At 42.8% G+C, this 144179-nt stretch overlaps 5 protein-coding genes across 10 annotated transcripts in view; 4 read left to right on the plus strand and 1 right to left on the minus strand.

Annotated features, from left to right (window-relative positions):
* The first annotated feature begins 11088 nt into the window (after positions 1-11088).
* On the plus strand, positions 11089-47556 carry cep350 (centrosomal protein 350). 4 transcript variants are annotated; one of them, XM_024421645.2, is made up of 37 exons: positions 11089-11441; positions 13096-13173; positions 13556-13599; positions 13770-13884; positions 14067-14259; positions 14642-15231; positions 15328-15441; positions 16261-16374; positions 17576-17692; positions 18872-19518; positions 19783-19907; positions 20571-21505; positions 21604-21763; positions 22011-22156; positions 22269-22461; positions 27215-27429; positions 29105-29268; positions 29453-29563; positions 29828-29968; positions 30152-30393; positions 30565-30728; positions 32702-32898; positions 33810-34003; positions 34224-34311; positions 34587-34739; positions 34912-35069; positions 38357-38577; positions 38776-38963; positions 39799-39931; positions 40419-40579; positions 40681-40817; positions 40915-40997; positions 41126-42897; positions 43371-43835; positions 43948-44094; positions 44199-44321; positions 44420-47556. In XM_024421645.2, the coding sequence occupies exons 2-37, from the start codon at positions 13101-13103 to the stop codon at positions 44582-44584; spliced, it is 8988 nt and encodes a 2995-aa protein (XP_024277413.1). In that variant the 5' UTR covers positions 11089-11441; positions 13096-13100; the 3' UTR covers positions 44585-47556. The 4 variants fall into 4 exon arrangements, with proteins under 4 accessions (XP_024277413.1, XP_024277416.1, XP_024277415.1 ...); XM_024421648.2 differs by having other exon boundaries at positions 40927-40997; XM_024421647.2 differs by having other exon boundaries at positions 33813-34003.
* Positions 47557-48264: 708 nt separating this feature from the next.
* Positions 48265-67348, plus strand: LOC112251025 (sulfhydryl oxidase 1). Its single transcript, XM_024421649.2, has 12 exons — positions 48265-48626; positions 51398-51498; positions 51891-51939; positions 52058-52160; positions 52596-52686; positions 53178-53323; positions 54470-54604; positions 54727-54856; positions 59926-60048; positions 60919-61057; positions 62449-62625; positions 65241-67348. The coding sequence occupies exons 1-12, from the start codon at positions 48338-48340 to the stop codon at positions 66155-66157; spliced, it is 2400 nt and encodes a 799-aa protein (XP_024277417.1). The 5' UTR covers positions 48265-48337; the 3' UTR covers positions 66158-67348.
* Positions 67349-77253: 9905 nt separating this feature from the next.
* On the plus strand, positions 77254-86656 carry LOC112251818 (LIM/homeobox protein Lhx4-like). Its single transcript, XM_024422757.2, has 6 exons — positions 77254-77525; positions 81219-81390; positions 82917-83119; positions 83905-84059; positions 84197-84368; positions 84986-86656. Exons 1-6 carry the CDS (start codon positions 77447-77449, stop codon positions 85348-85350), a joined length of 1146 nt encoding a protein of 381 aa, XP_024278525.2. The 5' UTR covers positions 77254-77446; the 3' UTR covers positions 85351-86656.
* A 4455-nt stretch (positions 86657-91111) lies between these two features.
* Positions 91112-144073, minus strand: LOC112251027 (acyl-CoA-binding domain-containing protein 6). 3 transcript variants are annotated; one of them, XM_024421653.1, is made up of 8 exons: positions 143615-144073; positions 143225-143289; positions 141422-141518; positions 138717-138787; positions 135513-135618; positions 130263-130352; positions 95615-95645; positions 91112-93496 (listed from the first exon to the last, which is right to left on the minus strand). In XM_024421653.1, exons 1-8 carry the CDS (start codon positions 143888-143890, stop codon positions 93450-93452), a joined length of 783 nt encoding a protein of 260 aa, XP_024277421.1. In that variant the 5' UTR covers positions 143891-144073; the 3' UTR covers positions 91112-93449. The 3 variants fall into 3 exon arrangements, with proteins under 3 accessions (XP_024277421.1, XP_042178119.1, XP_042178120.1); XM_042322185.1 differs by having other exon boundaries at positions 91112-93540; XM_042322186.1 differs by lacking the exon at positions 91112-93496 and adding an exon at positions 95030-95339.
* LOC112251026 (xenotropic and polytropic retrovirus receptor 1 homolog) overlaps positions 141964-144179 on the plus strand; it is an 85095-nt gene continuing 82879 nt past the window's right edge. The window contains exon 1 of the mRNA XM_024421652.2: positions 141964-142059. Coding sequence (XP_024277420.1) covers positions 141994-142059 — 66 coding nt within the window. The 5' untranslated portion in view covers positions 141964-141993. The remainder of the gene's footprint in view (positions 142060-144179) is intronic.

The following is a 144179-nucleotide window of genomic DNA, read 5'->3' on the forward strand; positions in this document are numbered from 1 at the left end:
TCAATTAGCCTATCAGAAGCTTCTGAAGCCATGACATAATTTTCTGGAATTTTCCAAGCTTTTTGAAGGCACAGTCAACATAATGTATGTTAACTTCTGAGCCACTGGAATTGTGATACAGTGAATTATAAATTAAATAATCTGTCTGTAAACAATTGTTGGAAAAATTACTTGTTACATGCACAAAGTAGATGTCCTAACCGACTTGCCAAAACTATAGTTTGTTAACAAGAGCTTTGTGGAGGCGTTGAAAAACGAGTTTTAATGACTCCAACCTAAGTGTATGTAAACTTCCAACTTCAACTGTATATATCCACACAAATGCGCATACATATGTAAATTTACATATCTTTTAAAAAATATATTTACTTTTATTATTTCCCGCAAACCCTACCACCCCCCCCTTAATTGGAGTAAACTAATAAACAACAACATTTAGGCTTCTACTTCCAGCTTAAACGTGTATATACATTTTATGGACACAATCTATTTTACAATAGATAATTTTGTCTGTTTTAGGCCTGGCCTTTTAGTCCACCTCTCCCATTTATTTCTGATCCATCCAGTTTGATTTCTATTTGCTATATATTTTTAACTGTGCTATTTCACAAACGTTCTGAACCTATATACATTTTGCAGACACGTGTTATCTTATTGTTATTAGTCCCACCCTTCAGCTCCATTCATCTATCTCTTAACACCATCTATATTGGATTTCTATTTGCCAGATATTTCTTAACTGTGCTGTGATGCTTCACAAAAGTTTTGAACATTTCTATTCTCATAGTTTCTACAGATTGTAAATTAAAGATATTTTTTATTGCTAAAAGTATTATTATATTATTGATCCATTTTCTATTACTTTTCAAATCAGCCAGTATTGCTATCTGCAGCAATAGCTCTAGGTAAATGTTACAATTCTTCAGCCATTCCTGGACCTGTGATCAAAAACGAGCTACATATGGACAGTACCAAAATAAATGATCTAATGACTGCCTCCTCGCAGCAAAATCTGCAGCGCTGAGAAGGTTGTATCCCCCATATATATATATATATATATAACATTCTATTGGTTGTACAAATGTTGTATAATAATTTAAATTGTAAAATTCTAAGTTTTGAATCCGGTGTCATTTTGTGGGTCAATTCATAAACCTTGTGCCATGGAATCGGTACATCGAAAATCTCTTCCCAACTATTTTGCAATCTATATGGTACAGGTGTCAATTTATCAAAACATTTAGTTTAGAATATGTACATAAATTCAGCAATTGCATTCTTCCATATTACTCTGTAAGCAACGGACCTATTCAAAGCTTCCTCCGGCATCTTTCCATTCATCTGCCAGTAGTTATTGAACGCAACCTGCAGGAGGTTTGTTTGTTGTGATTGAGCAGGGGGAAACAGCTGTGGGCAAGGTTCTGACAGATGGGTGTGTCTTGGTGGTGCAAGGACACACCCAGGAAACACCACATCAAACCACACACCAAAACCATCTCACATTTGGCTTCTGACATGGCTGCCAGCATTTCTTGAGGACCAAGCAAAAAAATTAGACTAAATCAGTGGGTGCAGTTCCCCTTTAACTCACCATGACCAATAAGCTGAGCTTCTCATGTATTATTTCTTAACCTCACACACTATCTCATCAAAGTCCATTGTGAATGATAATAGTGCCTCAATCCTCACACTATTTCAAAAATCTTCATAATTGTAAATAAGAATAGAGAGATGGAAACTATTGAAAGAACCTGAATTTATCCGGATATTTTCTACTTTTTTACTTGTCTGCTTCATGTTGGCTATTTTTACTTAGTTGACAATGGAAGTTATAGGCCTACTCTGAGTTCCGTGCATTCGCTCATTTCTTTAGCCGCCAATGGATCACGGTGTATCAGTGTGTCCATATGGACACATTGGCAGGTGCTCTCGCATTAGCTGAATTTTACCTTTTAGATTTGTATCATTTGTCACCAAAATGCTCATATGAAAATCATAACTGGCATGCAGATCAGTAGAAATGGTAGGATACATTGTAAGCTTCCACAAACTTTAAGCTCAAGTGCCACCTATGAAGTGATTTGTTTGACAATCAAATGAAAACATCATGACTGGTTGTGTTCATGCCATATTAAAAGGTAATATCAAATCAAATGTATTTATAAAGCCCTTCTTACATCAGCTGATATCCCAAAGTGCTATACAGAAACCCAGCATAAAACCCCAAACAGCAAGCAATGCAGGTGTTGAAGCACGGTGGCCAGGAAAAACTCCCTAGAAAGGTCAAAACCTAGGAAGATACCTAGAGAGGAAACAGGCTATGAGGGGTGGCCACTCCTCTTCTGGCTGTGCCGGGTGGAGATTATAACAGAACATGGCCAAAATGTTCAAATGTTCATAGATGACCAGCAGGGTCAAATAATAATAATCACAGTGGTTGTCGAGGGTGCAACAGGTCAGCACCTCAGGAGTAAATGTCAGTTGGCTTTTCTCAGCCGATCATTCAGAGTATCTCTACCGCTCCTGCTGTCTCTAGAGAGTTGAAAACAGCAGGTCTGGAACAGGTAGCACGTCCGGTGAACAGGTCAGGGTTCCATAGCCGCAGGCAGAACAGTTGAAACTGGAGCAGCAGCACGGCCAGGTAGACTGGGGACAGCAGGGAGTCATCAGGCCAGGTAGTCCTGAGGCATGGACCCAGGGCTCAGATCCTCCGAATACATTTTTACAGTTAACTGACATGTCTTACTATAAAACCCATTAAAACATTTTTTTTTACATAAGATGTTCAGTGAAAGAAATGTGCCCCCTATGGAAATCAAATGCCTGTCCAACTGTTTTGTTTTGGCGCCAACCCTAACCCTGACCCCAACAGGTGTACGATATCTTTACTTTCCCATTGAATGAACATGGTTTACACAGCTTTTTCAGTTCAGAGAGTGAGTGTTGACATTCAAGAGATTTTTGACTTCATAAAGCAAAGAGATTGAGCTATCATTAACATAGGCTACAGTTTACAGCTGTTCAGGTGGGGTCTAGGAAAGGGAGTCAACAAGTCCAAATCTGAGGGTACAATATGGCGATTGAGATGTAGCCCATTATGTTTACTGATCTTGCCGCCCATGCAGGCTCTGTTATTTATTGGATAAAGAAAACGAAAAATACATCTCATGACAAGTATTTTGTCCATTAGAGGACGAAAATGCTGCAATACCCTGGAAAAGACATACAATTGCGGCCCCCGTGCAATGTCGTTAGAATGTATAGCGGTTGCCAACCAAAATCACTACTAGATTCCCTCCAGCAGCGCATCAAGCTCTGAAACCTCACCGAAGTGATACAGCCAAGGCTCTTCAATTTCAATGTAAATGAAGAAATGAAATATGAAAAACGTACCTTGACTCATTCCTATAGCCTGCTGTCCACGCAATGCAAAAGTTGTATGATGAGACTCTCCATGACAAAAACTACAATAAGATCTTCCAATGCTTTCAGATGGGAAATATGTACAAAGCTAAAATATATATAGATATATCAATGACTTGCGAAGACTGCTGAGAAATTGGCAGACGATCGAGCTACAAGTGTAACATTCTAACAGGCTATTTGCCTTCCCTTTTATTCTAACTGAAACGACAGTTTCACAATTTTACCTAAAGGTAATGGCTGTCTCTCCATTTTTATCTTCGAATCCCCCAAAAACAAAGTGTTCTTAGATAACGGACATGTCCATGTTCATCGAAGAAATTCCTTGTTGTGAATGAGAGAAGATGTAAAGATAGAGCCGGGCAGAGATACTGTATATGAGTGACTGACAGTCTGCTGAGTTTCACGTAGTCATACAGGTTAGTTCACCACAGGGGGGCTGCAAGAGCAGGGCCGGCCCTAGCATTTGGGGGGCTCTAAGCGAGATTTGGTTTGGGGGGCCCACACCTCATGGCAAAACGTTTTAGTGGCCATCCCTCTAAGTTTAGTTTTAGTTTCAAAGTTAATTTCCTAAAATTATACACATTTTGCCATGTGGTGTACCGAAAATGTTGTAGTTTTTAAGATAGTTTTCTGCAATTTTAAACAATTTTGCAAAGTTATAATCCATGTCATGGAATTCTACTCATTTTGATATTACAAGAGAAAAACGGCTGATGCACAACCAAATTTAGAAATTGCACCTGGCGTATTCTACTGTTCTTAACTTAAGACCCGACTGAGTTCCTAATGAAAAACGTTCGGGGCCTTAAGCGACCTGTCGCTTATGCCTGAAGCTGTCCCTGCAGGAGACTCACAGTGTACTGTCAATTAAAGGATATGAGTAATTTACTGCCACCATATTGTTCATATTATGTAATAGACATAAAATAGTGCCCATGGGCCAGTTGTTATTTATTATTTTTCAACATCTTATTAGTAATTTAAAAATCTACATACTTAACGTTTTGTAATTGCCCTGTGTGTTATGTAGACCCACCCTGTGAACAGGTAAGCATAAGCTTCTGGTTTTAAAATGAGTTCCTAATTCATATAGTCATAAGCTTAAATGTTCAATGTATGACTCACCTGTGAGCGATCTCTCTAATGTTCAGACAATTTCTATTATTTTCTCAGCAATAGGTACCAAAGAGTGCAATGAACACATGCCACATAATACTAGACATTTAGCAGAATCCTGGAGCCAACTAATGTAATAGTATATTATAATGAGATTCAAATACTCATAATGGGACAGTTGGGAACTGAACATGTTAGACTGATGTGAAATGGTATTAGAAGGGACAATATCTTACTAGGCTAATAGGCTATATTCATACAATTGTCACAAATAAATTCAAATGTTAGAAACTTTGCTCTGTTACAAATGTTGTATCCTGTTTTTATTGAATAAAAGGAATACCCACCAGTTTACATTGTTGACTTCATGAGGGGCGGTCATACAGACAGTCCTTGCCATACTGTACACTTTAGGATTGATAGCCATGCACCACCTCCTTCAAGTGATACACAAGCTGCATGGACTACAGCCCAGATTTTGACATAGTGCAAATTTTCCTCTGATATGGCACATTGAATTTCAGCTAAATAAGGCCCTTATTAAGGAGAACCCATTAATAGATTTAAATTTAAATACTGTAGTGAACGGCGGGAAAGGGAAGCGAACAATACTTTGGAAAATCTTTCAACACATTTCAACACAAATCTTTCTGCATTTCGATTTCAGCCCCTAGCACCTAAAAAGTGACTTGAGCTGTGAAGTTTGGTGACGGCCTTTGTACTTCTCCAAGGATTAAAGTACTCTTTTCATCCTGTTTTGCTGATCTGCTATGAGGATTTACCTATTCAACATTAATAATTTCCTTGTTGAAAGATGTTTGAGAAGAACAACCAGCAGAGGGTGCTATAGCTCTTTCTTTCAAAATGCCTAAATTGCTAGTTTGACATTTCCCAAATGCAATGTCAGTTTGTGACAGTCTCTAACCATTGCCACTGTATCTAACCATTCTGTTGTGTCTTTTCTAAATGTATGCTTATGTTTACCTCTTCTGTTTCCCTTGAAGAAACACACAGTGTTTTTTTCTAGAAGGAAGGTTGGGGAGGAAATATACTTGTTGCATGGAAAGAATCTGAAGAGGGTGGGAGTGTTTTGGTGTCTGGGGGTCTGGTTTGACACTCAAATGACATGGGTGGAGCATATTAACAGAGTAGTTGTCAAAGGAAAGAAAATATTGAATGTGATGCATTGCCTGTCTGGTATGGAGTGGGGGGCAGATAGAATGGCATTGAAAATGCTATATATAGTGCTGTTAAGGTCATCACTGGATTGTGGAAGGGTAGCATACGGATCAGCAGCTCAGACATCTTTAGAAAAGCTAAATGTTATCCAGGCCCAAGCCCTAAGAATATGTTGTGGAGCACTCAGGACCTCCCTGGTGGCAGCGATGCAGGTAGAGTTGGGAGAGATGCCGTTAAAGTTAAGAAGACAACAGCTAACCATGACATATTGGGTAAACTACAAGGACATAAGGTTACAAAACAAATGGCAAGAGTTGTGGAAAAGGGAGGGAATGGGAAGGCACCTGTATACGATTCAGGAAAAGGTGGGGGCAGGGAGGTCCTCAGGCTGAGATAGAAGGGAGGAAAGTGTAATCACAAAGCTGAAACTGTGACACAGAAGGCTCAATAGTACATTGAAATTGGTGGGGAAACATTGACCTGGGAGGTGTGCTCATTGTCAGGAGGAGAAGGAGACAGTGGAACACATTCTATTTCAGTGCCTGAAACATGGGAGGGAAAGGGAGCAATTGTTATTAGATTTGAGGAGTAATGGGGATGAAGAGCCAATATTAAATGAACTGGGGATGAAGTATTTAATTATGTATTTCATTTCCTTAGGGAGATGAGAATATTGCATAGAATTTAGACCTTTCCTTTCGCTGGTCCACACTCCAGTCGAGTTGGTGGCAGTAATGCACCTTAAAGTTTGTTGCCAACCGCCAAATAAGAAGAAGACAGGATGGCACTTTTGAAACCCCACTTCTCCTTAGTTGGTTACTTTGTAAATGCCCACTCCTTTCGAAACCGCCACTTTTCCTGAGAGATTACATATCAATAGGTGGTAGCATAGAGAACATGGCAAAGTTTAATTGAAATTATCAACCCAGATTTTGGTCAATAACCTATGCCTATTGAAATAAGTAAATCTTGCAAAAAGGTCATGTTTGTTATCTTAACATCTGGCGCATAATAACGGCACAATTGCCAGAAAATAGCCTATCATACCTTGGTGGTTTGAGCCCTGAAAGCTGTGGTATATCAGACCGTGTACAGTGTACCACAGGATTTTTTTTTCTTTCATTTAACTTGGCAAGTCAGTTAAGAACAAATTCTTATTTACAATGATGGCCTACACCGGACAAACCTGGACAACACTGGGCCAATTGTGTGGCGCCATATGGGACTCCCAATCACAGCCGGTTGTGATACAGACTGGTTTCGAACCAGGGTGTCTGTAGTGAAGCCATTAGCACTGAGATGCAGTGCCTTAGACCACTGCGCCCCTCAGGAGCCCAAATGACAAAACTTTTTTTTTACTGTTCTAATTATGTTGGTAACCAGTGAATAATAGCAATAAGGCACATCAGAAGTTTATGGTATATGGCCAATATACCACGGCTAAGGGCTGTGTCCTAGGAACAGGCTAGGAACAGCCCTTAGCCGTGGTATATTGGCCATATACCACACATCTGGCCTTATTGCTTAATCATAGCAGTCAAAACAAGTTAAATCGACATCGATTGACAGAAAATTATCTGGCGAGTTTAATAAGGGTGATTTATATTTTCTCTTGTGACTTACTCTTAAATGGTCAAGAATTATTATTTTGATAGAAAAGCACATTTTGCTTCTTAGTCTTTGTCATTAAAAATTGCGTTGATATTCCTTCTTAATTCGCTTGATAACATTATAGAAAAAAGGGTTTATTGGATGAATGTTGCAACTCCTATCTTGCTGGCAAATATTTATTGGGCTAGTTTTCAGGCCTTTTTGGCAGCTATTGAGGGGTGAAGGGTCTAGATATTTTGCCTTGACCCATACCCTGCCTTGACCCATCTTCCTCTACTTTCTTCACTGCCTCAGCATACGACACCATCTCCACTAATCTAACCCTGGAAAACTCAACCTGCCTCATTTCTGGTCCCCCCTGGCTAAACATGGTGTACAGCATCAGGAAGTAGCATTAGCCACTCTAGCCCTTCATCATGACTCTCATTTCTATAACATTACACATAAGAGTCATTAGATGAAGGCCTCTTCTGTATGGGGAAGTTTTGTTAAGAGCCCCGACATTCGGTCTGAATATTAACACGTATTGCTTGAGGTACGATTTTGGAAGCATAAGGACCTTATCTTTCATATCAGCTAAAAAACATTTTTTTAAGCAAAAGGTTAAATTGATACACACCTTTATACGGTTAGGGTTCTCACAAAGCCATATCTCAATGTTACAGCTGATGTTTACACAATACATATGGTAGAAAGAGAGACCTCCGGTGCTAATTGGCTATCTATAGCATGCTCCCTGATGTGTGTAAAGGAAGAAGGTTGTAAGTTTCTTGTTTTATTCCAATCTTTGCAAACAAAGTAAATGTAAACAAACACCATATAGCCTCAACACATGGTTAAAACTATAATTTGGATATCATGGATGGTCAGTCCTTGCATCCGTAGCTATGTCTATGCATTTGAGAGTGGTTACATTTATTTAGCGCCATCCCTCAGCTTTTTACCGAAAAAGGTGCGGGATCTGCGCGTTGTCGTTGTTTCAACGGCTGTTTTCTGCTTTAAGTAGCTCCTTATGAGTACAACTTGGGCAATATCCACTAGCATGGTGGTGGGGGGAAAAAGACCGTATGCATATTTTTCTTCTTTTTTTCCCCGGCGGCACGCCATTAAACCTAGTTGAGGAGGAAACCGACCCCTTCAAATCAAATCATCATATCACATTTTATTGGTCACATACACCTATTTAGCAGATGTTATTTCGGGTGTAGCGAAATGCTTGTGTTCCTAGCTCCAACAGTGCAGTAGTATCTAAAAACGATTCACAACAATACACACAAATCTAAAGGTAAAATAATGAAATAAAAATATTAGATTGAGCAATGTCGGAGTCCCATTGACTAAAATACAATAGAATAGAATACAGTATTGTATGTACATTTGAGATGAGTAATGCAGTATGTAAACATTATTTAAACATAATTAAAGTGACTAGTGTTCCATTATTAAAGTGTCTATGTACAGTACCAGTAAAAAGTTTGGACACACCTACTCATTCAAGGGTTTTTCTTTCTTTTTATAATTTTCTGCATTGTAGAATAATAGTGAAGACATCAAAACTATGAAATAACACATATGGAATCATTTAGTAACCAAAAAAGTGTTAAATAAATCCAAATATATTTTGTATTTGAGATTCTTCAAAGTAGCCACTCGTTGCCTTGATGACAGGTTTGCACACTCTTGGCATTCTCTCAACCAGGCTTCATGAGGTAGTCACCTGGAATGCATTGGTCACCCATGGTTTGCCAGGTCTGTGATAAGATATTGTATGTAAAATAATGAATTTGAAAAATGTATCTGCAGTGTATGTTTATTAGCTAGCTAGCCAGACAGTTTTAGAGGAATGATTTCATACATATTTCTAATTAACTGCCAATATGCCAACATCTAATTCAAACAGTGCAGTCAATCCACAGCCATACACTGCTGTCTCAGATCAGATGACGATGTTTAACAGCTTCAGTCAGTTTAGATGAAGGGGAGGAGGCAGGTTAAAGAAGGATTTTTAAGCCTTCAGACAATTGAGACATGGATTGTGTATGTGTGCCATTCAGAGCGTGAATGGGCAAGTTCCTTTGAACAGGGTATGGTAGTACAGTTTTGGTTTGAGTGTGACAAGAACTGCAATGCTGCTGGGTTTTTCACGCTCAACAGTTTCCCGAATGGTCCAGCAAACGTAACACTCATCCATATATTTATATGTATATATTCTTATTCCAGCCCTTTACTTAGATGTGTGTGTATTAGGTAGTTGTTGTGGAATTGTTAGATTACTTAGATTGATATTAGATATTACTGCACTGTCGGAACTAGAAGCACAAGCATTTCACTACACTCGCAATAACATCTGCTAACCATGTATATGTGACCAATAAAATTTGATTTGGAAGCATTGGCGAAAATAAGTATTGATATTGTGTAATATAATAGCACTCACAGCTTTCCAAGAAAACAACATCTGAGACATTTATGTTCTGTATACATATATTTAGAGCTTATTTATACAGAAAATGTGTATACAATATTTTAATAGTCAATATTTTAGGTTGACTATAATTCCACTACGCAATTTCTGATAATTACATGCCATTTATTTTCCTGTAAAAGACAGAAATGCAGCACCTATGCCTCTACTGTTAATCATTCCAATTAGACTGGTTTTGGATGACCAAGATGGCTGCCATTTTTGACCCCTTACGGAACTTTGAGGATTTAAGACAACTACGCCCCTGGCTTTGGTGCATTTGAGATAACTCGGAAACTGGTTGTAGAAAGATGATGCCGCGTTGAAGTGCTAATCGGAACTAGAAAACTCTGACATTTCTGACTTGAATTTTTTTGAAGAATTATGAGCTCCGAGTTGCCCACTTAAAAGTACCAGAATCAACCAATAGGAAGAAGTTCTACGCAAATAATTTACGTTCAATTTTAACTCTGAGGTTCCGAGATTCCGATTTCAGGAACGTACCATATGTCTATTGCCGCGTTTACTTGCTATCAGAAATTCGGAACCTCCGAGTTAAAATAAATGTAAATTATTTGCATAGCCCGTTCTGTTGGTTGATTTTGTACCTTCTCAAGTGGTCATATTTCTACAGCGAGTTAGCAAATTGGACATTTCCTAGTTTATAGGTCCGACTATCACGTGAACGCGGCACATGGTTATAAGACGCGTTAGCAAGTCCGTAATGTCAGTTTCTTAGGGTGTGTTCGTAAATTTAATCTGGAGTACCAGTGTGCGCTCTGGTCGTTCGTAAATTCAGAGCATTGTCAGATGGTCCGTTTGTAAATTCAGAGCACACACTGGACGCTCTGACCAAGGAGTTGGGTTGATCCGAGCGTAAAGACCTCACGGCAGTCAAGCACCCAAGCTAACTGGCTGACGTTGGCTAGCTTGCTACCTACTTCCAGACACAAATGTTTGAACGCCTCACTCTGACCATTTTACTCGCCCTAGCAGAGCTGGTAAAAGCTGTTTTCATGTTATCCAGAGCGTTGGTGACTGAAACTGTGCTGCAGGCAACAATTTAATTATGCTTCTTTGCCGACGTTTACTGACACCGGCCATATTCAACGGGTATTGAGCGTTAGTAGATTCATCAGCTATTCTGCGCTCTTGCACACTCTGACGAGAATGCTCTGAAATCGTAGTAGATAACCAGAGTGAATTTACGAACGCACTCTTCGTTCCGACTCGAACTTGAACGTAGTCTCGTGTTGTGAAATCACGTTTCCACCTCCCGCGAGGTTCTGCGGCACCAGTTTCCTGTAGTTATTTTATCAATGGCGGACAGTCAACGTAACGGACGGGGAATATCAACACTGTAACCCGGGAAAAGACAACCTGGAACGCGGGTGGCTAATTATTAATAGAAGCCTTAAACCAAACTCTCCAATACTGAGGCTTTGATAGCAGGCGACAGACCTCTGGAAATAAGTTATATTGTTGATGCTAACAAGCTAGCTGGCTAAAATCTGACAGTAGCCTAGCTACAGTATAGCAGCGGCCTGGGGTTTTGTAAAAGTTGGATTTTCTGACCATCAACAAATTAGCTAGCTAGCTAGCATCACTAGCCATGGACATCTAGATCGGAGCGTCACCCGTACCGGTATGTGGCCACGATTGGCGTCTTTTTGAAGTTGTGCAAAATTGCCTTTAAACTAAGCCCCAAACTAACTTTAGCCTTATAGCTAGCTACAAAGTTAGCTATTTAGCTAATGTCGATTACCCACAGAAGAACAATCATACTGAAGATAGTTTTATTAATATACATAGATACTAGTAGTAGCTAGCTAGTTTTCAATACAATGTGTGGTGTAAATCCCCCGTCGGCAAATCCTTAAGTTACCTAGGTAACTAACGTTAGCTAGCTAACAATTTTACCTAACTAGTTAACTACTGTAGCTAGCTTCACTGCGGAGTCAGCTTTTCTTGATTGATTCAGTCTCTCATCTAGACATTGAGACAACTAGCTAACGTTAGCTACTTGCAAGTGACCGATGTTGTGCTTCAATGTGGACAACTGGACAGTCATGTTTATGTGAATAATTCTATACAAAATGCAGCCTAAGTTGATTTAACTTTTATGTTGGCAGCCTTAACTTAGTTTTTCTATTAGAGACTGGTAGCTAGCTAGAATAACACACCATTTAAGGAAACGATTTATTGCAGATTTATATTAGTAATGATGAATAATGGCTTTTCAAACGTAAAAACACAAACTGTAGCTAACGTTGTGTGCCCAGTTATTACACTTTTATTACAAAGTTGCTGCATTTAAAGTATTTGTTTTTGCCTACAATGGCTGATAATTTGCATTGTATGTAGTGAACGAATTGTTGCTGCAGATCTCATATTTTATTAAACACGTTGATTTGTGGCTGTCACTTTCAGTTGGCAGAGAGACTGTAAAAAGTGGTAGCGTGTATGAGTGTATAGAGGAGCGTGTGTAGAGTGTATGGGGAGTAGGCTAGATCTTGAATGTAACCATAGCATTTGCAATAGTCATTCATGCTAGCCTGAACTGACCCCTTCAAGGAAGTGTTATGTGTTGTTTATGAGTAAACTGTCTTGACATGAGAGGAATGCATGAAGTGTGACATATGAGATGCCAGAATGTCCTGTTTTTTTCTTCATTTGAACACATTTAGGTAAAGGGACCATTATTGGTTTATTTAACAAAATCTTAACACTGGGAGAGGGACATGCATTGATTGTGTGCAGCCCTATGGGAGTCCTAATCACGACCGGATGTGATACAGTCTGGTTTCGAATCAGGGACTGTAGTGACGCCTCTTGCACAGAGATGCAGTGCTTTAGAACGCTGTGCCACTCGGGAGCCAAATACATAAACCTTGTTAGTTATTTGCTGTAGGACCGGTTTTAAATGGTAGTGCAACCTCTCTTGAGTTAGCAGTCTGTCATGAAAATCCATTTCCTAGACAACCATATATATGTATAATTCTTCCTGTTTTGACCCACTGCACATAGAGGTGTTTGTCCCAGTCACTTGGATTATCTGCCTGCCACTATCTTTAATGTTGTGTTTGGCTTCAGTGTTTCTGCTGAGGCAGTTTGTATTCTGTGTACTCTGTTTTCCGAGGTAGATGGCAGCATAAAAGTACTGCTGCTGACATTACATTCATTTTTCTCATTTACAGCTACTCAGCAAACTGTATTTATTGATCAGATGATTGTCTTGGTGAAGTGTTATCAAGTATATTTCCTTACTTCATTACTGTCTTCTACTATTCCAATTGAAGGTGTGATGTGGAGCTCCAAGCGGAGTGAGCCACACCTGACTCCCCCGGTGCAGCCTACTGGGCAGGACAACGGAAGAGGTCAGCTTCTTAATGTCTCTTATGCTATTATTATCCTTTTTATATCAGTGCAACATCCTACTGTCTGGCACACTGAAGTAATAAGGACTTGGGATACCCCTCCATGTCACCTCAAATGTGTCTATCACAGCAGGTTGGTGTTAGCTTAATTGGGGAGAATGGGCTTGTTTTAATGACTGGAGTTGAATGGTATCAAACACATGGATTCCAGGTGTTTGATGCCGTTCCATTTGTTCTGTTCTGGACATTATTATGATCCGTCCTCCCCTCAGCAGCCTTCTGTGGTGTCTATGGGGCTGCAAAGACGTTGTTTACCTTTTTGTGTTGCCTTTTTTTCTTTAGCCCCGTGTTTCTTTTCACTGAAATGCCTTTCTCCACTCAGAGCTGTCAGCTGCATGGACAAGTCTGAATCAGACCAAAGCTGCTGTAAGTAAACCAATATTTACATTGTCTGATTTTACTGTTTCTCTCTGAGGGGAGACACCCTTAATGTAATGACTCAAGGCCTGTGGTATTTGTGATGTCTGTCTGGACTCTGAAGTGAGTTTTTGTTCTACATTGTGTATCTGAGGCAGGCGCTCTTGTTTTCCTTGCAGTTGCGGCACATTGAGAACCGCCTGGAGGCAGCTCCTGGCTCTGGGGTTCTGCTGGAATCCATCATGGATACAAAGAAAAGCTCTGGGGGCGCCACAAGGAAAGTCAGCCGCAGGGGTGAGGCACCCAATGGGATAGCTAATCCTTGGAAGCCATGGTTACTATTTATAGAACAAGGTTCTCCCTCGAACTGGACTTGGCAGCAGCAGGCATCATCATTACTTTGCAGATACAAGTGTAATTAATTTTGCATTGCAAGGTTAGTTTGCAGGGATCTAACCCTATCTCTCCTGACTCAGATGGGCGGCGCACAGAGGACTGCTCTCAGGCAGGTGGAACCTCCAAGTCCAGCACAAGAAGTCGTCGCAGCCCAGACAAGAGCTCCCGCAGCCCAGACAAGAGCTCCCGCAGCCCCCTGAGGAACACCACACAGGACAGCAATGTCCGTAGGAACAACTGTGTGGAGTTCAAGGAGCCTCTGGCTTCCTATAGGTATGCATTGTTAAAACACTCTGATTTTTATGAGATGGTTTTTTTTTTAAAGTCAGAAGTACATTTCCACCGTATTTACTCATGTTTGCTGTGACTGAGTGGAGGTTGTGCTATGATACAGGACAAAAGGTTGTTTTTTTCAGTCCCTGTCTGTAATCCTATAAGGCCTGCTGTCAGAGGATGGTTGTTAAGTGGCTACTTTAAAATAGTCCTTTTATACTAATAACCGCCACATCTACATGTGTAAGTCTTTGCACATAAAAGGATGCCATTCAAAGCCATATGATCTTGACACCTCTCACTCGAGTAGCTTGTTTTCTGAGGTTTTTGTAAATAGCAACTAGCCAATTTGTTTCTGCTCTAATCATCCTGCTTCCCCCAGGGAAGCGACTCCTCCACCCCTGACCTCCTCCCAGCTGGAGGCCCACAGTCTGCAGTCCAAGGTGGCTAACCCCCCTCCCCCGGACTCCCGTCTCAGCCAGCTGGTCTACCAGAGCGACACCCGAGACCAGCAAACCTGCCAAGACCTGGACAGCACACACTCGTCTGCTCTGGACAGCACCGTGGTGCGCTACCTCAACGACCGGCCCGCGCTGGACGCCCTGCGTCCCCCAAGCCACGCTACTGCAGCCAGAGACCCTCACAGGGAGGAGGGCCCGGAGGACAGGCCCAAAGCACACACCCTGGAGTGCCCGGCACCACCCTCAGCAGAGAACTCTTCGTCCTCCAGTCCTGGCTCAGCCTCCCAGCGGCTGGAAAACTTAAGGCGAAGGCAGCCGGATGACAAGCTGGAGAAGCTGAAGGAGCGGATCCGCAGGCAGAGAGAGCACCTGGAGGAGGCTGCAGAGAGAGATGGGTTGCTGGGGTACCTGGATCAGACAGTGGGCATCGCTGGAGCTGTGGAGAAAACCACCGCACCCACGGCTAAAGTGCGCAAAGTGGCAGCCGCACCTCCGGCACCTGTATACAAAGGTAAGGTCCACTGGAAAGATGCAGTTACACTGGATGTAAAAATAGCATTACAAAATGCCTTCAAACCAAATCTTATGTAACCCAATCCCATATCAGGTTTCAGCAGTAGTGAGACAAAGATCCGCACTCCTGATGGGAAAGTGTGGCGAGAGGAGGAGTTCCACAACCTGAGCAGAGAGATCTACAGAGACCTGTCTCGCCAGCTCTCAGGTGGGCACCGAGCAGTAGATGTCAGATCACAGAACACACACTATTATATGCTACATAATAATCCCTGTAATACAGAGTTGTATGTTGTGACTCAATGCACTTTTGAGATGAACTGCCAACTCATCGACGTTCAATAGAGTCGATGGGCTGTTGAGATCAAATGGCATCAAATGGACAGTGTAGTTGGTTGTCCTGTTTCATAATAGGCTATAAATGTATCTGACAGTCCTGTTTCAAGCTCCTTTGCATAAATGCTGCTCTGCTTTTTCAAACTGCCCTGGAGATTAGATGGCATTAGATACGCACCAGTACTTTCAGGAGGACTGAGACCTATTTGACCTATCCCAATCAACTGTTTCCTTTAAGAAATAATGTTACTGTCCTTTTTGATACGAGGATAATGCTGAGATAGAAATACCACCAAAGAAATCTGAGTGTTCTCTTTTTTAAATTTAGGAAAACTTGATGACTGCGCTGAGGTTTTTTCGCTGCAGCAGACTTTCCTTGCATTTTGCCACAACTGCAGCACGGCTCATTTCCCATAGTTTTGTATGACTACTTGAAGATTTTTCTTCTCTCAAAGTCTCTTTTCTTTGTCCTCTCTGGCTCTCTGCTGATTCCTGGGCTTCCACCCAAGTGTAGGAGCCAAAGCGCTCAGCTTCTTCATTACACTGACACAGTCCACCAGCTTCCTATTCAATAGCTTTGTTTTGCATTCAGATTTTTTTTGTTGGGCTGCTTTTTGTAATTTGATAGTTCTGTTCATTTCCACTCTGTGGTGCTCAGACTGTCATGTCATCTCCTTTCTCCACATTTTAGACAGTACCAAGCCCCAGCAGCGGCCCACAGAGAAGGCTAAGGAGAGGAAGCCGTCCAAGCCTGTGAGGAAAGTCCATAAATCAGCTCCTGTTCCGGACCCAAAGACCAAGCCAGGTTGGATCTTTTTCCTCTTTCTTTCTTTCTTTCAATCCCCCCCAGTAGTGCATACTCATCCTGGGTCTATGAATTCAATAGAAGATGTCAAACTTACTTCAATATTGTGTGTAGGTTAGGTGATAATACTCATTAATAATCATTGTGAAGTCAAGGGGTCTTTCACAAAGGGGAATCCCCCTCAGTAGGAGACTACAAATCACATTTATTTTGGTTCATCAGTTACTGTGCAGTATGCACACTGAACCAGAGCAGGCGTATCACAGTGAATACATTTGGCAGGCCCATACCACAGAAGGCCTCTCTTAACTGTGTGCTAGTCAACAGGCCCCTCTGTTTGTGTGGGAGTGCCAGCATTTAGTCTCTTATCTTCAAAGATATGTCCAGAATGTATCACATGCTGATTGCAAGCAAGCAGCGGCTTAGAGGCACACTATCTGGAATGCAGATGCTTGCCATACCAGCTCTCACAGCTGAGAACAGACACCCTTTAACAGGGCCCATACTAGTCTCTCAATTTCATTTAAGGGCCTTTATTGGCATGGGAAACTTATGTTTACATTGCCAAAGATAGTGAAATAGATAATAAACAAAAGTGAAATAAAAAATGTACAGTTAACATTACACTCACAAAAGTTCCAAAAGAAAAGACATTTCAAATATCATTAAGTCTATATACAGTATTGTAATGATGTACAAAAGGGAAAATAAACAAACATCTCTCTCTCCTTCCCAGTGCAGTGGAAAGTGAGATGAATGTGGTATAACCTAGTCTTATCCTGTCACCCAGCTATCCTCCCCTTCTACCCTGCTGCTGGCCTCTGCTCCCAGTCCGCTCACTAAAAATAGCCCTCTGAAATCTGTGATCAAGTTCCTTTACAAAACAGAAACAGCTGCTGGTCTTTAAGTTTTCTAAGTTGATTTCAGATGGTGCATAATTGAGCCAAACTCATTAAATTTGATGATGCCGCTCTAAAATAATTAATCTCCAAAGACATTCAAAGTAGAGAGAGAGAAATCATGTTTTTGTCTCTCTTTTGGGGACATGAAGATCCTTGCACTTCAAAGGGTTTTATGTGATTCATTTAAGTTGTAAATCTTGGCCGTCTGAGAAACAATCCTAACGTAAGTCATTACTGCAGAACTCAACACTGATTATGACCTTCTGTGTGTTTTCTTTCCGTCTTCACTGTTGCTGCAGTGATCAGCACCACGTCATGGCGCGAGGGCCAGAAGATGGTGAAGATGGTACTGGGTCCCGCTCCACGTCTGCCTCGAGAGCAAAGGCCAGAGCCCACAGACAGACTGGCCAGGACAGGTGGGATTTGAGACCTGCATACTACCCTCACTCCTCTCTGCTCTGCTTGGCCTTCCCACCCCTCTCCTCCAACCCCTCCCCTCTCCTCCACCCCCTCTTCGTTCCACCTCGCCTACACCCCTCACCCATCTCGCTCATCCCCCTCCACTACATTTACAGGCAAATCAAATCTAACTTTATTTGTCAGCACTATGAAAACCAGACAGCAGTTGGTGGTCTGGCAAAACAAAAAATGTGTGACAAAGCAATCGTGTTAGTAGTGGATATTGTTACAGTATATGTGGTGTTCATGTTTTTTAGTGTTGATTTCATGTTAAAAGGCATACAGTGCCCTGCGACAGACAGTCGACATGGCTAAAGAAATATCAATAAATAAAGGGGTTGTCGTCTCTTCCAGCACACAGGCACATTAGCAAACATTGGCTGTCAGTGACCGGAATTAATTACGATTGACTCGCCGTTTCTGACTGACTGCACAATTCAGCACGGTCTGGTTTCCAGTGGTTGTCCCTGTCAGCACAATCTGGTTTCCAGTGGTTGTCCCTGTGCTAGACTCAAATACACACGGGGGAATTGGAGTGAGGCATAAAGGGTTGTACTGCCACTATTCTAAGACAATAACAGATCAGCCAGGTCTGAGTTCACATAACATTTCATACAGCTAATGCATCTAGCCATGTCTACTTCTTATCCGTGTTCATAAACATTAACTAGTCACAAGTTGCTACTACTAGAATTGGGATAATTTGCTAAAATCTTTTGACTTGAGGACTACAATAAAAACAGTTGCTAAATGGAATCAGAGTTGAATCTAAAGGATTTCAGCCTTGACATTCTAAACATTCTCATTTTGTAAGCTAGCTAACGTTAGCATAACAAACTAGCTACTTCTGTGCAAATTAAGTGTTTGTTGTTATTTAAAGAAACACCTGTGAAAGTGTTTATGGTTGAACTTTGAAGTTTTCCTTATAAAACTTATTGCTCAAAACTTTAAGAAAAAATGGAGATGTGATTAAAGGCCTAAAAAACAAAACAATGCTGTTAAAAATGTTAACTTTGACAGCCCTAATGGTGACCAATATTTCCCACCTAATCATGCACTCAAAACATTTTCCTTTCCATTAACAATAATATCAGTCACCAATCAGTACCCTTTGTGTCTTCACAAATCTTTTCCAGGACCCCTTCCCCGGTCAAATTCAGACCACCGTCCGGAGCTGAAGCATCGGTCCAGACCCAGCAGCCGAGACAGGACCACCCATCCCAACCTTCAGTCTGCAGGCCCAGCCAAGGACAGGGCCCCCAACACAGACGACCTCTCTGCAGATATCCGGGGCATCCTGGATGACCTGCAGCTGAAGAGCAGAGCAGAGGAGCGAGGTCCAGCGGATCCCAGGAGAGGTTCAGAGTCCAGGGCCAGAACCACAGCATGGACGACTGGTGGCTCCTCCTTATGGGGCTCCCGAAGTGCCAGCCCTGCCAAGCGCAACAAGCCGGAGCCCTCAGAACCAGCGCCCAGGAAGAGGCACTACGACTCCGACTCAGTGCGCCAGTACATCGCCCGGCAACAGGAGGAGCGCAAGAGACGTCAGGTGGAGGAGCGGAGGGCCCAGAGGGAGGAGGCGGAGAGGAAGAGCCAACGTCTGCAGGAGCTGTACAGAAAGCAGAGAGAGGGGCTAGCCAATAAGGGCCCTGCACTACCGGAAAGCCCAGTACAGAAACGCCTGCAGGAGACCTACACCAAACTACTTCTGGAACAGGCTCAGCTAGGAGACAAACCTCTGCCTTCCCAGACACAGCCAGCATCTGCCATAGTCATTTACCAGGTAAAGGCATCTTTAGTTGTAATGGGGATGAAGCCCTCACCGTCCCCTTACTCGCATGGCATGCTTTAGTGAAAATGAGTATAGCATGGCCGGTGTGTCAAATGCAATTCATAGCTGCTCTTGTTATGTAAAGGGACCAATATGTGAAATAGTAACATGTAGAATTATCCTCAGTTTAACTCCTCAAGTTGCCTGTAGGAAATGACACCTCTCATGTGGTGAGTGAAACTAACTATGAGTTATTTGTGGTGTGTTCCCGTATAGCAGAAGTCCCTGTACCAGCCATCCGGGGAGTCGGACAAGGAGAACAAGAGACAGGAGAGACCCCAGAGTGCCTCCTCCAGCAGTGACCTGTCTCTTTCTGAGCCCCCGCCCCCTCCACTCTCAAGGTCATTATATATGTAACCTTTTCCACTAGCACTGGCTAGTGTAGAGGCCCAAAACAAAGCACAGAACCATAGTACTTCCTCATAGCGAAGCAACAGAGCCAATAAGGAATTGTTTGTTTCTAAACTGTCTGTTTCCATGGGCACTCCTAGCAGCATTTCAAAACATGGTGGCGTATGCTCAGTTAACCTTAAAACAGGGAATTTCCAGTGCTATTTTAGATTCAACAGTTACATCAGATGACTCTGTGTAAATGTATGTCTGGTCCTTGTGTGGGGTAAACATTACGGTATGTAATCTGCATAATGTTCATACGCTCTTGAGTTGCTATGCAGTTCTTGGAATTTTGTTGACTTGATCCTCGGCCCTGAACATGTTTGCTTGTATAGTGAACACACAGGTTGTTCTCAGAAGCTCATGGGTTAGACTGTACAAACCACATATTTTAATGGCTGCATGCATATTTAGATGTCTTAAATTCTTGTAAACCTTTGACATAGCCTATAGAGAGTATTGCTGAGTACTAAAATGCATTGAGTCCATATACTAAAGGACTTTGAGTCCATAAAACAATATTTCCAGTGTTTCCAAGCCCTTTTTTTCAATACACTTTTAAAAAGTGTAGTATATTTGAATACTAATCCTCTGCTCTCTTCTTCCTGTAGGAATGAGTTGGGCTTGGGAGTTCCATCGTGGCTGCAGCCAGACCGCCTGAGTTCTGCAGTCAGACCCTCCACCGCTCTGGCTCCACCCACAGACCAGCTCTTCTCTCCACTCTTAGGCCCGGAAACAGCAGGGAGCTCTGGTGGGAGGGGAACCAACCCCCCAGCAAGGCCCCAGCACTCCACTCTCAATGGAGCTGGCAACAAGACCAAGATGAACCGCATTGAGGCCCTGAAAGCCACCGCTGCGTCCCTGTCCACTCGCATAGAGAGTGAAGCGAGGAAACTGGCTGGCGCAGGGATCAACTATAGCTGTGCATGGGACATGGACGTGACTGGTCTGACCCCTCCGGATGATGGCCACTGGGCCAAGCCTGTGAGCCCACCGGTCAGAGAGAGAGCTGATGCTGCTGACGAGCTGTCCATGAGGATCCAGAGGCTGCTGAGTGCTGGCCAGAGCACATACAACGGAGCACTCCCAGGGGTGGGCAACCTGCACAGCTTCAGAGAGCAGAGAGAAAGGACCTCTGCTCCAGGCAGCAGGCCCCAGACCGCCCCAGGCCTCGGCTACCATAAGGAGCCAGAGGAGGAGAAGGGAGGGAAGACCATCACCCATGACTCCAGTGGTGAGTCCATCAGTGAGGGCCCACTGCTGAGCGAATGCAGCCTGTCGGAGGGCGACGGGAGCCCCCTCACCAACATAAAGGGGGTCCCAAAACCGGCAGAGCGTCTTGGGGCTCTGGACTTCTGTGCAGGCCAGCGGGAGGGCTTCCAGCCCATCTCTCACTTCCAGAGAGAGGCAGAGAAGTACCCGGGGCTCAGCCCCCTCTCTCAGCAACGGGACAGCAGCCGTGGCCCATGGGAGGAACTGGCCAAGGGAAGCCCTCATAGTGTCATCAACATCTTCACCAAGAACCACCTGCTCAGCCACACCAAAGGTTAGCCAACACATTTACACACCCAACCGTATCCTTCATGTTTTGAATGAAGAATTAACTTTTAAACAATAATCTGTTCCTCTGGCTTCTCCCTGCAGTTGGAGGAGAGGAGCGAGCAGACCGGCGTACCCCTCCTGTGCATTGTGGCCTGTCTGCAGCCAGTTTAGTGGATGGGGCACCAATGTATGAGGATGACTTTGTGTCATCCCGTAGCAGCGGCGGCAGCAGCCAATATAAGAAAAGATACAACGGACGCAGGTAAGGAGGGTTTCTACCACTGTCACGTGACAGGGTGCTGCTATCTGAATACTGCTCTCATGCAATAAAAACATCATTTTGAAAAAACTGTAAAAATGACAGGATTAACCACAAGGTGGCACTCATGTCACATGGCTGACAGAGAAGCCTGGCAAGGAGTTTTGAAGTTGTCTTAGTAGTCTTTTTGTGGTTGTTAGATGCACATGATGTAGGACTTGAACCATCTTTTCTCAACGTCTCATTGCAGTGTCACGAGTGGGAACAGTCACTATGATGAGTTGATGAGTCGCAGGTCCCCTTATGACACCAGGACTGTAGTAGACCTGCCATCCCATCACTCCGCAGGCTCCACACCAGTATCTTCACCTCACTCAAAGGGCTCTGTGAAAAGGGGTGAGATTTTAACCATAAAATAACCACTTTCCCTGAAATCATGCTATCAAGTGACCATTTCTTACCGGTGAAAGTGTCTCTGCTCTAAAGAGAGTTTCTCCACTTTCTTTAGGCTCTGCTTCAGACAAGAGTGATGCCACTCTGGTGGAGGAGCAGAGGAGTCCCTGCTACCCGGGCTTGGAGGCCCTGACTAGAGACTCCAGATGGGGAGGCTCAGTTTCCGAGAGAAGCTCTGTCCACAACCTGGTGAAGAGCGCCTACTCTGACTGTACACTAGGTGGCGCATCGGGCGACACACTCCGCAGGTAAGTGGCCTCAGCCAAGCCCAAAACTCTTCTGAGGGGCTTAGAGGGATTCCCAGGAGCTTGAATATCTTCCTTGACCTTCAGTTATTATTGGTATTTCTGAGCACATTTGAGTGGGGATATTATTTTTGAAGGCATACAGTTGAAGTCAGAAGTTTACATACACCTTAGCCAAATACATTTAAACTGTTTTTCACAATTCCTGACATTTAATCCTTGTAAAAATTCCCTATCTTAGGTCAGTAAGAATCACCACTTTATTTTAAGAATGTGAAATTGCAGAATAATAGTAGAGTGATTTATTTCAGCTTTTATTTCTTTCATTACATTCCCAGTGGGTCAGATGTTTACATACACTCAATTAGTATTTGGTAGCATTGCCTTTAAATTGTTTAACTTAGGTCAAATGTTTTGGGTAGCCTTCCACAAGCTTCCCACAATAAGTTGGGTGAAATTTGGCCTATTCCTCCTGATAGAGCTGGTGTAACTGAGTCAGGTTTGTAGGCCTCCTTGTATGCACACACTTTTTCAGTTTTCTATGGGGTTGAGGTCAGGGCTTTGTGATGGCCACTCCAATACCTTGACTTTGTTTTCCTTAAGCCATATTGCCACAACTTTGGAAGTATGCTTGGGGTCATTGTCCATTTGGAAGACCCATTTGCGACCAAGCTTTAACTTCCTGACTGTCTTGAGATATTGCTTCAACATATCCACATAATTTTCCATTCCTCATGATGCCATCTATTTTGTGAAGTGCACCAGTCCCTCCTGCAGCAAAGCACCCCCACAACATGATGCTGCCACCCCGGTGCTTCACAGTTGGGATGTTGTTCTTCGGCTTGCAAGCCGCCTCCTTTTTCCTCCAAACATAACGATGGTAATTATGGCCAAACAGTTCTATTTTTGTTTCATCAGACCAGAGGACATTTCTCCAAAAAGTACCATCTTTATCCCCATGTGCAGTTGCAAACCGAAGTCTGGCTTTTTTATGGCGGTTTTGGAACAGTGGCTTCTTCGTTGCTGAGCGGCCTTTCACATTAGGTCGATATAGGACTCGTTTTACTATGGATAAAGATAAGTATGTACCCGTTTCCTCCAGCATCTTCACAAGGTCCTTTGCTGTTGTTCTGGGATTGATTTGCACTTTTCGCACAAAAGTATGTTCATCTCTAGGAGACAGAACGCGTCTCCTTCCTGAGAGGTATGACGGCTGCATGGTCCCATGGTGTTTATACTTGCGTACTATTGTTTGTACAGATGAACATGGTACCTTCAGGCTTTTGAAAATCGCTTCCAAGGATGAACCAGACTTGTGGAGGTCTACACTTTTTTTCTAAGGTCTTGGTTGATTTCTTTTGATTTTCCCATGATGTCAAGCAAAGAGGCACTGAGTTTGAAGGTAGGCCTTGAAATACATCCACAGGTACACCTCCAATTGACTCAAATTATGTCAATTAGCCTATCAGATGCTTCTAAAGCCATGACATAATTTTCCAAGCTGTTTAAAGGCACAGTCAACTTAGTGTATGTAAACTTCTGACCCACTGGAATTGTGATACAGTGAATTATAAGTGAAATAATCTGTCTGTAAACAATTGTTGGAAAATTACTTGTGTCATGCACAAAGTAAATGTCCTAACCGACTTGCCAAAACTATAGTTTGTTAACAAAAAAATTGTGGAGTGGTTGAAATACACTTAGATTAGAATCATTAAAAATTGTATGTAAACTTCTGACTTCAACTGTATATGGCAGAGTTTTTTCTGGATCAAATAGATTAGAGACTTTGGTGGTGGGTGTGGCAATGGGCACGGTTTGCCATCTGCACAGTTTTTTAGAGGCCCCCCCATCTTGATGATCTAGAGACATTTTTATAATTAAGCCAATTTTCTGCAATTCTACAAATTTTTCCCATGGATCTGAGAGAATGTGTGCCAATTTTTAAAGCTAATTTCCTCATTCTATGCATTTTGCTATTGCCAATGCTGTTATTTTGCTCAAACATAATAAAATCAATACTGCTAGATTCTTTGTTTTTGGAATTTTCAATTCTGTCTGACTGTCTAGCTTTTATTTTGTTGATTGTTAGTTCTCAAAGATTATATTATAAAAACAATATCTATAGGTCCCTCATCTTTTTTATGTACTTTATGTCTGTTTTTTCACACTGAAAGCATTTTTCCATCCTGATTTCTGCCCCCCCCCCCCAAGGATTTCAATGGCAGAAAAGTCCCTGTATTGGTTTCACTGTGCAGTCTCACTTCAGGGAGAGTAATGATTAAGTGAACCCCGGCATCCAAAGACCAGCGCTGCACCCCATGCTATTTACACAGTTCAAATGACGAGAGAATATTGAAGTGAAGTTGGGACACCACATCAGCCACAGTGTTCTCTCGACAAAGTATCTCTCCGCCAACATAAAGATGAATCTTAAAACCTCTGTCAGGCCTGAGCAGTGAATATCGTCTTTTCAGTTCATTACCACATGGGGCACCCCTGTTGTTCCACTCACTCATTGTCCTTTGCTAACTCAACACTTTGGAACGTTTATTTTTGCTTAGCCTATATAAGCTCAGCAAAAAAAGAACCGTCCTCTCACGATCAACTGTTTATTTTCAGCAAACATGTAAATATTTGTATGAGCATAAGATTCAATAAGACATAAACTGAACAAGTAACAGAAATTGAATAATGTATCCCTGAACATAGGGGGGTAAAAATCAAAAGTAACAGTCAGTATCTGGTGTGGCCACCAGCTGCATTAAGTACTGCAGTGCATCTCCTCATGGACTGCACAAGATTTGCCAGTTCTTGCTGTGAGATGTTACCCTACTCTTCCACCAAGGCACCTGCAAGTTCCCAGACATTTCTGGGGGGAATGGCCCTAGCCCTCACCCTCTGATCCAACAGGTCCCAGACATGCTCAAAGGAATTGAGATCCGGGCTCTTCGCTGGCCATGGCAGAACACTGACATTCCTGTCTTGCAGGAAATCACGTGCAGTATGGCTGGTGGCATTGTCATGCTGGAGGGTCATGTCAGGATGAGCCTGCAGGAAGGGTACCACATGAGGGAGGAGGATGTCTTCCCTGTAACGCACAGCGTTGAGATTGCCTGCAATGACAACAAGCTCAGTCTGATGATGCTGTGACACACCGCCCCAGACCATGACGACCCTCCACCTCCAAATCGATCCTGCTCCAGAGTACAGACCGCAGTGTAACGCTCATTCTGTCGATGATCAACACGAATCCGTCCATCACCCATGGTGAGACAAAACCGTGACTCGTCAGTGAAGGTCACTTTTTGCCAGTCCTGTCTGGTCCAGCGGCGGTGGGTTTGTGCCCATAGGCGACATTGCCGGTAATGTCTCGTGAGGACCTGCCTTACAACAGGCCTACAAGCCCCCAGTCCAGCCTCTCTCAGCCTATTGTGGACAGTCTGAGCACTGATGGAGGGATTGTGTGTTCCTGGTGTAACTCAGGCAGTTGTTGTTGCCATCCTGTACCTGTCCCGCAGGTGTGATGTTCGGATGTACTGATCCTGTGCAGGTGTTGTTACACATGGTTTGTCACTGCGAGGACGATCAGCTGTCCGTCCTGTCTCCCTGTAGCACTGTCTTAGGCGTCTCACAGTACGGACATTGCAACTTATTGCCCTGGCCACATCTTGCAGCATGCCTAAGGCACGTTCACGCAGATGAGCAGGGACCCTGGCATCTTTCTTTTGGTATTTTTCAGAGTCAGTAGAAAAGCCTCTTTAGTGTCCCTAAGTTTTTGTAACTGTGGCCTTAATTGCCTACTGTCTGTAAGCTGTTAGTGTCTTAACGACCGTTCCACAGGTGCCTGTTCATTAATTGATTATGGTTCATTGAACAAGCATGGGAAACAGTGTTTAAAACCTTTACAATGAAGATCTGTGAAGTAATTCATAAAAATCTGAATAATCTTTGAAAGACAGGGTTCTGAAAAAGGGATGTTTCTTTTTTTGCTGAGTTTATTTGGGCATAGAGGCTAAACACTAATAATTCAAATATGTTTAGGAGTTGTAGTTCAGAGTGCTAGGGAAAGTAGTGTTGTTGCTCCGGTTGTGGCTGAAGGGTAGCTGACACTGACTCTTTTGTTTGGGCTGCACGTTGGTCAAATCTCCCCACTGCAAAATGGGCACGTCGCCAGGCAGAGTTCTCTCCTGTAACATTTGAGCATCCTCAGTGGCATTTAAAAAATATATCAGATTCCCTCCATACTGTTCTGTCTGTGTGATTTGATAACATTCAGAATCCAGTCCTTAATGCTACAGTTGTTCTCTGGTAAGGTAAAGCACTGGGTGCGCTAGCAGTTAGGGCATCAGAGAGGCACCACTGTCCACTACAGTGTCTACTGTTTCCAGCTCGGAAGCCGAAGCATATATCATCACAGATTAGACATCGTTGCCTGTTCCACTGGTTCAAAGCAGCACAATATGGTCATTGATACCGTTCTTTCAGCATAACATACTTAGGATGGCTTTCCTGGGGCCCCCTTTCTTTGATTCTGTTAGTCCCTGGTTCCCATTTCACCTTGTTACAGTGCTCTGTATAGCACACATACCTGAAGTCAAACAGAGTGGGAAAAGTTATGTCAATGTTTTTTTTGGTACTTTTTCAAACTAATCCTTATTTAAAGCTTTAAATTGACAGTTAGAAATGGGACGTGACATTTATTTTCAGAAAGCATGCATATGAATACATTAGTTTTTTTTTTTCTTGTTTCCAGTTTGGGCTTGGACAATAAGAAATCCACCAGAAGCCCTGGCCTGTCTCCAGCTGGCTCTCCTACAGGCTCTGGTTCTCCTCGTGTGTCTCCAAGCAGCGCCTCCCTAGCCGGGGCAGACACCCTGGGCCTGGGGTCCGGCTCTCTTCACTCCTCAGCCCGCCCCAGCTCATCCTCTTCCCTGTCGTCTTCAGCCAGAGCAGAGCCCAAGGCTGCAGGTATACCACCTAGAAATGCCCACTCAGCAGTTTAAATACATACCAGTATTGCCTATCTACAGTGCCTTCGGAAGGTATTCATACCCCTTGACTTATTCCACATTGTGTTGCGTTATAGCCCGAATTGAAATCGGATTAAATAAATACAAAATCTCACCTATCTATACACAATACCCCATAATGACAAAGTAAAAACATGTTTTTAGATTTCAAATTAGTTGAAAATCAAATATGCAAATTAGACATTTCTCTATCTATTCACACCCCTGAGTCAATACTTGATAGAATCACCTTTGGCAGCGATTACAGCTATCTGGGTAAGACTCTAAGAACTTTGCACACCTGGTATGCTCAATATTTTTACATTATTTTTTTAATTCTTCAAGCTCTGTCAAGTTGGTTGTTGATCATTGCTAGACAGCCATTTTCAAGTCATAGATGTTCAAGCAGGTTTAAGTCAAAACTGTCTTCTTGGTAAGCAACTCCAGTGCATATTTGGCATTGTGTTTTAGGTAATTGTCCTGCTGAAAGGTGAATTTGTCTCCCAGTGTCTGTTGGAAAGCACACGGAAACCAGGTTTTCCTCTACGATTTTGCCTGTGCTTATCTCTATTCCATTTATTTTTATCCTTAAAAACTCCCTAGTTCTTGCCTGATACAGCCACCACCTTGCTTGAAAATATAAAGAGTGGTAGTGGTGTTTTGATATTTCTTTGTCACATTTTTTGCAGTTTTACTTTAGTGCCTTATTGCAAACAGGATGCATGTTTTGGAATAGTTTTATTCTGTTCAGGCTTCCTTTTCACTCTGTCATTTAGGTTCGTGTTGTGGATTAACTACAATGTTGTTGATCCATCCTTAGTTTTCTCCTAGCACAGCCATTAAACTCTGCAACTGTTTTCAAGTCACCATTGGCCTCATGGTTGAATTTTCTACATTTGACTTTTCAGTATTTTAGCGGACGCTCTAATCCAGAGCGATTTACAGGAGCAATTAGTGTAATGTGCCTTGCTCAATGACACAGTGACACATTTTTCACCTCATTAGTTCGGGGACTTGACGCAGCGACCTTTCAGTTACTGGCACAACACTCTTAACTGCTAGGCTACCTGATAGTTTCCTTCCTCTCCGGCAACTGAGTTAGCAAGGATGCCTGTATCTTTGTAGTGACTGGGTATATTGATACACCATCCAAAGTGTAATTAATAACTTCACCATGCTCAAAGGGATATTTAATGTTTGCTTTTTTTGAAAATGTATTTGTGAGACATGGAAAACCTGTCTCACAAATCTGTGTTTGAAATGAACTGCTCGATTGAGTGACCTTACAATTATCTGTATGTGTGGGGTACAGAGATGAGGTAGTTATCATAAAATAATGTTACACTATTATTGCACACAGAGTGAGTCCATGACACTTGTGACTTGTTAAGCACATGTAGGCTTGCCATAACAAAGGGGTTGTATACTTGACTCAAGACATTTCAGCTTTTCATTTCTTATTAATTTGTAAACATTTCAGAAAATATAATTCCACTTTGACAGTATTTAAATTCCGGCTGTAACACAACAAAATGTTCGGAAGGTCTAGGGGTGTGAATACTTTCTGAAGGCACTGTACTATCCATGTCTTAACTCTCCCTCTCTTTGTTTCTATCTGTCTCTTTATTGTCCAGGTGATCTCCACTACACCCCAGGGGTGTTGCAGCAGCGTATGTCTGCAGAACTCAATTACCTGGAATCTATAGAGGAGTCAGTGCGTCAGCTGGGTGACGTGGAGAGGCTGAGGGGCGTGTCTCTGGCTCAGCATGAAAGCGTCTCGCTCGCCCAAATACTCAAGGTGATAGATGCTAACCCACCAATCAGAACACCTGAAGATTGCTAACAATATGTTTAGATGCTTAGTATAGTGCTGCTGCACTTTTGAAACATTACCTTCGGCACTTTTGGCCTGTTCGTTATGTTCTGGTAGTTTTCATTTGCCTTTTCCCATAGGTCCTGACCTTTGACCTCTAACCTTTCAGGCGCAGCAGCAGCGGCACGAGCGTGACCTTTATGAGCTGAAGGTGAAGGCAGAGCAGGAGGCACTGGAGACCCAACGTCAGCTGGAGGAGACACGGCAGAAAGCAGCCAGGGTACTGTACACACAGCACTGGCATTTAGAACGAGCAACTCTGCAGAATACAGAAAGGAATCACCTAGAGTTAGAACCATGCCCCAACTTGGTAGATTGTTGATACTCTCAAGAAGGGCTTCATATTTGCAAAACACCTTTAATATTTATAGAACGCAATCTAACTTCACTGCATTTATTGTGAGATGAGAGCTATTTTATTAGCCGTGTGTAGACCGTGTAGTGTGATTCACTAACTGAACTGTGTGTGTGTGTGTCATTGCAGGCTCACGTGGAGCTGCAGGAGAACATGGCTCAGACCCAGCAGCAGTCTCTGGGAGGCATGCAGGAGGCCACCACTAAGATGATCAGCCAACAGGCTGAGTCTGTACGCTATACGGCCGAAGCTGCCCGCCAGATCAAAGAGGTGAGAACACTCCCTCCACTCTTTTCTCTACAGCCAGTCACTGGCGTTGGTTTTTGTTTGTTTCCTCAAAACTACATGTTGTATTGAAATGAGGAAAATATTACAAATATGCAAATAATTACCGTCTACTTTAGGTTGGGTTAAGTCTGCTTTTCAGTTGATACAAGTTGCTCTCTCTCCCAGATGACCGATCTGGCACGTTCTCAGATTGCTGGAGCCATAGGTGTCCCTGCTGCTGCTCCCATCACCACCCTGTTTGACCAGCAGAGGCAGCATCACCAGAGCTTCATGAAGCAGCTCCAGTCCCGCACTGACACAGAGAGCTCCAGGAGTGAGGTGTCTGCTGCCTGGACCAGGAATGAGGATCCCCTCTCCTCCCTGGACAGCCGCTCTGACTCCATCCCCTCCAGGAGACCCACCCTCAGGTACTGGGTCTTTCACACACTGGAGCCTCACAGACACCAGGGATCTTTCCTTGTTAGCTCACTTGACTTGGTCAGGAAAAACTTGGTCCCATTTTTATAGGCATTACCTTGACTCAATACTCAATTGTTTTTCTATCTCCCCTGTCCCCTCTGCCTTGCTCTCCTCCCCAGTGGTGGAGAGAGTAGCAGCCACATGAGTCCCTCCCTGGCCTCATCTGACAAGAGGGAGAGGAGGAAGGCTGAGACAGGTAACAGCTCAGTGGAGGAGGAGGCCCATACAGCAGCTGATGACTCCATCCCCAGTGACCGTGTGCAGTCCCTACTGGATGAGAAAGGTAAGGCCTGGGCTCATAGCACGCATTGTGGGATCTGGAGATGGACCATTATCAAGCAGGCAGTGTATAACCATAATTTATGATACATATACAGTGGGGCAAAAAAGTATTTAGTCAGCCACCAATTGTGCAAGTTCTCCCACTTAAAAAAATGAGAGAGGCCTGTAATTTTCATCATAGGTACACTTCAACTATGACTGACAAAATTAGAAAAAAAATCCAGAAAATCACATTGTAGGATTTTTAATGAATTTATTTGCAAATTATGGTGGAAAATAAGTATTTGGTCAATAACAAAAGTTTATCTCAATACTTTGTTATATACCCTTTGTTGGCAATGACAGAGGTCAACGTTTTCTGTAAGTCTTCACAAGGTTTTCACACACTGTTGCTGGTATTTTGGCCCATTCCTCCATGCAGATCTCCTCTAGAGCAGTGATGTTTGGGGGCTGTTGCTGGGCAACACGGACTTTCAACTCCCTCCAAAGATTTTGTATGGGGTTGAGATCTGGAGACTGGCTAGGCCACTCCAGGACTTTGAAATGCTTCTTACGAAGCCACTCCTTCGTTGCCCGGGCGGTGTGTTTGGGATCATTGTCATGCTGAAAGACCCAGCCACGTTTCATCTTCAATGCCCTTGCTGAGGTTTTCACTCAAAATCTCACGATACATGGCCCCATTCATTCTTTCCTTTACACGGATCAGTCATCCTGGTCCCTTTGCAGAAAAACAGCCCAAAAGCATGATGTTTCCACCCCCATGCTTCACAGTAGGTACGGTGTCCTGGACATGTACTGGCTTAAGCAGGGGGACACGTCTGGCAGGATTTGAGTCCCTGGCGGCGTAGTGTGTTACTGATGGTAGGCTTTGTTACTTTGGTCCCAGCTCTCTGCAGGTCATTCACTAGGTCCCCCCGTGTGGTTCTGGGATTTTTGCTCACCGTTCTTGTGATCATTTTGACCCCGCGGGGTGATATCTTGCGTGGAGCCCCAGGTCGAGGGAGAGTATCAGTGGTCTTGTATGTCTTCCATTTCCTAATAATTGCTCCCACAGTTGATTTCTTCAAACCAAGCTGCTTACCTATTGCAGATTCAGTCTTCCCAGCCTGGTGCAGGTCTACAATTTTGTTTCTGGTGTCCTTTGACAGCTCTTTGGTCTTGGCCATAGTGGAGTTTGGAGTGTGACTGTTTAAGGTTATGGACAGGTGTCTTTTATACTGATAACAAGTTCAAACAGGTGCCATTAATACAGGTAACGAGTGGAGGACAGAGGAGCCTCTTAAAGAAGAAGTTACAGGTCTGTGAGAGCCAGAAATCTTGCTTGTTTGTAGGTGACCAAATACTTATTTTCCACCATAATTTGCAAATAAATTCATTAAAAATCCTACAATGTGATTTTCTGGATTTTTTTTCTCATTTTGTCTGTCATAGTTGAAGTGTACCTATGATGAAAATTACAGGCCTCATCTTTTTAAGTGGGAGAACTTGCACAATTGGTGGCTGACTAAATACTTTTTTGCCCACTGTACTCCCATCCATATGTATTTGGACAGTGAAGCTAAATATTTTATTTTGGTTGTATACTCCAGCGTTTTAGATTTGAGAGAGAATGTTTCATATTAGGCGATAGTATAGAATGTCAGCTTTATTTGAAGGTGTATTTATACATATCAGTTTGACCATTTTAGAAATGAAATAACTTTATGTATCCTGTCCCCCCTGTTTGAAGTAGTCGTAAGTATAGTTTATTAAAGTAGTCATAAGTTTTGTGTTTGGTCGACTAAATACATAAATTGCTTTCATTTCTAAACAGTAAAACAGATAAATAAAAGGTGACGTTCTGTCCTGTAACCTCATATAAAGCCAAATATAACATAGCTTCACTTTCCAAATATGTATGGAGGAGAGAGTAAACAACCTGGAGTCTCTTAGAAAGTTATCTATGTTTCCTCTCTCCAATCTTTCCCCATACAGACAGCACCTCAGTTGCTACAGAGTACTCTCTGAAGTTTGATGAGTCCATGACGGAAGATGAGATTGAGGAACGTTCGTTCCGCTCTCTGCTTCCCTCTGAGTCCCATCGGCGGGGAGCGGTGGAGAAGAGAGGTCCCCGTGAGGACTCAGACAACCAACCCAGTCAGGAGAAGACCACAGAACAGGACAGCTCCAAGGTTAGTATGCCACTTCATCTTAATAGTTGTAATTCTGGCAAAATAGCAAGGCTACTCAAATAATGATTGGCCTCCAAAGTACTGAAGTCCTAGCACTTATCCAAAAGCTTAAGTGTACTAGTTTACTTGGAGAGGTTTCTGCCTATCCTTGAATTAACTAGTGCATAATGCTTAACTAGCATTTAGCCCTATTTGACCTCATTAATGGTGAACATATATCTTCTCTAGTATTTTGGCAGCAGCAGCATCTGTCCTCGCTCTTAATGTCAAGCCACAGTGGCAGCTCCCTGCCTCTCTGAAGGGCTCAGTGTTCAGTCCCTGAGATGAGGTATGGGGGAGTCTGCCTGGGCATATTGAGGCCAGGAAAGACCTGCCTGCCTTGTGGGCTCCACTGGCAAGGGCATCAGAGAGACTGGGAAAGCCTGCTCAACTCATTTCTACCCTGGGAACAATACATGTGCTGTGTTCCCCAGTCCGCTTAACTGCTCCTAGGAGATTCCCTTCCTGGCTGTATCCCTCTCTCCCCAACCTGTACTCAGTTCTCTCAAACCCAACATGTGGAGGAGAGGTTGGCCGTGGTGCAGCTAAGATAGGGTGGAGAACCATACACTGTTGTTCACACCTGGCTGCCACATGTGGAGATGATCTTGTACAAACCTTGGCCTTCATTGGGCCCGGGTGTTTTATTTGAATGGACTTAGAATAAATGTTGTAAATACCTATGTAGCAACCACTCCCACGCCTCAGTCTGTTTGCCAGCCGAATAAACATTTTAACCAGTGGCCAGAGTGATTTTTCCATCTATCACTGTTTGCTCTCTGTGTATGCCCGGTTTCCTGACTGATAAGGCTTTGTGTTATCTGTGTGTGAGTGACTCACTGTCCCCTCTACCTCTCTGCCCCCCCCAATAGCAGCAGCAGGATGGCAGCATGCCCTTCTCTAGCGGGCAGGACAGCTTCTCCAGGTTCACCATGGACATGGTGCGTCAGTACATGAAGGAGGAAGAGGTGCGCGCCCACCACCAGAGCTCCCTGCTGCGCCTGCGACAGAAGGCCCTTAAGGAGAAGACCAAGGCCGAGCTTGCCTGGCTGGAGCATCAGAAAAGGCACTGGTTTACATTTATTAGGATCCATGTTGTCCAAATGAATAGTGTCTCATTCCCCGCTAAATTCAATGTTTTGTTTTCTGTCATGTCCTCCAATGATTCATATACAGTAACCACTAGAGAAATTCAACAGAACACATTGACCAAAACTAGACTCCATTTGGCACTTCTGTCCTCATTTTGCATTCATGATCTCACTTTCTCCTTTCTGACCACATAGGCGCTTCAGAGACAAGGGTGAAGATGACAAGATGCCGCCCATCAGAAAGAAGCAAAGAGGCCTACTGATGAAACTTCAACAGGAGCAGGTAACTAACTCACAACTAACTTACTAAGGGCTTGATTCAGTCTGTGACGCTGAAGTTCAGCACTATAGTGTGATTGACATTTAAAGGCAATTTTTCCTCATTCGCAAAGACTGCATTCACGGTAAACTCAGCATTTGTCTGCTCATCGGAAAGTACCTTTCAATTTGAAGCACACTATAGCACTTAACTTCAGCGTTACGGATTGAATCGAGCCTTAAATCTCTGCACATCTCACCTGCTGAGTGACCATGACCCTGTGTGTGTGTGGCGTCCAGGCGGAAATCAAGTGTCTGCAGGAGGCCAACAAGGCAGCCAGGAAGGAGAGGCAGCTGCTGCTCAAACAGCAGGAGGAGATCGAGAGGATGAGATACACCACCCTCAAGCTGAAGGAGCGCCTCAAGTGTGCCAGCACCGGTGACACCCCACCAGTCAGTACTACCACCACCTTTCATCTTATTCCTATCTGAGACGCATACACTTCTTATTCATGGAGATACTGAACTGAACTTCAGAAAGACATGCTTTTTTTGTTATTCATATGTCTAAAACAATGCTACATGGTCTCATAAAGAGTTGAAATGATCCGTCTGTGTCCTACAGGAGACTCCAGTGTCAGAGCCCATAGATGGGGCAGCTTCCCCCAGTGCTGCGATAACAGACGGGGACGTGCGCAGTGCCTCTCCCCTCTCAGTGTCTGGCAGTGAGACCAGCAGCATCATGCAGAAGCTCAAGAAGATGCGCTCTCACATGGAGGAGAAGTAATTTTCTCTTCTATTGACCCATTAATAACCACACTGTCCAAATTTCTATTGACAACTCAAATGTCTAATTGACACTCATGGGCTCTTTTTTTTTCAACTTTAGGGGTTATAACAGGATTCACTAAGATGGCTGATATTATGCCACCATTCTGGTCACTGAATATTACTTTATACCAACTTTTAAACAGCTGAAATTACCATATTTGATAACCATATCTTTATGGGTGTGATTGTTGTCATACACTGATGATTGAACAAAACTATAATCCTGTTCTCACATTGGCCATGTCAATCATTCAAGCTGTTTGCTTTATTATTCACAAGGAATTAGCTAGCCACCTCAGAGCTTCTCTTAGTGAAAACAATTTAATCCAAATCACTATTGCCTTGTGAAAGTGGGTAATGGCTTGACTAGACACCCTGATCCTTAACCTGTGGTGTGGATATGAATATAAGCATGCTTCCTGTCCTCTATAGATAGAGTGCGTTCTCTCTAACCCCTGTACTAATCATTGGAATATTAACAATATGAACCAGAGCAGATATGTGTTGTAAAATATCTGTCTGGTGTCTCGTACAAGCAACCAGGGCAGGTTTACGTCTGTGTTAAAAATGTGGTTTTGTGACTCTGGGGCTCACATGATGGTTATACAACCAGACTTGCACACTGACTGAACTCATTTGTGTACTTGAACATTCTGCAGTACAGGTCCTAACACACGTTCAGGTGTTGTGGCGTTTTAGGATTTTGAATTTTCTTTCAAGAACATCATCAGTACTAATTCTAGAGCTGATGATTCCTTGAATTTAAAAAATGACCAAATAACACAAACTGAATGTACATAATGTCACGGCTAAACATGGGAGGTCGCTGTCAATTTGAGCCGAGACATTATTTTCTATAGGGAACTAACAAGCTGCTTGTAGCCATGCCTCTGTCTGCTCGCTAGCTTTGGTCTTCTAACAATCTGCCCTTTCATTATGTAAACAGCCTCTCTTTGAATCATGCCCTAGTGTTGTTATTATTATTGTCGTGTTGATCATAGTGAAGGTTTGTGTGCTTTTAGCCTGGATTTTATTCTAATGAAGTCCAAATCAGTAGTTAAAAACATTAACAATATGATCACCCACCACGTGTGCAACTTTTTGCAAAAATAATCTAATCTCCCCAAATTCCTTAATCCAGTGCATTTAATTAAGCAGAAGCATTATGTCCAGTGGGGTGCAAAATGAGACAAAGGCCTCTCTCTCTCTTAACCCGTAAGGATGATCATTTATCAGTCACGCCTAGCTCCTGTCTCTGGCACCGCCACCACTGCACGCATTCACACATGGCTACACATTACTAGACACCAGCGATTCATTGTAGTCCGGCTCCAAAGACAAACACGCACTACATCCTTGCCATTGTCCTGGCTCACGTCTGATGAAAAGGACTGGGTTTTAAATACCCCTTTAAAGCACTGCCAACAACACAAAGCCCTGGCGCAGTAATTAAGTACATTCATTCTCTTAGAATGAAACATGAAACATTCGGTGCAATAAAACACATGCTTACTCACTGCTGTCTTCTCTCTCTCCCCCTCTTGTCTCTGTGGTTGTTTTTCTATTACTTCCTAATCTCTCTATTTTGCTGTTTTTTTCCCCTCATTTTCCAACTCATGTTTGGTTGTTTTTCTCTGTGTGTCATGTGTCCCCTTGCTTTGTTTTGTTGTAGACACTGCTCTCCTGTGCACTACTTCTTCTGTGTGTTTACGGCCCACCACTGGGCCTCTCTCAGTCTCTGTTTCCCCAATCTCCATCCCAACCTCCAGCTGTTTATCTACAACCAGTTGGTCAGGTACAGTGCTGCTCTCGCCTCTCACTGCTGCCTCTGTCCCATGGAGCATGCTTGTGTTCAGCCACTACCACTAGTGGAAGCATGGGTGGAATGGTGTGTGGGGGGGGGTGCTAGGGTCTTGCCAGGTTATTTTTATTTTTTATCCAATAATTGGGGAATTGAAAGCTTGAAAAACACAAACCAAACGCAAACCAAAGTCACCAGGCATTGCATGTACGATCACAACCGTATGCATGAAGGGGCACAGAAGTAATACAATTCAAAAAGAAGTGAAAAACAAAAGGCATTTTTGTCAATAATAATATGACCTCTCTTTGACATGCTTCGGTCAAAGGTCATATTCATGTTAATATGGTTGGCCTGATTAAGCGAGACTCTCCCATTGAACAGCGAGAGCTCACTGTGGTGTTGTTTGGAGGCGCTCATTTAACTCTCATTCAGAGTGAATAAATCATGATCTGCATCTCCTAATATTCCTCGTATTCATGCCACTCACTACTTAGTTGGAACAAAGTCCCTAAGATGAAATGCTGAGATATTAGGCTACAACCCATCTATGAGAAAGACGCAGTGCCTTTGGGCGTTGCTTTAACATATGATAAAGGGTTTCATCTGATTTAATGAGCCCAGTAAATCTTCACTGATTTTCCTGATTAGGTAACTGTTGCTTGTGATAGGCTAATGAGAATATATATCAAGTGGGCTTAATAGAATTGGGAACACAGTCTAGACCAAAGCCCTACAGTATCTTTCCCAACTTCAGTTTGAATTAGGCTGGTGCAAGAGGGAGTGAGACAAAGCCAAACAACACAGTACTTGTACTAATTATAGTCAATATGCAAAATAGCTGTTTAACTTGCATTGCATAACGCACCAGTCCTTTTCAATATATGTTATAAATCCAAGCAATGGAGAAAGAATTTGAACGTTGTCTTTTCTCTCAGCAGTGTACGTGGGAAATGCATTTAGACTCTTGTGTTGTGGAGAATTCATGTTGAAGTTATATCCATAGAGACATTTTGGATATTCTGGGGTGCGGTTCTGTATTGGACAGAGATGTTTGAGAGGTGTTAAATCAAATGCATGATGTTGGCCTGGTGATCAGGTCGCCACCACACTTTGTTTCTGTTTTTCCCCATTTTGATGAAATGCTTTTACTCTGTTGTTTGGGGAAGAGTTTGGGTGACGTGCACTATGGTGTCAAAATGAAACCATGTCTATCGAGGTAAACATGGTTTGTTGTGTGTGTGGGCGATCCCATAGGTTTTGATTTTGCAGTGAAGATCGGCAGGGGGTGGTTGGGTTGACTTTTTGGACTGCTGGTGGCTCTGCTAGCATCTGCAATGTTGCCATCATTTCACTGCTCCTCATGTAGATTGTGCCCTTTGTGCTTTCTCTCTTCCTCCACCCTTCTCTCCATTCCTCCGCTCCTCCCCACCATCAGGTTCCTGACCAAGCGGGAGCAGGGTTTGATGCAGCGGCGGAGGCATGCGGAGGAGCTGCTGGAGTGGAAGCAGAGGCTGGATGCTGAGGAGGCAGAGGTGAGGCACATGGAGAAGCAGGCCATGGCTGCCTGGGACAGAGAGTGTCCTAGAGACCGAGACCAGAGGTCAGAACAGGGAGAGAGCCCCAGCCAGCACAGCCCTGAGGGCAGAACTGACAGAGGTGAGAAAGAGGTTGTGTATGACATGAAATAAATGGGCACCTGGTAGTATACAGTGGTTTCTGTTTACTGCCTGTTATCAGGTCATGTACTTTTATGAATGACAGAACGCCATACAGTCCATCTAGCTAGCTGCATCTCAATGTTTGAGGCTGCAGGTCTATCTACTCTTGACCCATGACCTTTGTGTATCTCCTCAGACTCTGTGAGTGGGGGTGACTACTCCCCAGTTGTGACTGGCTCCAGTGTGCACACAGAGCTGTCTGGGTCCCAGCAGCCAGACATCCCCTCCACTGATCAGCCCTGCTCTGTCTCTGAGCTGCCCTCTGCCCAGCACAGCCCCTCTATCTACACCCAGGACTTTGACTCCCCCTCTGCGAGCAGGAGGGTAAGGCCCTGTGCATGTTGGGATTTCATGTTTTGCAGTAATGTATTAATACAGTAGAAAGACATTGATTACATGTGTTTATTATCCTTTCCATAAGATTAGGAAATAATGTTAAAAGAAATCAAAAGCAGCATGTGAAAGGAATATGGAGGGAATTGTATAATGAGTTAACAGAATCTGTTTCTCTCCTGAGCGCAAATTGAGACTTTGTTAACTCTCTTCTCATCGCTGGGCAGCTCAGTGAATGCAGGCCTTTGTCCAGGCTCCAGGACCAGTTGCTGCTTTCAGTGAATTGTCACTTCTCGTGATCAATGAATTTGTGCTACTTGATTGTTTTGTTACATGCAGTATTGTTAATCAGCTGCCCTATTAGGTCAAGAAAAAAATCACTACTTTCACCCAAATTGTGAATAACATAATATGTAGTTATGAGTTAAATCATTTTAGGAATGTACATTTTTTTGTCATTTAGCAGACACTCTTAACCAGAGCCACCTACAGGAGTAATTAGTGTAAGTGCCTTGCTCAAGGGAACAAAGACTGATTTTTCACCTAGTTTACTCGATGATTCGAACCAACGACCTATTGGTTAATGGCCCAACGCTCTTAACCGCTACCTGCAGCCATGTGCAAATGGGCTATAAGCAAGAAGACTAAATTAAGGCAGAATATGGCATATTTGAATCCATTAGGGACACTGCCTTTTGAGTGTGTTTGTTTTTGTGTATGTGTGAGATGCTTGGCATGGTTAGTTAGTTGGAGAATGCTGTTGTGGTGAATGTGAGACTGTGTCCTAAATTCCCCTTGGACCCTATCCTTTTACTCTGTTGAACAGTCTCTACCAAAAGCCAGCCTCGACACTAACACACACCCAGAAGGCAGCGGCAGCAAGATGCAGCTCCGCTCCTCCTCCAGGACCTCCAGCCACGACCCCAAGGCCACTGACACCCCTTCAGGCATACACACAGGTGAGTTGGCCCCAATGTCTGGAGCAGTAGTCCCTTCCAAATTGGGGCATTATTTTGTATTTTCTGTTAGATATGTTGAAAGGCAGAGTATAAAGATGACTGACTGTGCAGGCATAATGTGATGCCGTAAGAAAAGGATTGTGCGTGCATTTCCCTGATGCTCAACCTGCTTAGTTGTGTTATGGGTGTATGGAAGCTTCCTACCTGTGTCACCGAGCTACATTCATAGTCCTTAAACTGTTGCTGATTCTGTGTAAATATCATGGTGGGAATTTCAATCTACAGGTTTTACCATTAACCATAACATGTACTTGTGCATGCAGTTTTGGAGTATTCTATGAATGTTGGTATTGACAAACACCAAATAATGACATTTACGCCCCCCCCCTGCTTAGAATTTGAGTTCTGTAGCTCTAATTTGGATTACTTTATACTAATCAGTCTTGTATGGATTTAGCATTCTAACAATACTTATTGTGCCACACAGAGCCCATGTCAGATCAGAGAGATATCGAGAGCCGTATACGTGCCCTGAAAGAGGAGCTGCGCAAACGCAAGTCTGTGGTGTACCATCTGAAGAAAGAGCAGAAGAAGAGGCACAAAGAGCGTCTGAAAGCCCAGGAGGCCAGCCTACTGAAGCAGCTAGAGGTCAGTATGTGTCTGTCAGAGAATCCTAGCCTGCCCTGCTCCATTCAATGAGACATAACAAAAAGAGTGACTGATTTTTTTGTTTGTTTTCTTACATCTAGTCCTACAATGACTTCATTGAGAAGACCAAGACTGAGTTGAATAAGGAACCAGACTCGACACCCTCTGCCAAGCCTCAAATCAAGGCCCCCATCTCAGCCACAGAGAAGCCCCAGATTAAATCACCACCTCCTTACAGGTACACCATCGCACTTCACTCTATGTATGATCCGCAAATTGATCAATTAGTCCGCTTTCATGGGATCTTAATCGGAATATTCTAATATTCTCCCAAGGTCTGAAACCAGCAAAAACTGGAAGGTTGTCTCTGACTCTGAGAAAGCTGAGAAGACCCTTCCACATTCTCCAGTTGGACAAGGTAGGTTGTGGATAAGCACTGTCAATAAGTGTATTTTTCTCCTCAAAATACTTTCTAAGACTTAGACATTTGTGCCCATACTGTGATCATAACATACATTGTTTAATGCGTTGTTGATTTGTTTTCAGATGACCTCAGTAAATATACCTCAGGGCATGAGGAGTCCTCAGATGAGGACCCCCCTACAGTCACCCCAACTCCAGTGTATGGGAGTCCAGAGCACACCAACGGTCTAAGGGGCCTGCTGTCCCCTGAGAATCTCCCCAGGCAGCCTTCTGAGGGGGCACTCCCTCTGAGGGAGCCAGCCAGACCACAGGCCACTGACTCGGGGGATGAGAGCGTTGTCTCCAGCCTCCGGTCAGAGGTCATGGAGGAGCTGGACTCTGTGAAGTCTGAAGTCTCTGAGCATTCTCATTCCCGCTCTGAAGACCGACACTTTGACCATCTACTCAAAATTGACCTAGAGCAGAGACCAGCTTCCCAGCAGCACCAGTCTCTGTCTGAACATGTTTCCATAAAGAAAGGAGAACAAGGGCTTTCCCCGATAAGCAGTCTTGATGTTGATGAGAAATCACCATCCCCCATCAAAGAGCGATCATACAGCCCTGAGTCTGATGCTTTTTCATCAAATAGGGACTTTTCAGCCAAGGTTAAGGAGGCCTCTCCTTCAGCTGATGATTATCATGAGGACTTTGAATCCTCAGTGGAGTCATCACTCAGGGAATACAACCAAGGCTCCAAACCTACCTCACCGTCCCGCCAAGAGACCAGGGAGGCTTCCCACAGTAGTTCACCCTTCTACAGTAGTGAGGAGGATATTGGTGAAGAGCTGAGTGAAAGATCTGGAGCTAGTTGTGGCAGTCCTTGCTCTGAAAGACTTCTGGACCTGAATAGCCAGACCAAGGATTCCCAGGAGAAGGTCATTAGTTCAAACCGCTCTCCAACTATCTCCCCTTCCCAGACACCACCTTCACAATCAGTGGATGAAATGCCTAACTTCACCATTGGGGACAGGGTTTTAGTGAGCAACGTCCAGCCTGGTACGCTTAGATTCAAGGGCCACACCAGCTTTGCCAACGGCTTCTGGGCTGGAGTAGAGCTGGACAAGTTTGAGGGAAGCAACAATGGCACCTACGATGAGGTGGTTTACTTTGAGTGTGAGGAGGGCCATGGCATCTTCGCTCCTCCAGACAAGATCTCCCATCTGCCAGATAAGTTTGAGATCTATGTGGAAACCACAGAGGATGAGGACTCTTTCCTTGACGACCAGTCTGAAGACGAGACAAAGAAACACCACATTGAGAAGACACACGGGGGGAATCGGAGAAATAGAAAAGAGGAAACATCTCAGAAGAGTTATGATTCTGAAGACAAAGGACCTACTGATGTGAATGATGGTTCAGCTGAACACAAGATAAACCTGACCAACTCGCATGAGTTCAAAGAGGGAGAGTATCCAATGTCCAATGGAAGAACCAAGACAATCATTCTGGACCTTGAAGATGTGCCTACCAGTCTCTTCAGCACTGACATAGACAGTAAGATAGCCTTGGGGGGAAAAACTCTTAATGAGACCACTACCCTCATTGAGAGGAAAGGACTAGATACCCATCAGAAGTCTACTCCAGAGCAAACCGTGGAGAAAGACGCCCTCGGTGCTTTTGCAGATAAGCTCCTCAACAACTTAATGAAAGATGCTGTGACGCAATTCACACAGATCAGAAAGGCCAAAGAAGAGAAGATATCAGCTTATAATCAAATGCAAGATGACTTTTTTAATGATGAGGGTGGGGTGACTGTCTCCCAACCACAGTCTGTAGCACAAAGAGATGGTCTGCCCTTCTTCCTAGATGCAGAGCAAGAAGAGCAAGTCTCCTCTCCAGAACTCTGTAACCGGCCTGTGAGTTCATCTGACCCTTTCTCAAGACATTCATAGAGTAAATGTTCTAAGTGTTAAAACAAATAATTTACTCCTCCAATAATGTGATAACCTGAAATCACATAATGTGTAACACATTGAATTTCAAATGTATAAATTCCTAGTTTTTCAGTTAAAGTACTTAAGAGACTTTATCTAGTAAATGATTAAACAGAACTGATAAGATAACTGAGGAGGAATGTAGCAATAATTGCATTTAGCAGCACTATCGATAACATCCTGTCTTGATTTAACCTTAAAAGACCTCAATGCGATTTGTTTGAGTCCGAGGGTCAACGACAACTGGGACCAAGAAGCTTATGTTGACAGATATACAGTTGAATTTGATGCTCTGTTTTCTTCCCTTTTGTAGATTTTCATCACAGTCGAAAACTTTTATTTTTTTATTTTATTTTTTACTGCGAGTGACTTGTCTTTCCTCTCTCTTTCTGTAGGAGAGTCCAGTGTTGGGGGCCAGTGGTCAGGAGGAGTTGGCCAAACGTCTGGCTGAGCTGGAGCTGAGCCGCGAGCTACTGGATGAACTGGGAGACGAGCAGGACTGGTTCGATGAGGACTATGGCCTCAGCTCTCATAGAGAGCAGCAAAGACAGAAACGGAGGCAGCAGCAGGAAGAAGAGGGGCTGTCTGCTGGCTCAGGATGCCAGGTAAAGACCCCACCCAGACCAGAGCTGCCCCTGCAGCCCAAGCTCCCTGAGCAGCCTGCTATGGTGGTTCCCCACTCCGCCCCTGAAGTGGAGAAACTGGTCCATGCTGCCACCCAGGAAATCTGGGACAGATTTAAACTAGGCCAGGGCACACAGACCCTCGCTGGTCTCCCCGTCCTCAAGCCTTCAGAGGAGTTCCTGGGCTGCGATACCATAGGCCAGGATAAAGGTCAATGTGTTCGCAGCTACAGACAGGTAAGACCACATTGAAAAGAATTTGCCACAAAAATTTATACTATATGAAATCTTCAAGACCCATGTAATTTATTGAAATGTATCTACTGACATAACCTTTGCTTATCTGCAGGCTGTTTATGACTTAACATGGGAGATCATCCAGGAGATATTTGCAGAGGATCCTAATGCCCATCAGCCTCAGTGGGTGAAGCCTCGACGCATGAACTCCTCCTATTTCCATAGAGTAATGAGCCCTGGCGACATCACCAGGGTTCAGGTGTGTATTCCATGTTTATGCTGGCATCCAATGTGGATAACACTTCAGTGTTGGTGGTTTGATTTGCTAAGATCACAATGTAATATTTAACCTTGTCTTCTAAGGTGTTCATCACCACCGAGGTGTTGAAGCTGTATGGCCTGAAGAAAGACCACAACCAGAAAACAGATTGGCAGAAGATGCTGAAATTCGGGAGGAAAAAACGGGATCGAGTAGATCATATTCTGGTAAGGGCATTGAACAGTAACTTCAGGAGTGACTCATTGTGAATTTTCCAATTTCAAAAGTCCTTTATTTTCTGGTAGTAAGTATTGTGTGTTTTCAGGTCCAGGAGCTTCACGAGGAAGAGTCTCAGTGGGTGAACTATGATGAAGATGAGCTCTATGTCAAGATGCAGTTGGCTGACGGGATCTTTGATGCATTGATAAAGGACACGGCAGAAGTTCTCTCTCAAATTCAGGAGAAGCGATCAAAAAGAGCCCTTTCCTGAGCTTTTAAACCTCCGTTTTAAACCCACCTTCCATCAGACATTTCCTCCCACAGCCAATGTGCCAATGATCTCCGGATGCCTTCATTTCAGTCAAACTGGTACCTCTCTGCTACACAGATTTGGATCAGCTAATTGTGGATCTACCACATGTCTTACACCAAACATCTTTGATCCAGCCTTTAACCAATATGTAAAGCCTCCCACGCTGGCCCACCTGTTCATGTCAAAGATGGAGTAGACCTAGTTTTGCATTAAATTAATCAATGCTGCTAAATGTAATGTTCCATGACAAACTCATGGTTTTTGTGATGAGCACAGGGGTAATTTGACAAGACACTAAAGACAGGACGATAAGGATTAATAGAGTATGGAAGAGCCATTGGGGTTATCAGATCTTTTTTTTAAATTATAGTATACAAATAAATATTTTGCCTCCCGTATTGTGATATTTATTGTGAACTATTTGATTAGAATTTTTTTTTTTGTAAGTAATCTTGCTGTTAACATGTTTAGAAACAAAGTTTATTTGAGCATTTTGTAAAACAGACTGATGAAATAACAAAGCACAAAAATAAATGGGAATGTGAAAATGGCAATTCACTGTATAGGGATTTAAAGGGAATGTTGTTGAAAAGACCTGCAAAGATATCTATTTGTATTTAATATTTAAATATCTTATTAGTAATTGGTGGATTTGAACACTGTCCCTTTTCTTCCATCGTTTTACCTGTTAACTAGCCTCTTGGCCACAAACAGACACCAAGAGGTTCTACATGGTTAGTTTAGAAAACTTTAATTCTGTCATGCTGGATTCAAGCCTTAAGATGAGCTTTTTACCTGTTTCAGTTAAAGTGCCTCTGTTCTGTATGATTATGAATTGCCTCACTCAAGAAGAGCAACACAATTTATAGGCCTTAAGTGATGTCTCTACTCTTTTAATGTTATTTACATATACCGTGTTTTTCATAAATACCTAAAGGATAACTTTTCCCCAACTGGGTAAACCTTCAGTCTCTGCCTTATTCTGTGTCTATCGAAGCATAGTTCTATCAGAGAACACCTTCTTGAAATTTGCCTTTTGGCATTTGAGTCACTAATTCAGAAACATTAGAAATGCAATACAGACAAGAAGTATTGCATTTCTCATGATTCTGAATCAGTGACTCAAATGCCATTTATGGTAGGTAAATAAACTAGCTTCTGTGTCGTTATGCCTCTGTGGATGTCACTGATGATGTACATTTGATAATACTGTAAGGGAACCAAGTGTTCTCGCCATTCGTCCACGTACACAATGGCTTTTGCATCATGGTAACAAGTGAGTCATGGATTAATCTGTGTGGGTCGTAGCATTCAACATTGATGTTCAAGGGCTTACTCTTCTTTAGCTACTTCAGTCCAAGAATACTGTGATGTAGCTACAGATGAATTTAACATGCATGACTATGCTTGTCAACTGTAATGTCTGTTAGCAAAGTGACTTTAATGGTGGTAATGAAAGTTTGCATACCAATTAGCATTTACCACCACTGTTCTTGTACCGGACGAAGGGGTAGATATTTAAACTGTCTTGCTAGGGCTCTGATTGTACATTTTCCTTTGAAACCTGTTTCTCCATGATATGCCTAATTTCCGGTCCCTAGATGTGTTTAATGAGAGAACTATGATTTGATTTGTACCTAGGAAATGCATTTCCACAAGGCTGTGTATTGCAACACTTCCCCAGGGATTGACATTTAGGGATGCCCTATTTTGGGGTGGCAGGTAGCCAAGTGGTTAGAGCGTTGGGCCAGTAACCGAAAGGTGGATCAAATCCCTGAGCTGACAAGGTAAAAATCTGTTGTTCTGCCCCTGAACAAGGCAGTTAACCCACTAGGCCGTCATTGTAAATAAGAATTTGTTCTTAACTGACTTGCCTAGTTAAATAAAAAAATCCCAACTGCAAAGAATTTCATAAGCCTACAATTGATATTTCTGGGTCCTCCCAGTTAAGTGAAAGACAGAACATTTGTGGGGCAAGTTGAGCCTGGTGAGATTTTTTTTGACAACCATTATACTAAGAATTCCAGTACTGATGTTTCTGAGTCTTCCCATATGTGTAGGTGAAAGGCAGGCAATATGACACTTCTGAGTGTAAATACGACTAATAAAACTAACTAGCTCATTTACATTTTCTGGGAAGTGATAATCTTCGGGTAACTGAAAAATACTCCTGACTTGTCTGACTTTAATGTTTAATTCCTGGTGGTCTACAATGGTTAAAGAAAATCTGAATTGATTGTAGTTTGGGGATGAAATGTCCCATTTATATCTATGCAGTATTTGTTGTTTGGATACATTGTTTTACAAGCCAGCTTTGTAGTCTCATTGAATAACAATGTAGTTGAAGTTCTCTGGGCCTCCCATAGGACAGTCAAAATGCCTCAAATTGTTTTCAAACTGCTGTCTGTCTCAGATTGTGTTGGGCCTTACTGTGAAAGGCACAAGCTGAGGCTCACCAAACAATGTTTTATAGAGATGCTGACTAATGGAGAGTAAATTATCAAAATAAAAAGTCTCACATTAATTATGCTCCCAAACATTTAATGGGAATAACAACCAATGTTTCGGCATGCAGTGCCTTCTTCAGGGTTGCCTTGCTTTGAGGACAGGGATTTCAATTCCAAAACAAAAATGTATATTAGGCAAAAATGGTTAGATAATCAAATGGCTTGTAGACTAGCGAAATGTTTTTGCATCTTTAAAGTGTATGAATATTTATAATAATGTACTACTGTGAGAGACGCAGGTGCACTTGAAGACTTGTACATTGTTTTATGGGGAGTTCTTGTATATTGAATCAATCACTATTGAACCTATACGATTATTGTAAAATAAACATTGTTCACTTTGCGGATATGTATATAGTATACATATATATTTGTTAAATTGAACTTTGAAATTGTAAATAAAGCTTTCATTATTTCCACATATTAAATGTTGTATTACCTGCAAAAAATACACTTGCTTTTGGTGCTCAGTGCCTCAAGTGTGGTTTGCCAAATGTGGCTTGCCTTTCAGCTGTTTGTGTGATTTGCATAGGTGTATTATTATAAACAAAGCTGCAGGATATCCTCAATGTGACCTGTTACACTTTGAACTTCCCATACCCCACACACTGTCATAATTATTTTAATGGACATTAGCATTTGGAAGTCTGACTACGAGTTATCATAAGGTAGTAAGTCATAATTATGAGCACTCATTATTTTGAGATACTAAGTCATAATTGTGAGATAGTAAATCATCATAATTGAGAAGTAACTTTTTATTATAAGGTGGTATCTCATTATGACTTACTAAGTCATAATTATGAGAAGTCATTATTAGATGTTTAAGTCAATCATCAGATAGTAAGTCTGGATCATGGACATTGAATAAGTTCTGCAGGCCAATCCCTTTTAAAGGGGCAATCTGTGATTCAAACAAAGCGGAATCCCTGCCACTTTTTTCGTAAACAGCTGAGGAATAGGGAGAAATGTAACCACTCTCAAATACATAGACACAAGTATTCTCACATATGGATGCATCAACTCACATCAACAAAGCTCAAATCAATTATATCACCTCCGTCCTTGTTTATGAATGTAGCCCTGCTTCTTCGGCGGTCAGAGGTTGGGGGAGGGAGTTGGACGAGGGAAAAAAGTTTCTATAACTTTCATATACAGTGGTTGCCTTGCTCGGACCTGCTGGCTGTCAGAAAAACATACCAAGATGGCGTGGCGCTGCTACCGTGCAACGTCACGGTTTACAGGGAAAATACACGCAACTTTGAGAGAGTCATTAATATCTACTATCTTATTTGTGTGTTTACTTTTTCCTTTTACCACCGAAGCTGGCTTGTACACCGCTTCTGATCAGGTAGTCGTTTTAACCCCGGATAATGTGGACAGCGTTTTGGTCAATTCTACAGCCGCACTGGTTGTTGAATTTTACGCTTCTTGGTGCCGGCATTGTATTGCTTTTTCTCCCGTATGGAAAAGTCTCGCAAGCGATATTAAAGGTTTGTTTGCATTTTCCAGTAATATAATATTCAATGTGTTGGCCTATGGCAGTCTCGCCTACTTCCTGGTGTAAGACTCGTATTGTTTTTGAACGGGTTTCAAGTTTTATATCACCAAATTCATCAAAATTGAGTAATTGAAGATGTAAAATTATATTCGTGTATTAATTTACTTTTACTCAATGGTTTCGATTACGAAGAGAAAAACGCAATCGAAAACGTTCATTAAAGGCATAAGGTTAATTACGTCAAATTATATTCGTGCCTTAATTTAATGTATCTTAAATGACCACATTTTCATGAATTTGATATAAACTGGAAGCCCATTCATAAACAGTACCGTAGGCGGGGTTTTTACAACCTATTGAACGGGTTGTTAGTAAACCAATCATAATTGACTGGTCATGTGTTAAGTGTACAAGTCATGGGTTGAACAAATTGAAATGTTCTTTCTTGCGACATGGATCATCAATTTGTCTTCGTTTTTCACTTACAGTGCATTCGTCAAGTATTCAGACGCCTTTTCTTTTTCCGCATTTTGTTACGTTGCCACCTTTATTCTACAATTTATTAAAGGACGAGTTTCCTTATCAATCTACACACAATACCTCATAATGACAATGTGAAAACAGTTTTTTTATGTTTGCAAATTTCGTACAAATTCAAAAGAGAAATACCTTAATTACATAAGTATTCAGACCCTTTTCTATGAGACTTGAAATTGAGCTCAGGTTCAGCCTGTTTCCATTGATCATCCTTGAGATGTTTCTACAACTTCATTGGAGTCCACCTGTGGTAAATTCAATTGATTGGACATGAAAGACACACCTGTCTATATCAGGTTCCACAGTTGACAGTGCATGTCAGACAAAAGCCAAGCCATGAGGTCGAAGGAATTGTCCGTAGAGCTCCGAGACAGGACTGTGTTGAGGTACAGATCTGGGGAAGGGTAGAACAAATGTCTGTGGCATTGAAAGTCCTCAAAAACACAATGGCTGCCATCATTTTTAATTGGAAGAAGTTTCGAACCACCAATACTCTTCCTAGAGCTGACTGCCCAGCCAAACTGAGCAATCAGGGAGAAGGGCCTTGGTCAGGGAGCTGACCAAGAACCCGATGGTCACTCTGAGTTCCAGTGTTCATCTGTGGAGATGGGAGAACCTTCCAGAAGGACAACCATCTCTGCAACACTGCACCAATCTGGACTTTGTGGTAGAGTGGCCAGATGGAAGCCACTCCTTAGTAAAAGGCACACGACAGCCAGCTTGGAGTTTGTCAAAGGGCACCTAAAGGACTCTGACCATGGGAAACAAGATTCTCTGGTCTGATGAAACCAAGATTGAACTCTTTGGGCTGAATGCCAAGCGTCACATCTGGAGGAAACATGGCACCATCCCTACGGTGAAGCATGGTGGTGGCAACATCATGTTGTGGGGATGTTTTTCCGCGTCAGGGACTGGGAGACAAGTCCAGGATTGAGGTAAAGATGAACGGAGCAAAGTACAGGAAGGTCCTTGATGACAACCTGTTCCAGAATGTGCAGGACCTCAGACTGCGGCGAAGGTTCACCTTCCTACAGGACAACGACCCTAAGCACACAGCCAAGACAATGCAGGAGTGGCTTCGGGACAAGTCTCTGAATGTCCTTGAGTGGCCCAGCCAGAGCCCGAACTTGAACTTGATCGAACATCTCTGGAGAGACCGGAAAATGGCTGTGCAGTGATGCTCCCCATCCAACCTGACAGCGCTTGAGAGGATCTGCAGAGAAGAATGGGAGGAACTCCCCAAATGCAGGTATGCCAAGCTTGTGGCATCACACCCAAGAAAACTCTAGGCTGTAATCTCTGCCAAAGGTGCTTCAACAAAGTACAAACTAAAAGGTCTGAATACTTATGTAAATGTTGTAATTCAGTTATATATTTTTAATTAATTTGTGTAAATTTCCAAAACCTGTTTTTGCTTTGCCATTATGGGGTATTGTGTGTAGATTGATGGGGGGGAAACAATTAAATGCATTACAGCCTTGTTCTAAAATGTGGAAAAAGTCAAGGGATCTGAGTACTTTCCGATTGCAGTGTATGTATTCATCTTTTATATACCCATCAAACTGCAGTGCAAATTGAGACCGTATGTAGTATCACATTTTGCTTTAGAAATTTATTAGCCTATGCAGACTTTTTAAATGTATTTCTTGACTTTAAAAAAAAAAAGCAATTAAAAAAAAAAAAATTACAATTGTATATTCCTGTATTATTCCGCTTTCAAATATAAATTGCGGGGTAAGAGCTGTATGATTCTGACTTTGTTGTTTTTCAGAGTTAAGCACAGCCAGTATCTCAGCCCTTCCCCTCCCCTCCCAGAAGGCAGACTCTACATTTGATTATTGGAGCATATGATGTGATTTAGGAATTCACATTCTGTCCATCTCATCTACTCTTGTTCAAACACCATCCTTTGGAATCCCAAATTAGAATACATTTTGGCATTTCAGGTCTCAGTCTATATGCAGGATCCAATTAACTGTGTATAGGAAAATAATCCCATGCAGTTAGTTTCCTATTGGCAGCAGGCCCAAACCATGAGGCAGGTTTTAAGGCCTCAGATCTAGAGAAGCCACCAGCCTCTGGCCTGCTTTCCTGCTGATCATATGGAATAATTGTATGTGCTTAGAAGTTGTAGTAATCAGAGGAATATTTATATAACCCCTATCGCATGGAGTTATGCATTTCTGGTGCATTGAGTTTGAAACTAATTATAATGTCTCTCCCTAGAGTGGAAACCGGCTGTGGAGTTAGCTGCCATAGACTGTGCTAATCAAGATAATGGGCCGGTTTGTTCCCGTTTTGGTGTCAGAGGGTACCCAACACTGAAGGTACTTCAACTGTTATATTCCACCAGCTTTGTGGATTTTCAGTGTCTTACCTCACAGGAACCAATGTATCCAATGTTTAAAAATGAACCATATCACAGATTGAGTCATTCATTATCAGCTATTTTGACTCATAAACCCTAACAGTGTTACGTTTCAGTTAGAAATACTCTCACTTGAGATTAGTTATCAATAAATGTCTGAGTTCTTCTTTTTGTGGTCCGGTGAAAGTCAAATCAAAGAGACCATTTGTCTGAATGAATGAGGGAGCTGCAACATCTGCATGTGATTTAAAGTAGGAAGGGGTTGTAATGGGGGGGGGTGTCCCCTGTTCCTCCCAGTGGTCAACATGTGGTGACCTGCCATCTGATCCTCTCTTTCTCTCCCTCTGACAGTTCTTCCACGCTTACTCCAAACCTGACTCCAAGGGAGAAAGTTTCAGAGGTAATACAAAATGTTTCGATAATTCCTGGGGCAGATGATGAATGGCTAGTATGAGAAGTTTTGAACTGTGTTTTTCTACATGTTCTCTTATTAGTCCTGTGTGCCTGTATCCTCCCAGGATTTCCTCGTAATGTGAGGGGTTTACGCCGTAAGATCATCGATAAGATGGAGACCCATGCGGAGCCCTGGCCCCCGGCCTGCCCCCCTCTGGAGACTACTAGGTGAGGCAGCCTCTTTTTTCCCCTTCTTTTTTTTGAACAAACATACACGCAGGAGAGGCAGCATCTTCTGATCACACAAACATCCTAGCGCTCACACACACACCCGTCATAAGAGACACTTGAGTTCTACTTTTGGCGTTATTTATCTCCGTGACTTTACAAGATAATGGTTGATAACATAGGAAGTAGAATAAAGGAAACAGTCAGGAGGTCACGTTGATTCCTCTTTTCTGAATGAAAGTGTTAGCTCATGAAGTCTTCCTCTTTTGAAGAAGGCGCTATACCACTTGTCATGTGTCTTACATGTCAATGCTCAGATTGTGCTGTTCAATTTCTATGAAGTCTTAATAGAAATGTACTTGCTGTTTCAATTGTCAATTATTAGTGATATGTTGTGGTCCCTATGTAAATGGTATTATCCTCCTCACTCCACAGTAGAGCAGAGCTTGACAACTTCATTGAGACAAACAGTGTGGGACACCTGGCCTTGCTCTTTGAGACCCCTAACTCATATGTGGGCAGAGAGGTAAGCATTAATTAGCACCAGTCAAGCTACATGCTCCTCAGGGAAATGGAGGAGAAAAAAATCCTGGGGTGGTCAAATGGTAAACATTTACAAGCACACGAAAAACATTTTCTATGTAAAGCAGGTGTTGGTAAAAGACAGTGATTTTTTTTGGGGCTCCCCTAAGTTTTGATTCTTGGGGGGGGTCTGTTCCCACGAATTCCCACAATTAAAAAAAGATGTGGTCGTGTCTCATTTTTATTTTCTAATATAATCTATTTTTGGACTTAGTTGTGGTCAATTTGCAATGTACAAATTATTGTGCCCCCTGACCATCAGCCCTGACAAATCGCCCCCTGCTGAATCTAGTTGCCTACCCCTGCTGTATAGGAGGCAAACATTATGTTGACTGTGTCAATGTGTCAACAGTGTACTTGTGTGCCTAGTACAACCAATTTGAAACAACATGCAGACAGTCGGTCATTACTGTGTTGGTTTTTCTTCCGCACCAGTTGACTCTGGACCTACTGCAGTATGAGAACATAGCTGTGCGGAGGGTCCTGAGCACCGAGGATGGCCTGGTGGCTAAACTGAATGTGACCCACTTCCCATCCTGTTACCTGTACTATCCTAGTGGGATCTTCACCAGGCTCCATGTGTGAGTGGCTACTCTAATACCATCACAATGTGTGACAGAACTGCAGATCACTTTCAACTTTCCTCAAAGTCTGGACCCTAAATGTACCTACTCATCAAGAGTTATTTTTTTCTTATTTTTTCACAGTTCAATACTCAACAATCTTGTTGATAAATGTGTTGTGTTATACACTGCTATAGTAGGATGCCTTTTAACATCTGGCCTCTTAATGGGATCATGGAATTAAAATATTATTATTATTAATATCATAATAGTTTGTATGATGATTCCTCACCCTGTGAATTAATCTGCTGTTTCTTTCACTTTGTTTTGCTTATTTCCATAACTTGGCATGCAAGAGGAGTCTTTTTAGTTGGCAAATGCAAAAAGGAAATGATTTATTGCTGATTTATTTATTCCCCCCTCTTCCAGGGCGTACAGAGGGGGTTTAATTTATTGCATGGATACAATAGTGTTCCTTTCCTGCAGTTCACCTGCCAAACCACCCCAACGTTGCCTCACGCTGCGACAGATGGTCGCCCATTGAATACGTGATTGATCCGGGGGGGGGTTTGAGTCGTACATCCGTCATGCGTGTGCCTCTCCCAGGTGAAAGCGGCCCCTCCCCTCCGACGTGTGCCTCTCCCCCTCTGACACGTGCCTCTGTGCTCTGGGGACCCCACAATGAATAGCGAGTCTAGTGTAATTGAGTCCCAGGCAGGGGTGGGCCGGGCGAGCTCAGGCCTGGAGCGTCCTCCTGCTCTCATTGGTCCACAGGGTGGTTTGGCTGGCTGGTAAGAACAGGGAGAGGGATAGCAGTCTGTTCCTTTTGTAGGGTTAGTAGAGAGGGAAATGATCAGTGATGGTATTTCAGCACCATCTGTTCACCAGAGGAGGGCTTAGTGAGGAGACCAGGGGCCCACCTGTGGTCTGTTGAGGGCAGGCCCTGGCACATGCAACCACTTGTATCCTGTTCCTAGACAGAGAAGCTAAAAAACATATTTTTCCACTGTAGCTACAATATACTGTGAGGTATGTGTTGTTATTCTAGTGGGAAGGATTTTTCACCTGTTTCCATGGTTAAAATCTTCCTGTGGCTGGTGCCAGATTAATAGAAATTCATCAGTCCTAACTGTGAACTCAACTGTCTGCTTGGCTGTCTTCCAGACAACTTGAGGTCCGGACCTTCTACACCTACGCCCTCCAGAGGCTTCCTGGGGTAGTGCGGGCCGGAAAGCCACTGCCAGTGACCTCTGACCTTGCGAAAAACACAACAGAGGACCGATTGAGACCATTCAACAGGTAAAGCATTTTAACTTGACAAAACAGTAATAGTGTCCAGAAAAATAAGTTCCTAATTTTTAGGTATAAGATTTACCCCCTTTGATTCCATGACAAAAATGTTGAATTGTGTGTGTCGTCAGGTCTCGTGTGTATATGTCAGACCTGGAGTCTACTCTGCACTACTCTCTGCGCGTGGAGCTGGCCGCTCACCCTGTCATCAAAGGAGAGGCACTGAGCACACTACAACGGTACATCTCAGTACTAGCGAAGGTGAGTGGACCGGTTTGCTGCTCACACTGAAACTTAACCATACCCATACTGAACACTAACCTCACCCATTCATCCTCTCTCTGTTCAGATCAGCCCTAAAGAAGATGGTTGGTTGGCTGTTGTCAGGGCTATGCAGTTATGACGACATACCACTAGAGGGAGAGTGAGACAGTGCTTTGGATTTGTTCAAGGATATCAGTTGTGAAACAGGCCTTCCATTTAGCTGCATAATTAGTTCTAATTCAGTTTTGCTTTAAAAAAAAGTAAATATGAGAATATGGTCCATATAATTCACCAAATGAACAAGTGCTGTTGTTACTTGGTTCAAAATTCCTAATGTAATACCGTTTAAGTGTACAATAACTATACTATTACATTGTTTTTACATGCTTATACCTTCACACCCAAAAATGTGTATCACAATAGGAATGACACTCAATGGTGAGCCCAAATTGGAGGCCATTGACTTGACAGGACACAAAAGGCTCTCTTGGGGAAATACTTTATTTGCTTCCCATTGGTTCCCCACCTCTTTTTTTTGTATGCAGACATACCCTGATTAGGATTTCTTAGAACTGGATAAAAACCCTGCCCCTACCCCTCATCTCCCCTCCCAGCTCTATGCTACCCAGAAGTGTGCCAGGGATCCGAAGACAATGACCTCCCCAGTCCTGCTCGTATTGGCTGTGCATCAGGCCTCTCCACCACCAATCTCTGTGATTATTTCAGACTCTCTAGGGAGGGATTGAACGGACTGTGGGAGGGTTTTTCTCCAGCCCCCCATTAACTCCAGTTTGTTTTGTCAATACCTCAAACTCCCTGTGGTATTTGTCAGTGCCCCACAACAATGTCCTTGCTGAGACTGTAGCAGAGAAAGCAGGCATTGCAGCAGCATTTATTGATGTTTGTCAGACCGTTGCCTCAACAAAGTGGTTATATTCAACCTGTCTTAGGGATGGTTTGGACCAATACAGACAAGTGAACCATGTGTATAAAACCATGGTCTGTCTGTTCATCCTCAGTCTCTCGTATCCCTTCAAGTGTTGTGACCAAATGGCAGACCGCACAGCACTGTTGACCCGTCTACTTGATAACACGCATGGCATGTCACAGCAAACGAAGATTCTTAAAATTCCAGAGTGACTGGTGTAATTGGATCATCCTGAGAATGAGTCACTGTGCACAAAACCTACAGCTGGTCTCAAACCGATGACACGCTCAGCTGTCAATAGAATCTGTGGTGTGCTGTGTGCTCCCACATCACAGTGCATCTCTGTCCCAGACAGGATGTAAACAAGTTATATTTTCTTGCGCTGTAATATTACTAGATTTACTGTCTTGTCAACCAGAATCCAGATATATGAATCCCTACATGTATATGAGGATTTTTAAAAAAGTGGATCTGGGAAGCATGAGAGCATTACAAAGAGGTTGTAGGATTACCGTTTCTATCCTGCTTTCTTGAAAGAAGCCTCCTGCAGCGAGGGAGGGCCAGGGAATAAAACAAGGATTTAGGGGGGAGCTTGAGCCCAAATCCATCTTTCTCCTGTGGCGCTTGGCTCAGTGTGTCCATGCTAAGGTTAGCAGTTAGCAGAGGTGGATGGTGGTGGAATGTGGCTGTGTTAACTGATTGGCCTCAGTGATACTGTAAGGGTAGCCCACCAACCTCTGGACTCCACCAGTAGGACAAAGGCCTTTGTTTGTTGGGTTGTGGCTGGGCTGTGGGCATGACAGATAGGTCCACTAGGCTGCTGCATGCAGGGAAGCAGTAAGGCAGCTTTTACTCAGTGGCATGTATATTGGTCCCTGAGGTTGAATGAGGCAGGATTAAAAAGGGCTTCCCCGGGCCAGGCCGACAGATGCATTCTATTTTGAACGTCTCTCAGAGGAGACTGCGGTTTCTCAAGTGCTGATACTAATCGGATTTAAGATGACATATTGCCGGGTGAAGTGGATTGTCATGGTCCTCTGAGAGGCTGGGGGAGGGGGCAGGGGGTTAGGTTTGGGGGTCAGGTGGGGGCTCTGATAGTGGTTAGAGGTACACTACCAGAGAAGAGGTCACTCGGAGAGATCCTTCATGATGGGGATACAGTATACTGTAGCATTGATTCATCACACTTGATATGTTCATGTTTGCCAATCAAATACTTCAGCCCAAATTACTACTAATTTCCCAGCCAAATATGTTGGCCTTTGCTTATGATTTAGGAAATAGATACGCAGGTCAGAGCAGAACATGCTAAGTGTTTGGCTCTGGTGAGCAGAGCCCATTTGCCTGCCCGTACCCAATTTCCTTGCTGTTAAATTCAAATGTGTGTTAATGAGCTTTTCAGCCTGGTTAGTGCCCAGTAGTCCCCAGACCTAGGCGTCTCGGCTGCCCGGCCGATGATCTAATTGTCCTCCTCAGCAGCAGCAGACGAGGGACCTCTTTTTGTTTCCTGTTAACACCCCACCTGTAGTACAGGATTGGGTGTCTCTGTCTGTGAATACCCAAACACCATCTTCTTAGCTGAATGTCTCAGATTAAGGGAGCAAATCAAGCCCTGTATGGGGCTTGTGTGGGCCACAGGGGTTAAGTAAATCTCCAGGAGCCTTTTTAAGTGGGCCTGGTGTAATGGAGATCCAGTTAGAGTGATGAATAGAACCATGAGCCAGGCACCCAAACGCTGCTGAACAGATGGCCAGGGCAAATTGAAAAGACTCTGCAGCACAAATCAGAAAAGGTGCACCTCTGGGATGCTCCCCCCCGGCCAGGCCCCTGCCTCTGTGTCGCACTGATGGGTTTGAGCCCCCGTGCCGCAAAAGGGCAGCACTTGCCCACTTCCAGGTCCACCATATTCACACTGCTGGATGTTACTACACTGACTATTTCTTGTGGGTGTGTACGTGCATACACGCCTGCACATGTGTGTGGACATCTGATTGGATTGTTATCTACAGGCTCCTCATAAGTAGTTTTCGCCATGACAACCCCAGAAAATGCTAATGAACTTAAATAGTCCATCGTGACTGAGACATCTTACCTCTGTTTTGAATGGGAGAAGGTTGCCATGACAGCCTACTGTTTATTTGGTCGTCTCTTAGCCATTAGGGTTAAATCCAGGTCGACCTGTAGAATCTAGTCAATAGCAGTATAGTGATGGGTCTTCCAGGGTGGCTGTTGTAAGAGTTCTTTAAGGATAGGAAGTGGCTTTACACCCCCAATCAGCTTGTTCTGTTGTTAATGCCTCCCTGTCTTCAGCTGACCTTCTTCTGTCACCATCCGTCTCAAACACAAGGCACTGGGATTTCCTCCCTGCCTCCCATAGTGGCCCACTGTTAGTTGCAGTGTTATATTTCCACACACGCCATGTTGTCTCTGTATTTGTATTTATAAGGGATCCCCATTTGCTGCTTCCAAGGCAGCAGCTACTCTTCCTAGAATCCAAACATATTAAGGCACTTATATTACACATAAAACAAAATATAAAACCGTACATCATATAAAATTATTACACAGCTACATATCTACAATACAAAATGTATAATACAACAATATTTCAATGTGTGTTTAGTGTGTATGTGCTAGCGTTTGTGTGTGTGTATGCATGCATGCGTCTGTACCTGTGTGTTAGTCTCTTCACATTCCCTGCTGTTCAATATCTGTTTTTTTATCTGATTCTACTGCTTGCATCAGTTACCTGATGTGGAATATAGTTCCATGTAGTCATGGCTCTATGTAGTACTGTGTGCCTCCCATAGTCTGTTCTTGACTTGGGGATTGTGAAGAGACCTCTGGTGGCATGTCTTGCGGGGTATGCATGGGTGTCTGAGATGTGTGCTCGTCGTTTAAACCGACACCTCAGTGCATTCAACATGTCAACACTTCTTATAAAAACAAGTAGAGATGAAGTCAATCTCTCCTCCACTTTGAGCCATGAGAGATTGACATGCATATCATTGTTAGCTCTCCGTGTACATTTAAGAGCCAGCCGTGCTGCCCTGTTCTGAGCCAATGGTAATTTTCCTGATTATGTTGGAGAAGTTTCCATTAAAGAACACCCCCCGTGTTCTGTTAGACAGGTAACTATTGGTCCACAATATAGCAGGGGGTGTAAAGCAGACTATGATCAATAATTTCAAAAGCCGCACTGAAGTCAAAACAGCCGCCACAATCTTTTTAATCAATTTCTCTTAGCCAATCATCAGTTATTTGTATAAGTGCTGTACTTGTTGAATGTCCTTCCCCTATAAGCGTGCTGAAAGTCTTATCAATTTGTTTACTGTAAAATAGCATTTGTATCTGGTCAAACACCTTTTTTTTTTTTTTTACTACGGATTGCTAATATGCTGATTGGTCGACTATTTGAGCCAGTAAATGGGGCTTTACTAAGGTAGCGAATACTAAGGTAGCGGAATGACTTTTGCTTCCCTCCAGGCCTGAGGGTACACACTTTCTAGTAGGCTTAAATCAAATAAATGGCAGATAAGCGTGTCAATATCATCTGCTATTATCCTCAGTAATTTTCCATCAAAGTTGTCAGACCCCAGTGACTTGTCATTGTTGATAGACCACAATAACTTTTTCACCTCTTCCACACTTACATCATTTGGTCAGTTATACTTGGATGTGTAGTGAAAGCGTTTGTTACTGGCATGTCATGCTTAAGTTTGCTAATGCCAATGACAAGGTCATTAAAGTAGTTGGCAATATCAGTGGGTTTTGTGATGACTGAGCAATCTGATTCAATGAATGATGGATCTGAGTTTGCCTTTTTGGCCAAAATTTCGACCTACTTCTTGACAACGACAGAGGTTAGAGAACGTAAACAAACAGTACAAGAAAGTCGTGACAAATCCTCTGGTGTCTTATACACTGTCGTTTTTACTAAATTAGTGGGAAAAAACATTACATTTTACGTATGACAAAAGCGGGTTTAGGTGAATTTTCTAAACTCAGACAGATGGATTTCCAACTCAGTAATAATGATCTATTACCACACAGTACAAAAGTATACTGTTTAATAGTCTTGTATGAAATGAGAGGAGTTAATGATGTTGATGTTTACCTGTAATGTTGTCTTGGGCAGTACTTCCCTGGTCGTCCTGTGGTGAACAACCTGCTGAAGTCTGTGGACATGTGGCTGAAGGGTGAGAAGGACACAGAGCTGTCCTACACCTCTCTGAGGGACGCTCTGGACAACACTGCAGAGGTGAGGGGTCAACACGCCAGCCAATCAGACAAGCCTGAGGCAGAACCACTCACCATATTGTTGATGAGCCAGAGTCAAGTGATTTTATAGATGATAGCTGAAATATTTCAGGCATAGAGTATCAGCACACAGGTAAGTAGGTTTATGTAATGCTGTAAACAAATCTTTGCTCACAGCCTTGTGCCAGCATATGTATTATTGGAAAATGTATGTGTTGTTGACTTTTGGATTAAAGCCGACATGCCTATAGGTTCCCCAATTGGACCAGTCACTTAGTGACATCATTTAGCTTTTAGCAGCCGAATCAATTAATCAATGACGAGGTATGAACAAGCTCCTCTAAGAAATGGACTGGTGTCGAACAGTATACACACACCGAATCTTTACTATCGACTTTGAAGTAATTCTGTCAATCACAGACTCTGCAATCCTGGGCAGTGGCAAGGAGGAAACGATAATATGTCAGAAATATGCTGTTTGATCAAAGCATGTTTTACCAGTGTTTCCTTCCCTTGACCTGAGCACAATCTCACCACTCTGTTGAGGCATTTCCATTAACATGGAATCGCCATGATATAGAATGAGAATAATATGGCACAGAACGTGCTCCCACTTAACATAGATAAATCATAGATGTATTTTCCATGTACTTACTTGGCCTGTTTTCATTAATGTAAACTAACCTCTTAAGAATCCTCAGAGCAGGTTATATGGAAACAGCTTTATGAGAAGATAGGGCGACATCAATCAATTTTGAAGTGTTTAAAGTAAAATAAATCAAATATTCAAATTTGATTGGCCACATACACATATTTAGCAGATGTTATTGTGGGTGAAGCAAAATGCTTGTAAATGTTTGTGTGTGATCAGGTACCTAATGCTTCGCTGCCTGAGGGGGTGAGGTGGGTGGCCTGCCAGGGCTCCAAGCCCCACTTCAGAAGGTACCCCTGTGGCATGTGGACCCTATTCCATGTCCTTACTGTACAGGCCGAGGAAGCTGCTGGCAAAGGTAGGAAAAACTCTCTAAACAACAGCTGTCTACGTCTTTATGATTACATGATCACTACACTTCAGTTAATTCAAGAGGAATGTTCCTGGGACAATGGTAATAAGTGGAAAAGGGATGTTGTTAGAAGCTAAAACGAGTCCTCCTGCCATGTTAGCCTGTTAATGCGGCCTTTAGAGCCCATCGCCTCCTAGGAAATTGGCCAGAAGTCAGCAGCCATTCAGTCTTAGAGGATTGACTGTGCCCAGGCGATGAACCATGACACAAGTGTTTCCAGTCTGTTAGAACCCCTATGGCTCTCTGGGGACAGATCCCTCCAGGTCATTGAGCCAGTCAGAAGAGTGTACAGCATTCACACAGGGGCTGCTGCTTTCAATACAGGGATATGGTCCAGCTAGGGGAGAGCAGGGTGGGGGGTGACCAACCGAGGACAAGTGCTTTGTGGGGCTTTGTAAACAAATTAGCCTGGAATGTTTAGTGGAATGTTTTGCAGTGACTGTATTTAACTGCGCACACTTGCACAACATTTAGACAGTCCCACACAACTCACACACACTTCTGTGTTAAGTTCCGTAAGTAGCCTATACAAAGCACTTTTTTGTTTTTTTCTGTTTTCTTGTCACAACAGCATCTGAAACAGTCCCTAATTGTGGATTGTGGGTGGGTCAAAAGGGATTTCTTTAGATTAGTGGAATATGAGTGGTTAATAATGGAGGCAGCTGACCAGCACTCCTCTCCTGGAGGGCTTAATACCAGGGCTTATGGGATGGGGTGGAAAGGGGGGTCACATAACCTGCAGATGGGCCAGCAGGAGACCAGGGGTGTCCATCTGGCCCCCTGCGGATGGACCTCTGGATTAGGCCTCCGCCCTTCCACCACGGATCATCTGAGAGCAAAATAAGGCTTTACTGTAGGGAATTAAACACAACAAAAACCTGCAGCAGACATTTTGGTGCTGGTACTGGTGACATCTGCCAACCTCGTTGTTTTTCAGAGCACATTTGACTAAATACGGGTATTCATGGAAGATATCAGAGCACCGTGGGAATGCCCAGGGGACTCAGGATCCAGGCCCTTTATTGCCTTGTTAATAACCACTAATAGTTTAGAACTGGAATTCCTCACTATCCCTGTCCATGTTTTGATGTTTTAAGCCTTTCATAATAACTGGCAAAACATTTTAAGGGACCGGTGCACCTTTTTTACGTTGTGCCAAACACAAATGTCCCGAGCCATACTAAATGTATACGAAACAATATACAGACATTCCTTGCTGTGATTTTCAAATGTACAATATTAGACTCCTTTTCAACAGTACACATCATACTGATGTGTATAACAAGTATGGTTAATCTTGCTAATGACTTCCTCCTCCTATGCGTTCTTCTCCCCAGACCCCCAGGAGGTGCTCCAGGCGATGAGGTCATACATCCACAGTTTCTTTCGCTGTCGGGCATGTGCCACCCACTTTGAGAACATGGCCCAGGAGAGCATGTCCCATGTGGGGACACTGTCCTCCGCTGTGCTGTGGCTCTGGTCCCACCATAACCACGTAAACAATAGACTGGCAGGTAAGGACAAATGTTACTGCTACTTCCATTGAGGACGATTGGTCTTTAAGACTGAACTTCCAACACATAATATGCTAATTAGTGAGTATAGAATTAGCATATATCACATTACTATAGAGTAGTATGATAAATTGAAATGTCTCCTACAGTGGTCACCATTGTCCATACAATAACATTAGATAAATGTGGCCCCCACAGGCCACTGTACTTTTCAGCCTCTCACTCCTTTAAAAGGGCTCCCCCCCCAAGTGTCCCAACTCTACTCCTAACCCCTAAATCCCTATAATATGCCTGGCGATCCTCTGGGCAGACACCAGCTGTCCCCCCTCACTCCTCCTCACCCAGTCTCCCCCTTCTCTTCTATCTCTCAGAGATTAGCCCTCCTTCCAGAAGACTGAGATTCCCTGCCCTAGCCTGTCTACAGGTCAACAGTAAATACTAAATCTATGACCTAAAGACTGCAAACGGCCAAGACTAGCCTTGATGTCCGTGTCATTTTATTGAGGACTACATGGCTGCTGAGTTGGTTGTTAGGGCCATCATTTGAGTTTATTTGGCACAAGCCTGTCATTATCACCTCACTTCGTTGAATCACATTGTTGTCGTTTCTGTGTGGTGGTGGTGACTCCCCCATCCTCAATCCCCTGGACAGCCTGTGTCCTGAATAACAGGGTAGAGGGGCGTGTGTGTCCCCTTCTGTGCTTGTCCCTGGTCCCCAGACACTCCTCCCTATTAGGATTGCATGTCTGTCCCTCCCCAGAGAGTCATATCTTTCGCTTGACAATTGATATGGCAACAATCTCCCAGAGCGAGGACCATCAGCCCAAGAGCTCAATTTCCAAGATGCTTGTGACAGCAGTTGGCACACGCCATGTCACCTTCATCACGCTTCCCTGTTTTGTAATCCCTCACCCTCACCAGGATGCTTCAGGTTGTGACATGTGGTGGAGTTTGGGGGCAGGGCCTCAAGGGGTGGGCTTGGCTGGTGGGGAGGGGATGGGGCAGGGGCAGGGGTGTCGGTAGCATTGAGTAGCAGTATCTCCTCCGTCGGTCCACCCCCCTCACAAACGCCTCTGCTTCCCAGTCTTCCCCAGGGGGAACGTACTCTCCTCTTCCCCCTCGCTCTCTCACCCCTCCCTCTCCACCTCCTCGCTAAAGTGGGGCTCTTTAGCAGCTCCCACTGTCCTCCTTTCAGAGGCAGCCATGCATGAAGCGGGGCCTATTTGTAAAGCAGCAACGCAATTAATTTAGCTGGCACAAAGAGACCCTGAGTCGAGCCCGGCTCAGCAGCAACAGCAGACCTGTCCTGTTGCCACTTGTCAACAGGGTGAGATGGAGACGCATGTCTACAGACAGCAGAGCCATGGGCCTGCCAGGGCTCAGTGAAGAGGGGCAGGGCGATGCGACTGGAGCAGCTCGTACTGTGTCAGCCTCATGTTGTTGGTTTGCTTTGTAGAGCATCACTCTGCTAATCTACCAGTCTGCCTACATAAATACTGCTCCTCTGTGTCCTGTACAGTAGATCTCCACACTGAGAATTAGTGCTGAAGAAACTATTTTTATGTGGTAAATAGATATTTCTTTATACTTCATTAATATTTATGGGATGCTTTGAATGACATTCCCTGACAAGCCTTTGTTACAGTATCAGTATACTATTGCTACTATAGTATCACCCCTGGAAATGAAAGGCAAGGTAGTTAGAATAGAGACATCAAAGACATGTCGTCATAAGGGGACGGGATATGAAAGCTGTCACGCTGGTGAAATGTATAAAAGGCCCCAAGCCCAGCAGGACATAGTAAAATTGATGTATCTCTTATGTAAAGTGCTGTATGCAGAGTACATACACACATGCATATGACTGAGATTAATCTGGGGGAGAGATGGGGGATGTAAATTGACAGCGCTGTAAAGTGACAGAACTGCTGCAGCTTTGACTTTCCTCCCGCATGGGCGACGACAAGCAATTTATTAGCAGATGCCTCCATTTGGGGGGCTAAAGGAAACATGTAAAGCAAAAAAATTGTAATTCATTAAAAGGAGAGCTCCCCTCTGGAGGTGCCTGCTTTCATATTCAATTTGGAGATTGGGCCGTCTTCAAAGGGGTGTGGAGGTAAGGGGTTCGGGGTCTGGGAGAGGTTGGGGGTGGGGGCGGGGTAGCTGTCCGCTTGGACGACGTCTATTATCTCGCCACCCCTCCCTCCGGGACGTCCCAGAAGCCCATTGATCATTGTTAGACCCTGTCACACTGTCTCTCACACACACACACACCGAGACATCACACACTCATCCACACATGATGCAAACACACTGCACTTACTGCTTATTATGAACCATGTGGAGAAATGGATATTTTGTAATGTATTCAAGCATCAACATAGATTCTGCATGCAAAAATACCTATGTTGTCTTGGTATCAGTTTAATTTTATTGTGTGAGATGTCATCAGTATGTCCTTCTATTCGACCAGTCAATTTTACCTAATACATTTACATTTCCACCAAAACAGTTTACCCTCTCAACATGACTGTGTTATCTGTATCATTTATGTTAGCTCTGATAAGTAAGCACACTTACTCATCCTAAGTAACCGTCTCATTCCTGCTGACCAGGTGCTCTGAGTGAGGATCCTCACTTCCCTAAGATCCAGTGGCCGTCCCCAGAGCTGTGTCCCAGTTGCCACGGGGTTAAGAATGGAGAACACACCTGGAACCAGGCAGAGCTGCTCACCTTCCTCCGCTCCCACTTCTCTTCTGAACACCTCCTCTCTGACTACCTGGAGGAGGAGGCCCAGCTCCTCAGCAGGCAAAAGGAGAGGCTGGTCGCCAGGCATCAGGAGAAAGAGCAGGAGGCCAAGAGAGGAGCAGAGAGGAGGGCCAGACAGACCCAGGACACCTTGCTCAAACCACAGCCGGAGGAGGAGGAGGAGGAGGAAGTGGCTAAAGAACAGCCAGCAGAAGAGGAGGTGGCGAGGGCAGGAGAAAAGGTGCAGATATCTGAACCCCCACCTTGGGTAAAGCCCAAGGCAGATGTGTCCCACCAGCCCCAGCGCAGGCCCAGCATCATGGGGTTGAAGTTCAGGCCCCCCCAGGAGGAGATTGTAGACCTGGACTCCTTCATCAACCAGCACTACAAGGCCCTCCGCGCTGCAGCCAGAGTGTCCTCCCGTGTCAAACTCAGGACCCTGCAGATGAAGGCGCAGCCGCAGTCTGGAGCTAGCCTGGAACAGGGGCCAGTGCTGCAGCTGGGGATGCAGCCCGTGGAGCCAGAGGATTTGTTAGGGCAGCACAAAACGCTGCAGAAGAGGATTCTGACGGGCAAGTACACTGGGTCAGAGGAGGGGACTCTGGAGATGTACCCGCACCCTAACAAGAGGCGCTGGATGTCCTTGCTGAGCGTGGGCTTCTCCAGACTGGACATCAGCCTGTGTGTGCTCCTCTACTTCCTGTCCTCAATGTGTCTGCTAGCCATGTACCTCTTCTTCAAGAACCGCCGGCGGCTGCGACGGGCCAAGGTGGCTCTGCCCTGAGTCAACATTACCTGGAAATGCTACTGTAGATTTACCCATACTGTGACGCTGTGGTCAGTTCCGAAACCCTCCAACTGAAGGATTCGTAATGTTCTGCATCAATGGATTGCTTCATGGTGCTTGAATTCAGGATAATAATTTATGACCCCAAAATATTTAGCCTTTTTTGACCACTTCTGGAGGATGAATTAAAACACCAGGGAATTAATGGGATTTTTTTTTTTTTTTGTGAAAACAACTAAAGGGGTTTATTTGATATTTATTGTAATTCTTAGTCTGTATATAATGACAAATTAATTTATGTGAAAAAATAATAACTTTTATATAGTTTCATGGATAAAAGCCCTAATGTAATATGAGAAGCACTGCTCTTTTCTCTTAGACCTGTCACTGCCAGCCTTTCCAGAGAGTTCTTCTATGAGCTGTGTACTCTAACAACGATTTTATATTCTTAGAGAAATCAACCTCCATTAGAAAATGTGATTTTACAAAGAGAAATGTGCCTTGAATGTCATTTTGGAAAAACGGTGCCTGAAAGTAGATTATCCATATTGATTTTAGCATAAAGCAAGTGGGTGTTTCCAAATAAACAAAGATTGTGTGTGTGTGTGTGTGTGTGTGTGTGTGTGTGTGTGTGTGTATATATTAATATATACCCTGTTCAGATAGTATGTGTGGTCAGATTAATGTTGTTTATTGTTCACACTATAGAATTAATTCTTATTCTAATGGTTAGAGCGTTGGACTAGTAACCGGAAGGTTGCAAGTTCAAATCCCAGAGCTGACAAGGTACAAATCTGTGGTTCTGCCCCTGAACAGGCAGTTAACCCACTGTTCCTAGGCCGTCATTGGAAATAAGAATTTGTTCTTAACTGACTTGCCTAGTTAAATAAAGGTAAAAATGTAATTCTATGGTTCACACATTCTGTTCCAAAGTGGTCTATGTTGTGACTGGCCATACCATGCTATTGTCTGATTGGCTAGTGCATCTTACATGTCCCAATTAGCTTTGCACAATAGAGTTAAGACATTAAAGACGTGTTGTAGAGCAGCACTTGTTCACAGGGTACAAAATAAGCAGGATTGGGGTTTTGGCTGGTGTCCATTACATTAGGCTTACTGGTCTCACTCAACTCGAGATACTATGTTTTGCTTTGCTTATCTCAATCAATAAAATTATTTTTGCTAAGATTATGCATCGTTGTAATTGTTCAATAGTGGACTTTGATAGTTCTCCTGGAGCAAGTTGCACTGTTATAGTGTATATTCTAACTACCTTTCTGCTGTTTTCTATCTCTCTACAATTATAGATTAATGTAAACCAAATGTACATGCAGTATACCATCAATATCCAAAGTACCTGAGATGCCAGATAATTATGTTTTTCTGTCCCTCCACAGCTTTCCACTTTATGTTTTGCATGCGGTCATATGAGTAACATTCAAATGTTTTGTTTTGAGGAAGGGGGTGGGGTAAGGAGTGGTGGGGGTGTCTGTAGGTTGAAGGAAAAAGCCTGTTACCATCTGGTCTGTTGCGCTAGCTAAATCCTAACAATTTCATTGGGATTATAGCAAGTGAGTAATCCAGCTTTCCTTTGGGCTGTGGGAGATTACTGTGAGGATTAGCTCCCACCCGATAATAAACTTTATTAAAACGCAATCGGCTTTCAGGGTCTCTTCCTTCACACACTTGGAAGTGGGCTCTGCTGGGGGTGTTTCAACCGTGGATGTGAAGGCTGGATGGATACCTTGGGGAATAGGAGGGTTTTGATGTGGTCCAGATTACAAACTCATATGAAGGACAGTAACCGCTTGATCTTGAGCTTTGTGTTTTCCTGGAACATTGCATTTCACCCATCCTGTGTCTCTGCCCCCTCTCTAGTCCAAGCCCTCCCTGTCTCCTGGCTTTCACACTGGCAGAGTAGAGTAGAACCATGGTCACAGCAGCCAGCAGTGTGATGGTGGTGCTCTCAATTGTCTCCACAAAAGCACACATGATTAATGGCCCTACATTACAGTTGAGCACCAAACCTGAGAAGCTGTGATCTCTGACCTAGTCAAACCTGTGCCTTGAATGTCATTTTGGAAAAATTATGGCAAGTTACAGTTTATGATCTGTAGAATGGGCTGAGAAAAGCATAGTTTGTGATGCTGAAATTACTGCAAGGTTTAGACATTTTACTGATTGCCTCCGATGTACCATCTATATTACTCATTCCGGAGAGGTGTATCTCTCAGATTGAGCTGTCTGAGACGTCAAACTGCTGTAAGAATGATGACATGAACAAACATTTGTTAACTGTACTTGTTTACTTGCTTTATCACTTGCTCTGTTACCTGTTACTACCTACTGATCTTTCTTAATTGACTTGTTTATTTGTTGAATTGCTGTTGGATTGTGAGTTGTGAAGGTGCTTGTTGACACCCTCCCTGCTGCTTGTGGCAACCCTCAGGTGCTTTGAGCCCTAGAGCCCAGGATATTATGTGGGTTGAGACTAATGAAAGTTAATGAGGAAGTTGGCTGTGCAATATACATCTGTGGCTTTGCCAATACTGAAGGTGAAAAGTGCACACTGAGAACAAGGTTTTCTAATCCAGTCGTAGACTCTCAGCCATCCACTTGATATCCCTGCTCATGAATCGAGATCACAGAGGGACACTTTTACTACTTTAACATCTTTTAGAAACTGAGAAAGCCTCTCCTTGCACTGATCCTAAAACATGGCCAGACTCAGTGAGGTCTGTGTCTGTGTCTGTAGCACTACACCAGAAGAATGTTATGGAAGCTCAAAACACAAGGGTAAAAAAATCACCTAGCTGCCCTGTATGGTGTTGTCTTCCACAATGCTTAGTTTTATTGTGGGCCTCCTGTATTCACAGCCTGCATGTTTATTACCTGTGTATTGATATTAAAATGCAGGACAGGCTTGATACATTTTCTGTCATCTCTCTCTGACTTTAATAATACTATAAAGCTATAGATGTCCAGCATGTAGACATTTAGTAATTTAATTAAACAATGAAAGAAAAAATAGGTTAATATATGATACCCTTATCACATCTCATTCACCCATTTATCCAGGGTTTTTACATTTGCCTCTAAAGAGGGAGTCAAGCAGGTTCAGATTCATCTCAATTTACTGCCATGGCTCAACCTCCTCCACTTGGACTGATCTCCTTGGACACACATCTCATCTCTCATGCATCTTATCCTATATTCAGCTTCCCCACCATGGCCACCAAATCTTCCTAGGAAAAGGGACATGTCTCCTCCTGAGAGAGATGATAGCAGAGGATACCTCCAGGGGCAGATTGGCCATCAGGCAATTCAGGCAAACACTAGATAGGCTGGACTGTTTTTTTATAGCTATGATCCCTTATTGATTTCACTTGTTAAATCCACTTCAATCAGTATAGATGAAGGGGAGGAGACGGGTTAAATAATGATTTTTAAGCCTTGAGGCAATTGAGACATGGATTGTGTATGTGCCATACAGAGGGTGAATGGGCAAGAGAAAAGATTTGTGTCTTTGTACAGGGTGTGGTAGTAGGTGCCAGGTGCGCTGGTTTGTGACAAGAACTGCAACACTGCTGGGTTTTTCACAGTCAACAGTTTGCCCTGTGTATCAAGAATGACCCATCACCCAAAGGACATCTGGCCAGCTTGAGACAACTGTGGGAAGCATTGGAGTCAACATGGGCCAGCATCGCTGTTGAACGCTTTCAACACCGACACCTTGTAGAGTCCATGCCCTGGCGAATTGAGGCTACTCTGAGGGCAAAGGGGGGTGCAAGTGCAACTCAATATTGGGAATGTGTTCCTAATGTTTGGTATACTCAATGTATTATGAGCCTTTGGCTGATCAGTGTGCTGATAGACTGAGCTGAGGTCATGCAAATTCACATTCAACGTCATACATGGAAGCACCAAAGAGACAGCCAAGATCATGGATCGTAAAAAACAGAAAGACCACATTCTACATTGTCACCTCACTCAAAACGTCCTGTTTGTTGGGAGGCTAAAACCATGATTTGGCCAAACAGTAAAGTGTATTGTCTGTTTTACTGGGGCCTGCTGCTGTAATGAGCGAGACACTCTCCTCTCCCGCCATGCGCTCGACAGAAAAATGTGTTCTGGTTCTATAAAATTTCAAAATGCAATTTCGAGGAAAACACAGCTTTTGAAGCTTCATCACCACTCGACCCTGTCAAATAGAGGGAGGATGGTATCAGCTTTCTCTAGGCATCGTTTTTATTTCTCAAGTCTCCATATTCAGCTCAATGGCAACTATTTTACAACCAAGATATTTGGTATGGCTTTGGGATATGGAGCGGCGCAAGCGCGCCATGGCGAGAGCATAGGCCCAAAGGTCTCATTGGTAGTAGCCTACGGCTGCAATGTTTTTGCATTACATTTACTGTTGGATGGGTACATGGCTTGCAGTGGGTTAGCGATCCAGTTAATGTGTTTTGAGTTTCCACTTCCTCGGGTGTTGAACCCCAAATTAATTAGACTATAATACCAGTTACTGAAAGATTGTAACATCCGGGGTGTAGTGGGTGAGAAGTCAGGCGCAGGAAGCAGAGAGTTCAGGGTAGTGCTATACTTTTGAATGCACAAAAACGGTGAACATACGCCAACCCCACGAAACACAGGGCGCACACCAAAACAAATGCGAAGGAAGGAAGGAAGGCAGGCAGGCAGGCAGGCAGGCAGGAAGGAAGGCAGGCAGGCAAGGCAGGCAGGCAGGCAGGCAGGCAGGCAGGCAGGCAGGCAGGCAGGCAGGCAGGCAGGCAGGCAGGCAGGCAGGCAGGCAGGCAGGCAGGCAGGCAGGCAGGCAGGCAGGCAGGCAGGCAGGCAGGCAGGCAGGCAGGCAGGCAGGCAGGCAGGCAGGCAGGCAGGCAGGCAGGCAGGCAGGCAGGCAGGCAGGCAGGCAGGCAGGCAGGCAGGCAGGCAGGCAGGCAGGCAGGCAGGCAGGCAGGCAGGCAGGCAGGCAGGCAGGCAGGCAGGCAGGCAGGCAGGCAGGCAGGCAGGCAGGCAGGCAGGCAGGCAGGCAGGCAGGCAGGCAGGCAGGCAGGCAGGCAGGCAGGCAGGCAGGCAGGCAGGCAGGCAGGCAGGCAGGCAGGCAGGCAGGCAGGCAGGCAGGCAGGCAGGCAGGCAGGCAGGCGAGGCAGGCAGGCAGGCGAGGCGAGGCAGGCAGGCAGGCAGGCAGGCGAGGCAGGCAGGCAGGCAGGCAGGCAGGCAGGCAGGCAGGCAGGCAGGCAGGCAGGCAGGCAGGCAGGCGAGGCAGGCAGGCAGGCGAGCGTAGGCCTGTGATATGGGGAGGTGGATAGACATTATTAACAAAATAAACGTCATTTTTGAAGACCTATAAGCTCCCCATATAGTGAAATACGGCATACTGTATCTGTAACGACCTATTCTAAAAAAAAATGCAACTAAAATAATATAATGGCACCATTCAGATGTTTGTTTTATCTTTAAAATGCGCTAGCAGACATTACAAAACAGATTATCAATTATTATGTAAGGGCTTCTTGTTATGCACAGAGCCATACATAGTAAGTAGCCTACCGCTGGTTGTGGTTCACATTTGTGGTCTAATAATAATAGCAACGGATTGATTACATTAGCCTACAGATAATACAATCACATGTCAAATATAACGTATTAAGTCACAAAATAGTAGTCAATCAGATTGCAGTGGAAATCATGATTTCTGACAAAAATACAGCCCGTTTGTTCAAGCAATCTCTTCCACTAATTACCTAAATGGACAGGACCTGTCAGGAGACAATAACTATTCCCTAATAGAATTTGCTCCCAAGTGCAATTTAATTTTCTCCTTGCCCTCGTCTAAAGGTCCCCCTTTCTTTCACTGTCTTTTTTCTGGCAAAGAAAGGGGGAGCACGTTCTGACATGCCTCAGCCACGATGGTTCTCTCTATTTTTGTCTCTATTTTCAGAGAAACAGAGACTGATATTATTAAAATGCTACAGCAGAAGCTAGCTGGAGTAAACAAGTCGTGAAAAAGACAGAACCTGGCTGCCACGTTGAGCGCTGTCCAGTAGGAGTAGTGCTGAAATTAACATGGCGCCTGCAATCCACCTAAGTAGGTACGTTTGCATGAAGTTGTACGTGTTTTGTCAATACAAGGGGCAGAAGTGTGATGCTCCCTATGGATAGTACGCCACTTGAGTTTATGAAATAAATGTATTCATGTGATGTTAAAACCTGTATATTGTATAAGTCTGGGTCCATTCCTTGTGATTGTCGTGTCTGTGTCACTTTGACAAGTAGGCAACGTAGGCTTATCAAAAGTAACTAGATAAGGATAAGAAGGAGATTTCGAGATTTCTCCTATGGCACACAATGTTCCAGGTTCAATTCGAGGGAAGTTGATCGCTATTGTAGTTTAAGTTTCATTGTGAAAATGCATTAAATGCACAAATCCATCACAATTTACAATATATGAAAATATTGTTCCTCCTTTAATTATTTAGCGGGATATAATGTATGTTTTCAAAAGAAGATAAATAGTGCTAGCATAAAAAACATTGGCTTTTCTATTTATATTGTTATTCATGTTTCTCCCAATCACTGTTTACTGTTTTCGTGTGCATATCATCTCATGGAGCGTATGGTGTACACACACTACGGTGTGTGGTTTTGTGTGTGTGTGTGTGTGTGTGTGTGTGTGTGTGTTTTGTGTGTGTGTGTGTGTGTGTGTGTGTGTGTGTGTGTGTGTGTGTGTGTGTGTGTGTGTGTGTGTGTGTGTGTGTGTGTGTGTGTGTGCTTTCTTACTGGAATCTACTGTACTACTGGACAACCTATGTGCTTTTGAGTTAGGTTCAACCTGTTCAACTATACAACCTGACTTGATATAGACCTAGGAGATTATTTATATTTCTGTCGATTACCCACAACTATCAACTTCATTTCAAGTAAGATACTTGTAGGCTATAGGTTCTCAAGTTATTTGTGCTTTCTGTCAATCACCAAACCACTTCCCTCGGTGTATCTCGGTTTAAATAATAAGCATAGATGACGCCTTATTTCGTTTAGGGTAATCAAGCTAGCCTATTGGGTGCAAACGTGTAATATTATTTTATAAGCTGGTTTTGGGGAAGGCCTGGTTATCCTATGAACAATATAGCGGTCCAGTGGTGAGAATGAATGGTTATATTGCGAGACCTCTTGGTCCTTGTGCTTTACCTATAAGATGGATTTGTGAATCGCAGATGTCAATGAACTCTTACACTGAAATATTATATCTAATTAGAGGTGACTGGGTCAACAGTGGTGGTAGAAAAGTTGCCCTTTGCTTGAGTTATAGCTTCCAGCCTAGGACTCATTGTCCTATACTAAGGGATGCATCATTAGATTTTACAATGACACAATGACTTTTCCCCCCAAGCACAAAAGAGGAGGTGTACTACCCACTTCCATTTACTTGTACCTTCTAGCAGGGGATCAAACAAATGCAGAAGTTTATACTATTTCAATAGGTCTATTTCTCTTCAGATATTTTGATCGCTTGCTTTCTTGTATTTTTATATAGACTACTTTTTATATTCGTTCGTGGGTATATGAATAAAAGAAACAACATATACATTTTGTCCTGCAGTTTCACTGTCAAATGTGCTCTGCCTTTATCCACTATAGGCCTACTACATCTAACCCTATGACCGAATGTTGACAGTCCAAGATAATTTTCTCCACACTGTATTTAAAAGCCAAATGCATGATTGCAATGCACTCGACAATCTAAGTAACTGAATAATCTTTAGGGAAAAGTGAATATTGAAAATGAAAGTGTATGACGGGATGATTCCCTTGCCTTGCCGCACTGTCCTGGATGAGGGGATAGATGGAGGGATAGGGATGAAGGGGGTGGATATAACTGGGACACCTGGCATACAGACATGAAGCAGGGTTTAGCGCTGGTGTGGGGCTGGTGTGGGGCGTATTCCCGTAATATCCCTGCTGCTCCCATTTAATCAGCTTGATGAGTGTTTTCATTTTACTAAATTCAATTTGAAATATTAACACACAACCGCGTATGGGGTTTGTATAGGCCTTATTGCACTGCAATGTGACACAATGGAATCATCAGCTAAATTTTAAATATCCTATCAGTTTAGCTGAAATATCCAACATCATAGTCCCATTATGCAAATTATTCCGAATATCTTCTATTTTTTAGACATTGATTCACCTATAGGCCTATATTGTCAGTCTGCAAGTGATAACCCAACTGAGTTGAGTCTAGTTAGCATTGATATTGAAAAAAAAATAGTTTTGTAGTTGTACATATTCAGAAAACGAAAGAAGATGCCCACTGGGCACACGCTGGCTGAATCGACTTTGTTTCCGTCATTTCAACGAAAGTATGTAGAACAAACGTGGAATATTGACGACTGTGGGAGGATGCAAGGTGAATAGAAAAACCACGGATATTTCTTATGCCCCAAATTTATATTTTCCTCTTTCAATTGTTGTCTGGACAAAATAATATTCTACAGTTATTGTGCTCATTATCAAAATTCTGTTGATATTAATAGGCTATTCTTATTCTTATTCTTCTTATTATTATTAGTAGTAATAGTATTGTTAGTATTGTTCTTATTATTAGTAGTATTGTTATATTGTAATACAATCATTGGTTAATGATTAATAGGCTACATATATTATTTAATGTAATAAATGTTCAATGTTCATGATCATTAATATAAACACTTGTTGTTATATTAATAATGGTGGTACGGGTTATGGTAATAGCAGACATAAGCCTATATGCTTTTGTATTCAGATATTCCGAGATTCAGACGGTCGGCTACTTGAAGGTTTCGATTTCGTTCAACGTGTGAGTGGAATAGGTCGGTATTGTTCATCTGAAAGCTTGGGACGCGGACCAAGCAACCACACTGTACATGCTTGAAGCAAATTGGAAGCGAAGATTGAGTTCATCTTGCTTGAACTACGAACTCTCCGGGGGGAATATCTTATCCGAAAGCAGTCTCTCAAACGCGGAATTGAAATGAACACTGTCAGAAGGACTGTGCTTGGACTTCTAATACCTGTCAAGGCTCTCGGACAATAGGTCTTCCTTGCAGTCAGGTTACATCCCATTCATAGAGATCAGACACAAATATTGTGATTGTGTCCAATCAACGAAAAATAAAAAGGAAAACCCCGCACGCTGATGGTCATGCTCTAAGGTGATTTTATTTTAACAACCATACTACACTCAGGCATCCATATCCCAGATGGGGGTGGAAGGTCCTATATGTCCAATCAACAAAATGTAATAAACTTGCTTTTTTAGCTTCCACATCATCGATGGTGGGCCTATTTGTATGCTATCGGCAAACCAAATTCAATAACTCCCATCCTAACAGATATGACCTACCTTTCCTGAAGGTTTTAGAGCATTTTTTTTTTGCCTACATGCAATTTAAAGATCAGCTAATTGTCAAATCCTTGAGCTTCAATGCCATACAACACTCCTTCTGTGGCCTCCAACTGCTCTTAAATGCAAGTAAAACTAAATGCATGCTCTTCAACCGATCGCTGCCCGCACCTGCCCGCACGTCCAGCATCACTACTCTGGACGGTTCTGACTTAGAATATGTGGACAAATACAAATACCTAGGTGTCTGGTTTGACTGTAAACTCTCCTTCCAGACTCACATTAAGCATCTCCGATCCAAAATTAAATCTAGAATCGGCTTCCTATTTCGCAACAAAGCCTCCTTAATTCATGCTGCCAAACATACCCTCGTAAAACTGACTATCCTACCGATCCTTGACTTCGGCGATAGCATTTACAAAATAGCCCCCAACACTCTACTCAGCAAATTGGATGCAGTCTATCACAGTGCCATCCGTTTTGTCACCAAAACACTATATACTATCCACCACTGAGACCTGTACGCTCTCGTTGACTGGACCTCGCTTCATAATCGTCGCCAAACCCACTGGCTCCAGGTTATCTATAAGTCTTTGCTAGGTAAAGCCCCGCCTTATCTCGGCTCACTGGTCACCATAACAGCACCCACCCGTAGCACGCGCTCCAGCAGGTATATTTCACTTGTCATCCCCAAAGCCAATTCCTCCTTTGGTCGTCTTTCCTTCCAGTTCTCTGCTGCCAATGACTGGAACTAATTGCAAAAATCACTGAAGCTGGAGTCTTATATTTCCCTCACTAACTTTAAGCATCAGCTATCAGAGCAGCTTACCACCATTGCACCTATACACAGCCCATCTGTAAATAGCCCACCCAACTACCTCATCCCCACATTGTTTTTGTTGTTTTTTGCTCCTTTGCACCCCACAGTATCTAATTTTGCACGTTCATCTTCTGCACATATATCACTCCAGTGTTTAATTGTTCAATTGTAATTATTTCGCCACTATGGCCTATTTATTGCCTTTATCTCCCTCATCTTACTACATTTGCACACACTGTATATATATTTTTCTATTGTGTTATTGACTGTACTTTTGTTTATCCCATGTGTAACTCTGTGTTGTTTGTGTCGTACTGCTTTGCTTTATCTTGGCCAGGTCGCAGTTGGAAATTAGAACTTGTTCTCAAATGGCCTACCTGGTTACATAAAGGTGAAATAAAAACTAAAATAAAAAAAATACGAGAAAACTTATTAATTTCATATGTCACCAGAGCAGGTAGGCTGTGGATTCGGCTGTATATGTACCTTTCACGTCTCTGAAGAAAGAGACGCTTTGATAGTGCAAAGTCTATCTATGAAAGCGTATTGCCATATTCAGCTGAAAAACATTTTACCCCTTCATACTGATAGAAAGACAATGCTATGTGCTAAGCGAGACTCTATTTATTGATACTATTCTAAAGAAGGTTGCTTCTTTCTGGGGGCATTCTGTTTTGTCACCAAATCTTTCGTCTTTCTCACTGTACACCTGCGCTCAGGAGCAGAATTCTTCCGCCCATTTGAGGCTTGATGGAGGATCCCATTGGTCCCTGGTGGTTCCTATGCTGGGGTGACGTCACAGTTGCCCCTGCAGTGTGAATGAATCAAGCAGCTTGTATGATCCACATCAAAAGAGCACGGCGAAATCTCGCACGCATGGACAATATTCCAGGATAATAAAAAAATACCGGACTTTAAAGGGACAGCTAGATCTACAGAAGGGTTCATACCCTGTTTCTATTTGACACATTCTACATTTTCTCACTAAAAGACGGGAGCTTCAGCCCACCTTGTTGAGCGTGTATATGTGTGTGTTTATTCCCCGTTCTGGATCACAATGATGCAAAGTGCTGCTGTTCTACCAACAGAGAGTCCTGTGAAGGGTGTACCCGAGATACTCGGAGTGCCAATGCAACGTAAGGCTTTTCCACTTCATTTTCTATATTGATTATATCATACGGAAATTGGCAGCGGAGCTCTGAAATGCTGCAGGGCACTGCTGTAGAAAAAAATATGTAGCGTTTAATTAAACTGGGTTGAGGGACAGACAAGCCAAGGCTAAAGAAGGCAGCGACATTGTTCTACTGGATCATATATATTCATATTATTCTACTTATTCATATAACGTGTGTTTCATATTATTCTTTAAAGTGCATTTATGCATTTCATTTTGATCTTCTGTTCCTCTTGTGGACTTTTGTGGAACGTTGTATGGATAGAGATTATTTATCACATGTAGCCTATGTCTTGTTTAAAGTGTGCGTTTGTACTGGTCGTAATGTTGTGTTTCCAACCCCCAGCCGTATGCACGAGTTGTACATGCTGGTTTTACACTATTAGAACCCATGAGTATATATAGGCCTGGGTTGGGACATGTGTATAATAGTATAACACTCATCAAGGCATAAACACTTTATGTTTGTACATTTTTTTGTATTATACAGGAATATTCATATTCCCTACCTCGAGCGCATTTTGTTATTCTATTCCCTCGAGCTGTATGAGAAGTTTGCTTCTGGTCAGAGATGAGACAGCTGTTTATTTGTCTGGCCATGGACGAGAGATCAGACGCTCTCATCACCTACTCTCCATACCCCACCAGTTTGACTGACAGCTATTACTGATTCGTATCGGAATTATCCAGGCTATGTTTGCGTATGCTTGGATGTTTCTGCTATAGCTGTGTTATTGTACAATTGTATGCTACATAATTGTACAATTATGTCAGTCTTATTATTGTTTGACACATAGGGTGTAGGCTATATTACACGTACAGATTGTGATATGATATTATAGCCTACTAAAATAAGTATTTTTAATGTTTATTTAAAAATGACAAACGTGGAATATTTCACTACATTGTGTGTGCAGTAAATAGTTCAATGCCTCAGCATCAAAGCAAATAATTGCTCATTATCTTCGCATCTGCTCTTTAACTCAGTTTTGATAATCTATGCTATATAATCTGATCCTGCAATCAAGATGGAAGTGGAATTGGATACATTCCTGACCTAATTATTCATATGTGAGCCACGGAAATGTATAGATAGACCTACTCTATTACCTCTAATGTTGCTTTTATTCCATAATGAAATACTATATAGTTTACATCACAGATCCAAACGAGTTGTTGCTTCTTTCAGCGCAGGAGAGTATATTTTTGCTCAAAATCTAGCATCATTTATCATTTAACCCATTTAAAATTGTCTTGAATTGACCTTCATTTAGGCTACCTTATTGGTAAAGGCAGTGAACCATAATGTTTAATGCACAAAGTGAAACAATGCAGAATTGTGAAATATAATTGGTTTAACCTATAAAACTATATGTTAGTGGGGTATGCCCTTTAATTTTGTAAATAGAAGGAGATTGTGTAAAGATTGTGTAAAGATCTTGCCACTCAACCCCCCCCATTGGTGCATACATGCAGGATTTAATACGGCATTACTCTGGGAATAAAAGCAATTTAGTATTATGTATCTAAACATTATTATCATGATTAATATGGCTGTTAGCATGCTCTTATGAATAAGGGTAATTATTCTAAACCGTTTGGATACAAGAGACGTTTAGGCCCCAAGAAAAATAAGATTATTTCCTGAATAGAGTTTACAGTCTGCTTGCTTTGAAGTGTAGGTCATGCAATCTACAAAACATATGAGCTATAGGCCTATGAGCTCAATGTGGCCTATGAGCTCTATAGGCTATGTGCTCGTTCCCATTAAGACCTACAGTTATTCCGATAGTGTAGCTAATAAGTACATGACTTGGTTGACTTTTTTTTAGTCCTGTTAAAAAACACAATTATCCTCTGCTAATCGAAATACAGTAAAACAGGATGATATATTTATGTTGTAGGAGATACATATATTGTAACTGAGAAAAGGAAGCTTATAGGATCACATTTGATTAGATTTGAGGACCCCTCTTGAGGAGGCTCACAAGAGATCTTAAGTGGTATAATCGTGTGATTTACAAGTTATGCAGAAAGAGAGAGGGGGGGTGGGGGGTGAAGGGGCTATTAGACATCGAACGTGAATACTGCCAAGATTGGCCCTCGTGCTATCCTTTCAGTATCATCACTTACACCAAAGCATAATGCATAATGCTCCACAAATCAGGGCATTTCTTTAATATTTTGTGGATGTAAAATACACCTAACTTTCATTTAAGTTTTGTAAAAAGTCTTAAAAAGCCATGCACTTCATAGTTATCTCATTTGACTGTGAAGTTGATTGGGAAACACCTGGTATTTCGATGTCTGTATAGGCTAATGCCACATCGCAATAGTACAATTAAAGAAATTGAGCTTAGCAGCATCTCAAAATGCAACTCCTGTACATTGTATAGGCTACCGTATCACCTTCATTCGTGTATTGTAAAATCAACCCTCTATTTGTGCATGCTTAGCTTAGGCCTTATGTATAAATGTAGTTCATTGAGCAGCCCTCCAGAAACTATACATAAAAATGTAAATGTTTTACTCTTCAAAAATGTCTCCCAACGTAGGCTACAGTATGAAGATGCACATGTAGGCCTACTGTATTGTAATTGTTTTGAAATGTTGTCATGACCTCCACACCGCACATTTAAACAGTTTGGTATGGGTGTGATTAGATTACTCATAGGCCGTCTGAGTAAAAAAAATAATAATAATTAAAACAACAATTGGCTTGGGAAAGCCTAATTGCAGACATACTTGTAGATATAGTACAAATATTAAACTGCTCGAGTACAAAAAAAATCACCTGGCCAATTATTTTGTGCACAAAACGGTGCTTATTGCATCCGCTTTCATGAGTTTGAGGGGTCAGTTTCCATTGCGATCTCTTCTTGCCCTCACCCGCTATTCTAAGATACTGAAAAGGCAATTTAGTCTACCATGAGAAGCCTCTCTTCATCTGGCCATTGTTCACACGCGGTACCATTGCACTGACGACAACGGAGATTGAGGGAAATTATTCCCGAAGTTTCATTTTCTAAAATGAAAAAAAAAGAAGATGGCAAAAATAATAATAATAATAACAATACTATTAATATGTATTATTCTATCACATTATAATATATATGTATATATATTTATAAATATAAAAATAACTCTGGTTATTACCTTTTGCATAGACTAATCACATTAATAGCGACACTGTGCTGGTGTTACGATGTTGATGGTGATAATAGTGCATTGTTTTTAACACTATAAGGCCGAGGTTATTGCTCCTTCTTATAGCCCAGTTTTTTTTTCATTCACGTTGTTTATGACTATTAGTATTTATTATATATATTTACTACTTGGTTTTTCGAATCAGTCGGCTTATCCAATCAAATCCACTTCAAGGCTAAATATTGTGGCACAGGCACAGGCCTTTGATAAACCTAAGTCGAATGAGTGGCATGATGATACAATTTACTCTGTCAGACCATATTTGTTTTCATCGAGGGTCACGATGGTGAGGAATTAGGCTACATTACCGTTTTCGTTTAACATAATTTTAGCCGGCTCTGATCTTAAAAACCTGCAAGGGCAATGCTCACCTTGTCTCCTTGCACTATTCCACCACCAATATTTTATCTTAACTCATGGTGTGTGTTCTCTCTCTCTCTCACCATAGAAATCCCCCAGTGTGCGGGCTGTAGTCAACACATCCTCGACAAGTTCATCCTGAAGGTGCTGGACCGCCACTGGCACTCCAAGTGCCTCAAGTGCGCAGACTGTCAAGCGTTGCTGGCAGACAAGTGTTTCTCGCGGGCAGGAAATGTGTACTGCAAAGAGGACTTCTTCAAGTGAGTTCCACTTCTTCATCTTAATCTTAAAACATTCACCTATTTTGTTTGAATGGGAATTTTGAGCATTTGATTGCTGCAAGCTAAGTGACATTACTTGTAGAAGTGATTTACTTTAATATCTGTGAGCTCAAAAATGGCAATAAAATTGCACTGATTTTGACTTGTAAAATCTGTGACATGATCAGAGTGGTCTGTATTGCATGTTGCTTTTGAGGAAAGATTTGGTGAGCACATTACTCATGGACTAGGTTTGACTTCACTTATCATACAGGACTAGTGCTAGTGAGGATTTTCCTCTTTACATAGTTTACTTTCATCATATAATATAATAACATAATATCATGATGTGGATGTTAAAAAACAGGCTTGTGTCAATACTTAGTGACAGGACCAACACAATGAGGTTAATCAAGCTGAACATCCTACAACATCCTCCTGCCTTTCTGTCCTGAATACTTGAATACTTATGTTGGATAAGACAGAACACATAACAAACAAACCTTCAACTCCAAACACTCTATATACTAATTAAATGAATTACTGATCTAGCAGCCTTAGCTGGAGACACACAACAGCAACTTTCATTTCTTCTCATCCCTCTTTCTCTTTCTTTTGCTTCCATCTTTTTACGATTGAATTTCTGAGGCATTAAAGAAGTAAATTAAGTTAGACTTTTATCCAAAACAGGATCAGTACTGTCTTTTACTAAATCATGTTTGAGAGGTTTTAATGTCAGAAGCTTCAATGAGACCTAAAAAGCTTGCGAGTCAGAGAGTGGAGATAACTTTATTAGTCGGCCCTGGGGACAATAGGGGCGATTTTTGCTGTTACAACTGCAGTGATGCTGTGTGTGCACTATGGGGATGCTACCGGAGACAGGGAGAGGAGTAGAGATGATGGGGCTGAGGCCTGTGCTGGAAACTGGAGTGTAGTGCAGGATTTCCTAGCAGTAATGAAGAAACTTCTCCTTGGTCTAAAGGAAGGGTTTATTTTTCTGTATAGGCTTTGTGATTTACAGCCCCATCCTGAGTCAGTGTTTTATTGGTTCTCTTCAGCCTGTTTACTGTGCAGGGCTCTCTCTACTGGTTCTTATAGCCTCCACTTCCACTGCATTGATCCAGGCCATTCGTCAAGCTGAGGACAAGCCCACCACCAACACAAATACATTCCACCACTGATGCTTTGCTTCTCTACAACTAACAACTAACCCAAGTAGTATTACAGATACTATTATTACAGGTGGAAGTGGAGGTGGAAACGATGTGTGCTACGATATAACTATGCTATAAGGCCATGTTACCTTCAGCCTCTGAACAGTGGAGATGCATCCACCTGTTCTGTGTGGGGTTTGTGTATCTGATGGCAGGTGTGTGTGTGTGTGTGTGTGTGTGTGTGTGTGTGTGTGTGTGTGTGTGTGTGTGTGTGTGTGTGTGTGTGTGTGTGTGTGTGTGTGTGTGTGTGTGTGTGTGTGTGTGTGTGTGTGTGTGTGTGTGTGTGTGTGTGTGTGTGTGTGTGTGTTGTGTGTGGTTTGGAACAAAGTGTGCGTCGTGCCAACAGGGGATCCCTCCGACTCAGGTGGTGCGGAAGGCCCAGGACTTTGTGTACCACCTGCACTGCTTCGCCTGCGTTATGTGCAGCCGGCAGCTGGCCACTGGGGATGAGTTCTACCTCATGGAGGATGGCAGGCTGGTGTGCAAGGAGGACTATGAAACAGCCAAACAGAATGGTAGGTTTCTGACTGGGCCATCCTACTAGTTCTATGGCCAATCAGCCGTCAAACACCATCCAAATATTTTGAAAGAATAATTCAGTCTTATCTCCCTGGTTGATAAACTGTCATATTCAGAACCTCTTCAGGGAATTGACTTGAATTAATTATCTAGAGCTGGTGTGACGCTCTGAGTAATGGGTCCAGCAGGGTCCAGCAGGGGAGTTGTGGAGAGTGGTGCAGGAGTTAGCAGCCCATTCAAAAGCATTCAGACAGGGAGTTCAGCAGACAGCAAGGTGCAATTAACTCCTTTATGTACAATAATACTGAAACATTGAGGAATCACAAGAGACAGTGGGATAGTGGAGCGACAGAATCATCATAAACCCAGCCGGATGGGGTCCCAGTGTCTCTCAGTGTCTCTCAGTGTCCTGCTTGGGCATTAAATCTCCAGTTGCTGTGACCTTTTATGGATCTGATTCTGAAAGCTCTGCCTGTGTATTTATGGAAATTTCCATGGCCCACTGATTGATTATGTTAAGTGATGCAATGCACTTTTACAGTGGGTCCCCAATAACTCCCTTCTTCTAGCATTCCCCAGGGAGATTTATATCCCCTACAGATAGAGTGGGACAGTTTCAGAAGGGTATTGACTTGCCATACATGACCACTCAGTCCATCCAAGCCTATATGATGTTTTCAAAAGCGAAAAGCCACAAGTTAATTTCATTTTTTTTATATGCAAATATTGCAAACAATATTCTTCCAGAAGATATTCTTTAATTCTTGCACATCTTTCTCAGATGATTCAGAGGCAGGGGCAAAGCGACCACGGACCACCATCACAGCCAAACAGTTGGAGACCCTTAAAATTGCCTACAAGAACTCTCCCAAGCCAGCGCGCCACGTCCGCGAGCAGCTCTCCTCAGAGACGGGACTGGACATGAGAGTAGTGCAGGTGTGTGCCTCAACAGGATCTTTAATTCCAAGCTGAGCAGTTGTCTAGTTTGGACTAGCTTAATATAACATCCCAGTGATAATATGCAGATATATACATGAATTAGAAGTCAAACGTCTCTACTCCCACAATGGCAGGTGTGGTTCCAGAATCGTCGTGCGAAAGAGAAGCGTCTGAAGAAGGATGCAGGGCGGCACCGCTGGGGTCAGTTCTACAAAAGCGTCAAACGTAACCGAGGGGGCAACAAAGCAGAGAAGGAGAGTTCAACAGACGATGCAGGACTAAGTGACAGTGAGCTCAGCTTCAGAGGTCAGTATGGCTAACCCAACCCCAAACCTCCTTCACTTCACATCTTTCTCTTGCTTCTTCAACTCCTCCTCTTCGACCTTTCTTTTCAGACTTCTCCAATATGGAGCCTACACGAAAAGAGAAGCTTCTACTGTGCAAATGACATTTTAGACATCCCCATGTTTTTATGGTTGTTTGATGTTTGTGAGCCCGTTTTGGGGACTCATAAAAGTCTCAAGCCATTTTTAAAAGGAGGCCATTTTTACGAGAAATGAAAACCCCATAGCAGAAACTCTATAAAGTAGGTGAAGCTTTTAGTCAATTAGAGGGAAAGTGCTCTGGGGCATTGTTGTTATTGAAACAGCACTGGAGGGACTGTCGGAGACAAATATTTTCTATTGCACGCACAGACCCCCTTTGTTTGAGCTTAAGGTAAATCACAAGTCTTTCGACCTCTTACTAAGCGCTGGGGGAACACTACACACCCATGCCATTTACCTAGATGAAATACAGATTATGTTGCCTCAATAAAAAGGTTTCATAACGGCACTTAATTCTATTTAAAAGCTGTATAATGTTGATATAGTTGATGACAGCACCACAGAAGTGTTAAACCCCCCCCCCCCTTCTCTCTGTAGATGACCAGATCCTGTCAGACCTGGGTCACACCAACGGCCTGTATGGGAGTGTGGGCGACGGGGGAGTGTTGAACGGAGGCTTCTCTCTGGACGCTGCTGGACAGCCCTATCATGACATTCGGACTGGCAGTCCCTATGGTCTCCCCCAGTCGCCCTCGTCCATCGCCTCACTGCCCGGCCACACCCCGCTGCTCAACAACCTGGGCTTCACCATGGACAGCATCATAGCCCATGGGGGGCAGGCTCTCAGGTCCATGGCAGGAGGCCCCACCTCTGACCTCTCCACGGGAAGCAGCACGGGCTACCCAGACTTCCCCACCAGCCCTGCATCATGGCTGGATGAGATGGACCACTCCCAGTTCTGAGCTCCACCTTGAACACAGCAGATTGACTGTGGAACAGAGACAGACGAAGCAGGCTTTTTACATTTCTATTTCCCTGAAACTGATATTGCTTGTTGTCCAATAATGGTTGTGGAAGTAGTAGGTATGCCGGACAGGCTACACTTCAGCTATCCTCCCACCACATTAGAGTAACGGATGTGTGGAGACCCACCGGTGACCTGAGCAGAGCAGTGACGCCACACAGAACAGAATGGCAGGACAAAACACTACTGAATGTTGAACTTACACTGTATTATAATTTTTTTATGGATAGATTTGATTCCATTCTCTAAAAAAACTGGATTTGACATTTCCAGCATGAGTTCCTGCATTGGGATGATGTTTGTCATTAAACCCTGAGGCAAGCCCAAACAGGCATCAGCAATGTTAGGGCCACAATCTAAATGGAATCCCTAAAAAAAAAAAGAAGCTTCCTGCATGCTTCTGAATGAGGAGGATCAATGTTCATATTAAAGCCTTTTACATTGGCAATGCACTTTACACTTCTCCTCGTTTGTACATGGACAGCAACAAACAGAAGAGAGATGAATGCACAATGCAACCCAGCAGTGTTTCATTTGAGAACTAGTTTCAAACAGTGACACAAGTCTAATTTTACAATGCAACGTTTTTTAACAATGTAATACTGAAACTAACAGCACTGGGGTTTTAGGAATGACTAGATGTTGGTCTATACAGTGTGGGAGCCACAGATTATTCTGTGTCTGTGAGCAGGAAGTCGCTTTCTTCAAACTCTTTCTCTTCTGTAATGTTCTTCTCTGTGAATTATCTGAAGTCCTGGGGGTACACTTTTGTCAGTATTTATTTCTCTGTTGTTCTTACTCCAAGAATATGCTCTCTGCTAGAAGTCGTCATGACCCAATGACTGTAGGATGGAAAGAAGTGCAAAGGCAACCCAACATCAATGTGGAAATTCACATTTGATATCCTCTTTTATTGGTGCAGCTGACAAAATGGTGCACCTGACAACATCTTAACTCATTATGACAGATACAGGAACAGAACAATCATTTTACTAAATGTTTCATTAATGCAGTATATTTATTTATATGAGAAAACACACACCAACCTAATCTTGACTGAGGAGCATTCACTGTTAATGCTGAAAAGTCATAAACAGCCATCCTGGCTCCAGTATCTTTGGCTGTTTAGAAGCTGCTCTTCTCTGTCAACAGATGTAATGTCACCCATCAAAGTCTACTGAACAAAACATAAATGTAAAGTGTTGGTCCCATGTTTCATGAGCTGAATTAAAAGATCCCAGAAATGTTCCATATGTGCAAAAACCTTATTTCTCTCATATTTTGTGCACAAATTTGTTTATATCCCTGTTAGTGAGTATATTTCCTTTGCCAAGATAATCGATCCACCTGAAATATCAAGAAGCTGATTAAACATCATGATCATTACACAGGTGCACCTTGTGCTGGGGACAATAAAAGGCCATTCTAAAATGTGCAGTTTTGTCACACAAAACAATTCCTGAAGTTTTGAGGGAGTGTGCAATTGGCATTCTGACTGCAGGAATGTCCAACAGAGCTGATGCCAGATAATTGAATGTTAATTTCTCTACCATAAGCTGCCTCCATTGTTATTTTAGAGAATTTGGTAGTACGTCCAACCGCAGACCACGTGTAACCACGCCAGCACAGGACCTCAACATCCGTCTTCTTTACCATCAGGATGGTTTGGCTCCCAAGTGGGTGGGTCTATTCCCTCCCAGGCCCACCCATGGCTGCGCCCCTGCCTAGTCATGTTAAATCCATAGATTAGGGCATAATGAATTGATTTAAATTGACTGATATCCTTCTATGAACTGTAACTCAGTAAAATCTTTGAAATTGTTGCATGTTGGTTTTATATTTTTGTTCAGTATAAATACATGCAAAAGGGATTATCAAACGTAATACTTAGAGACAGTGTAAAACAGCTGATGGCCTGATTGTCATGGTATCTGAATATGCTGTTGTGTCATGCGTTACAGGCTGTATCTTAGGACCCGCACTGGGTGAGATGAGAGAGGTTTTACAAAATCTCAGTCTTGTGTGATGGTGTTGGTTTCAAGACTTTCATGAATGTTTCTAAAGATTTACGACGAGAATAAGTGTATAAGGGGACAGAACAATTCCTGTAAAAAAATCTCTCAAAATCACAATGTCTGCTAATTTATATTTCTTTCCGTGTCAATTGCCAAATGTTGAACCAGCTGAAAAGAGCATACATTATGCCAACCAGGAAGCCAATGGAAAAAAAAAAACACATGCAAATATATACACACACCAATATACTTTTTGTTCAATCTGTTGCCTCAGCACTTTGCGTCTTAATTGTTGTAAATTTTGTACAGTTTCAAAAGGTGTTGACAGTCTTGTTTCATGAGCGCTATTTATTGCCATGTGTCTTTAAAAAAGATGAAAAAGATAGCACTGAAACTATTCATATATGCCTTCTGTGCATTGATAGGAACTGTGTACAGAAATATCTATATGAGGAAATAAAGCTAAAATGTCTTTGGATTAAAGTGGGTGTATTTCTCTTTAATGTTTACATGTATATTCTATCATAATGCAGATAGCAGATGCAGTTAGAAGAGATTAGTCTTCAGACTGCAGAGGAAGAGGATGAGCAACAACTCAGCAGTGGGAAGGACCTAGCTATGGCCGGCCCACCACTAAAGAACCAGAAGAAAAGAGGAGGGACCATAGTTAGTGTTTCCTTCTCATAGGGGAAAGGTGTGACAGACAAGCAAAGCAAGGCCCTAGGGATTGTTCACTCAATTTCCATAATTTGTCAATCTTGTTCTTACCTTGTAAGAAGCATATGGGCCAGGAGTGACTGCAACCTATCATTCATATTTTATGACTTAGCTATGACCATGCACCATAAGGTAAGAATAGCATCAATTACCTTAAACAGTGGTGTTTAACATCACTCACTTCAGAAGAGTAATCCCATAGGATTGTAGCTACGTGTTTATTGAAAATGTAGAGAACATTATTTTCACTATTATACACGTCTATATACAGGGCATTCAGAAAGTATTCAGAGTCCTTGACTTTTTCCACATTTTGTAAAAATCCTCATCAATCTACACACAATACCCCATAATGACAAAGTGAAAACAGGTTTTTTTTATTTTTGCAAATTTATTTAAAAAAAACTAAAACAGAAATACCTTATTTACATAAGTATTCAGACCCTTTGCTATGAGACTCGAAATTTATCTCAGATGCATTCTGTTTCCATTGATCATCCTTAAGATGTTTCTCCAACTTGATTGGAGTCCACCTGTGGTAAATTCAATTTATTGGACATGATTTGGAAAGCCACACACCTGTCTATATAAGGTCCCACAGTTGACAGTGCATGTCAGAGCAAAAACCAAGCCAAGAGGTCGAAGGAATTGTTCGTAGAGCTCCGAGACAGGATTGTGTCGAGGTACAGATCGGGGGAAGGGTACCAAAACATTTCTGCAGCATTGAAGGTACCCAAGAACACAGTCTCCTCCATCATTGTTAAAAATGGAAGAAGTTTGGAACCACCAAGACTCTTCCTAGAGCTGGCCGCCCATCTAAACTGAGCAACCGGGGGAGAAGGACCTTGGTCAGGGAGGTGACCAATAACCCAATGGTCCCTCGGACAGAGCTCCAGAGTTCCTCTTTGGAGATGGGAGAACCTTTCAGAAGGACACACATCTCTGCAGCACTCAACCAATCAGGCCTTTATGGTAGAGTGGCCAGACGGAAGCCACTCCTCAGTAAAAGGCACATAACAGCCCGCTTGGAGTTTGCTAAAAGGCACCTAAAGGACACTCAGACCATGAGAAACAAGATTCTCTGGTCTGATGAAACCAAGATTGAACTCTCCCTATTTCCTCTCTTTTTCAGCTTCAGACCAATGCCTATTCTCACTTAAAACTTGTTTTTTTTTATACTCTTACTACTTTGGGTAAACTATCCCTTTAAGGATGAACTGATAATATATATCACACACATTCAAAGATGGAGATCCAGTTAGTAACCAATGGTGGGTGTTGGTTTTCTGTGTCTGCTAGTCCTTGGCTGGTAGTGTTTGTTTGTAAGCCCATATACACCACTCCCACCCATAGAAGAGACAAAACGGGGGCCGAAGCAGCACATCTGCTTAGCTGCTGCAAACACTGATCCCTCTGCTACTAAAGACTGCACCAGATTGCAGTTTTGCACAGTCACATTTTTCCTTAATCCCTGCACTGCTAACTAATTGTAAACTGCTTTGTGAAATATGGATAAATATGCTTTGTGGTCAGGCAAGATCCACTCTTAAAAAATAGGTGCTATCCAGAAGCAAAACGGGCTCTTCGGCTTTCCCCTTAGGAGAACCCTTTGAAAAACCCCTTTTGGTTCAAGGTCAAACCCTTTTGTGTTCCATGTAGAACCCTATCCACAGAGGGTTCTATATGGAACCAAAATGGTTCTCCTATGGGGACAGCCGCAGAACCCTTTTTTCTAAGAGTGTAGAGATAGAGAGAAGCATTAAGTATGGCATAAATACAGGAGTGTAGAGATAGAGAGAAGCATTAAGTATGGCATAAATACAGGAGTGTAGAGATAGAGATAAGCATTAAGTATGGCATAAATACAGGAGTGTAGAGATAGAGAGAAGCATTAAGTATGGCATAAATACAGGAGTGTAGAGATAGAGAGAAGCATTAAGTATGGCATAAATACAGGAGTGTAGAGATAGAGAGAAGCATTAAGTATGGCATAAATACAGGAGTGTAGAGATAGAGATAAGCATTAAGTATGGCATAAATACAGGAGTGTAGAGATAGAGAGAAGCATTAAGTATGGCATAAATACAGGAGTGTAGAGATAGAGATAAGCATTAAGTATGGCATAAATACAGGAGTGTAGAGATAGAGATAAGCATTAAGTATGGCATAAATACAGGAGTGTAGAGATAGAGATAAGCATTAAGTATGGCATAAATACAGGAGTGTAGAGATAGAGAGAAGCATTAAGTATGGCATAAATACAGGAGTGTAGAGATAGAGAGAAGCATTAAGTATGGCATAAATACAGGAGTGTAGAGATAGAGAGAAGCATTAAGTATGGCATAAATACAGGAGTGTAGAGATAGAGAGAAGCATTAAGTATGGCATAAATACAGGAGTGTAGAGATAGAGATAAGCATTAAGTATGGCATAAATACAGGAGTGTAGAGATAGAGATAAGCATTAAGTATGGCATAAATACAGGAGTGTAGAGATAGAGAGAAGCATTAAGTATGGCATAAATACAGGAGTGTAGAGATAGAGAGAAGCATTAAGTATGGCATAAATACAGGAGTGTAGAGATAGAGATAAGCATTAAGTATGGCATAAATACAGGAGTGTATATTACATATGATAGTAAATTAACAGAATACGACAAGTCTCAATTTTAAGTTCCTTACAATTCCGCATTACTAAACCCATGAGCTAAAAGCAGTCTTGTTGGCTAGTCATCTGCAATATACTGGCTATAAATTCATAGTTAAATGGAAACAAATAGAATGTAAATATAACTCTTTAATAATTGATCTGTTATCCAGCCTTGTCGGAGTCATAGCATGTGTGTCCTATACTTAAGTATCATCAATTTGGTTGCATTTTAGCTATTCCTGTTGCAGAACAAGCACGTCTGCATAAAACGCCACAAAACAAGCTGGTTTTATTCAGCCATTGATTAGACAAGCCATGGGCATTAATGGATAGCCTTTAATAGTGCTGCCTTACAAAGATAAACAGCGACAAAGACAGTTAGGATAATTTACACGGCACTTACAGCACTAGTATACAAATAAATCTGGGAAATTCCTGCACTGTTGCTTTTGCAAAGATGACAAACACAAGCACAAATGCCATTATCATCGATCTGAGGCTTTTATTACAAACTTCCTGAAGGTAACAATTCTATGTTCCTTCTGATGGAAAGAAATACATTAACATGTAAACAGATATTTGGTTCAGACTAAACTTAATCTTGGACATCAAGACAGGATATTTGTCTCCTAAAATTATATTTTATTTTAATGTTGAGCAATGGCTGCCATGACAGTGTAGCTTTAAAAGGGTTTGAGTCACAGAGAGGCCTTTCAATGACAACTTCAAGGTTGTTCTTCTGTTTGAAGTGAAATTAGGTTTGTTTCACTGGGTCATTATAGCAGAAATGAGATGTACATATAATATAATTACAGAGAGGGAGGGTCGTTAACAGGATATTGCCTTCAGTGTCTGCTGAGGTGTTGCATAAGAACATTCTGAGAAGAACCATATAGACACTTGAGTGTCTGTGTAGCAGCTTTGATCACTATCGCCTTGAGTAGCAGCAGACGGCAATGCTTGTTAATCATGCACTAAACACACGGCTTGCAGCAAGAGACTTATCGAGTCCTCTTGAAGATATTAGAGGGATGCATTTCAACAGCAGAGCTGAGATTTTGCTTACTGTTGAATTTCAAGCAATACTGTTCTGGGGACTAGCGAGCGGATTGCATTAAGACTTGGCCAGTACAACGACATGCCACTGCTTTTAACCCCCAGACTGGGGAGAGGAAGAGAGAGACAGGAAAGTGCTCCAGTTCATCTCTGTAACAAACCTTGGCCATCTGTCACTAATGGTGTTAGAGAACCATAGAGAGGCGACTTGTAAAAATGCATAAACGTTAAGTAAAGAAGGTTGAGCAATATGGGCTGCGATTTGAGAGGAGGCAGTGTCAAAAGTGAAAAGCTCAGAGAAAATGGAGGCCCATAATGGAAACATAATGGGCTTAGTGTCACAGTTGTGCAGACATGCCTGGGGAGCATGCCGTCACCGACTACTACTCCAACCCGATCAGGATTTAGGAAATTACTGGAAAATGGGCGAAACATCCTTTTGAAATATACCGACAGCATAATTCCTGGTTGTGTAGGGAATGCATAACAATGCTCTCTCTCTCTCTGTGATACTGCAACAGAGCAGAGTGTCTGGGCTGGACCATCTCTGTTCTGTATGCTGGGGCCATGGTGACAGACAGCAGTCAGCCGCAGCAGGACTCTTTTTGGTGACTGTTATTTAATGCCTCGTGTTCAGAGAGAGGGATTACAGCATGTCCCCATTGTTTGTTCAAATGTGCATTAGCTTCTTTATCAAGCTGTAGTTAAGAGCTGAGATTCCAGATTTAGTATTCTCATCAGGTGGGAGGGAGGGGGTGCCAAAGAGACTGCTCTGATCAGAAGAGCTTACGAAAAACTAAAGCAGATTTGGAGGCAGCCCATGTGTTGACTATTTGGAGAACATCCAAATATATCTTAAGTGACATAATAGAGGGTGTGGGTATGTGGGGTGGGCCAAGGGAGACAGAATGTGCTCAGTGGACAAAGGGTTCACTCAAATGAGGCCTGGCCAGGGAATTTGATCGGTGTGCTGCTATGGTTACGTTAGTTATCATGGAATAACTTTTACCTAGATTTCTCCATGCTCCATCTGAATATAAAATAGCATATTCTAAGTTTATTTTTGGACAAATATAGGTTAAATTAGTATTTTCTTGTCCAGATCTATATATGCAAGGATGATACCAAATAAAATGCTAAATAAGCAGTCAGACTAGATAGGTAATAATAGGTCAACTTCTTTGGAAGTTATATATCTTTTTATTTTTTTTACCAATATACATATGCTATCCAAATGTCTTTCAAAATAAATAAATAAATAATAATAAATCAGGAAACACAAGACAAATGAAGGCAACACAAAATCCGAAGTGCAAACATGACTGTCGTGTCATCAAAGGAGGTGGTCTGAAAAAGTCAGAGAGAAACTCATTTCTTTAATAGCGATGATGGATGCATTCCTTGGAATGGGACATGAGAGATGATGAAGTGGTGGGTTGCACTTTCAGAGTGTGATGACCATTACTGAGAGAGCTGGATGCTAGGTCTAGGATGGGATGGACACCGGCTGGAGGGGAGGGGATGTCGAAGCTGGGCCTAGCCCTTGGGGGCGGTGTACTGGCGCAGCAGTGAGGAGATGGAGCTGGATTCAGTGACCTCCTCAGGCAGAGAGCCCTCCTGGTCCTTCAGGGAAGGGTCTGCCCCAGCCTGTAGAAGCAGTTCCACTACGTCAGCAAACTCACATGCAGACGCTGCAGGACAGAGCGGGAGAGAGGGGGGGGCAGAATAACAGAACAGGGAGCGAGAACAGAAGGAGAGAGTGTGTGTGTGTGTGTGGGGGGGTGGGGGCACAGCACAGCAGGGTGAGAGAGAACGAGAGAGGAAAGCGATATCATTGTGATGCACTTCAGAGGTAAAAGGATCCAGGATTGACTACATAGGTAACATGCCATGAAAGCAGCCATTTCCATATATCATTCTGGGTGGTATGACAAGACAGGAGATAGTAAATCTCATTGTTCTGACAGCAACTTTAATACACACTTATCTGTATATCTTACAGTACCCAAATTACTAATAGAAAAGGATAGGATCACCTTTAAATATCTCCAAGGTCACCTGAGGAGACATGATGCACACAACTATGTCTAAACACAGCCTCTAAGCATTGGTGTTTATATTCCTTTTTTAACCTGAGTGCAGGAGTCAATGAAAAGCTCATATGGAGGCCCATTGACAAATCCCTGAACCTGTGGTTGGCTGAAACACTCAATTTGTGCCCAATTGGCAATTTGTGTCCCACTAAAAGGACTCACAGGCTAGGCTACGATATGAGGATAGGGCTTGCATTTTCTTAACTCAGTTAGCGAGTCACAGCGCTGATGCACCTAGATTCCTCTGTGCTCAGAGTGCTTTTCTCCGCCAGTGTCAATCGCTCTCTCCTCTTAAAAAGAGAGCCCTCCTGCTCTTGTGTGATGGGCTGATGTCAGCAGGAACGGCTGATTGACAGCAGGCCCTTTTATCCTCCAGCCCAGAGGTGGCTAAAGTGTCACCCGTTCTCAGCAGGGAGAAAAAAAAACAGCCGTGGTTATGTCAGGTTCAATCATTTTTTATTCTTTTAAATTGTATATATTTTTTTTTGGGCTGCGTGTGGGGCCTTGGTCTGTAAAAACCCTCATCCCCCTGGGAGTCGTTGAGAAGGAGAACAATTTATAGTGTGCAGTAAACCCTCCATTAATCATTTGCCAGCCACTGTGGCCCTGTGCAAAGAGAGGTGGAAATGAATTTTCATTCTCTGCTATTTGTCTCCAAGAGTTCATCGCTTATGTTTATTAGTCATTTTTTTAAGCCCCATCCTCCTGTCCCTGCCTGGGTCCCCAGTGGCGTGTGGTCTACTGTACGCCAGCCACGTGCCCAGTCCCCACCCTGTAGTCACCCAGCCCAGCCACGTGCCCAGTCCCCACCCTGTAGTCACCCATTCCAGCCACGTGCCCAGTCCCCACCCTCCAGCCACGTGCCCAGTCACCCAGTCCAGCCACGTGCCCAGTCCCCACCCTGTAGTCACCCAGTCCAGCCACGTGCCCAGTCCCCACCCTGTAGTCACCCAATCCAGCCACGTGCCCAGTCCCCACCCTGTAGTCACCCAGCCCAGCCACGTGCCCAGTCCCCACCCTGTAGTCACCCAGCCCAGCCACGTGCCCAGTCCCCACCCTGTAGTCACCCAGCCCAGCCACGTGCCCAGTCCCCACCCTGTAGTCACCCAGCCCAGCCACGTGCCCAGTCCCCACCCTGTAGTCACCCAGCCCAGCCGGGGGCCAGATGGTGTCCCCCCACACACACACCAAGGGCTCAGAGGACATGGGGGCCGCCCATGGGAGGGGGTATTGCGAGTCTGAGGAGCACTGTTGATTTCCTTGGGGAGACCTGGTGATTATTACACACTGCCACTCCATACGCACAGACACACACACATAGACCATAGATTAGACACAAGCACACACACACACGGAAAGAGGGAGGGATGAAAGAGACGCTGATGGATGAAAGGCACCTTAGATAGAAAAAGCAGTAAAAGAGGGAGAAGAGAGGGGGATGAGAAAGAGCAAGGGAGAGTGAGACAGATGCAGGGCCAAGAGAGCAGATGGTGCATGCTTTCCCATCCATCACCATACAATTGTTCACACTCAAACAGAGATGCAATTTACAGTACATGTACAGACATACAACCATTCATACACAAACATAGCCTATATACACATATTCACCCAGAAATCTAGATGACATTCTCTGATATCTGGAAGCTTTTGGTTTATGACAACTCCTTACCATAGTGTAACGCTGTCTGGCCCTCGTCATCCTGCGAGAAGAGAGTGAGAAATGTTAAGAAACCTGAGGAGAGCTAAAGTCAAACAAGTCTAACTTGCAGACCCATAACACAGTAATAGAGACAATAACTATGGCTCTGTTTGTCAAAGAACAATGAAAGAACCTTAGCCTTGACAGTTGTAAAGTTCTTACTTGTGGCTTGCAAACTTTGCAGTTGAGAAAGCTACGGTATTATTGACTAAATCAAAAACCCAATGATTTCACCATAAAGGGGATTATGTGAAAAGATTAAATATTGATCTCAACCTGAGCGAACAATTAAACCTTTCAACTTGGGAGAGACTCTATAGCGACCTGAGCCAGTGGAACCAATGGCATTAGCCCAGTAGCTACCCCTGAGCCCTGGCTGAGCCGTCCCTGCCACAGGTTAACACACTGTGGCCAATGGGCCAGGAAGAGAAGGCAGACCTCCGTGCTCAACAGGCTCGGAGGTAGGGTGACACGGCCAGGGTCGAGGGACAAAGCCTGGGCGTCTCTCGTCATTGTCCTGGGGTGAGAATGTGCTAAATGCATTACCCACGGAGGCCGTACCGTCACACAATGGTCTTGCTACAAAGGAGCAATCTGCCCTGAGCACGGCCACCGTTTGGGACTAATTGAAGTGGTATCTGTGCTCTGTGTCCTGGAGCAGGGGGTGTAAATCCTGTGGACTATGTGTAGGAGGCATGAGGCCGGGAGTGAGACGGGGAGGGGGTCGGTGTAACACTGACACAGTGTATGACACGCATCATCAAGGGGGATTCATCTCTTAATTACCACTCCAGCGTGCCTTTTCACCCCATAATGATGACAAACTGCAATACTGTTGTCACCAGCAAGCCGCAGGATCAGATGGGAACAATTAGAATACCTGCAGTCACTGAGCTAACTGGCTGTTTCTTTAGTAAGGTCTAAGGCTGTCAAAACCTGACTATCAGTAGCCTGCACAGCCGCAGGAACAGCCTTTCTGCTACTTACAAGATAGAACGATCATACAAGGCAGCATGAAATATACAGTCAGGTACAGAGTTATTGGCACCCTTGATAAAGACAATTCCCTATTTCTTCTCAAATAAGTTGAAATTTAAAAAAAACTTTCAGTCTTCACACCTTGTTATTGGTTTTTCAACATTCCAGAAGCAATATTATTTCTGTAAACTTAAGTTTACAATTTTATTTCGAAAATAAAGACAAATGACATCGGCACCCTGGAGGTAGTACTTGGTTGCAAAGCCTTTGGACAAAATAACTGCAGAGTAATGCCTCTTGTAGCCATCAATGAGCTTGCTGCACCTTTCTAATGCCAATTTGTTCCACTTCTCAGCAGCAACCTGCTCTAATTCTTCAATGTTTAAGGGGTGCCTTCCACCAACAGCTGTTTTCAGATCTCACTGTAGGTTTTGGATGTCATTTAGATCTGAACTCTTTGCTGACCACTCCAGAACAGTCCAGCATCTCTTCTTGAATCATTCCAGGGTGCTTTTTATGTGCGTTTGGGGTCGGTGTCTTGCTGGAAGACCCACAACCTTCAATGGAGACCAAACAACATTTCACTTAGGGCTCCCAAAAGGCTAGGGCTGGCTCTGACTGCATGTGTGGGTATGGATAAACAGATGAGTTCAGATTTTTGTGTTGCCCCCACCCCCATCAAATTTGCCCATCCCTGGTCTAGTGGGTCTATTGCATTAACTTTTGCATTAACTATTGCATTAACTCTAGTGGGTCTATTGTGTTAACTTCATGCAGGAGAGATGCAGGCATGATGATACCCACTGACAGACAGACAGGCAGGCAGAGAGAGAAAGGCAACAAACAGGTAAGACAGTGAGAAGTGCCTCTCCAAGCTCATAGAGTTGATATTATCTCTGATGAAATTATAGCATCTTAAGTCTAGAGGGTGAATTGTATGTGTTTACTTCATGCAGGAGAGCGGCTGTCATGATTGTATTTCATTTTAGAATGGCGATTGATTCATTTCTGTTGGACCTTTCAAGCCTACCTTTAAAAAAAAGTTTTACACAGATTTGAACTGTGTATGTTGCTGTTTATTATTACAGTATACTAACTGTATTATAAGTTGAAAATATGACGTTAAGTTTTAAACCATACAGTATGTAGAGCTGCAGTAGTAATAACCTGACATAGGGGAAGTGAGTAAAATGCTAGGAAATGAATCATACAGTAGCAGAGAAAGAGCACAAAATGTTTTTTAAATTAAATATATCCACATTAAGTCACACTGCTATTCAGTACAGTATGAATGGTCATGGCCCTTAGACTGATTGGACTGTATCAGTCCAATCAAAAAAATATGTATATATATATATATTTCACCTTTATTAAACCAGTTAGGCCAGTTGAGAACAAGTTCTCATTTACAACTGCCACCGGGCCAAGATAATAATGCAAAACAGTGTGACACACACAACAACACAGAGTTACACATGGAATAAACAGAAATACAGTCAATAACACAATAGAAATATATATATATATATATACACACAGTGTGTGCAAACTGTAACGGTTTTGACTTGAGGTTATTGTTTGTAGGGGTGCCAGGTTGGTGGTGCCTACCAGAGAAAATATTGATTTCTCCTCTTGGTTTGGGAGGGAATGAGTCCCGTCTGGTCCTTCAAGTCTACACTAGAGGTCGACCGATTAATCGGAATGGCCGAATAATTAAGTCCGATTTCAAGTTTTCATAACAATCCGAAATCGGTAATTTTGGACGCTGATTTAGCAGATTTTCCCCACCTTTATTGAATCTTTATTTAACTAGGCAAGTCAGTTAAGAACACATTCTTATTTTCAATGACGACCTTGGAATGGTGGGTTAATTGTCTTGTTCAGGGGCAGAACGACAGATTTCTACCTCGTCAGCTCAGGGATTCAATCTTGCAACCGTACGGTTAACTAGTCCAACACTCCAACCATCTGCCTCACGAGGAGCCCGCCTGTTAAGCAAATGCAGTAAGAAGCTAGCATTAAACTTAATCAATCATAATCACAAGTTATAACTACACATGGTTGATGATATTACTAGTTTATCTAGCGTGTCCTGCGTTGCATATAATCGATGCAGTGCGCATTCGCGAAAAATGACTGTCGTTGCTCCAATGTGTACCTAACCATAAACATCAATGCCTTTCTTAAAATCAATACACAGAAGTATATATTTTTTAAACCTGCATATTTAGCTAAAAGAAATCCAGGTCAGCAGACAATATTAACCAGGTGAAATTGTGTCACTTCTCTTGTGTTCATTGCACGCAGAGTCAGGGTATATGCAACAGTTTGGTCTGCCTGGCTCATTGCGAACGAATTTGCCAGAATTTTACGTAATTATGACATAACATTGAAGGTTGTGCAATGTAACAGGAATATTTAGACTGATGGATGCCACCCATTAGATAAAATACGGAACGGTTCCGTATTTCACTGAAAGAATAAACGCCTTGTTTTCGAGATGATAGTTTCTGGATTCGACCATATTAATGACCTAAGGCTCGTATTTCTGTGTGTTATTATGTTATAACTAAGTCTATGATTTGACAGAGCAGTCTGACTGAGCGATGGTAGGCACCAGCAGGCTCATAAGCATTGATTCAAACAGCACTTTCGTGCGTTTTGCCAGCAGCTCTGCGGTTTATGACTTCAAGCCTATCAACTCCCAAGATTAGGCTGGTGTAACGATGTGATGTGAAATGGCTAGCTAGTTAGCGGGGTGCGCGCTAATAGCGTTTCAAACGTCACTCGCTCTGAGACTTGGAGTCGTTATTCCCCTTGCTCTGCATGGGTAACGCTGCTTCGAGGGTGGCTGTTGTCGTTGTGTTCCTGGTTCGAGCCCAGGTAGAAGCGAGGAGAGGTACGGAAGCTATACTGTTACACTGGCAATACTAAAGTGCCTATAAGAACATCCAATAGTCAAAGGTATATGAAATACAAATGGTATAGAGAGAAATAGTCCTATAATAATACAACCTAAAACATCTTACCTGGGAATATTGAAGACTCATGTTAAAAGGAACATGTTCTCATGTTCTGAGCAAGGAACTTAAACGTTAGCTTTCTTACATGGCACATATTGCACTTTTACTTTCTTCACCACTTTGTTTTTGCATTATTTAAACCAAATGGAACATGTTTCATTATTTATTTGAGGCTAAATTGATTTTGTTGATGTATTATATTAAGTTAAAATAAGTGTTAATTCAGTATTGTTGTAATTGTCATTATTACAAATACATGGAAAAAAATATCGGCTGATTTAATCGGTATCGGCTTTTTTTGTCCTCCAATCATCCTATCGGTGTTGAAAAATCATAATCGGTGGACCTCTAGTCTACACCAATACATAAACCCTTAAAACATTGGAAATAACTTCAAAACAACTGTATTATTTTGCGTGGGTGGTATTACCAACATAAATTAATCACACACACATAATAATATAACAAATAATGATCTCTGGTTACTACAGAAAAGACCTGTACCTTGGGCCTAAAAGAGTCCAGCCCGGTAAAGGAGTTCAGGGAACTCAAGTGACCTTAGTCACGCAATGTTTGTCCGGTCATAAAAGTGTAGCGTAAACCCAGTCTCTTTTCATACAATCAAAATATCAACTCTTTTACCACACAACCATAAAGAGTATCAAATCTCAATAAGTCTTCAACTATAACTGATCACATAAATCATCAAGGTCTATCATCACACCAAAACAAATGAAATACCGTATACAAAAAGGTTGTAGTCAGTCGGTCAGTCAGACAATCCAATCCGCCAACAGATCTCCAGCGGAGAAAGGCCACGAAGAACAACGGAGATGTGTAGTCCACAGCGCAAAGAGTGGATCCGATCCTGGGCAAACTCTATTAGGCTACAAAGCACACTTTTAAATACAACAACACAAACCGAATAGAGCAGCTTCGAAACTGAGGGTTGAACACATCCTCATTCGCGTCTCCATCACAACCCCACTTTTGCGCAGCTGATGCTGGCTATTTAATTGGGAAATAAAGGGGAAGCGCCCTATTGGAAGGAGATGCACAGACGATTCAGACAAATTCAGGGCCGTCACAAAATGGAGTAAATAGGTAAGGCAATAAATAGGCCACAGTAACGAAGTGATTACAATTTAGCAAATTAACACAAGTGATAGATGTGCAGATGATGATGTCCAAGTAGAAATACTGGTGTGCAAAAGAGCAAAAAAAGTAAATAAAAACAATATGGGGATGAGGTAGGTAGTTGGATGGGCTATTAATAGATGGGCTGTGTACAGCTGCAGTGATCGGTAAGCTGCTCAGATAGCTTCAGCTATTTTTGATCAACTTCAGCTATTTTTGCAATTCGTTCAAGACACTGGCAGCAGAGAATTGGAAGGAAATGTGGCCAAATGAGGTGTTGGCTTTGGGGATGACCAGTGAGATATACCTGCTGGAGCGTGTGCTACGGGTGGGTGCTGCTATAGTGACCAATAAGCTGAGATAAGGCAGAGCTTTACCTAGCAAAGACTTATAGATAACCTAGAGCCAGTGGGTTTGGCGAAGAATATGTAGCGAGGACCAGCCAACGAGAGCATACAGGTTGCAGTGGTGGGTAGTATATGGGCTTTGGTGACAAAACGGATGGCACTGTGATAGACTGCATCCAGTTTGATGGGTAGAGTTTTGGAGGCTATTTTGTAAATGACATCGCCGAAGTCGAGGATTGGTAGGATAGTCAGTTTTACGAGGGTATGTTTGGTAGCGTTATTGAAGGAGACTTTGTTGTGAAATAGGAAGCTGATTCTAGATTTCATTTTGGATTGGAGATGCTTAATGTGAGTCTGGAAGGGGAGTTTACAGTCTAGCCAGACACCTAGGTATTTGTATTTGTCCACATGTTCTAAGTCAGAACCGTCCAGAGTAGTGATGCTAGTCGGGCGGGCAGGTGCAGGCAGAGATCGGTTGAAGAGCAAGCATTTTGTTTTACTTGCATTTAAGAGCAGTTGGAGGCCACGGAAGGAGTGTTGTATGGCATTGAAGGTTGTTTGTAGGTTTGTTAACACAGTGTCCAAAGAAGGGTCAGATGTAAACAGTAGTTGGTGAACCAGGCGAGGCAGTCATTTGAGAAACCAAGGCTGTTGAGTCAGATTAGTAATAGGTGTTGCAACAACGGTGGCAGATAATTTTAGAAAGAGAGGGTCCAGATTGTCTAGCCCAGCTGATTTGTAGGGGCCCAGATTTTGCAGCTCTTTCAGAATATCAGCAATCTGGATTTGGGTGAAGGAGAAGCTGGGGAGGCTTTGGCAAGTAGCTGCGGGGGGTGTGAAGCTGTTGGCCGGGGTTGGGGTATCCAGGAGGAAAGCCGTAGAGAAATGCTTTTTGAAATTCTCAATTATCGTGGATTTATCGGTGGTGACAGTGTTTCCTAACCTCAGTGCAGTGGACAGCTGGGAGGAAGTGCTCTTATTCTCCATGGACTTTACAGTGCCCCAAAACCTTTTGGAGTTAGAGCTACAGGATGCAAATCTGTTTGAAAAAGCTAGCCTTTACTTTCCTAACTGACTGAATGTATTGGTTCCTGACTTTCCTGAAAAGTTGCATATCGTAGGGACTATTCGATGCTAGTGCAGTACGCCACAGGATGTTTTTGTGCTGGTCGAGGGCAGTCAGGTCTGGAGTGAACCAAGGGCTATATCTATTCTTAGTTCTACATATTTTGAATGGGGCATGCTTAGTTAAGATGGTGAGAAAATTACTTTTAAAGAACAACCAGGCATCCTCTACTGACGGGATGAGGTCAATATCCTTCCAGGATACCCGGGCCAGGTCGATTAGAAAGGCCTGCTCGCAGAAGTGTTTTAGGGAGTGCTTGCAGGCGCTGAGGGGAGGTCGTTTGATCGTGGGCCCATAACGGATGCAGGCAATGAGGCAGTGATCGCTGAGATCCTGATTGAAAACAGCAGAGGTGTATTTTGAGGGCAAGTTGGTCAGGATAATATCTATGAGGGTGCCCATGTTTACAGATTTAGGGTTGTACCTGTTTGTTCCCTGATAATTTGTGTGAGATTGAGGCCATCTAGCTTAGATTGTAGGACGGCCGGGGTGTTAACCATATCCTAGTTTAGGTCACCTAACAGAACGATCTCTGAAGATAGATGAGGGGGCAATCAATTCATATATGGTGTCCAGGGCACAGCCCCTCTGCAAGGACCCCCTGTAAATTTGCCTATTTGTAAGTTAATATGTGTCTGTATAGCTCTCAAAAGTCACTAGAAATTAGCATTTAAAACCTGTTTTTCAAAAAAAGATTGGTCAAAGAGCTGAATAGCATTGCCTGGAGTTCAGAATAGCAGACAAAGGATATCAATGATTTGGAAAGATTGATCTGGTCTACTCCCAATAATGTTTACATACTGTTTTTACCCACTTTATAAGATACTGTACTCTATTAAAGGCTCATCCTATATAACTACTGGTCAGGGTTTTGGCGTAACAGATTATATGTAATGGATTACAAAAAACCAAACTGTAATCCGTTACGTTACCAGCAAAAATATTGTACAGATTACAGATACTTTTGAAAAACTAGATGATTACTTCGAGGACTCCTTTTAAATTCAGAAAATATGTTTGCACAAAAAAACTTTGACACTTCTGTTTTCTCAACGACATTCAAACCAGAACTGAAAAAAGGCGCAAGTTAAAATTTGTTCAACGTGAGCGAGTCAGACTATAATTCAGAGACCACTATGATGACACACCAAATGTGTTTGATGGATCGTGGGAAAAGAGCAGGAATAGGCTTTTGTAGGCTACAGTCCAAGCTATGTCTTCCAATGGTGTGACCGCTGTCGGCATCCAAAGATTATCCAACTTGAATAAATGCTTGGAGGTAAGGATGACAGCAGTGGTGTAGTCTATGACAATATAAATATCACTTATTATTGATATCTACATAGCGCATTGATGTGAATCACACCGCTGCTATCTCATTTAGCTATTTGCGCCTAAGGATTGTGGTTTTTCTGGATGGCTGTTCAAATATAAATGTGTATTTGAACCCAATAATGGTTGAATTCAAGAAGTTTAAGCAGCATATCAATCAGTTTATGAAACCAGTGGACAGCCAGTGAAAAATGCGCTCTAGCAACAGCTGCACAGTGAGGATCACAGCCCATGGAATAAAAGTGAGGCTTTTATTGCTCAATCTAAATCATGCCGATAAAAATAAATAAATCCATAGGCCTAATGGACACATGCTCAAACTCACACACTTTTGATATAATTAAAAATGGGCAATCTGTATTTGCTACACCCATTTTTGGATGTGCAAGTGCAAGTTTGAGCATTGAGCATTAGGCCTATGGATTTTTTTTAATCAGCAAAAAAAGAAACGTCCCCTTTTCAGGACCCTGTCTTTCAAAGATAATTCGTAAAAAGACTGAGCTTGTTGTCATTGCAGGCAATCTCAACGCTGTGTGTTACAGGGAAGACATACTCCTCCCTCATGTGGTACCCTTCCTGCAGGCACATCCTGAATTGACAATCCAGCATGACAATGCCACCAGCCATACTGCTCGTTCTGTTTGTGATTTCCTGCAAGACAGGAATGTCAATGTTCTGCCATGGCCAGCTAAGAGCCCTGATCCCAATCCAATTGAGCACGTCTGGGACCTGCTGGATCGGAGGGTGAGGGCTAGGGCCATTCCCCCCAAGAAATGTCCGGGAACTTGCTGGTGCCTTGGTGGAAGAGTGGGGTAACATCTCACAGCAAGAACTGGCAAATCTGGTGCAGTCCATGAGGAGGAGATGCACTGCAGTACTTAATGCAGCTGGTGGCCACACCAGATACTGACTGTTACTTTTGATTTTGACCCCCCCTTTGCTCAGGAACACATTATTCCATTTCTGTTCGTCACATGTCTGTGGAACATGTTCAGTTTATGTCTCAGTTGTTGAAACTTATGTTCATACAAATATATCACATGTTAAGTTTGCTGAAAATAAACCATGTTGACAGTGAGAGGATGTTTCTTTTTTTTGCAGAGTTTATATCTCTCAATGAGCTCAATCAGTCCTCCATGACAACAAAATCATAAACAACAGTGTAGGGCTGGCTAATAAATCCTTAGTTTTGGGGTTATGCTCAGGTAAAACAATTTGGCTAATCTCTACTTCCATATTTCCAAGTCCTATTTTTGAAGATCAAGAATTCTGTTTTTTAATGTAAAGATATAATTTACATAACCAACCCATAAAGCAAAATTGATCATCCATATATGGCCAGCTATGTAAACTTTAACATTGATTTATCCTGCAATAGATGTCATTCAATTGGTAACATACATTTTTGTCTTCTTCTAATGCCCCTCGAGGGGAAAGTAATCTAAAAGTAACTTAATGTAATCAGATTGCGTTACTGAGTTTGGGTAAGCCAAAAGTTCCGTGACAATTTTGGACAGGTAACTAGTAACTGTAACGGATTACATTTAGAAAATAACCTATCCAACCCTGCTACTGGTGTATACACCTTTTCTATTCACATATTGTTGACACTGTCTATATACACCATTCACATACAATACCAGTCAAAAGTTTGGACACACCTACCTATTCAAGGGTTTTTCATTATTGTAACAATTTTTTACATTGTTTAATAATATTAGCGAAGATGTCAAAACTATAAAATAACACATAAGGAATCATGTAACCAAAAAAGTCTAATATCCATTGTTCGTGTTTCTTGACCCTATCAATTCACTTCTTATTATTGGTGTCCTTTAGTAGTTGTTTCTTTGCAGCAATTTGACCATGAAGGTCTGATTCACGCAGGCTCCTCTGTACAGGTGATGTTGAGATGTGTCTGTTACTTCAACTGTGTGAAGCATTTATTTGGGCTGCAATTTCTGAGGCTGGTAACTCTAATGAACTTATCCTCTGGGTCTTCCTTTCCTGTGGCGGTCCTCATTAGAGCCAGTTTCATCATAGCGCTTGATGAAGAAACAAGTTCTTGACATTTTCCGTATTGACTGTCTTAAAGTAATGATGGATTGTCGTTTCTCTTTGCTTATTTGAGCTGTTCTTGCCATAATATGGACTTGGTATTTTACCAATGTATACCACCCCCATCTTGTCACAACACAACGGTTTGGCTCAAACGCATAAAGAAATAAATTAAGACTATCAAGTAATCTAACAATTCCACAACAACTACCTAATACACACAAATCTAAGTAAAGGAATGGAAATAGAATATATAAATATATGGATGAGCAATGACTGAGCAACATTGGCAAGACACAATAGATGGTTTAAAATACAGTATATCATATGAGATCAGTAATGCAAGATCTATAAACATTATTAAAGTGGAATTATTAAAGTGACTAGTCATCCATTTATTAAAGTGGCAATGATTTCAAGTCTGTACGTAGGCAGTAGCCTCTCTATATTAGTTATGGCTATTTAACAGTCCGATGGCCTTGAGATAGAAGATGTTTTTCAGGTCGCAGCTGTTTTCTCTCGGTCGCAGCTTTGATGCACCTGCACTGACCTCGCCTTCTGGATGGTTGTGGGGTGACCCGGCAGTGGCTCGGGTGGTTGTTGTCCTTGATGATTTTTATGGCCTTCCTGTGACATCAGGTGCTGTAGATGACCTGGAAGCCAGGTAGTTTGCCCCCGGTAATGCTTTGTGCAGACCGCACCACCCTCTGGAGAGCCCTGCGGTTGTGGGTGGTGCAGTTGCCGTACCAGGCGGTGATACAGCCCGACAGGATGCTCTCAATTGTGCATCTGTAAAAGTTTGTGAGGGTTTTATGTGACAAGCCAAATTTCTTCAGCCTCCTGAGGTTGAAGAGGCACTGTTGCGCCTTCTTCCCCACATTGTCTGTGTGGGTGGCCCATTTCAGTTTGTCCGTGATGTGTACGTTGAGGACCTTAAAACTTTCCACCTTCTCCACTGCTGTCCCGTCGATGTTGATTGGAGGGTGCTCCCTCTGCTATTTCCTGAAGTCCACGATCATATCCTTTGTTTTGTTGACATTGAGTGAGTTTGTTTCCCTGACACCACACTCCGAGTGCCCTCACCTCCTCCCTATAGGCTGTCTCGTCGTTGTTGGTAATCAAGCCTACTACTGTTGTGTCGTCTGCAAACTTGATGATTGAGTTGGAGGCATGCATGGCCACGCAGTCATGGGTGAACAGGGAGTACAGGAGAGGGCTGAGCACGCAACCTTGTGGGGCCGCAGTGTTGAGGATCAGCGAAGTGGAGATGTTGATTCTTACCTTCACCACCTGGGGGCAGCCCATCAGGAAGTGCAGGACCCAATTGCACAGGTTGGGGTCAAGAACCAGGGCCTCAAGATTAATGATGAGCTTGTAGGGTACTACGGTGTTGAATTCTGAGCTGTAGTCAATGAACACCATTCTTACATAGGTATTCCTCTTGTCCAGGTGGGATAGGGCAGTGTGCATGTGAACACGTTTAAATGTCTTGCTCACGTTGGCGACGAAGAAGGAGAACCCACAGTACTTGGTAGCGGGCCGCATCTGGGGCACTGTAATATCCTCAAAGGATATTGCGCATGGTGATCTTAGGCTTGTGTGCGGCTAATCGGCCATGGAAACCCATTTAATGAAGCTCCCGACGAACAGTTCTTGTGCTGACGTTGCTTCCAGAGTCAGTGAGTGTTGCAACCGAGGACAGACAATTTTTACAGATTACTGTTACAGTGCTATTTGGGTTGTCAATTAGATTTGTTCTGACATCTCAAGATATTGTTTATTTTATTTAATGTTCTGATTATTTGTGTACTTGTTTACATTTACTGCATTTTTAGGAGCTGTAACATACTGTAAGCATTTCGCTGCACCCACGATAACATCTGGTAAACTGTGTATGCAGCCAATAAACGTTGATTTGTGTGTTCTCCAATCTCATAAAACATTTTATGAAAATAGTATTGTTTGAGTATTGAAAACAGGGCTGCCAATAATGTTGACCCCCATCTTTGAGATTTTGTATAATTACTTTCCTATTTTTTTGTTGCATACAATATACTGTTGCTCAGTATTGGTATAATTTATTTTATACAGTATTTTTTTCTCATCTTTATCAAGGGTGCCAATCATTCTGGACCTGACTATATGTCTACAAATGTATGGGTTTAAGTACAGGTTCTATTGCGTCCAACATTTAAGTTGGTTCATTCAATATGGACCCTTATGTGAAAAGCAACAAACAAGTGTTTCACTTGCAATATCAGTAAATCCTTTATTTCTTAGCCCTTGGCCCTAGCCATTAACCACTGAGCACAACCATTAGTAGTACCAACCCAGTGTCAGACAGAGACTGTTAAACCGTCCCAGAGCATGAGGGGAGATCTCCTACACTGCCTAGTAAAGGCTCTCTCTAACGAGCCCAGAGATCCTATTGTTTGCCCCGAGTAGCACCACTTCAGGGGCCTGCTGATTCCATTAGAGTTAAATTCCCCCAAGATGGATAGAATACTGATGCGAATGCCCTCAACAATAAATGGTAGAGAGGGATACAGTATTTTCTTATGGCCTGTCCCTATGACAACGTTGAGTATTCAGTACAATGTGAGTGTTGGGCTTATTCAGCTAAAGCTGCAATAAATCATGAATGGGTATTAATCCCACTTGATGTGCAAAGTGAGTATTAATATCAAATTCACATAATAAGTACAAATGCCTTTACAACTAATTGGTTGAACAGACAGATGCATATCCGGACAATAAATGCATGTCAGTGCACAGACGCACTCACACACACTCATGCACTATGGTTGGTCTATTGCCCTATACAATAGAGAAGTGGCAGATGTTTAGTGTAGAGGCAGTGAGTGGGACCTTGACGCACACAAATACATACAGGAATAATTAAACTGTAAGGGGTTTAGGTCTTAATCTGCTCCCACTAATCTGGTGTTAGTCCCGGATGGGCTGGGACAGCACGGTATGTGCAGGGACACTCCCAGGGTATGACAGGAACACACACACGAGTTGGCTCATGCACAACACATACAAACACACCACAATTAACACAGATTAACAGCGTATAAAATAATACAGAATAATACCATATAAAAACGAAGCTTAACAGCATATAGAAGTATACAACATAATGAAGTAACCACTGCAAAACTAAGTTCGTATAAAAATTATATTAACTTAGACTAAAAACATGCCTGTACATTTCAGTCAAATTATGAAACCAAAATCACCAGGTTACCTTTGAAGGCAAATACTGTATGTAGCCTAGGCCCCATAGCATGTGGGAGTGGTATCCAGAGGTAGAGCACTTTGCTGCAGGTTGATGCACTGTGGCTGAATAAATGTATGTTAGGGCAGGTGGGGGCTCTGGTCTTTACTGGGCTCTTTAATGGGCTGCAGTGGGGAGGCTGGCTGGACCTGTGTGTCTGGGAGCTGGTACTAGAGGGGGGGTCACTGGCCCATCCTCCTCTCCTCTCACCGTTTACTAATGCTCCAAGAGGGGCTTGATGGTAATCAGGGGAAATTGGATTGTCTTGCTTTGGGAAAAAGGAGGAGACTTCCTAGTTGGAGGTAAGCGTTTCCCATGTAGCCTTCCATCCCATTACAGAAGCACATCAGAGCTCATTATATATATTTTTAAATGTCACCAAAAAATACCTAGATGAATGTCAGCATACAGCTCAATAAAGCAGGGTCCATACAACAGATAGAAGCGGGGGGTAATATAATACATACTAGAGGGCAATATGATTTGGAGGTTCAACATAAAAATTGGTCTATTTGTGTGATGGCAGTACTACCTTTTGCTTACACAAATCTATCATTCCTTTTGGAGATTGAGAGAGGAATGCAAAATTATTGGAATAGGGCTGCACAAGTGAATCAAACAACTACAGTCTACATCTTATTGTCTGGCTGCCTTTTTAGTGTGTGTGTGTATGCTTGTGACAGTGTATCAATATGTCCATCTCTGTTAATCTATTTGTTTGTAGCAGCCAAAACCCTGGAGGATGCTCCAATCAGACTACCCTTGGAGGGGAGTGCTGGAATTTCCCTTTCCAGTAGCATGGGGGGGGAAAGAGTCCACAGACAGAGAGAGAAATAAGACGGATAGACGTGAAGACCCTGAAAGAGATAATAAAACAGAGAGAAACATGGAAATAGAGATAAGAAACATGGAGAAAATGAGAGAGAGACACGAATAGGGGTTGAAAGGGTTACAGAACAAGGTCTTTCCAGTCCATCACAGCAAAGTAGGTTTGTGTCTACATGAGCCAGACACAGATTCTGTCAAGAAAAATCCCTCTGAAATCCACTGCCATCTGTAGAACCTGCTGCAGCATATGAGGCAGCAGGCAGGGCTTGTTCTCTCTATGGCCGGCCACTAAAAGCTTTCTTGTTTTCATACCACAGCAATCCGGCAACGGCATATGGTAGGTGTGCTGAAAGCCATTGTGGAATTTTTATCCTTTAACACCATTCTCTATTGCAGCTAAATTTCACTCTAACCCCCCCCATTCCACTCTCCACCCCCTCTCCCTCAACTGTCCCTGACAGGCACATTATACAAGTGGGAAAAATGGACATGCAATTATGATTTATGATCAATGCATACAGCTGCAGCTGACTTTTATAATGACAATGGCGCTGGAGAGAAGGGAGAGAGAGGGGAGAAAGGCTCAGGTGTCTCCAGGGCCTGCAGTGGGACTTGTGAAGGGAGAATCGATTGAACCCTCAGCCATTCATATGCAGATAGCATTATGATGAGCAGGTGCCATTAATCAGAGTCCCATAAAGACAGAGGAGAACGGGCTGATCCCGTCTCTCACGACCTGCTGCAAGACACTGGGTTCTCTATGGTACTGTCTGTTTTCTTTATGGTACTGTATTCCATGGAAGCAGATCACAGGGCACATACAGCGCACTGATGGGCTGAACCGACAATGACACTCCACTGTACATGTCTGTTTGCCGTTCAACACAGGAGTGCAGGTCGGCACTGTCATTGCTCTTTCTACGTTACGGAGAGCATGAATTGTATGTAAAAAAAAAAAAACTGAATATCCATGATTTTCTTGTAAAGACACAGCAGCTTTGATTTTTATGATTGTGTGTATTTGTGTGTGTGTGTGTTTGTGTGTGCACAGTGGTGGAAAAAGTACCCAATTGTCATACTTGAGTAAAAGTAAAGATACCTTAATAGAAAATGACTCAAGTAAAAGTGAAAGTCACCCAGTAAAATACTACTTGAGTAAAAGTCTAAAAGTATTTGGTTTTAAATATACTTAAGTATCAAAAGTAAATATAATTGATTAAATATAATTAAGTATCAAATGTAAAAGTACAAGTATCAATTATTTCAAAGTCCTTATATTAAGCAAACTAGACAGCATCATTGTCTATTTTTTTAAACATTTAATTTCGGATAGCCACGGTCGCACTCCAACACTAACAAATTAAGCAGTTGTGTTTAGTGAGTCCGCCAGATCAGAGGCAGTAGGGATGACCAGGGATGTTCTCGCGACAAGTCCATGAATCGGACCATTTTCCTGTCCTGCTAAGCATTCAAAATGTAACGAGTACTTTTGGGTGTCAGGGAAAATATACGGAGTAAAAAGTACATTATTTTATTTGGAAATGTAGTGTAAAAGTAGTAATTTAAAGTATGTTTACTTAAGTACTTTACACCACTGTGTGAGTCTGAAGTTTACATACACTTAGGTTGGAGTCATTAAAACACATTTTTTCAACCACTCCACAAATTTCTTGTTCACAAACTATAATTTTGGCAAGTCGGTTAGGACATCTACTTTGTGCATGACACAAGTAATTTCTCCAACAATTGTTTACAGACAGATTATTTCACTTATACTGTGTCACAATTCCAGTGGGTCAGAAGTTTACATACACTAAGTTAACTGTGCCTTTAAACAGCTTGGAAAATGCCAGAAAATGATGTCATGGCTTTAAAAGCTTCTGATAGGCTAATTGACATCATTTGAGTCAATTGGAGGTGTACCTGTGGATGTATTTCAAGGCCTACCTTCAAACTCAGTGCCTCTTTGCTTGACGTCATGGGAAAATCAAAAGAAATCAGTCAAAACGTCAGATAAAAAATTGTAGACCTCCACAAGTCTGGTTCATCCTTGGGAGAAATGTCCAAACACCTGAAGGTACCACGTTCATTTGTACAAACAATAGTACGCAAGTATAAACACCATGGGACCACGCAGCTGTCATACCTCTCAGGAAGGAGATGCATTCTGTCTCCTAAAGATGAATGTACTTTGGTGAGAAAAGTGCAAATCAATCACAAGCAAGGGACCATGTGAAGATACTAGGAGGAAACAGGTACAAAAGTATCTATGTCCACAGTAAAACGAGTCCTATATCGACATAACCTGAAAGGCCGCTCAACAAGAAAGAAGCCACTGTTCCAAAACCGCCATAAAAAAGCCAGACTACAGTTTGCAACTGCACATGGGGACAAAGAGCGTACTTTTTGGAGAAATGTACTCTGGTCTGATGAAACAAAAATAGAACTGTTTGGCCATAATGACCATCGTTATGTTTGGAGGAAAAAGGGGGAGGCTTGCAAGCTGAAGAACATCATCCCAACCATGAAGCACAAGGGTGTCAGAATCATGTTGTTGAGGTGCTCTGCTGCAGGAGGGACTGGTGCACTTCACAAAATAGTTGGCATCATGAGGAAGTAACATTATGTGGATATATTGAAGCAACATCTCAAGACATCAGTCAGGAAGTTAAAGCTTGGTTGCAAATGGGTCTTCCAAATGGACAATGACCCCAAGCATAGTTCCAAAGTTGTGGCAAAATGGCTTAAGGACAAAAAAGTCAAGGTATTGGAGTGGCCATCACAAAGCCCTGACCTCCATCTTTTAGAAGATTTGTGGGCAGAACTGAAAGTGTGTGTGAGCAAGGAGGCCTACAAACCTGACTCAGTTACACCAGCTCTGTCAGGAGGAATGGGCCAAAATTCATCCAACTTATTGTGGGAAGCTTGTGGAAGGCTACACAAAACAATTTAAAGACAAATACTACCAAATACTAATTGAGTGTATGCATCCTTCTGACCCACTGGGAATGTGATGAAAGAAATAAAAGCTGAAATAAATCATTCTCTCTACTATTATTCTGCGTGTGTACAGTGTCTTCAAAAGTATTCACAACCCTTGTCTTTTTCAAAATGTTGCTGTGTTACACAGCCTGAACTTAAAATATAAATGGAGATTTGATCTGGAGTCAATAAGTATTGAACTGCTTTGTTATGACAAGTCTAAATAAGTTCAGGAGTAAAAATGTGCTGAACAAGTCACATAATACGTTGCATGGACTCTGTGTGCAATAATAGTGTCAAGATTTATTTCATGATTACCTCATCGCTGTACCCCACACATACAATAATCTGTAAGGTCCCTCAGTAGAGCAGAGAATTTCAAACACAGACCAGGAAGGTTTTCCATGGCTCGCAAAAGAAGGGCACCTATTGGTAGATGGGTCAAAATAAAAATGCTGACATTGAATAACCCTTTAAGCATGGTGTAGTTATTAATTACACATTGGATGGTGTATCAATACACCCATACTACAAAGAGACTTCCTTCCTAACTCAGTTGCCGGAGAGGAAAGCCAATGGTGACTAAAACAGTTAGAGGTTAAGGGGTGTGATAGGAGAACTAAGGATGGATCAACATTGTAGTTACACCACAATACTAATCTAAATGACAGAGTGAAAAGAAGAAAGCCTGTACATAATAAATCATGCATCCTGTTTACAATAAGGCACTAAAGTAAAACTTTCAAAAATGTGGCAAATACAAAGCGTTATGTTTGGGGCAAATTCAACACAGCACATCACTGAGTACCACTCTTCATATTTTTAAGCATGGTGATGGCTACGCTTGTCATCATCAAGGACTAGGGAGTTTTTTTAGGACCAAAATAGACAAAATAAAGCTAAGCACATGCAAAATCCTTCAGACTGCTTTCCAAGACACACTGGGACACAAATTTACCTTTCAGCAGGACAATAACCTAAAACACAAGTAAACACTGGAATTGCTTACCAAGACGACATTGAATATTCCTGAGTGGCCTAGCTACACGTTTGAGTTAAATCTACTTGAAAATCTATGACAAGACTTCAAAATGGGTGTCAAGGAATGATCGACAACCAACTTACTTATTTTTTGTACATTTACCCCTTTTTTCTCCCCAATTGATAGCTACAGTCTTGTCCCATCGCTGCAACTCCCCTACGGACTCGGGAGAGGCAAAGGTCGAGAGTCATGCGTCCTCCGAAACACGACCGTGCCAAGCCGTACTGCTTCTTGATACACTGCTTGCTTAACCTGTGACACAGCCTGGGATCGAATCCAGGTGGTCTTCGAGACTTACCCAGATAGACTCACAGCTGTAATCACTGCAAAAGGTGATTCTGACATGTATTGACTCAGGGGTGTGAATACTTATGTAAATGAGATATTTCTGCATTTCATTTTCAATAAATGTACTCAAATTTCTAAAGACATGTTTTCCTTTTGGGGTATTGTGTGTAGATGGGTGAGAAGAAATATCTATTTAATACATTTTGAAATCAAGTTGTAACAATAAAATGTTGAATAAGTCAAGGAGGTATGAATAATTTCTGAAGGCACTGTATGTGTGTGTGGATCTACCTCTGTGTGTGTGTCTGAGGGAGCTGGGAATCCAGTGTTAAAAGGATCAGGAGACAGGGGCACCCCTAATTGAATCTGGGCCACCTCCCTGTGCAGTGAGTGTTAACCTTGCCATTCAGCGTGTGCACGCTACTATGCTGGTGCAAATTAGCGCTTCCCCAAAGTGTCCTTGAGGTGCCTGCCGCCCCTCGCAAATGGCCAAGACCACTCCACGTAGTTAAACTGAGACGTTTGTATCTGTGGCCTTGAGGTCTGATGCTCTTCTCAGCTCCCTAATCAACTGAAAGTTTGGGAATGGATCCTTCCAACAATGTCTGCTAGGAACTATTTATTGGGTATCTATGTGTGTTTTGATATTCAAATTGAGGTTGATTAAAACCATCGACTGGGGTTCATTTCTCTCTGTCCCCCCCTCCCTCCTTCTGTCCCCTCCTCTCCCACGGCTCTTGCTTGCTCCCCGAGGGACACCTTAGAATCCATTAAGCATTCTAGCATGGGGGAGAGTGGCAGAGAATTAACATTGGTGAGCTCCTAGTCGAGTGGATCATCAGTGATGTTTAAAAATAAATATATCAAATAAATACATAAAAGAGTGTAATATGAAAATCTATGGCCAGGCAAGCAGTCATTTGGGAGAGACCTATAAAGCAGCAGTGTGTACAAACTGGACTCGAAAAGGAAAACAGTCACTTTGCTTTCTCTCTCTCCATCAGTATGCAGCTGAGGACAGCTTTAATAATGCTCAGAGCAATTTATGTGGATGGTTAAAAAATATTTAATAAAATTGTTGAGTTTACAAATTGTGAGAAGCCAATAAGATGGGTAGCTACAACGCAACAAAGAGGGACTTCATTTTTTACCTGCAGCAGGAATAGGAGTCAAGTAGCTATTTCTTTACACAGTGCTTCATACAATAAATCCATATCTGTGCATCATCCTATTGGGACTTTTAAAATGGTTGTGTGGCCGTTTTACTTTCATTTAAACATATGCCATATAACCCCTGCTAGCAGGTATAAATGTCAAATATTCTGTATGAGTGGTGTAAGTTCACTCTATACGTCTGTGTGTGGCTGAGCAGAGTGGTTCTTTACAACGGTTGCTAATGCATATAAGACATAATATTGTAATACCCTACACAAAAGTAAACGGTTGCTTAGTACAACTCCTATGATTCACCTCTGTTGGCACCATATGTAAAGAGCTGTCAAACTGACTTTCTGAAGACCTCTCCGCTTTCATTTTTAAAAAGCACACACAAAAAAATGTGCTTCCACAAAACAGGGCAATTACCTTTAGCCAAGGTAAAGAAACCATATTAAACACTGGGACAATTCATTTGTTTGTCAATGGCCCTATGAAAAGATCGGAAACTGGGCTGGCTTTCTTAAACATCTGTACATGGGTGTATGACCTGCACACAGTAGCTGTGCCATGCAGATGAGACTTATTCCTGCATATGCGAGAACACTGCCATTCTCATGCAGCAGGCAACGACCCTCCCCTTCCCCCTTTCCCCTCTCTTATCCTCCCCCACACACACCTTTATGACAAACTCTGTTAGATATTTGTTATGACTCTGATGACTGTGCCATTTGTTATGCGAGGCCGTCCTGGGAAGGGGGAGGGATACAAACCTGTAATAATGCTCCAGCCATAGAATTTCAATCAGCCGCTGTTGCCCGTGTGTGTTTACTAGTTTAATAACCAAGGCAGTTGACACTGAGGTGGAGGACAGAGATGAGAATGTTCACTGGGCTGTATTGCTCTGATAAAACAGACCCTGGCTTTGGATAGACCAGGAACATGGCTTCAATACCTGACCTAATGTCCGTGGTCTACAGCAGGGTTCCCCGACTGGCGCCCCGTGGGCCTGAATTTACCCACGGGTGGTTTTATTTGGCCCCCCCATGTTTTCTGAGCATTGACGGACATAAAAATAAAAGGAAATCAGCTCCAATTTTGGAAATCTGTTCCCAAGTATTCTCACACATACAGTGGGGCAAAAAAGCATTTAGTCAGCCACCAATTGTGCAAGTTCTCCCACTTAAAAAGATCAGAGGGGCCTGTAATTTTCATCATAGGTACACTTCAACTATGACAGACAAAATGAGAAAAAAAATCCAGAAAATCACATTGTAAGATTTTTAATGGATTTTTTGCAAATTATGGTGGAAAATAAGTATTTGGTCAATAACAAAAGTTTCTCAATACTTTGTTATATACCCTTTGTTGGCAATGACAGAGGTCAAACATTTTCTGTAAGTCTTCACAAGGTTTTCACACACTGTTGCTGGTATTCCTTTCCTCCATGCAGATCTCCTTTAGAGCAGTGATGTTTTGGGGCTGTTGCTGGGCAACACGGACTTTCAACTCCCTCCAAAGATTTTCTATGGGGTTGAGATCTGGAGACTGGCTAGGCCACTCCAGGACCTTGAAATGCTTCTTACAAAGCCACTCCTTCATTGCCCGGGCGGTGTGATGGGATCATTGCCATGCTGAAAGACCCAGCCATGTTTCATCTTCAATGCCCTTGCTGATGGAAGGAGGTTTTCACTCAAAATCTCATGACATATGGCCCCATTCATTCTTTCCTTTACACAGATCAGTCGTCCTGGTCCCTTTACAGAAAAACAGCCCCAAAGCATGATGTTTCCACCCACATGCTTCACAGTAGGTATGGTGTTCTTTGAATGCGCCTCAGCATTCTTTGTCCTCCAAACACGACGAGTTGAGTTTTTACCAAAAAGTTCTATTTTGGTTTCATCTGACCACATGACATTCTCCCAATCTTCTTCTGGATCATCCAAATGCTCTCTAGCAAACTTCAGACCCTGCTTAAGCAGGGGGACACGTCTGGCACTGCAGGATTTGAGTCGCTGGCGGCGTAGTGTGTTACTGATGGTAGGATTTGTTACTTTGGTCCCAGCTCTCTGCGGGTCATTCACTAGGTCCCCCCGTGTGGTTCTGGGATTTTTGCTCACCGTTCTTGTGATCATTTTGAGATCTTGCGTGGAGCTCCAGATCGAGGGAGATTATCAGTGGTCTTGTATGTCTTCCATTTCCTAATAATTGCTCCCACAGTTGATTTCTTCAAACCAAGCTGCTTACCTATTGCAGATTCAGTCTTCCCAGCCTGGTGCAGGTCTACAATTTTGTTTCTGGTGTCCTTTGACAGCTCTTTGGTCTTGGCCATAGTGGAGTTTGGAGTGTGACTGTTTGAGGTTGTGGACAGGTGTATTTTATACTGATAACAAGTTCAAGCAGGTGCCATTAATACAGGTAACAAATGGAGGACAGAGGAGCTTCTTAAAGAAGAAGTTACAGGTCTGTGAGAGCCAGAAATCTTGCTTGTTTGTAGGTGACCAAATACTTATTTTCCACCATAATTTGCAAATAAATTCATAAAAAATCCTACAATGTGATTTTCTGGAATTTCTTTTCTCATTTTGTCTGTCATAGTTGAAGTGTACCTATGATGAAAAGTACAGGCCTCTCTCATCTTTTTAAGTGGGAGAACTTTCACAATTGGTGGCTGACTAAATACTTTTTTGCCCCACTGTAAGAGAGGCATGTGATTGCACACAAACGTAAGCAAGTTTTGAAATGATACATGTTTTAGTCAAATATTAAACCTGTTTGAGTTTCTTGGGATCAATTTGCAGTCTACAAATGATTTGTAATTAGGTTCCGGCCCGCTGACCATACGCGGCTGAACCTAGTTGATGATCCCTGCTCTACAGTCTAGCTTCACACAGCTGAGGCCGGGTACAAAGCTGTGATGCATTTCTATTCACATTACATTAAAGTATAAAAATTACACTGCATTGCCACTAACTAGGACGGTGCAGCACCTTTCAATAAGACAAAGAGTAAAACACAGTTGACTTACTGGGAGAGAAGAGTTGTTCACAGTAAGACACTGCGAGAATGTCATTATTGTCATCATACAGTACTTAAATCTACAGCCAGAAGGCTTCTGTACAATAAATGATCCCTATTCTTAGAGCCTTGCAATGAGCTTGATTTACTATCTTACTGTAAAGAGACCACTGTGATCAGGAACCTACAATCAAAGTGTCACGGCTGTTCTGTGAGGATCCAAATAGGTCAGGTCAGCTTGGCAATGGATGACTTCAACCCACAGAGGGGGTAGGAGGGAACTGGTGGGGGGTTGACCACTCACACCCTGTTGTAAATCAAGGAGAGAACATCCCTCTCCAATACTCACCAAGGAATGTGCCTTTGTCTATACAGACATTTTCCCGCCAAAAATCTACCACATTCTAAAGTTAATACTGGAACAATATTTCTAACATAGAATGTGGGGAATGGTCAGAGGTGACCCAAAGACCACTAATGTCAGTTTGGGTGTTATTTTGTGACGTCATTAAAAATGTTATAAAGGAAATACTGTAACTTGGAAAGTATATCTACTATATGTACGAAGTTTCCATCCTTTACTTTGTGTATGAAATAATAATACAAACGATGAAAGTGTTTTTGTTAAGAGAGGGATGTGATCTTAGAAACTATAAGAGGAAATTGTTTTTATAACTTTGTACAAGTAAGTAGTCACCGCCCCCTTGAGTGAGGTCAGAGAGTGTGTCAGCCTCACAAACTGCCCCTTTTGAAGAACTGTATAAAATGATGGGTTAAGAATTACCATATCAGACCAGAGAGGAGTTGAGCTGCAGCTCACGTCCAAAGTGGTTTGAACTCTGAAATCTCAACACAAGGTAGAGACAATAACGTCACCTCCCGGACAATCACTGGTACGGCTGATTAGCTGTCCTAAGTAAAGTATCTACAAAAGCGAATTTAAGTCGGACCATTCTACTACTCTTCTCAAATCACAGGAGTGCACTACTCTTATCACACCACTGAGAACCATCGACACAGTTGGCTAGCCTATCTTCAAAAAAATCATCTTTCAGAGCGAGTGGAAGCAGAGTGAGCTCTGTAGTTCTGTTCAGGACTACACGACGGGTTGCCAGATGCCGGCAGAGGAGAGCAACAGTAGAAGAGATGGGTGGGGACCCCTTTTGGACAATTGTAGTCTTACAAGTGTGCCGCGGAATGGCCCAACACCGTTTCCAAGAATTCCGACAGAGATCCACGGCGAACCAAGGCATTTACACGTAAATACATTCATGATTTCTTACTCCAAATGGGAGGCGGCTTGTGTGCAAAGTATATGATTACTGTGAGAGTAATTTATAAAATGTACCAACGTTAATTGTCTCTGTCTCTCTTCATCTCCTTTGTAACAAGCCGCCATATTGTGTCAGTCCGCTAGGGACCTGTTTCTAATGTATTAAGTGTGCATGTTTATCCTGTGTTATCATTTACTTGGCTAGTAAAGAAATAATTTTACCAATTTGTGTAGTACTGGATCATAAGTAAGGCTGGGGTTTTGCAGATGCAGGAGGTTACGAGTGTTCAGAATGATGATATGATACGAGGTTATGATTAATACATGGACTGTTCTATGAATGTGATAGGTAAAGATTTTTAGATTTTAATTCAGGAGATAGTAACTGTTTAAACAACCGCTCTCGTGGTGCCCCAAATATTAATGAGTTAATTGTTACATGATTCATTTAAAATCAGGTAACAATTAAACATAGTTAGTTGATTAGATAAATAACAGTCATCCGATTAATGAAAGTAAAGTCACGAAAAAATAATACACACAATAAAGCCATATAGACAAAGCTATTTCTCAAGTGTGATTCTGACACACAACAGCTATAGCAAAACATGCATCACGGTCCAGATATTGTCTGAGAATGTTTTGCTTGTCTTCACACAACCCAACAAACTGCCAAGGTCCCTATCTAGCCATATAAACAATCCACTACATTGACACTAAATATGTATTCAGGCCAGGGGGCACTTAAGCACTTAGCAAAGATTTCATTTCTCCTCACATCAATATCAAATCAATGTGTTTATAGTCTAAGAGGTCGTACAGAAAAAGAACACTTACGGCATCACAAATCAAACACACACACAGCCCTTGTTGCTGACGTGCACGCTGACCTGCCAATCAGCACTCAATACCAAGTGTGGTAGAAGAGTAGTCTGATGTGAATGTCTATACGTCAGAGTAAGAACTACCTAAACTACTTCCCTAGTCAATCTGCAGTTGGAGCCAACAGTGAAGTACAGAAACCCTCTAGGAGATAGGACACCAAGAGTCCCCCCGCCTTTCCTCCGTCCCCTCTTGTCCCTCTGCCCTGTGATGCCGCTGTCTGTCCCACATAATGCGTGGCCATGAACTAGTTGTAGCCCAGCCAGATATTTATTACTATTGATCTACCTGGTCCCAGCCAGAGACTTTTGTTCTCTCGGCTCTCGGCTTTGACCTCAATTAAGTTATGAATTTCTATCTGATAGACTGCGAGCGCTTTAGACCGGCGTGGCCAAGGCCTGGAGTGGATTAATTAGAATTAGTGGTGCTGGGAATCACCCTCTGCGTCTCATGGATCATGTTGTTTTAATACAAAGTAAAGAGCCACACACACAGTCCCCAGCTCAGCCAGCCATGCACACACATGGACAGCCACTGTCACAAACCACATGCAGAGGACAGGACTAGATTCAGGATGGAGATGATTTAATCCAGCCCCACACACAAACTGAATTTACAACCTGCCAATATAAATTGCAGATTCTTTCACTTCACCTCACTGTAGTCTTCCTCCTGCCTTGCCCCTCCGCCTCTCTTCCTCCCTCTACTTTTTTGCCTCTTTCTTCAAACTGTTTCTATTTGTGATTGTTTCCTGTTGCCTTACATGCACCTTACCCTCACACCCTTTTTATGAGATTAAATCTGCCCAATTCCAAACCTCCCACATTGTTTACATGTTTCCGATCTGTAATCAGCCTAGCTTAAGTCTTAAATTGTGTTTTTGTTGCTACCTGCATATCCCACTACAGCCCATTCCCCAGCCGGCCAGCCCACAGCCAGATTGCTGCTTGTTTGTTTGACACAAAATCCCAAAGGGGAGGCCAGGATGTCTGAGCCTTGACCAATGAAAAGGACTCTTAAGGCCTTATTTACTTTAGTGAGAGTGGCTGTGCACATAGCAATCAGAGTTTTTCCTGGATCAAAAAGTGGCTTAGGTGGTGGGCGTGGCAGGGGGGTTTTGCAGGGGCGTGGCAATGAGCATGGTCGGCCCGTCAGCATGTACAATTATTTAGGAACATTTTAGAGGCCCCCATCTTGGCAGTGTAGAGACATGATTGCATTTAAAAGCTAATTTCCTGCAATTCTACACATTTTGCCATGCAGCTCAGAGAAAACTTTGCAGATTTAAAGCACATTTCCTGTGGTTATATATATTATGCCATGGAGATGATAGAACACTTTACGTTTCCTGGAATTATATGCATTTGCCATGGCTAATGCTGTGTTCTTTTGGTCCAACAAAATAACAAAATGAATACTGTTAAAATCATTGTTTTGGGAATTTTCAATCATCACCGACTGTCTAGATTTTATTTTGGTGATTGTTAGTTCTCAAAGATAAAAATAAAGATGCAAGGGCCTCCCAAGTGTTGCAGTGGTCTAAGGCACTGCATTGCAGTGCTAGAGGTGTCACTACAGATCTGGGTTTGATCCCAGGCTGTATCACAACCGATCGGGAGTCCCATAGGGAACGCACAATTGGCCCAGCGTCGTCCGGGTTAGGGGAGTGTTTGGCCGGGGGGGCTTTCCTTGGCTCATCACGCTCTAGCGACTCATTGTGGCGGGCCGGGCGCCTGCAGGCTGATCCCGGTCGTCAGGTGAATGGTGTTCTCTGACACATTGGTGCAGCAGGCATCCAGGTTAAATGGGTGGGTGTTAAGAAGCGTGGTTTGGCGGGTCATGTTTCAGAAGACGCATGACTCTACCTTCCACTCCCGAGCCCGTTGGGGAGTTACAGAGATGAGACAAAGTCAATATTGGGGAGTAAAAGGGGGGGGGGGGAATAAATCAAATGTATATATACACACAGTGCATTCGGAAAGTATTCAGACCCCTTGCCTTTTCCACATTTTGTTACAGCCTTATTCTTAAATGGATTAAATAACTTCCCCCCCCTCATCAATCTACAAACAATACTCCATAATGACAAAGCAAAAATAGGTTTTTATACATAAAACAAAACAGGAATATCACAGTATTCATATTCATATCATAAGTATTCAGACCCTTTACTCAGTACTTTGTTGAAGCACCTTTGGCAGTGACTACAGACTTCTTGGGTATGACGCTACAAGCTTGACACACCTGTATTTGGGGAGTTTCTCAAATTCCTCTCTGCATATCCTCTCAAGCTCTGTCAGGTTGGATTGGGAGCGTCGCTGCAAAGCTATTTTCAGGTCTCTCTAGAGATGTTCGATTAGGTTCAAGTCCGGGCTCTGGTTGGGCTACTCAAGGACATTGAGACTTGTCCCGAAGCCACTCCTGCGTTGTCTTGGCCATGTGTTTAGGGTCGTTGTCCTGTTGGAAGGTGAACCTTCACCCCAGTCTGAGGTCCTGAGCACTCTGGAACAGGTTTTCAACAAGGATGTCTCTGTAATTTGCTCCGTTCATCTTTCCCTTGATTCTGTTTCTCATGGTCTGAAAGTCCTTTAGGTGCCCTTTGGCAAACTCCAAGCGGTTTGTCATGTACCTTTTACTGAAGAGTGGCTTCCGTCTGGCCATTCAATCATAAAGGCCTGATTGGTGGAGTATTGCAGAGATGGTTGTCCTTCTGGAAGGCTCTCCCATCTCCACAGAGGAACTCTGGAGATCTGTCATAGTAACCATCGGGTTCTTGGTCACCTCCCTGAGTCTGAGTGGTTCAAAATTTCTTCCATTTAAGAATGATGGAGGCCACTGTGTTCTTGGGGACCTTCAATGCTGCAGAAATGTTTTGGTACCCTTTCCCAGATCTGCACTTCGACAGAATCCTGTCTCTGATCTCTGCAGACAATTCCTTCGACCTCATGGCTTGGTTTTTGCTCTGACATGCACAGTCAGCTGTGGGGCCTCATATAGACAGGTGTGTGCCTTTCCAAATCACGTCCAATCAATTGAATTTACCACAGGTGGACTCCAAGTTGTAGAAACATCTCAAGGATGATCAATGGAAACAAGATGCACCTGTTCTCAATTTCAAACTCTCAAAGCAAAGGGCCTGAATAGTTATGTAAATGAGATATTTCAACAACAAAAAAATGTAATACATTTGCAAGCATGTCTAAAAAACAGTTTTTACTTCATCATTATGTAACAAAATGTGGAAAAAGTCAAGGGGTCCGGAAACTTTCCGAATGCACTGTAGGTCCATTATCTTTTCTACATACTTTATATCTGGTTTAAGTCCTTTAAGATCAAACTGAAAGCGTTTTTCCATCACAAAAATAAAAAACATATACAGTACCAGTCAAAAGGTTGGACACACCTAGTCATTCAAGGGTTGTTCTTATTTTTAGAATAAGAGTGAAGACTATGAAATAACAAAAAGGATAACATTGTGTGTTCGCGAGTCTCCCATTTCCATAGAGTGGTATTCGTTTGTAAGCGTCCGTTCAGACGCTACAGTCGTTTTCATGGTCTGACAAACACCTCTATAGCTCTGCGACCTTCCACCGCAGATACTGTAAGGAAGGCCGACATAGGCAGATTGAGATATCTTTAGTTTAAACTGACGGATTTTGATGGGGATTTTTTTATTATGTTACTTAGATTGACGCCCGGATGCATCAAGACTCTTAAGGACTTTTTTCAACTTTTAAATTCCTGTAAACTGAATGATCATGTTTATCTCTCCTCACAAATAATGGAATTTTGAGGATATTTTGATGTGCCTTTATTACAATGCAGTACACTAAATGTCAGCCCACATAAAATAACTGAGTTATGCTTCTGACATCACAAACACGGTACCCTACTTCTGCCACCCGGCCCAGTTTCTGGGGTTCATTTGTTAATGTGCAGTAGAGAAGCAGTGGTGGTTAAGGGCCAGTGTGAGGCATTCTGCTGGTGACAGGTGGTATACAGTTGATCTGGGTATTCATGGACAGAGCTACCTATTGTAGTCCCTTCTGATCCCAGATTAGAATCAAACAGCCCATAATGCAGGTTACCAGGTTTGGACATCCACTGAAACAATCAGTTGATTAATTTTCAACGATTTTCACTGAACGCATTTTTTTTGGTTTGTTATTTAATCAACAAATGAAACATAAATCACTTTTATCTTTATTTAACGGCAGTTGGCAGAGGTCAGTTCAGATTACTGGGATATCCAAAACCCCAAAAACCCAACACCAAAGATCCTTTACTGCCTATCATACCCAGACAAAAGGAATGTGAGAACGTAAAACAGTGGAGACCTTTCACATTCACAGGACCATTTACAATTTAAAATCTTTGAGTCTGCCAATGATATATGTCATTATACATATTATAATTCACTGCACATATATATATATATATATATATATATATATATATATACACACACACACAACCACTACACACCTACTCATTCAAGTTTAAAAAAAAACTATTTTCTACATTATAGAAGAGTGAAGACATCAAAAATATAAAATAACACATGGATTCATGTAGAGACCAAAAAAGTGTTAAACAAATCAAAATATATTTTATATTTGAGATTCCTCAAAGTAGCCTCCCTTTGCCTTGATGACAGCTTTGCACACTCTTGGCATTCTCTCAATCAGCTTCACCTGGAATGCTTTTCCAAAAGTCTTGAAGGAGTTTCCACATATGCTGGACACTTGTTGGCTGCTTTTCCTTCACTCTGCCATCAAACTAATCCCAAACCATCTCAATTGGGTTGAGGTCGGGTGATTGTGGAGGCCCTTACACAGCCTGTAGGTGTGTTGGTTCATTGTCCTGTTGAAAAACAAATGATAGTCCCTCTAAGTGCAAACCAGATGGGATGGCGTATCGCTGCAGAATTCTGTGGTAGCCATGCTGGTTAAGTGTGCCTTGAATTGTAAATAAATCACAGACAGTGTCACCAGCAAAGCACCCCCACACCATTACACCTCCTCCACGTTCACCTACCCTAAGTTTCACAAAGACACGCCAGTTGGAAGCAAAAATCTCAAATTTGGACACATCAGGCCAAAGGACAGATTTCCACGGTCTAATATCCATTGCTTGTGTTTCTTGGCCCAAGCAAGTCTCTTCATATTGGTGTCCTTAGTAGTGGTTTCTTTGCAGCAATTCAACCATGAAGGCCTGATATCACACGCAGTCTCCTCTGAACTGTTGATGTTGAGATGTGTCTGTAACTTGAACTCTGTGAAGCATTTATTTGGGCTGCAATTTCTGAGGCTGGTAACTCTAATGAACTTATCCTCTGCAGCAGAGGTAACTCTGGATCTTCCTTTCCTGTGGTGGTCCTCATGAGAGCCAGTTTCATCATAATGCTTGATGGTTTTTGCGACTGCACTTCAAGGAACATTCAAAGTTCTTGAAATGTTCCGTATTGACTGACCTTCATGTCTTAAAGTAATGATGGACTGTCGTTTCTCTTTGCTTATTTGAGCTGCTCTTGCCATAATATGGACTTGGTCTTATCAAAAATGTCAAAAATAAATAAAACGGAAAAGTGGTGAGTGCATATGTATTCACCATATATTCACCTTTCAGAACAGGTGTATATATACTGAGATCATGTGACAGATCATGTGACACTTAGATTGCACACAGGTGGACTTTATTTAACTAATTATTTGACTTCTGAAGGTAATTGGTTGCACCAGATCTTATTTAGGGGCTTCATAGCAAAGGGGGTGCTCATGTAGAGACCAAAAAAGTGTTAAAACAAATCAAAATATATTTTATATTTGAGATTCCTCAAAGTAGCCTCCCTTTGCCTTGATGACAGCTTTGCACACTCTCAGCTAAGTTAAAGCTTGGTCGCAATTTGGTCTTCCAAATGGACAATGACCCCAAGCATACTTCCAAAGTTGTGGCAAAATGTCTTAAGGACAACCAAGTCAAGGTATTGGAGTGGCCATCACAAAGCCCTGACCTCAATCCTATAGAACATTTGTAGGCAGAACTGATAAAGCGTGTGCGAGCAAGGAGGCCTACAAACTTGACTCAGTTACACCAGCTCTGTCAGGAGGAATGGGACAAAATTCACCCAACTTATTGTGGGAAGCTTGTGGAAGGCTACCCAAAATGTTTGACCCAAGTTAAACAATTTAAAGGCAATGCTAACTCAGCAAAAAAAGAAACGTCCTCTCACTGTCAACCGTGCTTATTTTCAGCAAATTTAATATGTGAAATATTTGTATGAACATAACAAGATTCAACAACAGACATAAACTGAACAAGTTCCACAGACATGTGATGAACAGAAATGGAATAATCTATCCCTCAACAAAGTTGGGGGTCAAAATCAGTCAGTACCTGGTGTGCCCACCAGCTGCATTAAGTACTGCAGTGCATGTCCTCCTCATGGACTGCACCAGATTTGCCAGTTCTTGCTGTGAGATGTTACCCCACTCTTCCTCCAAGGCACCTGCAAGATCCCAGACATTTCTGTGGGGAATGGCCCTAGCCCTCAACCTCCGATCCAACAGTTCCCAGACGTGGTCGATGGGATTGAGATCCGGGCTGTTCACTGGCCATGGCAGAACACTAACATTCCTGTCTTGAAGGAAATCACACACAGAACGAGCAGTATGGCTGGTGGCATTGTCATGCTGGAGGGTCATGTCAGGATGAGCCTGCAGGAAGGGTACCACGAGGGAGGAGGATGTCTTCCCTGTAACACACAGCATTGAGATTGCAGGCAATGACAACAAGCTCAGTCCGATGAAGATGTGACACACCGCCCCAGACCATGATGGACCCTCCACCTCCAAATCGATCCCACTACAGAGTACCATCCTCGGTATAACGCTCATTCCTTCAACAATAAACGCGAATCTGACCATCACCCCTGGTGAGACAAAACCGTGACTCGTCAGTGAAGACCAGTCCTGTCTGGTCCAGCGAGGGTGGGCTTGTGCCCATAGGCGACGTTATTGCCGGTGATGTCTGGTGAGGACCTGCCTTACAACAAGCCCTCAGTCCAGCCTCTCTTAGTCTATTGCGGACAGTCTGAGCACTGATGGAGGGATTGTGTATTCCTGGTGTAACTCGGGCAGTTGTTGTTGCCATCCTGTACCTGTCCCGCAGGTGTGATGTTCAGATGTACCGATCCTGTGCAGGTATTGTTACACGTGGTCTGCCACTGAGAGGACAATCAGCTGTCCATCCTGTAGCGCTGTCTTCGGCGTCTCACAGTACGGACATTGCAATTTATTGCCCTGGCCACATCTGCAGTCCTCATTCCTAAGGCACGTTCATGCAGATGAGCAGGGACCCTGGGCATCTTTCTTTTGGTGTTTTTCAGAGTCAGTAGAAAGGCCTCTTTAGTGTCCTAAGATTTCACAACTGTGACCTTAATTGCCTACCGTCTGATAGTGATACTGTCTTAACGACCGTTCCACAAGTGCATGTTCATTAATTGTTAATGGTTCATTGAACAAGCATTGGAAACAGTGTTAAGACCCTTCACAATAAAGATCTGTGAAGTTATTTGGATTTTACAAATTATCTTTGAAAAACAGGGTCCTGAAAAAGGGACACACACACCCCACCCCCCTCCCCTCGGACAGTACTCAGACCCCTTGACTTTATATCAACACACACACATAAGTGGTCGCTTAGGGATTCAATTCCAGGTGCACGCAATGACTACATCAGATTCAGATTCAGATTATTTTCTGCCCAATGGTAATTAATGGTAAATAAATGTAGTGTAATTTGAGTGACTCATTATAAATAAGAATAAAATATGTTTCTAAACACGAGTACATTGATGTGGATGCTACCATGATTACAGATAATCCTGATTGAATCATGAATAATGATGAGTGAGAAAGTAAGAATGTCAAAGATCATACCCCCACGACATGCTAACCTCTCACCATTACCAATAACAGCGGAGGTTAGCATGTCTTGGGGGGTATGATCTTACTTGTTAAACCAAATCAATTTCTCTGAGCAATTGTGTTAGAATAAAATATAATTATATGGAGCATACAATAAAGCTCCGTATTTGTACTATCTATTTGATACAGTCATTGTTGCTCATCTTTATCAAGGGCGTCAATAATTTTAGACCCCACTGTATATGTCAAACCTACTACTGTACATACCTACTACGATACTATTACCACATGTATGTTTGCCAGTTCAACAGCGAAAAGGCATGTAGCATCCAAGGCATCTAGTCTAGTTCAGCATGGCCAGAAAGTGACTGAAAACAGCAATCTAATAGAATGTAATAAGAAGTAGCAGGCTTTATATCCCATCAACTCTAAGTTATGTGGGGTTTACATTGTATAATAATTTGGCAGACTGTTGTATGATTTAGTCGTATTTCCTTTCGGCCACCCCCACGTCATCTCGTAAACCTGATCTCAATAATTATGGTGCAAAAATACAGTTGCCTTATTATCTACCCTCAGGCAGCTGACTGGGTACTTCTGAGCACAGAAGTAAGATGGGTTTTGTCTAGAAAGGACACAGCTTTTGTCAAAATTGACTTTCGTGGCAGGTTTAGGAGAACTTGGGCAGCATGTTAGGAGAATTAGGTTAAGGATAGGAAAAGGTTTAAGGTTAGCTAAAATGCAAAAAATAAAATGAACTTTTGATATCAATTTGACAAAAGCTGTATCCCATCTAGACATGACCGTAGGGGTCCTAATGGCCTGAGAGGGACTGCAGAGTGAACCCTCACAATGGGTCTTAATAAGGACTGTCTGCAATTCAATTACACTTACTGGTACCTACACTAGGAAATAGTATGCATGTGTATAGCTATGCATATTGCACACATACTCCCAGAGCATGTGTCTGAAATTCATCCGAGAGGCCAGAGATGTACAGGTATTAGATTTGACCATATTTAACCACTTTTTTTTTATATCAGTGTACTGCTATTGTAACTACTGTTATTATTCATAAATGAAGGCTAAATACAGTACATGTTACAATGGGCTTTAGAGAGACTCCACTTCTCTGTAATTACAATGCAGCCTTTAACATGCCTCCATTTAAGTAGTAATGTTTTATTGTAAACCATGACCATAGCCACTGCCAGGAAGACCAAGATAATTCTCTATAAGCCGGCGCTCTGGTTTTCATCCACACAAAAAAAGGTTCAAGGCCAAAAAGAGAAAGTCATTTGCAAATGTTCTGATTATATGGGTTGTATAATGCAAACAATTTGCCTGATTACTTCCAATTGATTTGTCTTACCGTGGGGCAGTAAAGCCCCTGGTCCCACAACTGTATGCATCACAGTATTAATGCATCGTTCAGCCGGCTTAAGACAAAGCTGCCTGCCTCTAAACCTGAATGGCGTTCAGGGTTTCTCTCTCCACAGCCAGGTCACTAAACAACGTCTACCTGCTTACTGTGTTGGATAAACCCCATGGGATTTGTCGATATCACAAAGTGAATTACAGTAGACCTGCTCAGAGGGTTCTAGGGAGTGTGTCACCGGGCCTTTAGTCCCCTGGGCCAGCCACAGAAACTAGGCCTCCATGGATACAGAGGTTTGACTTCCTGGTGTGTAGTAAAATAAACTGGAGGTGTGTCTTTGGGAGGTGTGTGCTCAACTGTTGACTGGGTGTACTGTGTAATCTGAAGGTGTGTGGTGGGGTGTTGACAGAGTGCACTGTGTCGGTGTCATGCCCCTCTTAACACAATTGTGAATCTCACAGAAATCTTTAAATCTCCTAAAATATCTAACCCCATGAACTTCTGCATCAAGTGCCCCTTGATCCCTATCCCCAGATGTCTGTGTATGTGTGTGAGAGACTCACCTGACTGTTAATGCCAGCACTGTTTTGCAGTAACACAGACACCAGGTCTTTGTGTCCTCTGTCACAGGCCCAGTGCAGCAAATTCCGGCCCTGAAACACATATAAGAGGTGTGCCTCTTTATTCCTGCACTAACACATTATACAATACATGAGCAGGTACTTCAAAGTGCAACGGATATTGTTAGCCATCATTGGAGTAGCTAATGAGTTGAGGAGTCAAGATACTGAATCAAATATCATAAAAGTTGTCTTAGGTAAAACCCTCAAAGTAAATGTCAGTACTTGTTTACACACCTTAACACTATCTATTGTAAATCCTAACTCTTGATCTACGATACATTTTCTCAAGAGGGGAAAGAACTAAAGCACTACCGGTAGGTACAGTACTTAGTAAGGTTGCCTAGTGAATGGACTACAGCTGGCATGGATAGTGACAGTGTGTGTGGGGCGTCTGACCACACAGAGATATGTAAATGCAGCGTGGGGACCTGCTGGAGCATTCAGTGAGATGGATGGAGGCCCAATCCCTCCTCACCTCTAATAGAACCATCTATTCCCTTCTGTTATGCACGGCTCCACAAAGTTAACTACACAATAGATTTCTCAACTTAAAAAAATAATAATGATGCACTACAATTTATAACTCAGAGCCTTCAGATCCCAACTAGAAAACGAGGTGGTGACAGAATGAGCTCTGCTCTGCCTCCTCACCAGCAGGAGGGGTATGAGTGTGTGTGTGTTGTGTGTGCGTGTGTATATATATGCCAGCATATATACAGTGGAGAGAACAAGTATTTGACACACTGCCGATTTAGCAGGTTTTCCTACTTACAAAGCATGTAGAGTTCTGTAATTTTTATCATAGGTACATATCAACTGTGAGACGGAATCTAAAACAAAAATCCAGAAAATCACATTGTATGATTTTTAAGTAATTAATTTGCATTTTATTGCATGACATAAGTATTTGATACATCAGAAAAGCAGAACTTAATATTTGGTACAGAAACCTTTGTTTGCAATTACAGAGATCATACGTTTCCTGTAGTTCTTGACCAGGTTTGCACACACTGCAGCAGGCATTTTGGCCCACTCCTCCATACAGACCTTCTCCAGATCCTTCAGGTTTCGGGGCTGTCGCTGGGCAATACAGACTTTCAGCTCCCTCCAAAGATTTTCTATTGGGTTCATGTCTGGAGACTGGCTAGGCCACTCCAGGACCTTGAGATGCTTCTTACGGAGCCACTCCTTAGTTGCCCTGGGTGTGTGTTTCGGGTCATGGCATTGCGGGAAGACCCAGCCACGACCCATCTTCAATGCTCTTACTGAGGGAAGGAGGTTGTTGGCCAAGATCTTGCGATATCTGGCCCCATCCATCCTCCCCTCAATACGGTGCAGTCGTCCTGACCCCTTTGCAGAAAAGCATCCCCAAAGAATGCTGTTTCCACCCCCATGCTTCACGGTTGGGATGGTGTTCTTGGGGTTGTACTCATCCTTCTTCTTCCTCCAAACACAACGAATGGAGTTTAGACCAAAAAGCTCTATTTTTGTCTCATCACACCACATGACCTTCTCCCATTCCTCCTCTGGATCAGCCAGATGGTCATTGGCAAACTTCAGATGGGCCTGGATATGCGCTGGCTTGAGCAGGGGGACCTTGTGTGCGCTGCAGGATTTTAATCCATGATGGTGTAGTGTGTTACTAATGGTTTTCTTTGAGACTGTGGTCCCAGCTTTCTTCAGGTCATTGACCAGGTCCTGCCGTGTAGTTCTGGGCTGATCCCTCACCTTCCTCGTGATCATTGATGCCCCACGAGGTGAGATCTTGCATGGAGCCCCAGACCGAGGGTGATTGACCGTCATCTTGAACTTCTTCTATTTTCTAATAATTGCACCAACAGTTGTTGCCTTCTCACCAAGCTGCTTGCCTATTGTCCTGTAGCCCATCCCAGCCTTGTGCAGGTCTACAATTTTATCCCTGATGTCCTTACACAGCTCCCTGGTCTTGGCCATTGTGGAGAGGTTGGAGTCTGTTTGAATGAGTGTGTGGACAGGTGTCTTTTATAAAGGTAACGAGTTCAAACAGGTGCAGTTAATACAGGTAATGAGTGGAGAACAGGTGGGATTCTTAAAAAAAAACTAACAGGTCTGTGAGAGCCGGAATGCTTACTGGTTGGTAGGAGATCAAATACTTATGTCATGCAATAAAATGCAAATTAATTACTTAAAAATCATACTATGTGATTTTCTGGATTTTTGTTTTAGATTCTGTCTCTCACAGTTGAAGTGTACCTATGATAAAAAAATTACAGACCTCTACATGCTTTGTAAGTAGGAAAACCTGCAAAATCGGCAGTGTGTCAAATACTTGTTCTCCCCACTGTATATATATATGAGTGTGTGTAGGGGGGTTGGGGATGTGGAGGGAGCTGGTCCCGGGGCTCAGGGACAAATTGCGGATGGCCGACAGAGTCCTTAGAGTTGATTGATGGGATGCTGTGGACAAAACGAGAGCATCCCCTTGATCAGCCCCCACACCCTCTCTCCCCTCCTCTCCTTAGCTCCAAACCCCTCATTCTAATACAACCGCCACAGGGAGCTCATTTTTCAGTTTAGGCAATTAGATAAAGCAAACTCTCTAAGTCCTATTCTATTGCTTAAATTATATTGATCACCACGGCTGTATGTTGAAATTGATATTTATGAGAGAGGCGGGAGCCTAAATACCGCTGTGCTTTTTCTCTGTTTTTGGTGTGCCCCTCTGATTGTTATTTGTTAGTGTTTCTCCTCATATATTAATTCCACTCCGGAACTTTCTGTATATACTCTCAAGAGAACTATGTTTTGGAAAAGAGTGAACTTTCACTTTAACCTCTCTACTGGATTGGTTCTCAGAAAAAGGACTGCCCAGTGCACTCAAAAAGTACACCAATAAGATGTCTGGTTGGATAAAAGAGCATTTTCATGGACCCCAAAAATATTTGAAATAACCATTTATCGTAAGGAGGAACATAGCACTCTTATTTGTCTGCGATAACAACAAAATAAGAAAACCCTACTGGAAATCATCCACCAGGAATCAGCACTGCTGGCACGTTTTATAATAGAAGGTTAGGGATGGCCTGAACCTCTCTGTTCTAAAGTGCTAAGCCAGGCTCCCTGTGTAGTAGGGGATTAGCCACTTCCAGGAGCCGTGACAGGTGCTTTGACTCGCACCCACGGTAACACACAACAGACATGTCTACATGGGCCTAAAAGGGCACTCTCCTCAGTCGCTGCCTGCTCCTCAGTCTTAGTGGGAGGGGACATGTCAGCTCAATTGGCTCTAATTGAATGGGGGGATTTGGTCCCTGAGAGAAAGAGAGAAAGGGGAAAGAGGAGTTCCTTGGGCGGTATTACAACATGAAATCCAGCCCTCCATTGTTGGGGTACATGGGATTGGTGGTTAGAGGTGGCGGTGTGGTCTCTCTCTCAGTGGCATGTGGAGACCTGTATGGATGTGGGGACGCTTCACCCATAGAGTCTACTGGGACAGTCGCTTGTACACTATACAACTACACAGTAGTAATAGGCAAAAACACAACATATCTCATGATTATTCAGAGAGTGAAGGAGACAAATTCATGAGGGAGATTCTATTAGTAAAGACTGGCTAGACTGTATATTAGTCACTGTAGTCAGTGTCTAGAATCAGTCCTGTGTTCAGCTCTGGGAAGTGTACTAGACATATGGTACAGTGTCTCAGCCCAGTGTGTAGCTAGTGCTGTACAATACCAGTCTGTTCCTGTGTAGTGAATACCTACACAGCCATAAAGCAACATTTGACCTGCTTCTGTGTGGGCCTTGCTCACAGCATTTGTGATTGATCCCATGCTTTTGGCTGGTGTGTATGATGTATACCTGCGGCATGGCCCCCATGCCACCATCCCAACAGTAATGAGATGGCCTCAGTGAGCCATAAGGACACGGCGGGGCACCCTGATCTATTCTCCCCATCATTAGGATTATTTCCCCATTCGCCCCACGCCTGCACTGTACATTACAGCTAATGCCTTTGGCCTCTGGAGGGGAGTCAGAGGACCAGCCACACCAGGGGTCAAAAGGACCAGACACCCCAGGGGTCAGAGGCCATCTCCCGGGCTCAGATCACCCTGAATTAAAGTGCCAATATCCCCCACGGCTGAAAACATATAACAGAACAGTCTACTAAGTCACTAATACTGGAAGACTTCGGTTAACAGTGGAAACAAGAGTCATTTATACAGTCTCTAGATATGACTTTGGAGGATACTAGTGGGACATTCAATTATGGCATATTCCAATTAGCACAAGTAGAGAACACAAGGTTCTTGGTAGAGCAAAACTTGAATGATATAAATAGCAAAATATGAATCTGTATTTAAAAGAACAGTCTATGGCTGTTACCGTTGACTCTTGAACATAGGTTAAATGTACAAAGCCAGGCTGTGTTTATACTTCTACCTAGCGAGATTTATCACCAACTTGTACCTAAACAAAGAGAGAAGACGGTAGGATATGTTAATCTATTCAATCAGACCTCTCTCTCTCTAAAAATAGCCTGAATTGATGCAATAACTATACCCTTTAAACTACTACAACTAGTTTGATGGTTGTAGCCATCAATTGCCCCGTTAGCAATCACACATATTAGCAAAATTATTTAATTTAAAAAACTTCACATTTCTCTAGTGTAGGCTACTTATCATAATGAACAATATCAGCAAAATGCCTCCGATAAGTTGTCGGTATGGTCGGTGTCGACAATATTTGGTTTATCGTCCCAGTTCTCCTCTCTCAGCTGGTTGCCTATCTGAGATGAATCACCTCAGGGGGGTGGATGGAACTTCACTAGTGCCCTCTGCTGGTTGTATTGAGGACCTGCAGTCCACTGGTAAATAATGCTGGAGTGGCCCCACAAAGAACACCATCTGCCATGGCTGCTGATGCACCAACTGGTTCCTCATTTGAAGAATTGCTGTGATGAAAGAGGGACTAAGGCATTTGCCCTCTGTGATAAATTAATAAAGAGCAGATGAATAGATTTGGGGTCAAAGAGCTGGGCTTCTCCCATAGATCTGAGATATTGCTGTGAGGAGTTCACGTGGACTAAAAGTCCATTTGAGGCCAAAGACAATGGAGCTACGGGGGAATATTGTACCATACTGCAAATGAGCAGGTTTTAGGATGAATAACATGTTTTGTTTAAAAAGAGGACAGGATGTCACTTACCTCTTCATCTTTTGCGTTGACATCCACTTTCTTGGAACTGATAGCCGTGGTAATGTGTTCTATGTTGTTTTCTCTGCAGTAGTCAAATATGTTCCTGTCTTCTTCCCTGTGAGGGGAGAGTAAGAAAAAGCATCAAAGTACCAATGCATTGAAGTGAAGGAACTGGGAAGAGACACCTGTTCTTCAGGGAATTCTACTTCTCAGCCAAAATAATCAATAACACCACCACCATACATACACACAGCTAATCAAAAATCTAGATCTGAATCAAATGCATTAAGTAATTGAATAATCTTATTGAAATCTTGTCATTAACAAATCTGGATATGAATACATATGCCAATATATTGAGTATTGTCAGGTGAATGGGCAACTTTCTGTTTCTTGGCCCCATAGGAGAGGAGTGGAACACACTGTCGTCAGCTGTGCATTTTGTTTGGCTGGAAAAAGCCCTGTGTTTGGCTGTTTGAGGGGCCAGGTGTGGGTGAGGTAAACACCCCCCTCCCCTCCCCACACAAACACGCTATGACAGGTTGGGTGGGGTAAACATAACATTTCCTCCTGCTCATCCCTGGTGGGTTATCCCTGGGGGAGCTGCTGTACGGTAGGTACGCCACACTAGCTCAATATTATATCCCACCTAATCACCTCCTGGTATGAAGCCATGCCAGGTGGGGTAAGGGTAGAGTGGGGGCATACAGGGAAGGGGCTAAATCTCATTTAGATATTTATGTCTTCCCTCTTATCCATGCAGGGATCCTAATTAATTGCATTGAGTTTCCATTGTCTGACAGAAAGCAACTCAGTCCCAGGCCCAGTCCCAGGTCCAGTCCCAGTCCCAGTCCCAGTCCCAGTGGAGGACAGGCTGGCAGGGATGAACACTATGGGTTATGAGGGGAACTACCTAACTGGAGGGGAACTGAGAAATGATTAGGACACCGGGCAGCAGTGTTTCTGCTTCGTGTTTTGTATCACACGTTGATTTATAAAACAGCTCATTCCAGGTGAATAAGGTTACATGCGACGACACATTCAGCCCCTCCCCTTCTCCAGTGATCGCAGCGCTGACCCAGTGTCCCTGCCACGTGGGCACCATCAGTCTCCCACGGCAACTAATCAATGGCAGAGCTTATCAGTCAGGCCGGCGCTGGCCGGCGAGGGTTTGGCCTCATGGCTGCTGGCCACCCCTCCGGCCGAAAGCACACACACGATTAATGGTGCCCTGATAAACGACATAATCAGCACCACCCACCGCACGGCATGCTGGGAAGGTCACAGGCTACTCTGTCATCCCCAGTGCCTGGTTAACCACAACTGACTACCAGCTGGGGGAGAGAGTGGGGTGGGGGGAGGGGGTAGGGCCAGTTATCATCCCTGATGTGTGTATGAATGGCCTACTACTATTGCCGCTTTTTCTATTTTTTCAAGCGACGGCCTTTTATGGGACTATGAGAGCCGAACCGAAGCATGCGGAACTGTACGGCCCTGTGTGCAACCGCCACTGTGATATCATGGGGATGTTCTAACTACTGTGTCGCTAATCAATTACTGTAAACGTGGATTTGGTGTCACGACCCCTAAACACCATACAGTCATCCACCACACCACCCTGCATGAGCAAAACCCACATCAGCTTCATACAACAGTCCTGGTGCCCAGCTCACTGACACACACCAGCCTCATACAACACAATCCTACTCCACAGCCCAGCCCGGCATACTGACAGATTTCCCCCTCATCAATCAACCTGCATGCATGCCAGCCCTTCAGCAGGAGAACACTCATCTCCCAACACAGCCAGACCACTACAGATTACTTCAACAGCTCTACCATTAATCACACACATTCTTATAGGGAGGTCACACACACACACACACACACACACACACACACCATGGGCAACACACACACAAAACACACAGGCTACAACAAAGCACTTTGGGTGGCAATGAGAGAACTCACACTCGCTGGGACTCTCCAGCCAAGTGGTCTAGAATGCCAATCAGCTAACAACAAGTCTGATGTTGATCAGAGCCTTTCCACAATCTGTGAGGATTACAAGTGTAGCTCACAAAAATCTATTCCATCACAAGCAGCAGACTTCCTTATCTTCGGGATATCGCCAATCAATCCTACTTTTGTCAATATACATTCCACACATAGCTACCCGACTCGGAGCAGAAAATGAGTAAAGAGGATGCAATTAACTCAGTGAAAAGCAGCTGCCTGAGAAGGCAAAGTAGTTCACATGGCGAGGGTCTCCCTGTACTGAGAGGGGAAAATGGGATATTCAGCGAACCAGTGAGTGTAACAGTTTGGAGCGGGATACACCCGAGAAAAACCTCACTGAGGGGGAAGGTTAATGACTTCCTGTCCCCATGGAACATCCCCATTGGCTATCATCTGGAGGGGCGTCGCCAGGGGAGCCCACACGGCAGCGTGCTATACTCACCACTCTCTCATTTCACCACACTAACAAAAAACTCATTAAAGGCAAGCGCTTCTCAGGCCACCTCTCTTCAACACATGCATACTAATGAGGATCATTTAGGGGAAAACTTGCTGGATTCAGCCCTCATTTAAATGTCTAAAACGACAATTTTTCCAGAAACAAGGTGGTGTTTAGAGGTGAACAAGATTCTGAGGGTTTCCGTAAGGGGAGTGAATATAATTGACATAAATCAGGACTGTCTCATGTCCCCACAACAGTTTACAGTCAGCAGAGGAACTTCTGACACTCAGAGCAGAAGTTTGTCTCTGATACTGTCTGTCTGTCTGTCTGTCTGTCTGTCTGTCTGTCTGTCTGTCTGTCTGTCTGTCTGTCTGTCTGTCTGTCTGTCTGTATGGCTATCTGTGTGTCTGTCTGTGTGTCTGTCTGTGTGTCTGTCTGTGTGGCTGTCTGTGTGTCTGTCTGTCTGTGTGGCTGTCTGTGTGTCTGTCTGTATGGCTGTCTGTGTGTCTGTCTGTATGGCTGTCTGTGTGTCTGTCTGTATGGCTATCTGTCTGTATGTCTGTCTGTGTGTCTGTCTGTATGTCTGTATGTGTGTGTGTCTGTCTGTATGGCTATCTGTCTGTCTGTGTGTCTGTATGGCTGTCTGTGTGTCTGTCTGTGTGTCTGGCTGTCTGTGTGTCTGGCTGTCTGTCTGTCTGGCTGTCTGTATGGCTGTCTGTATGGCTGTCTGTGTGTTTGTCTGTGTGACGTACCTGATCATTTCTTCTTGGTAGAGGGAACTGACTGCTGGGCGTCCAAATCCTGTCCTACGCTCTCTTCTCTCCTGGAACAAGAAACTAAAAATTATCCAGACATTCATTGAAAGGGGTCAGACAACTGCACCAATATCTTACACTATGAATAACACATTTGACATAATACCCCCTTCACCTTTTGTAATAACAGTGAGTCTGTAGTGGTGCATGCTACACTATTGTGCTCTAAGGACAGCTCAGTATTCCCCTACCTAGTTATCCAGTATAACAGTGCACTCTTCTCCCCACCTAAAACAAGCACACTGTGCCATACAATGGAAAACAAAAGAGCCACTGGGAGAATGAATTTCCCTATTCACAGACAGAAATAGGTTCACGTAGTCACGATGCGCTCACATATTGTTTAGACATGACTCCAAAACATGGGTAATAGTTCTATCTAAAAGGGCAGCTTTGAGTACTGTAGTATATTTTAACTGCTCAAAATAATTTGAGCTATTTTACCTTTCCCTATTTTCTGAAAAACATCTGACCTGATAATACATGCTGTAATGGTAAACCATCATAGCCTGCACTGATACAACAGCTCTAGTATAGCCTATGTTCTATATTCTTTTCCACAGTGACTCACACAAGACAACTAACAAATCACATGTCATTTCTGAGGGGATCATGACCTTTTAGGAGTGGTATTCACTTCTAATTCAGAATATTAGTTGATGCACTTCCTTTTATAATGTAAAAGCTAGTGCATCCAACAATAACACAAAAAACTAGGAGGTCCAAAACGGACTATTGTTTCTGCTGCCTTCATCCCCATCCAGCCTCTCCTAAATCTGTTTGTCTGGACCCTGGTAAGAATAGAGTCCCTGCACTTTGTTAACACTAATACAATCACATCCTTTTCAGAGGGGCATTTGTGCATTTGTCTTCCCCTGGCATTGTGCCACGCTGGGGGTCTTGTCAGCACGTACTGGTCTCGATGGCAGCGCCACAGAAAGGGATGTGTCAGGCTGGCTTGCAGGCCACTGATGCCTGCTGACACTCACATTGTAGCAGGACGGACAGAGGAGGAGAGAGGCGGGTGGAAGGCACTAGCTACAACAGGACAGGTGACAGGCTTTTATGTCGTACCACTAAACATCACTCTAAATCTCTCCTTTGAGGACAGAGAAGGGGACATATCTGCTTTGTGCTGAATTTTGATTGGGGAAGAAAAGTGCATTTGTGTTTCTCTCATGTTGGTACTTTCCTCAGCCTTGATAAATAGAGGTCAGAACAAACGATATAAAAAATATTCTGCATCTGTTGTATCAAACCCGACCCTACCCATGCTGGAAATGAAATACTTCAAAAGGAGGGACTGGTCTATTGAAACACAAACATGTTGTTTCATTCAACCTTTTTGCAGCCCCTCCTTCCCATTCCCATAGTCTTTAACCACGTTACCATCCACATTTTTAATGCAGTAAAGTCTAAAAAAAATCATGACAGCTTTAATGGAAACAGGATGTTTTGTTACAATTTTATAAATAATGACAATTTGTTCGTTCGACATGGTGGGATCTTTTTGTGTCTTTTTGTGTCAGCAAACTGTATTACGCGAGAAATGGCTTTGGAAAAGCCTTTATGTGCAAATATTGATATACAGTGCCTTTAGAAAGTATTCATACTTATGACTTATTCTGCATTTTTTTGTGTTACAGCATCCACCACACCACCCTGCATGAACAAAACCCACATCAGCTTCATACAACAGTCCTGGTGCCCAGCTCAGAGCAGAAACTATAACATGAAGTCCATGTAACTGTTCGTAGATCTGAGAGAATTGTGATGAGTCATATATCTGGGGAAGGATATTAAACTATTTCTAGTGTGCACAGTGGTCTCCAACACTGGGAAATTGAAAAAACATGGAACTACTCAGGCTCCGTCTGTCTGACCAAACTGAGCAACCGGGCAAAAAGGACCTTGGTCAGGGAGGTGACCAAGAACCCAATGACCACTGACAGAACTACAGATGGGAGAACCTGCCAGAAGGACAACAGTCTCTACAGCACTTCACCAGTCTGGGCTGAATGGTAGAGTTGCCAAACGGAAGCCACACCTGAGAAAAAAGGCACATGACAGCACACCTGGAGTTTGCAAAAAGGCACGTGAAAGACTGAGATCATAAGGCAAAAGATTCTGTGGTTTGATGAGACAAAAATGGTACTCTTTGGCCTGAATGAAAAGTGCTGGACAGGTAGACTAACAGTTTTTTTTCCCGTAAACAACAGGTAGACTAACAGTGAAATGCAGTAAGCATTTCACTGTTAGTCAACACCTGTTGTTTACAAAGCATGTAACAAATACTATTTTATTTTATTTGACAAATGCTTGGTCTTTCTGCCAAATTGTAGTCGGTCAGTGCCCCCTGCTGGTCAATGTGCCATACTGCATTCTAAGGTGCAGATGAAGCTGTCAATGTTCATTATCTTTATTTAGTCTAGTCAAGCCTACTGAAGCAATAGAGACAGGATTCTTATCAGAAGGGGCACATACTATTATTTGCACACTTAACCTACAAATAAAAATGGTTAAAATGTGAGGAAGACATTTGTTTCAGTTCTCATATCTGTGTTTTCTGCAGTTGGAAATTGTATTATGTAAATGTACCAGATGAAGTGTCATTTATTATTAGATTTGTGAGGGCGTTTTACCTTCTGACTGCTGTCTGGGTCTTGTGAAGTTACACACGAAACGTACTCCTGCATGGCCTCTTCTGCACTCATGTCCTCAAGCTGCTTCCATGCTGTCCTGTAGCAAAACATAACCACAACACTCAGCAGATTGCTTCTGTTCCTCCCAAAAGCATTAAAGAGAACAAGACCATGCAGTAAATTAGTTTCAATTTGTAACAAAAAAATTGAATGTAGAAACCGGTACGGTTAAGGAATGTGTCTTTCATATGAGCGAGAAATACTCCAAATATTCCATCTAAATGTGAATCGGCGAGTTCTGTTAAGATCCCCGACGCTCGTTCTGAACGTTAAAACTCATCGCTTTGGGTACGGTTTTGGAAACATAATGAAAGTATCTTTCATATCAGCGAGAATTTAAAAAAAATTTAAACGAAGAGCTTATTAAATGAATATACACCGTTACAGGATTAGTGTTCCCACACAGCAACATCACCATGTTACAGCGCTTGTTTACGCGAGACAGATGGTAGACATCTGTGCTAATTAGTTATCTAGCATGCTCAGAACATTGTGTGTAAGCGTAACTGGGGATGAAGTGTAGTTCCTACCCAGTTCCTCCTCACACACAGTTTATGGATTTGTACCAAACTGCTACAGTAAGTATCTTTTTTATTTGAAAGATTATTTCTCGCTGATATGAAAGATGAGGGGGCATATGTCTCAAAAACCATTTCACAAGGGATGATTATCGACATTTCTAATTAAAACACTACAAATTGTAGTTTACACACAGCCAACCATGGGCGAAGCTAACTGTTGAAAACCCCATGAAGAAGGATTTTTGAGAGCTAGATTCAACCCGAGCCCAATATTGGACAAAAGGAGCCTAACATTACTCCTTAGTTCAAGGACTTTACATGTTCAGTTTTAAGGGCAAAAAGGCTCTGAAAGCTAACACTCCCTAAATACTTCATCTAGACGCGAATCGATTCTCATTTGCGGTACCGTTCTAGAAACATAAATCCCTTTACTTTCCTATCACATCAAAATAATTTAACAAATGCAAACACACTTACTTAACACTATATAACCAGTTGTGGTGTAAAGTCCAGTGGTGTAAAGTAATTAAGTAAAAATAGTTTTTTGGGGTATCTGTACTTCACTTCAATATTTATATTTTGGACAATTTTTACCTCACTACATTCCTAAAGAAAATTATGTACTTTTTACTCCATACATTTTCCCTGACACCCAAAAGTACTCGCTACTTTTGAATGCTTAGCAGGACAGGAAAATTGTCAAATTCGCACACTTATCAAGCGATCATCCCTGGTCATCTGCCTCTGATCTGGCGGACTCACTAAACACAAACACTTTGTTTATAAATTGTCTGAGTGTTGGAGTGTGACCCTGGCTATATATATGCATTGACCCCCTGGGAATGTGATGAAATAAATAAAAGCTTAAATAAATTATTCTCTACTATTATTCTGACATTTCACATTCTTAAAATAAAGTGGTGATCCTAACTGACCTAAAACAGGGCATTTTTTACTAGGATTAAATGTCAGGAATTGTTTAACTGAGTTTAAATATATTTGGCTACGGTGAACTTCCTTCCGACTCCAACTGTATATACACAAATAATAGCAGAGAGAATGTTTTTTCAGCTTTTATTTCTTTCATCACATTCCCAGACTTATGTGTAATGTAATTGAACTGATACTCATGATCAAGTGCTAGATTCGCCCATACAAATTCCTGCCAGGAATTGAATAAACACATCACACCAGCACCATGATTAACCAATGACAAACATACCATTTTCTTTGACCTTCAAAATCGAAAAACCCAGGCTTTGCTGTATTGCACTTTCCAACCTTTACCTGTGAACATATGAAAGCGGTGATGTTTCGGAAGGGATTGAATAGCAGCATAGCCGAATAATCTGTTTGACAGCACTCGGGAGAATTCTCACTAACCATTCAATGGCAATAGGTGTCAACCACAAGTCAACAAAACAGTGTAAAACAGTGTAACAATGATATCGTGTACGTAAGAGCATGATTTGGTGGCACAAATAGCTAGAAAATTACAGACATGAATGTAGCCTGAATATGCATACCATGTCACCTGATAGCTATCTAGCTAGCATCTATCTAAATAACAAATGGAACCACTGTTTGGGATGTGCTGCTATCTGATAGTCACCTGTTTATACCTAGCATACAGGTACAACAATTGTTCCCTACTGGCCGTCTGAACTAGATCTCGGAGACGGTCTGCCGCTGCCTCAAATTCGTGTTCCAATTCCTCCCCTTCCAGTCGATGACCCGGGTCATCTACACCGCAGTAGAATTTCCCTAATCCTAGATCTGAGTCGGAGTCTGATCCTCCGCGGAGAGGCTCTCCTGTATCAGGCCGAGCTGGGTCGGTACCTGAGCCTGTGGCAGAATCAGGTGAAGACGATGGAGAGAGTGATGCCATTGTCGAAAATAAAGACGGCTGAAGAAATCAATGACAATTTTATAATATCGCTCTCAGTAGTTTCTACAGCCTACGCATATATAACGTTAATGTATCGGGTTTCTATTTATTTTATCCTTTATTGCTAAGAATCGTTTATCCGTACTAGTTGGACTTGTTTGCACAAATGGTCCGTCTCTGGTACACCCCTCTAAAAGACTCGGGTAGAACTAAGACTAGGAACAAAGGTTCGGAGTCTGACAAATCAAATCACATTTTATTGGTCGCATACACATATTTAGCAGATGTT

Source organism: Oncorhynchus tshawytscha, linkage group LG05, assembly GCF_018296145.1.
Source record: "Oncorhynchus tshawytscha isolate Ot180627B linkage group LG05, Otsh_v2.0, whole genome shotgun sequence".
Taxonomy (NCBI): domain Eukaryota; kingdom Metazoa; phylum Chordata; class Actinopteri; order Salmoniformes; family Salmonidae; genus Oncorhynchus; species Oncorhynchus tshawytscha.

What these genes read in the sequence shown, in the direction of transcription:
- cep350 (XM_024421645.2), top strand. Translation starts at nt 13,101, where the DNA reads ATGTGGAGCTCCAAGCGGAGTGAGCCACACCTGACTCCCCCGGTGCAG. An exon ending in AAGGAAAGTCAGCCGCAGGG is followed by an intron (nt 13,885 to 14,066) that starts GTGAGGCACCCA and finishes CTCCTGACTCAG; the next exon opens with ATGGGCGGCGCACAGAGGAC. An exon ending in CTGCCATAGTCATTTACCAG is followed by an intron (nt 19,519 to 19,782) that starts GTAAAGGCATCT and finishes GTTCCCGTATAG; the next exon opens with CAGAAGTCCCTGTACCAGCC.
- LOC112251025 (XM_024421649.2), top strand. Translation starts at nt 48,338, where the DNA reads ATGGCGTGGCGCTGCTACCGTGCAACGTCACGGTTTACAGGGAAAATA. An exon ending in TCTCGCAAGCGATATTAAAG is followed by an intron (nt 48,627 to 51,397) that starts GTTTGTTTGCAT and finishes GTCTCTCCCTAG; the next exon opens with AGTGGAAACCGGCTGTGGAG. An exon ending in CGTAAACAATAGACTGGCAG is followed by an intron (nt 62,626 to 65,240) that starts GTAAGGACAAAT and finishes CCTGCTGACCAG; the next exon opens with GTGCTCTGAGTGAGGATCCT.
- LOC112251818 (XM_024422757.2), top strand. Translation starts at nt 77,447, where the DNA reads ATGATGCAAAGTGCTGCTGTTCTACCAACAGAGAGTCCTGTGAAGGGT. An exon ending in ACTCGGAGTGCCAATGCAAC is followed by an intron (nt 77,526 to 81,218) that starts GTAAGGCTTTTC and finishes CTCTCACCATAG; the next exon opens with AAATCCCCCAGTGTGCGGGC. An exon ending in TGAAACAGCCAAACAGAATG is followed by an intron (nt 83,120 to 83,904) that starts GTAGGTTTCTGA and finishes CATCTTTCTCAG; the next exon opens with ATGATTCAGAGGCAGGGGCA.
- LOC112251027 (XM_042322185.1), bottom strand. Translation starts at nt 143,890, where the DNA reads ATGGCATCACTCTCTCCATCGTCTTCACCTGATTCTGCCACAGGCTCA. An exon ending in TGTATGCTAGGTATAAACAG is followed by an intron (nt 143,290 to 143,614) that starts GTGACTATCAGA and finishes ATATGTTCACAG; the next exon opens with GTAAAGGTTGGAAAGTGCAA. An exon ending in CCAGACAGCGTTACACTATG is followed by an intron (nt 93,541 to 95,614) that starts GTAAGGAGTTGT and finishes TCTGTCCTGCAG; the next exon opens with CGTCTGCATGTGAGTTTGCT.